At 47.2% G+C, this 142,780-nt stretch overlaps 2 protein-coding genes across 2 annotated transcripts; one reads left to right on the top strand and one right to left on the bottom strand.

Moving 5' to 3' along the window:
* The first annotated feature begins 2,117 nt into the window (after nucleotides 1-2,117).
* On the top strand, nucleotides 2,118-93,322 carry CCDC90B (coiled-coil domain containing 90B). Its single transcript, XM_082244464.1, has 9 exons — nucleotides 2,118-2,255; nucleotides 10,438-10,560; nucleotides 24,920-25,023; nucleotides 58,084-58,185; nucleotides 67,141-67,182; nucleotides 70,380-70,451; nucleotides 73,577-73,630; nucleotides 90,630-90,744; nucleotides 92,961-93,322. Exons 1-9 carry the CDS (start codon nucleotides 2,162-2,164, stop codon nucleotides 93,014-93,016), a joined length of 762 nt encoding a protein of 253 aa, XP_082100590.1. The 5' UTR covers nucleotides 2,118-2,161; the 3' UTR covers nucleotides 93,017-93,322.
* An 86-nt stretch (nucleotides 93,323-93,408) lies between these two features.
* LOC309546753 (uncharacterized protein) lies at nucleotides 93,409-102,973 on the bottom strand (the record flags this gene model as incomplete). The annotated part of the gene is made up of 2 exons (XM_082246444.1): nucleotides 93,409-93,452; nucleotides 102,364-102,973. The coding sequence occupies 2 exons, from the start codon at nucleotides 102,971-102,973 to the stop codon at nucleotides 93,409-93,411; spliced, it is 654 nt and encodes a 217-aa protein (XP_082102570.1).
* Nucleotides 102,974-142,780: the final 39,807 nt, after the last annotated feature.

Below are 142,780 nucleotides of genomic sequence, written 5' to 3' on the forward strand. Positions count from 1 at the left end.
TACCATGACCTGTAACATGCATGTACCATGACCTGTGCCATGCCTATACCTTCACCTGTGCCCTGACCTGTGCCATGCCCTTACCATGACCTGTGCAATGCCTGTACTATGACCTGCGCCATCTCCTGTACCATGCCCGCAGCCCCTATTTTGTGTCTCGTGGTGGTCCAGTTGGGTCCAGTAGCTGCAGCATTTCCCACCCTAGGCTTATACTCGAGTCAATAAGTTTTCCCACTTTTTTGTGGCAAAAGTAGGGGTCTCGGCTTATATTCGGGTCGGCTTATACTCGAGTATATACGGTAAGTATTTCTTCTAAAAGGTAAGTGCCAACCGGGACAGATCAGAGGCTAGCCATTGTGGAATGTGCTAGCCCTGACTGTCCCGGGGGTATGTTTATAGAAAAATGACTTCTGTGCCCGGAACTCCGCTTTAAGGGGGAAAATCCTTCAGGTCTTAACCTCCTGCCATCCGCGCTACAGCCTATATACGGCTGCAGCGCGGACTTGAATTTTCGGGAGGCCGTCTTTATACGGCCTCCCAGAAACAGGCTCCCCGCACACTCCCGCGAGCGCGCATCGGGGAGAATCTGTGTCGGCCGTGTCCCTTGGACACAGCCGATCACAGATCGTGGTGAATGGCCAATCACAGCGGCCATTCACCACGTGATCGGCCTATGCAATGAGAGATGATCTCATATGTAAACATATGAGATCATCTCTCATCGCCAGCGCGCCTTCCTCACACAGAGCCTGCGTGTGAGGAAGGAGGGAGAGCTGCCCAGCGCCGGGGACACAGAAAAAAGTAATCAGGGCACCGATCACCAGTGCCCTGATTACTAGAGGTACACCAAACACACCTTCAATGCCCACAGTGCCCGCCATCAGTGCCCCCCATCAGTGCACACAATCAGTGCCCATAGTGCTGCCAGTCAGTGCCCATCAGTGCCTGCTCATATAGGCACTGATGAGCACTGACTGGCAGCACTATGGGCACTGAGTGTGGGCACTGATGGTGCTGCCCATCAGTGCTCATCAGTGCCGCCCATCAGTGCTCATCAGTGCCACCCGTCAGTGTCCATCAGTGCCACCCGCCAGTGCCCATCAGTGCCGCCCGCCAGTGCCCATCAGTGCCGCCCGCCAGTGCCCATCATTGCCGCCCGTCAGTGCCCATCAGTGCCGCCCGTCAGTGCCCATCAGTGCCACCTCTCAGTGCCCAGCAGTGCCACCTCTCAGTGCCCAGCAGTGCCGCCTATCAGTACTCATCAGTGCGGCATATTAGTACCTTCTCCTCAGTGCCACCTCATCAGTGCCCATAAGTGCCACCTCATCAGTGCCCATCAGTGCAGCCTATCAGTGCCCATCAGTGCAGCCTATCAGTGCCCATCAGTGCAGCCTATCAGTGCCCATCAGTGCAGCCTATCAGTGCCCGTCAGTGCCGCCTCATCAGCGCACATCAGTGCCGCCTCATCAGCGCACATCAGTGAAGGAGAAAAATGTATTTATTTTCAAAATTTACTCGCAAAAAAATAAGAAAAACGTTTTTTTTTTTCAAAATGTTGTCTTTTTTCTTTTTTTTTGTAAAAAATAAAAAAGCCAGAGATGATTAAATACCACCGAAAGAAAGCTCTATTTGTGTGAAAAAAATGATAAAAATTTCATATGGGTACAGTGTAGCATGACCGCGCAATTGTCAGTCAAAGTGTGAGAGCGATGAAAGCTGAAAATTGGTCTGGATGGGAAGGGGGTTTAAGTGCACAGAAGGCAAGTAGTTAAAGTGGTTAAATAACAACAACCTCAGATGTGTGAAGCACTGGAAGCCTCACCAATCAATGCCATTAATAATTCATAAACTCAAAGGAGAAATTCAACAATACAAATCTTTATTGTTCCACTGAAAGGTGGATGACAATATCACCCTGCTTTACTTTCCCTGTCACACTCTGGCACAATGACAGGACTGTTACATCACCCACCCCCACCCACCAGCATGCTGCATTCTGAGAGCTGTGGTTTCATGAGTAAACAGAGACCAGAGAGAAAACTACATCCCCCAGAATGCAGAGCGGCAGGCCGGAAGTGAGGTAGAGGACGGAGGACACCCCCCCCACACACACACACACACACACACACACAGCGGTGAGATCTGATCTGTCTGGGAGGAGATGAGGGGCTCAGGGATGTCCAGACTCCTGTACCAGCTACTGATCAGCCATCCTCAGTGTGCCAAGCCGGCCAATCACAGCGGCTGTAGGAGAGGTGAGGTGACCTGTGTGTGATCTGATTGGGAGGCCGGGGACAGGGATGTGTAGAAACTTTCCAAACTCCTGGAAGAGTCAGGGAGTCATCATTAAAGTGACATAAACTATATTCTGTAATGAGATGTTATGGGAAAGCTTGGGGGTCCATCACAGGATCTATAAGGCTGATCACATGACCTATTAGGCTCAGGGTTCTGATGAAGTGACTTTTAAGGGCCAGGGGTCCGATCATATGAACTTTAAGGGTCAGGGGTTTTATCATATGACCTGTAAGGGTGGAGAGTCCGATCACGTGACCTATAAAGCTGTGGTGGTCCAATCACATGACCTGTAAGGCTTGGAGGTTCCATAACGTGACCTATGAAGCTTGAAGGGGGTAAGTCCATCCTATGACCTGTAAGGCTCGGGGCTCCGATGACGTGACCTGTAAGGCTCGGGGGTCCGATGACGTGACCTGTAAGGCTCGGGGGTCCGATGACGGGACCTGTAAGGCTCGGGGGTCCGATGACGTGACCTGTAAGGCTTGGAGGTTCCATAATGTGACCTATGAAGCTTGGAGGGGGTAAGTCCATCCTATGACCTGTAAGGCTTGGGACTCCGATGGCGTGACCTGTAAGGCTTGGGACTCCGATGGCGTGACCTGTAAGGCTCGGGGGTCCGATGACGTGACCTGTAAGGCTCGGGGCTCCGATGACGGGACCTGTAAGGCTCGGGGGTCCGATGACGGGACCCGTAAGGCTCGGGGGTCCGATGACGTGACCTGTAAGGCTTGGAGGTTCCATAATGTGACCTATGAAGCTTGGAGGGGGTAAGTCCATCCTATGACCTGTAAGGCTTGGGACTCCGATGGCGTGACCTGTAAGGCTTGGGACTCCGATGGCGTGACCTGTAAGGCTCGGGGGTCCGATGACGTGACCTGTAAGGCTCGGGGCTCCGATGACGGGACCTGTAAGGCTCGGGGGTCCGATGACGGGACCCGTAAGGCTCGGGGGTCCGATGACGTGACCTGTAAGGCTTGGAGGTTCCATAATGTGACCTATGAAGCTTGGAGGGGGTAAGTCCATCCTATGACCTGTAAGGCTTGGGACTCCGATGGCGTGACCTGTAAGGCTCGGGGGTCCGATGGCGTGACCTGTAAGGCTCGGGGGTCCGATGACGTGACCTGTAAGGCTCGGGGCTCCGATGACGGGACCTGTAAGGCTCGGGGGTCCGATGACGGGACCTGTAAGGCTCGGGGGTCCGATGACGTGACCTGTAAGGCTTGGAGGTTCCATAATGTGACCTATGAAGCTTGGAGGGGGTAAGTCCATCCTATGACCTGTAAGGCTCGGGGCTCCGATGACGTGACCTGTAAGGCTCGGGGGTCTGATGACGTGACCTGTAAGGCTCGGGGGTCTGATGACGTGACCTGTAAGACTCGGGGCTCCGATGACGTGACCTGTAAGGCTTGGAGGTTCCATAATGTGACCTATGAAGCTTGGAGGGGTTAAGTCCATCCTATGACCTGTAAGGCTCGGGGCTCCGATGACGGGACCTGTAAGGCTCGGGGCTCCGATGACGGGACCTGTAAGGCTCGGGGCTCCGATGACGGGACCTGTAAGGCTCGGGGGTCCGATGACGTGACCTGTAAGGCTCGGGGGTCCGATGACGTGACCTGTAAGGCTTGGAGGTTCCATAATGTGACCTATGAAGCTTGGAGGGGGTAAGTCCATCCTATGACCTGTAAGGCTTGGGACTCCGATGGCGTGACCTGTAAGGCTCGGGGGTCCGATGACGTGACCTGTAAGGCTTGGGACTCCGATGGCGTGACCTGTAAGGCTCGGGGTCCGATGACGTGACCTGTAAGGCTCGGGGCTCCGATGACGGGACCTGTAAGGCTCGGGGCTCCGATGACGGGACCTGTAAGGCTCGGGGGTCCGATGACGGGACCTGTAAGGCTCGGGGGTCCGATGACGGGACCTGTAAGGCTCGGGGGTCCGATGACGGGACCTGTAAGGCTCGGGGGTCCGATGACGGGACCTGTAAGGCTCGGGGGTCCGATGATGTGACCTGTAAGGCTTGGAGGTTCCATAATGTGACCTATGAAGCTTTGAGGGGGTAAGTCCATCCTATGACCTGTAAGGCTCGGGGGTCCGATGACGTGACCTGTAAGGCTCGGGGGTCCGATGACGTGACCTGTAAGGCTCGGGGGTCCGATGACGTGACCTGTAAGGCTCGGGGTTCCGATAAAATGACCTGTAAGGCTTGGGGCTCCGATGACGTGACCTGTAAGGCTCGGGGCTCCGATGACGTGACCTGTAAGGCTCGGGGCTCCGATGACGTGACCTGTAAGGCTCGGGGCTCCGATGATGTGACCTGTAAGGCTTGGAGGTTCCATAATGTGACCTATGAAGCTTTGAGGGGGTAAGTCCATCCTATGACCTGTAAGGCTTGGGACTCAGATGGCGTGACCTGTAAGGCTCGGGGGTCCGATGACGTGACCTGTAAGGCTCGGGGGTCCGATGACGTGACTTGTAAGGCTTGGGGTTCCGATAAAATGACCTGTAAGGCTTGGGGCTCCGATGACGTGACCTGTAAGGCTCGGGGCTCCGATGACGTGACCTGTAAGGCTCGGGGGCTTGATGACGTGACCTGTAAAGCTGTGGGGGTCCGATGACGTGACCTGTAAGGCTTGGAGGTTCCATAATGTGACCTATGAAGCTTGAAGGGGGTAAGTCCATCCTATGACCTGTAAGGCTCGGGGCTCCGATGACGTGACCTGTAAGGCTCGGGGCTCCGATGACGTGACCTGTAAAGCTTGGGGCTCCGATGATGTGACCTGTAAGGCTTGGGGGTCCGATGACGTGACCTATGGAGGTGGTGGGGAAATCCATCCCATGACCTATGAAGCTTGGGGAGGGGGAGTCCTTCCTATGACCTATAAAGCTCATGGGGTCTGATCACGTGACCTGTAAGGCTCCAGGGTCTGATAACGTAACTTGTAAGGCTCGGAGGTCTGATCACATGACCTATAAGGCTCAGGGTTCCAATGAAGTGACCTGTAAGGCTGCTCGGGGGTTGGGGGCGATCACAGGAACTGTGAAGCTTGGGGGGTTCCAATCGCATGACCTATAAAGCTGTGGTGGCTCCATCACGTGAACTGTAAGGCTTGGGGGTCCAATTACGTGACCTATTAAGTTTGGGGTGGAAGTCCATCCAATGGCCTACAAAGCTCATAGGGTCCCATCACATGACCTGTAAGGCTTAGGGGACTGAGGGCTCTATGGTCCAACATGCGCTTCACCAGCTGTATGATGGCGGTTCCTCTGCCTGTATGGAGTTGATGATTGCGGAGTTACGGAAAGTGCCCAACACGAGGAATGCCTGACCAGGATAAGCCCTCAGCCGCTACACCAGCAGCCTGTATTCTTTATAGACATTTAGGGAGGAGAAGGAGGTTTACATCGACCGGTGTGACGGAGTGGTGAGAGCCTCCGGGCACCTTTGTACCTCCATCCCCTATGTATATGACTTATGGGCTGCGGTTCTGTACAATGTGACTGCACAGCATGTCAGGTGCCTGTGTTAAACCTTGCTAATCCCTTAAGAACTTTGGTGGCATGCTACATTGCCTTGCGAAAATATTCGGCCCCCTTGAAATTTTCGACCTTTTGCCACATTTCAGGCTTCAAACATAAAGATATAAGCCTCGGTTCACATTTATGCGATGCGGGAAGGCTGCGAATTCGCAGCCTGTTCCCGCATCGCACACGCACCCCCGGCAGTTCACACTGCCATATGCAATACGCTGGGGGTGTCAATGTAATGTTAACGACACCCCCAGTTTGATCGCATATCGCAGTGCAGTTCGCACAGGATCTGATCGCACAGCGGTTTTTGCGGCTGCCAAAAAGGGTCCCTGTGCGTGTTGGCTGCGGTGCAAATTTAGCCATACAAACTGTATGGCTAAACTCGCACCGCACAGCCGATCGCATGTAATGTCGGAGCAGTGCGCTCCGACATTACATGCGAACCCCGCACACGCACAAGTGTGAACCGGGGCTAAAACTGTAATTTTTTGTGAAGAATCAACAACAAGTGGGACACAATCATGAAGTGGAACGAAATTTATTGGATAATTCAAACTTTGTTAACAAATAAAAAACTGAAAAATTGGGCGTGCAAAATTATTCAGCCCCTTTACTTTCAGTGCAGCAAACTCTCTCCAGAAGTTCAGTGAGGATCTCTGAATGATCCAATGTTGACCTAAATGACTAATGATGATAAATAGAATCCACCTGTGTGTAATCAAGTCTCCGTATAAATGCACCTGCACTGTGATAGTCTCAGAGGTCCGTTTAAAGAGCAGAGAGCATCATGAAGAACAAGGAACACACCAGGCAGGTCAGAGATACTGTTGTGGAGAAATTTAAAGCCGGATTTGGATACAAAAAGATTTCCCAAGCTTTAAACATCCCAAGGAGCACTGTGCAAGCGATAATATTGAAATGGAAGGAGTATCAAACCACTGCAAATCTACGAAGACCTGGCCGTCCCTCTAAACTTTCAGCTCATACAAGGAGAAGACTGATCAGAGATGCAGCCAAGAGGCCCATGGTCACTCTGGATGAACTGCAGAGATCTACAGCTGAGGTGGGAGACTCTGTCCATAGGACAACAATCAGTCGTATACTGCACAAATCTGGCCTTTATGGAAGAGTGGCAAGAAGAAAGCCATTTCTTAAAGATATCCATAAAAAGTGTTGTTTAAAGTTTGCCACAAGCCACCTGGGAGACACACCAAACATGTGGAAGAAGGTGCTCTGGTCAGATGAAACCAAAATCAAACTTTTTGGCAAAAATGCAAAACGTTATGTTTGGCGTAAAAGCAACACAGCTCATCACCCTGAACACACCATCCCCACTGTCAAACATGGTGGTGGCAGCATCATGGTTTGGGCCTGCTTTTCTTCAGCAGGGACAGGGAAGATGGTTAAAATCGATGGGAAGATGGATGGAGCCAAATACAGGACCATTCTGGAAGAAAACCTGATGGAGTCTGCAAAAGACCTGAGACTGGGACGGAGATTTGTCTTCTAACAAGACAATGATCCAAAACCTAAAGCAAAATCTACAATGGAATGGTTCACAAATAAACATATCCGGGTGTTAGAATGGCCAAGTCAAAGTCCAGTGTTAGAATGGCCAAGTCAAAGTCCAGACCTGAATCCAATCGAGAATCTGTGGAAAGAACTGAAAACTGCTGTTCACAAACGCTCTCCATCCAACCTCACTGAGCTCGAGCTGTTTTGCAAGGAGAAATGGGCAAAAATTTCAGTCTCTCGATGTGCAAAACTGATAGAGACATATCCCAAGCGACTTAAAAAAGGTGGCGCTACAAAGTATTAACTTAAGGGGGCTAAATCATTTTGCACGCCCAATTTTTCAGTTTTTTATTTGTTAAAAAGTTTGAAATATCCAATACATTTCATTCCACTTCATGATTGTGTCCCACTTGTTGATTCTTCACAAAAAATTACAGTTTTATATCTTTATGTTTGAAGCCTGAAATGTGGCAAAAGGTCGAAAAGTTCAAGGGGGCCGAATACTTTCGCAAGGCACTGTATATTAGGCCGATTAGCCTTAAAACTACCGGGAGGTCTTCCTTGATCTGCCAACGTTCATTTATGGGCTGTCTACCAACCATCTCAGTACAGCTGTGTGGGTCATAACATATACTCGTGGGCACCAAGAGACTTATACCTCCATAGGAGGCTATGTGCTTCCATGTCATCCTAGACCCGGGACTGGTACAACATTGAGTAATACATCTTTAGCTCACTGATTTAGGTTACTGGGCGCCCGTGAGCCGTATCTTTAAGCCAGAGGTGTTCCGTTACACTGTGTCAGGGAGATTAGTCCTGATTCGGAAGCCTTGACTTACTGCTCTCAGGCTAGACTGCCTTGACCTAATTTAAGCTGGTTTGGCTGCTTGCTGGTGATGCATGTGTGTATGTGGGGCCCGTATTTGCTGTTGTAGTGTGACAACGTTGTCGGCTTGGTTTTTATTGAGGTTTCTGAGGGGGTTTTAGATTTGTAGTGTTTTTGATTGCCATTTTTCAATAAAGCTGTATATTTTTGAGATTAAAGATACTGCTGTTTGTTCTCCGTATACAACTTCTCTCCTAGGGTGACCTGTAGGTTCTCCCCTGTTTTCTATTGGTTAGCAACTTAGTTGTGGAGGTACCCCGTCCGTACAGGACTATTCTGTGAAATAATCTACCATATCAATTCATCCCACAGTGTCATCGTAGGTTGAGGCCACTGTTTTTTATTTTTAAGTGTGGTTAGACTGATCATGTGACATGTAAGGCTCGGAGGTCTGATGATGTAACCTGTAGGGCTCAGGTTCGGAGGTCCGATCACATGACCTATAAAAGCTGTGGTGGCCTGATCACGTGACCTGTAAGGCTTGGTGGTCTAATCACATGACCTGTAAGGCTTGGGGTCCAAACATGACACATGTAAAGCTTTTGGGGTCCCATCACACGACCTAAGAAGATTGGGGGAAGTCCATCCTATGACCTATAAAGCTCATGGGGTCTGATTATGTGAGCTGTAAGGCTCTGGGGTCTGATCACGTGACCTATGAAGCTCAGGGATCTGATCACATGACCTATAAGGCTAGGGATTCTGATCACATGACTTGTAAGGCTCTGGGGTCTGATCACGTGACCTATGAAGCTCAGGGATCTGATCACTTGACCTATAAGGCTAGGGATTCTGATCACATGACTTGTAAGGCTCAGGGGTCCGATGACGTGACCTATGAAGCTTGGGGGGGGGGGGGAGAAGATCCTATTGCCTATAAAGCTGATGGGGTCTCATCACATGTCCTGTAAGGCTCGGGGGTCAGATGACGTGAACTATGAAGCTTGGGGGGGTTCCGGCCACATAACCTATAAAGCTGTGGTGGTCTCATCATGTGACTTGTAAGGCTTGGGGGTCCAATGATGTGACCTGTAAGGCTGGGGGGGGGGGGGGTCCATCCTATGACCTATGAAGCTCATGGGGTCTGATCATGTGACCTATGAAGCTCATGGGGTCTCATCATGTGACCTATAAGGCTAGGGATTCTAATGGCATGACCTGTAAGGCTCAGGGGTCCGATCACGTGACCTATGAAGCTCAGGGATCTGATCACGTGACCTATAAGGCTAGGGATTCTGATGACATGACTTGTAAGGCTCAAGGGTCCGATCATGTGACCTATGAAGCTCAGGGATCTGATCATGTGACCTATAAGGCTAGGGATTCTGATGACATGACTTGTAAGGCTCAGGGGTCCGATCATGTGACCTATGAAGCTTTGGGGGGGGGGGAGAAGATCCTATTGCCTATAAAGCTCATGAGGTCCCATCGCATGACCTGTAAGGCTCGGGGGTCCGATGACGTGAACTATGAAGCTTGGGGGGGGGGGGGGGGTGTGTTCCGGTCACATAACCTATAAAGCTGTGGTGGTCTCATCATGTGACTTGTAAGGCTTGGGGGTCCGATGATGTGACCTGTAAGGCTGGGGGGGATCCATCCCATGACCTATGAAGCTCATGGGGTCTCATCATGTGACCTATGAAGCTCGGTTGGGGGGGGGGAAGCCCATTCCATGACCTATAAAGCTCAAGTGGGTCCCATCATATGACTTTTAGAGCTTGGAGTCCCATCCCATTTCAGTTTTTTCAACCCATGAAGGCTCAGTGTCACATGTGGGTGTTACCTAGGGTGGTCACACCCACATGGTACCCAAGGAACGCCCACTCCTCCAGTTTGACATCCATCCATCGTGGCATTTTGATATATAATAATATAAGGAATAACTCCTCCCAAGAGCCAACCCAATGCTTGCATGAGGCCTGAGGAGTAGTGAGGCAGGATGGTGTGATTTCTTTTTTTTTTCAGGTAGCAATGTCCAGCACCTTGCCATCAGCCATGATCTACCTGCATTGCATAGAGAGACACAGATCTGTAAAATAAAGTCTTTATTTAATTAGATTGGGGGAGGGGGAGAATGCAGGGAAGGCAAAACATATTCATATTAAATGTCATCCTAAAATTAGCCAATACCGGATATCCTTCCAAATGTTCCATGTATCTTGTTATTTTCCACCCCAAGCTCCATCCTGATTGGTTGCTGATCATTGCAGGGCTGTTTACTACGGCAAAGCTCCTGTCCAGCTATGATGTCCGGAGGGTGGAGATCATGCCGCCGGAGCAGAGGAAGTTAACCTTCGATACGCACGCTCTGGTGTGCGACCTGGAGACGCATGGTAAGGAGATTTCACTGTAATCCCCAACTATGGACTTCTGTGAATGACTCCCTTGTGGCCTTGTCTATCTATATACAATTGAGTGTATTATATATGTTTGGTAATTGAGAAAAAAAAAAGTATTGATCCTGACAGAAATCCAGTGATAACTTAGCAGAGTGCACAGGACATCTCGACCAATGCTACCGGGAAGTGTGTTATGACCACTGAACACCTCCCACCATGCTGTGTAGTAGAGGAGAGGGGGAGGTGCTCAGTAATTCTAGTACACTTCCTGTCCTAGGGTGACAACACTGCTTCTCTATAGACGTAGTGTAGTGAGTGTTGTCACCCTAGGACAGTCGTCACCAAAATGGCAGACCATAACCCGGACTGAGTGATCCTTTTGCTTCCGCCGACAGGGGGTGCCTTGCTTTTTTGGTTTTGATTATTCACAGTAGAAGCCGATCTGCGGGTGCCAAACACTTCATGTCCTTCGGCACCCGCTGGTCGTCACTAAACTACAAAGAACAGGGATCTGCCTATGTAAACAATGTACTGACAGGAGGGAAGGCATGGATCCTGTGTTCCTGAAAAGCAGGGACTAGAATACATTTCTTCCCCTAGTAAAAGCACCTCCCCCACAGTACACAAAAACACTGGCTAGGCACACATTTAACCCTCAGATATATGTTTAACCCTTTCCCAGCCAGTGTCATTAGTACAGCGACAGTGCATTTTTTTTTTAGCACTGATCACTCTATTAGTGTCACTGGTCAAAGTGTCAGTTAGTGTCAGATTGGCCGCCGCAATATCTCAGTCCAGCTATAAGTCACTGATGCCAATACTAGCATAAATAAAATAAATACAGGTACGTGATTTTGCACTGAATGGCCGCCCTGCCGCAGTTTATGTATGTGGGGGCGGTCCTCTAAAGTAACGCAATACCGTATCGCAAAAAATGAATGAAGGGGGGGGGGTAAATCTTCAGGAGGGTAAAGTGAATAACTCTGCAATGTTCAGTTTATGCTTTGAGCTCTTTGGGTTGATCTGTTCTTTTTCACCCAGATACAGGGTTGGTGACTGATCAGGAGGGGACATGAGAGGCTCCTCCCATGTTTTATAGCGTTTTTTCCTGGGAACGCTTCACGTACTGCATGTCATCCGAACAATGCGTCTGCTGGGTGATGTTCAATGGAGAGCTGTAGGAGTACAATATAGAAGGGTTGACTAGTTATTATTAAGGGTTGACAAGTTGTTTGGGGCGTGTATGGTACATAGACGCCCCAAACAACCTTGGCGGGAGTACACACCACGTATGTAGTACCCCTTGTCCTGTTTTTTTTTTTTTTTTTGGCCGGTTCACGCCACAGCGCAAACATTATGGCATCTGCGCTGAGACTCTATAAAGTGCATTATTGTAATGTGTTGATGCGCATTTCTGATGCGTTTATTTGCGTTTTTGTTGAGCTGTGTTTTTTTTTTTTTTTCCTTTTTTCAGGCTACGTTCACATGTGGGCGTAGCAGATCGCGGGCAGAATCGCAGTGATCCAGAAATCATTGCAAATCGCGGGGCGCCTGTGCTTTGCCCGTGATTTGCAATGGAACCCCAAACGCCTGCCGAATCGCGGTAACATTGCATAAACAAAATCGCGGGACGCATGCCGCCCCAAAGAAGCTCTTGTACCTTTTTATGAGGCGTCATGCGTCCCGCGATTTTCTTTGCGTGATGTTACCGCGTTTCGACAGGCGGAAATCGCGGCAACATCGCACAGCCTTTGCGGTGCCATTGCAAGTCACGGGCAACGCACAGATGTCCCGCGATTTGCAATGATTTCCGGATCGCGGGCAGAATTGCTGTGATTCTGCCCACGATCCGCTACGCCCACATGTGAACGTAGCTCAGCTTTAAATACATTTCCTAAATTCGATAATGGAGTCTATGGCGCGCAATCTGAGGTAGAACTGCACGATTCTGGATAAAATGAGAATCGCATATTTTTTTTTTTTTTGCTTAGAATAAAGATAACGATTCTCTCATGATCCTCTCACAATTGTCAGCGTAACATCATCTTTCACATTATACAAAAAAATTGGGCTCACTTTACTGTTTAACCGGTTCCGGACCGCCCACTGCCGGCGATTTACTGCGGCAGAGCGTCCCTCCTGCGCAAAACGACATAGACCTACGTCGGTCGCACGCCTGCAGCTAGAGGGCGAGCGCGCTCCCTCCCCCACTCAGCAGCGGGGATTCCGATGCACGGGCCAGCGACTCCGATTGCCGCCTGACACTCGCGATCGCTCCCCGCTGAGAGAGAAGGACAGTTGGCTGTTGTAAACTCAGCTGACCGTTCTTCTCTCTGGAATGATTAGAGTGCATGTGATCCTTCTATATAGGATCACGTGTCTCTATGATCATTTCACAAGCCACACCCCCCCCACGGTTAGAATCACTCCCCTAGGCTCACATTTAACCCCTTGATCACCCACAATGTTAACCCCTTCCCTGCCAGTGTCATTATTACAGTAACAGTGCATATTTTTAGCACTGATTACTGCAGTAATGTCACTGGTCCCCCCCAAAAGTGTCAAAAATGTCAGTTAGGGGTCTGATCTGTCCGCCGCAATGTCGCAGTCCCGCTAAACTTTATTTGGGTACAGCGCCGCGCCACCGCACAATTGCTTGTGAAAGTAACGCAGTGCTGATTTGCAAAAAATGGCCTGGTCATTAAGGGGGAAAATCTTCCGGTCCAGAAGTGGTTAAGAGGTTAAACTGGCCTCACTCAGTGCCGGTTCACACTTCATCGATGTCAGACATCGCATGTGATTCTGAGCGCACTGCTCTACAAATCACGTGTGATGTCTGCGCATTGCAAATTCAGCCATACAGATTGTATAGCTGAATTTGCATCGCATTTGGACCAAAGTCGCACAGAACCCTTTTTTTTGGTCCGCACCAGAATCTGATCACATGGGTATTCACACCTATGCAATCCGATTAATGTCTGAACTGCCTGTTGGCACTGCGATATGCGAACCGATCTGGGGGTATTTTTAACTTTGTATTGACACCCCCAGCAAATCGCATATGGTAGTGTGAACTGCCTGTGAGTTGAGTGCGAAGTGGGAAACCGCTGTGTATTCACAGGCTTCCTGCTTTGCATATATGTGAACCGACACTTACAGACGGAAGTTCATTCCTTTAGTCCCCTTTCACACTTGCGGACCGTTCAGATCTGCCTGTCTGTTTTTCAGGCGGATCTGAATGCATGCCTCATGCATCTCTATGGGCAGGGCTGCTGTTAGAAATCGCGGGGCCCCGTACAGACTACCTGACAGGGCCCCCCCCCAAGAAAATATTAAAGATATATTTAGCTAAAATTACAAAATCACTATTAGCAGACACAAATATAACATAACTCGCATAATTCCTGCTAAATCTAAAAAAAAAAAACTATGTTAATAAATAAAAATGAAGATGAGCTGAGAAAAATATACAGGCTGGGCAGTTGGAGCTCAGTGATCAGAGAGAGAGAAACAAAGTTACAAATAAACTCCTGAGCAGAGATAAGTGCTGGGAGGGGGGCCCACACAGGGAGGGGGATTAGCGAGGGACAACTGTCTCTTTCTCAGAAGATAAAAGCTGATAGCAGGGAGAGGGACAGATCAGATTCAGGTGCTGGAGGAAGATTTCTGTATTTGTTGTCCATCACTAATCCCCCTCTCTGTGTGGGCCCCCCTGTGCGCCCGGGCCCCCTACAAGAGGGCTGGTGGTCCCCCCCTATCAGCGGCCCTGTCTATGGGGCATCGGATGTCAGTGGAGACATGTCTGCTGACATCCGATCTGTTGAATCCGGGCGGATGGAAACCCTATTTTCCATCCGTCTGGCGGATTGGATGGGATGAGAATGGACAGACGGTCCGTTCTCATCCGATTCCCCCATAGAGAAGAATGGGGGCCTGGCAGCTCTGTCTCCGCACACAGCGCAGAGACAGAGCTGCCATTGGCCTGCTCAGTGGGGGATCAGCAGATCGATCCCCTGCTGAGAAAAACGGAGTCCGCCTGATGGACTACCGTGTTTGAAAGGGGCCTTGATCTAAAAGAACAAAATGATACAATGTAAAACATTTGTGCTTATAGTTATCTAGCAGCCTTAATAATGTTGATAAACATTTGCTGGGGCTATTTTTTATTTTTGACAGCTGTGAGCAGAGAACGGCTCTGAAAGTTTGGTTCACACTAGGTCGATCCGACTTCATATAATGGAAGTCTATGCAAGTTGCTCCGAGGTCGCCCCGAAGTAGTACAGGACCCTTTTTCTAAGTCAGAGCGACTTGTGTCGCTCCTATTAGAACGGCTCCTGTAGCGCTGCATGGACCGCGACTTGACAGGCTGACAAGTCGCCTGACAAGTCGCGGTAGTGTGAATGGAGTCTAAAGCCCTGTACACACGTACCGATTGTCGGCCGTAAATATTCGGCCGACGACCGATCGGCCGATTGTAGGCTTGTTAGTATGATGCTTCCAACAGCCGACAGCGCATTTTCGGCCGAACAGAATCTGTCGTGCAGGCATTAAAATTTTTGTCGGCCAACACCAGAACGGCCGATTGTTCGCCAGTCAGTATAGATTTTGGCCGACAGACAGCAGATTAGCAAGACTGGGCATGCTCAGAAAAGAAAAAAGACAAGGAAAGTTAACCATCACATGACATCACTTCTGCAGTCGGCTGCTGTTGGCTGACAAAATTCGTGTGCAGTCTTTTGCAGTTTTCAACAGACACGACAGCCCTGGACAAAAGACGGCCGATCGGTCGGCCGACGATCGGTACGTGTGTATGAGGCATAAGGGCTCGTGTACACTGCAACTTGTAAACGGCCATTTTTGAGCAGTTGGGCGTTTTTTTTCAGAAGCCCCTGAAGCCTCCTCCAAGTTATCTTATCTGTCCATGTACACGGGGTCGTTTACAGGCAGTTGAGTTCAGGGACGTTTTTTGGAAAGCAATTATTTGCGTTCAAACGCATGTTTACCGGCGTTTTAAACGCAAAACGTGACCGAACGCGATGACCCGAATTTAGCGCTCACGTTTTTCCATTTTAAAGGGGAATGATTTTTTGACCTCTAGAAACGGTTCTAAATGCAAACGCCCGCTAAACGGGGGTGCAAACGCGACACAACGGACGGTTTAAACGTCCCTTAACCACTTACCGCAAACTGACGTATATATACGTCGGGTAACTTTGCGGGGTTATACCGGGGTGATGCCTCTAGCTAGAGCCATCATCCCGGTACCGTGGTTTAGTGCAAACGGTCGGCTTTCCGTCGGTAACAAGCGATGCGGCTCGGAAGCCGCTCGATCGTTACCCAGGTGAGCGGGAGGGGACGTCCCCCCTCCCGCCTCCTTCCGTGACTTTTAATAGTGCTCCCGTCCCACCGGGAGCCCCGAGCACCCAGCCGGCACGTCCGCCGGCTGGATGGAGTCCCGATGAATGCCGGAAACGGCTTCGATCGGGTCTCCGATGACGTAACACGGAGGCGGCTTCCATGACGTCACTTCCGGGTTACTCTGCTGCAAAAGGCGGCAAATTTAAAAAACGGCTGTATGCCAAAACGCTGTTTTTAGCGCTTTGCATACATGGAAGTGTAGTGGAGTCTTTTGGACCCTCGATCCCTCCATAAAGTGTACCTGTCACTACATATTGGTGTCACAAGGGATGTTTACATTGCTTGTGACAGCAATAAAAGTGATCAGATTTTTTATTTTTTTTTTAAAAACCTGTAATAAAGTTAAAAAAAAAAAATAAGATAAATAGGGGGAAAAAAAATGTAGCCGCCGCCGTCACCGTTAGCTCGCGCACAAAAAAAAACATGTAAGGAAGTCGAGCTGCGAATGAAATCGCTGTTCAAACTACATATGTGGGGTATCGCCGCGATCGCCAGAGCGTGAGCAATAATTACAAAACAAAGAGCTACACTAACTCTAAACTGGTAACCGTTAAAAAAATTTAAAGCGTCGCCTATTGAGATTTCAATTGACCGTAGTTTGTCGCCATCCCACGGGTGTGCGCAATTTTAAACCGTAACATGTTGGGTATCTATTTACTCTGCGTGACATCATCTTTCACAATATACAAAAAAAATTAGCTAACTTTACTGTTTAGTATTTTTTAACCACTTTACCACTAGAGGATTTTGCTGTCTTACGTCTGGGCCACTTTTTGCGATTCGGCGCTGTGCGACTTTAACTGACAATTGCGCGGTCGTGCGACGCCATACGTAATTTGCGTCCTTTTTTTTCCCACAAACAGAGCTTTCTTTTGCTGGTATTTGATCTCCTGTGCGATTTTTACTTTTTGCGCTATAAACAAAAAAAGAGCGTACATTTTGAAAAAATAACAATATTTTTCACATTTTTTTATATGAAATTCTCCCCAAAAAAATGTAAAAATCAAAATTTTTTTAAATTTTTGGCCAATTTGTTTTCTGCTACCTATGTTTGGTAAAAAAATTCACAATAAGCGTATTTTGATTGGTTTGCGCAAAAGTTATTGCGTTTACTAACAAAGGGAAAGATTTCTGTCATTTTTGGTGTTTTTTTTTTGTAACGCGTAATGGCGGCGATCTGCGACTTTTCTTTATTTTTTTTTTTATTTTATTTTTTTTTTGCGGGACTGCGACATTGCGGCGGACAGATCGGACCCTTAACTGACATTTTTGACACTTTTGGTGTTACCAGTGACATTACTGCAGTAATCAGTGCTATACATATGCACTGTTACTGTAAAAATGACACTGGGAGGGAAGGGGTTAATTTTATTGGAGAGGGAGGGGTTAATGTATGCCTGGTGCTTACTGACGTGTGGGGGGGGAGGTGACTGAGTGACACAAGGACAGATCCAGGGTTCAGCTATGCTGAACCCTGCAATCTGACCCTGCCTGTCACTTGGGAGATCCCCGACGATCGGGGAAGAGCAGAGGCGATCGCCGCTGCTCCTCCCCTGGCCCGACTCCCGCTGTGACTGAAAACAGCGGGAGCGAGCCGCCCACAAGGGGAGTGTCTGACGACGTAGTACTAAGTCGTCAGACGATAACGAGCCACTTTGCCGCAGTAGTTCTACGGTACTCAGCGGTAAAGTGGTTAAATGCAGTGAAATGTGATTTTTTTTTTTTTGTAATTTTTCCCCAAAAAAATGGTGTTTTAAAGACCGCTGCGCAAATACCGCATGACAAAAAATATTGCAATGACCGCCATTTGATTCTCCAGAGTCTTTGCTATAATAATATATATATAATGTTTGGGGGTTCCATGTAGTTTTCTAGGAAAAAAAAAAACTAATTTTAACTTGTGAACAAAAAGTATCAGAAATAGGGCTGGGGCTTAAGTGGTTAAATGCCAGCATTCAAGGGACTTTTAAAAACATCCCGTGTACATGTAGCCTAAAAATCGAGGACATACCGTTTTAAGATCGTTTGGGGGGGGGGGGTATGAATCGAGATTGCGGTCTTTTTAACGATTAATCGTGCAGCTTTAATCTGAGGTCTCCTCTGCCTGACCACTCTTCTCTCTGATTGCACTCCATCTCTGCGGCCTGTCCTCTCCTCCAGGCTGGGGACATTTTTGACGTATCTGCAGAATCCTCCCCAGCTGGATCTCTATTAACATTTTAGCCTTCCATGCACACCTCTGATATTGTGCAGGACTTGTAATCGTTGTGTGTGATTAGGAGCCCCGCATGAGGTTGTGATCTCACAGCGTCCTCGCCGTTCCCCTGCCTGTTCCTGTGTATGCGACTCGCTGGGATTCTGACTATTTAATGTTGCTTCATGGTCAAACTGTAAAATATACGGACACAAGTGCGCTGCTAGAGCTGGCTGATGGGAAAATGCCAGGGGTGAAGACGTAGGGACTAAAAAAATTGCCTAAATCAGCTACTCAAACCTTGACTATAAGATGAATTATTCATGGGAAGGTGCTGCGCTATCCTGAATATAATGAAAGATGAGAATAAAAAAAGTGCTAATCAATTATAAAAAGCATATTCAAACTCACACAGCTAATAAAAATATATAAGCATATACAGTATCTCACAAAAGTGAGTACACCCCTCACACTTATGTAAATATTTTATCATATCTTTTCATGTGACATCACTGAAGAAATGACACTTTGCTACAATGTAAAGTAGTGAGTGTACAGCTTGTATAACAGTGTAAATTTGCTGTCCCCTCAAAATAACTCAACACACAGCTATTAATTTATAAACCGCTGGAAATAAAAGTGAGTACACCCCTAAGTGAAAATGTCCAATATGAGCCCAAAGTGTCAATATTTTGTGTGGCCACCATTATTTTCCAGCACTGCCTTAACCCTCTTGGGCATGGAGTTCACCAGAGCTTCACAGGTTGCCACTGGAGTCCTCTTCCACTCCTTCATGACGACATCATGGAACTGGTGGATGTTAGAGACCTTGCGCTTCTCCACCTTCCGTTTGAGGATGCCCCACAGATGTTCAATAGGGTTTAGGTTTGGAGACATGCTTGACCAGTCCATCACCTTTACCCTCAGCTTCTTTAGCAAGGCAGTGGTCGTCTTGGAGGTGTGTTTGGGGTCGTTATCATGTTGGAATACTGCCCTGTGGCCCAGTCTCTGAAGGGAGGGGATCATGCTTTGCTTCAGTATATCACAGTACATGTTGGCATTCATGGTTCCCTCAATGAACTGTAACTCCCCAGTACTGGCGGCACTCATGCAGCCCCAGACCATGACACTCCCACCACCATGCTTGACTGTAGACAAGATACACTTGTCTTTGTACTCCTCACCTGGTTGCCGCCACACACGCTTGACACCATCTGAACCAAATAAGTTTATCTTGTTCTCATCAGACCACAGGACGTGGTTCCCCCCCACACCCACTGTCCGCAACAGTGGGGCATAGTTCCTGCCGCTAACACCAATGGTGGGGCACTATTCCTCCCACTGACACCAATAACAGGGTGCTATTCCTCCCACTGACGGCAGTGATTGGGTATTATTCCTCCCACTGACGGCAGTGATTGGGTATTATTCCTCCCACTGACGCCAGTGATGGGGTATTATTCCTCCCACTGACGCCAGTGATGGGGTATTATTCCTCCCACTGACGCCAGTGATGGGGTACTATTCCTCCCACTGACGCCAGTGATGGGGTACTATTCCTCCCACTGACGCCAGTGATGGGGTACTATTCCTCCCACTGACGCCAGTGATGGGGTACTATTCCTCCCACTGACACCAGTAATGGGGCATTTTTCCTCCCACTGACACCAGTAATGAGGCACTTTTCCTCTCACTGACACCAATAACAGGGTGCTATTCCTCCCACTGACGGCAGTGATGGGGTATTATTGCTCCCACTGACGGCAGTGATGGGGTATTATTGCTCCCACTGACGCCAGTGATGGGGTATTATTCCTCCCACTGACGCCAGTGATGGGGTACTATTCCTCCCACTGACACCAGTAATGAGGCATTATTCCTTCCACTGACACCAATAATGGGGTACTATTCCTCCCACTGACGCCAATAACGGGGTACTATTCCTCCCACTGACGCCAATAACGGGGTACTATTCCTCCCACTGACGCCAGTGATGGGACACCACATATTCTACTCCTGCTGGCCACAGTCCAGCCCCCCTAAGGTTTGAAGGACAGTAAACTGGCCCTTTGTCTAGAGAGTTTGGAGACCCCTGCTCTAGCCCTTTCCTCATACGTTTTACTGTCCTGGACCATTTCCATTTTCTTTCATGGGATTTCAGTTCTTTCAATTATGGAGGCTCAACGTTACATGGGGGCATCACCTAGGGTGGTCTGCATGCAACTGTAGCCTGCCTAGGATCGCCCACTCCTCCAGACTGACAGGAAGCTGTGCACAGCATTCGTCGGCCCCTGCTAGCCATGATCTGCCTGCCTTGTTTAGAGAAGCACAGAGACCCAGTAATGAAAATGAATGAAGGTGGAGGGAGGAAAGAGCTGTCCAAGGATGTCAGGGACAAGATTATAGACCTACACAAGGCTGGAATGGGCTACAAAACCATCAACAAGCAGCTTCGTGAGAGGGTAACAACAGTTGGTGCAATTTATTTGCAAATGGAAGAAACACAAAACAACTGTCAATCTCCCTCCTTCTGAGGCTCCATGCAAGATCTCACCTTGTGGAGTTTCAATGATCATTAGGAACAGTGAGGAATCAGCCCAGATTTACACAGGAGGATCTTGTCAATGATCCCAAGGCAGCTGGGACCATAGTCAAGAAGAAAACAATTGGTAACACACTACGCCATAAGGGACTGAAATCCTGCTGCACCCACAAGGTCCCTGTGCTCAAGAAAGCACTTGTACAGGCCTATCTGAATTTGCTAATGAACATCTCAATGATTCAGAGGAGAGCTGGGTGAAAGTGTTGAGGTCAGATGAGACTAAAATTGAGTTCTTGGTCATCCATTCCACTTGCCGTGTTTGGGGGAGGAGGAATGCTGCCTATCACTCCCAAGATCACCATGCCCACTGTCAGGGAATTCCTTCGAGATGTCTGGCACATAGATATGCGCATGCGCAGGGTATTTCCAGAAGAATGGCTAACCGGCGCACGAGAATTCGCTCATGCGCACAAGCACAATTGCTCTTGGAGCCAGATGGGCTATTTTAAAGTGAGCTCATTCCCATTTCCTTTGCTGACTGATCTTCAGCTGTACCCTGTGTCCTGATTGTTCCTGTATGTTTCCCCCGTTGCTCACCGTGTTCTGGACCTGACCTTGGATTCTGCTTTTGCCCTTCTGTTTACCTTTGACCCGGCTCCGTTCCTGATCTTGGCTCTGCACATGACTTGATACCTCGTTGCCCGTCTGTTAATGACCCCGGCTATTCCTGATACTCTTTTTCTGCCTCTCATCCAGGCTCTCGGAGCTACTCAAGTGCTTGCCTGGCTGTCTGCTGCACCAGCCCCATATACTGCTGTATGTTCCAGCCTACGGAAATCCTGACAAGCTGCCTATCCAGAACCATCAGCATAAGCGAAGTGCCCCTTTAATCTGGACCAGTCCTCCGAACATAACTGCTGTTCCTGCCTCTCTGATTCCACAGCCTCCTCAGAGTCGCATTCCCTGCTTCAGGTTCTGCAATCAGCAACCACTGGCACTTGTGTCTCTCCTGTCCCTTGGCACCCTCTGTCTCATCCTCTGTGAGGCCAGGACGGGAGATATAAGAGAGGCCGACCTCGTCAATTCAGTCTCCTCTTAGGTATGTGACGCCCACCATCAAACATGGAGGTGGAAACATTATGCTTTGGGGGTGTTTTCTGCTAAGGGGACAGGACAACTTTACCGCATCAAAGGGACGATGGACGGGGCCATTTATTGTCAAATCTTGGGTGAGAACCTCCTTCCCTCAGCCAGGGCATTAAAAATGGGTAGTGGATGGGTAGTCCAGCATTACAATGACCCAAAACACACGGCCAAGACAACAAAGGAGGGGCTCAAGAAAAAGCACAATGAGGTCCTGGAGTGTCCTAGCCAGTCTCCAGACCTTAATCCCATAGAAAATATGTGGAGGGAGCTGAAGGTCATAGTTACCAAACATCAGCCTCGAATCCTTAATGACTTGGGAAGGATCTGCAAAGAGGAGTGGGACAAAATCCCTCCTGAGATGTATGCAAAGTGGTGGCCAACTACAAGAAACGTCTTACCTCCGTGATAGCCAACAAGAGATTTGCCACTGAGTACTAAGTACTAAGACTGGCCATTTCTTTGTTGGTGGGCAAACATACAAAATCGGCAGGGGATCAAATACTTTTTCCCTCACTGTAAACTTACCTAATTTCTCCTCTGCTCACCACACAAGACCAGTCCAGCACCCCTATGCTCCAGCGGTCTGGATTTGACAGTTCCTGAAGTCCAGAGCAGGCTCCATAGAACAGGAACAGTTCACCGCTGGACCATGGGGGGGTGCCATTTTCCGGTGGAGCGGAAGATCAAATATGTTATACTACTTCTCACCCCTAGTACTACTTCTCACCCCTAGACAAAATGAGCAGGTGACTCTTGCCGTGCGGACACAGCCCCACTGCATGGAAAAACGTTTTCTCTGCCCGGAGTTGGGCTTTAGCTGCTTCCCAACCACCCGCCGACATTTTACTGCGGCAGGGTGGCTCTACTGACATAGACCTACGTCGGTCGCGCGCGGGAAGCTAGGGGACGAGCGCGCGCCACCGCGCTCCCGCCCCCACTTTGCAGCGGGGACTCCGATGCACGGGTCAGGCGGCTCCGATTGCCGCCTGACACCCGTGATCGCTCCCCGCTGAGAGAAGAACGGTCGGCTGTTGTAAACACAGCTGACCGTTCTTCTCCCTGGAATGATCACAGAGCTCATGTGATCCTTCTATATAGGATCACATGTCTCTATGGTCATTTCAGAAACCACCCCCCCCCCCCCCACACAGTTAGAATCACTCCCCTAGGCTCACATTTAACCCCTTGATCACCCACAGGGTTAACCCCTTCCCTGCCAGTGTCATTATTACAGTAACAGTGCATATTTTTAGCACTGATTACTGCAGTAATGTCACTGGTCCCCCCAAAAGTGTCAAAAATGTCAGTTAGGGGTCCGATCTGTCCGCCGCAATGTCGCAGTCCCGCTAAACACAGATCGCCTCCATTACTAGTAAAAAAAAAAAAAAACAATAAAAATTACATAAATCTTTCCCGTAGTTAGATGCGATAACTTTTGCGCAAACCAATGAAAATACGCTTATTGCGATTTTTTTTTTTTTTTTTTTATTTTTTTTTTTTTTTTTGAGAATGTCATATAGCAGAATGTGAAAAAAAAATTCTTTCTTTCTTTCTCTTCTTTCTCTTCTTTCTTTCTTTCTTTCTTTCTTTCTTTCTTTCTTTCTTTCTTTCTTTCTTTCTTTCTTTCTTTCTTTCTTTCTTTCTTTCTCTTCTTTCTTTCTTTCTCTTCTTTCTTTCTTTCTCTTCTTTCTTTCTCTTCTTTCTTTCTCTTCTTTCTTTCTCTTCTTTCTCTTCTTTCTTTCTTTCTCTCCTTTCTCTTCTTTCTCTTCTTTCTTTCTTTCTTTCTTTCTTTCTTTCTCTTCTTTCTTTCTTTCTTTCTTTCTTTCTTTCTTTCTTTCTTTCTTTCTTTCTTTCTTTCTTTCTCTCCTTTCTCCTTTCTCTTCTTTCTTTCTTTCTTTCTTTCTTTCTCTTCTTTCTCTCCTTTCTTTCTTCCTTTCTCTTCTTTCTCTCCTTTCTCTCCTTTCTTTCTTTCTTTCTTTCTTTCTTTCTTTCTTTCTTTCTTTCTTTCTTTCTTTCTTTCTCTCCTTTCTTTCTTTCTTTCTTTCTTTCTCTTCTTTCTCTTCTTTCTCTTCTTTCTCTCCTTTCTCTCCTTTCTTTCTTTCTCTTCTTTCTCTTCTTTCTCTTCTTTCTCTTCTTTCTCTCCTTTCTTTCTTTCTCTCCTTTCTTTCTTTCTCTCCTTTCTTTCTTTCTCTCCTTTCTTTCTTTCTCTTCTTTCTTTCTTTCTCTCCTTTCTCCTTTCTCTTCTTTCTTTCTTTCTTTCTTTCTCTTCTTTCTTTCTTTCTTTCTTTCTTTCTTTCTTTCTTTCTTTCTTTCTTTCTTTCTTTCTTTCTTTCTTTCTCTCCTTTCTCTCCTTTCTTTCTTTCTTTCTTTCTTTCTTTCTTTCTTTCTTTCTTTCTTTCTTTCTTTCTTTCTTTCTTTCTTTCTTTCTCTTCTTTCTCTTCTTTCTCTTCTTTCTCTTCTTTCTCTTCTTTCTCTTCTTTCTCTCCTTTCTTTCTCTCCTTTCTTTCTTTCTTTCTCTCCTTTCTTTCTTTCTCTCCTTTCTTTCTTTCTCTCCTTTCTTTCTTTCTCTCCTTTCTTTCTTTCTTTCTCTCCTTTCTTTCTTTCTTTCTCTCCTTTCTTTCTTTCTTTCTCTCCTTTCTTTCTTTCTTTCTCTCCTTTCTTTCTTTCTTTCTCTCCTTTCTTTCTTTCTCTCCTTTCTTTCTTTCTCTCCTTTCTTTCTTTCTCTCCTTTCTTTCTCTATCTATCTATCTATCTATCTATCTATCTATCTATCTATCTATCTATCTATCTATCTATCTATCTATCTATCTATCTATCTATCTATCTATCTATCTATCTCTCGAATTGACAAGAGTAGTCTGACAATAAGCTGTAACAGTCATTCCTTCCAGTGTGGAGGAAAAACTGATCTAAGTAGGGCAGTAACATTACCTATACATAGTGTAGAACTGTGACACCCGCAGGTGAAAATATAGTATTACATTTTTTATTTTTTAAGCATTACATTGACCTTTTCTTGGTGATGATTTTTATTTTTTTTTTTTTTTTTGTAGGGTTTGACAAAACTCAAGCAGAAACGATTGTGTCTGCGTTGGCCTCCTTGACAAATGCCAGTCTGGACACGGTGTACAGAGATATGGTGACACGGGCCCAGCAGGTAAGCGTTCTGTAATGTTATTTATAAATGAGGGCATTCTCCACATTACACAGGAATTTGTTTATTCTAGGTACTAATATAGCAGCAACATTTTATGCATCAATTTACATATTGAAAATTCACACCAGTCCCTGTCCTCAAGGAGCTTACAATCTAAGGTCCCCATCTCACATTGAGATATACACATACTACCTGGGTGGGTTTCATACCAGGGACCCTAGCACTGCAAGGAGCAGCAACTGAAGTTCTTTTTCTTTTATGCTCATAGTAAGTACAATGCTGCCTTAGTAAAACAAGTGCTATTTAAATGTTATAACTCGTGTCACTTATTTTATGATATATAAAAAAAAAAGAAAAAGGTTTATTCCAATGGTGGGGATAGCAGGCAGGCAGAAACAGTCCTTTATACCAATGGGGTCAACTGTGCATCTACAGGTGCACATATATACAAGCCAGGTACATGCAGAGCTGTAAGCAGTATTGTGTGTGTGTGTGTATGTATATGTGTGTATGTATGTATGTATATATATATATATATATATACACATATATATATTACACACACACACACACAGTATCTCACAAAAGTGAGTACACCCCTCACTTTTCATGTGACAACACTGAAGAAATGACACTTTGCTACAATGTAAAGTAGTGAGTGTACAGCTTGTATAACAGTGCAAATTTGCTGTTCCCTCAAAATAACTCAACACACAGCCATTAATGTCTAAACTGCTGGCAACAAAAGTGAGTACACCCCTAACTGCAAATGTCAAATTTGGGCCCAATGGCCCAATTAAAGCGTTAGTATACTCCACTTTATGACTTTTACCTACAGGTAAGCCTTAGGAGATATTAAACCTGCATGCAGCCGCTGACGGACCTTCAGAGCTCCTTGCCGGAAAGTGAAACTCTCGCACGCACGCGATGACGTCATCGCGGCTCCGGCCACTCGCAGCGCCGGAGCCCCCGAACCAGGAAGAGACGCAGAGGGAACATGTTAGCTCCCTTAGCGTTGTCCAGATGACCGTGCCGGGGCTTCGTTCTAAGGTAAGTATTTCATAATGTGCTAGTATGCGATGCACACTAACTACCTCATTATGTCTTTGTGCTGCAGGGTTTTTTTTTTTTTTTTCCTTCTATGAGTATACAACCGCTTTAACCATTTTCCTCCCCGGTGTCATGTGACTTGTTAGTGTTTCAAGGTCTCAGGTGTGAATGGGGAGCAGGTGTGTTAAATTTGGTGTTATCGCTCTCACTCTCTCATACTGGTCACTGTAATATATAACAAGGTGAATCAGCACACGTATCTCTTTGCAGGATATAATGTCCACCAAGGTATTGGAGGGTATCCTACTTTTACCCATCAAATATGTGGAAGTTCAAACGAAACTTTGCAGCACACTTAAACTAGCGTTGCACGAGTGCCGATACTAAGCATTAGCATGAGCACTTTTACTTTTGCAAATGCTCAGTTACTAAAACCAATACATTCAAGTCGCAGTGACTGAAAAAAGGTTTCTGCACTACTGGTTTTGTGATTTCATTGCGACTTGTGTTTATTTCTGTTAAATGAAGTCGCAAGCTGCAATGAAATCGGAGGTCCAAATCAAACTGATCTGCAGCTTTGAAATCAAAGGGGATGTTAGAACATTGTTCAAGATGCGCATTGTGAGGTCAGGCACTGATGTTGGATGAGAAAGCCTGGCTCGCAGTCTCCGCTCTTAATTCATCCTAAAGGTGTTCTATCGGGTTGAGGTCAGGACTCTGTGCAGGCCAGTCACGTTCCTCCACCCCAAACTCACTCATCCATGTTTTTATGGACCTTGCTTTGTGCACTGGTCCAATTTATTTGGTGGAGGGGGGATTATGGTGTGGGGTTGTTTTTCAGGGGTTGGACTTGGCCCCTTAGATCCAGTGAAGGGATCTCTAAGGCGTCAGCATACCAAGACATTTTGGACAATTTCATGCTCCCACCTTTGTGGGAACAGTTTGGGGATGGCCCCTTCGTGTTCCAACATGACTGCGCACCAGTGCACAAAGCAAGGTCCATAAAGACATGGATGAGAGAGTTTGGGGAGGAGGAACTTGACTGGCCTGCACAGAGTCCTCACCTCAACCTGATAGAACACCTTTGGGAAGTATTAAAGCTTAAACTGCGATCCAGGCCTTCTTTTCCAACATCAGTGCCTGACCTCACAAATGCACTTCTGGAAGAATGGTCAAACATTCCCTTAGACACACTCCTAAGGTCCGGTTCACACTTATGCGATGCGGGAAGGCTGCGAATTCGCAGCCTTTTCCCGCATCGCACACGCACCCCCGGCAGTTCACACTGCCATATGTGATACGCTGGGGGTGTCAATGTAATCTTAACGACACCCCCAGTTTGATCGCATATCGCAGTGCGATCGTGCAGTTCGCACAGGATCGGATCGCACAAGTGTGAACCGCTGTGCGATCCGATCCTGATGCGGCTTCCAAAAAGGGTCCTGTGCGAGTTTGGTGCGGGTGCAAATTTAGCCATACAAAGTGTATGGCTAAACTCGCACCGCACAGCCGATCGCATGTAATGAAGGAGCAGTGCACTCCGACATTACATGCGAACCCCGCACACGCAGAAGTGTGAACCGGGGCTAAACCTTGTGGACAGCCTTCCTAGAAGAGTTGAAGCTGTTATAGCCGCAAAGAGTGGGCCAACTCAATATTGAACCCTACGGACTAAGACTGGGATGCCATCAAAGTTCATGTGTGTGGAAAGGCAGGCGTCCCAATACTTTTGGTAATCTAGTGTATTTAATTTGTGTGATTCAATTGTTGGCATTCATTCCTAAAAATGACTAAACTATCTGAATCTTCAGATCAGACTCACTCTTTGGTAGGTAAATGGGTGATGTGACATAGAGCGTTGCTGCCATACCTCCAGTCTGTAGGATCGATAGTGTTGTACCACTCTATGCATGCAGCAGGAGGAGCAAATCTTCCTAGACCAAAGAGAGAAAACTCTTTAGAGTAGTGTTCCGTTATATGGTATAGACCAGTGGTCCTCAACTCTGGTCCTCAGGGCACACTAACAGGCCAGATTTTAAGTATTACCTTGGGGAGCTGCAGACTAGAATACTGCAATCACTGAGCAGCAAATGAGATCACCTGTGATGTAATTTAGTTATCTTGCAAACCTGGCCTGTTAGTGGGACCCGAGGACCGGAGTTGAGGACCACTGGTATAGACCAAACTGAGTGCACACAACCAGAAGGCACTTGTGTGTGCAAAAAATAAATTTCTCTAGCGCTCATCGACAGACGTAGTCCTCGGTGATACACCACCTTCGGGTTATGTTACCTCCGCAGGAGCAGGACTAGACAGGAAATTAAAAAGCTCTGGCCACACCCTAGGGGCAGTCCCAGAGGGTATATCCTCTCTCTCTCTGCCTCAGCAAATCAGTTATTTTCTGTCTAGTTAGGAGTAAGGACCTAGATACCTTGCTGGGATCTTAGGTCCTGGCAAGAATTTTTTTCTAAAAGGATTTTTAGACAGCTTTTTTTTTTTTCTCCAGTGTTCCTGTGAGATCTTCAAGCAAGAAAGCTGAACTGGGCGACGGGCTGGATGTTGAGATCCGGTGGTCACCCCAGTTCAGCCTACGAGCGCGTGCAGGCCATAGCTCCACGCTGAGTCGGCCGCGACAAAGTCCCATTTAAAAGGACTGAACCCGCGAGTTAAACGTCTCGCTGAAACGCCAAAGACCATGAGTCACGGCGTCCGTATCGGTCGACAGCCCTCCCGCCCCGGTGGAGAGGGGTACTGTCAGGAGTTGGTGCCCGCCTGGTTCCGGTATGGTGAGTAGTATGTTCCCCCTTTTTCCCTGACGGGGTTTGTGGTGAACGCGGGCCCCTCTCTGTATGGTAAGAAAGAGTCCTTTCTATCCTATAACATGTCACAAATCCTCCTACTTTGAGTGTGATTTTATGTGTGCAAAAAGCCAGGAGGCTTGGTTTGGGAGCTAACAATCTATTGTATACATGTTTTAAAGATGTAATCTGTGGCATTCTGGGAATCTTATGGGTTAAGTATAAGCTACCTACCAGTCAGAAGCCACGGACATGTAGACTGCCTTCCAAATCAGATCTCCAGCTATTAGCAGGCCTCCCGAACGGCCATGCGGTCCGCCAGGGCCGGTACCGCCAACCACGCCATATCCCCATGCAGAGAGAGTGTTGTGTGCCCTGCAGCACACCGCTAGTCAGCACAGGCCGCCGCCATTTTTTTTGCTGGATCGCACGAGCCGCCATTTTGGCGTAGCCTCGTGTCTCCAGCATGGGGGCGGCCATGTTTGAGGTGATCCTACACCTCGTGGAGCTTGGGGGAGGCGCCGGAAGGCGTGCAGAGGGGCGGAGCCGCCTCCCTTCTTCCTGGGCAGCCAGCCAAAAGACTTCCTGTTTGTCAGGACAGCGCTGTAAGCTGTTGCAGTTTAACTCTGAGCATCAAGTGGTGAGCCTGGGGGTCTATCTCTCTCTCTCTCTCGATCGATAGGGATCCCTAGCAGGTAACACTAAGGGGCTTTTTGTGGCGCTGGGGGTCAGAAAAAAAAAAAAAAAAAAAGTTTTTTTCTTTTGATTTATATTATCCAGGAAGTAACTGGAGTTATCATGGACCCTGCCACACATATTCCCCCACCTGTTTCCCTCGAGGGGGCCTCGGGACCCGCCGGTGCACAGAGTATAGAATCATTTACAGCAATTTTGGAGTCTATGGTGGCTCGGGTGGAGGCGGCCTGTCAGGGACGGGGGTCAAGGAAGCGACCCCCGCCTACCCCTATATTATCTGACACCTCTGACTCAGATTCAGAGATGGTCACGGCAGTTGCAGGTTCCTCTGCAAGGGCTGTTATCCCAGGTAAAGCCCCCTCAGACAGTGAGGAGGACGCTTCTTCTCCTGCTATAATTCAGGAAGAAGCATTGGTGGACGCACTAGTTGTGGCAGTGCAAGAAACCTTAAAACTTGAGGCTTTACCGGCAGAGGCAACTGAAACAGAGAGGCCTTTCGGTACTAATAAGCCCATCAAGATGGCGAAGGCTTTTCCGGTACCTAAATGTTTTGGTAATCAGATTAAAGAAGAATGGGAGCATTCTAAACGTACCTTTACTATTTCCAAGCGTATTGCTAGACGCTATCCGTTGAGGAATCCATCATTAAGAAATGGACGGTACCACCAGTCGTGGATCCGCCTATTTCCAGGCTGAATAAAGCCACGGTTATTCCAGTGGAGGACACTTCGTCCTTTAAGGATCCGGTGGATCGAAAGATAGAAGCAGAGTCCCGCACTATCTTTTCTCTGATAGGGTCAGCTTTAAGACCAGTAATTGTTATTGGTCTAGTTTCCCAGACACTTACGGAATGGGCGGAAATGGTACGCCAAGATCTTAGGGGAAAAGATATTCCCCAGGAGACATCTGATTTGATGGAACAGATCATACAAGGGCTACGGTTTATCTGTGACGCAGCCTTGGACACAACTCCCTTATTAGGGCATGCATCTAAGTTAGCAGTAATCCTCAGACGTGTGCTGTGGTTAAAATGCTGGTCAGCTGACCTAGGTTCCAAGAAGACCTTGACCAATCTCCCTTTTCAGGGGAATCGTCTATTTGGGGCCAACCTAGATGAAATCATTAAGGATGCCACTGGGGGCAAGAGCACTTTCTTGCCACAGGCTGCAAAAGCTAAGGGACCTCGCAACAAGCGAGGACCTTTCTTTACCGCCCATAAAGGGCGCCCGGCTGGTACTAGCGGGAAAGGCAAGACTCCTCCAGGAGGATTCAAGAAGGGCTGGTCGGACAAGCAGAGGACCAACCCAGCCAAACCCGAAGCAAAGGAGTACACAGCCTGAAGGTGCGCCCCCACCCGGTTTCAGGGTGGGGGGACGTTTTCACCGGTATTCAGGACATCAGATCGAGCATCAACCACTACTACCGGTGCGATTCTTCCCTTCCAACATTTAAGTACTACAGGAAGCGGTAGTTACCGTTCCCTGAATAGATCTTTTCCTTTACCCTTTCCTAAGATTAGTCCCGATACCTCACAGGAATCGGATCTGGTTGACCAGATAGGCCAAGTAGCCTCTAGTCGGGTGACTTCGGTCCCTGAGGTTCAACCAGAAAAGATCACCCTTCCTGATAACTATCAGGTATCTGATAAATGTGTGGGAACAGAAAACGACCAGACTTTCTCGGATGGTCGGGGCCAGATAGCTCTAGGGACGCCTGGTTCAGATCCAATCAGCGCCAGTGGTCCTAGAAATTCTAGGCTGGCCTCCTCAAGCCGGCCTGGCCGACTTGGACATGCTAGTCGCAGACGTTCCGTGGGAACTTCGTCTCAGGGAGTGTCTGTGGTCTCTAGGACCAAGTTACCTTCGTGCTTTACAGTCGCTGGTTTTAATGGCCTGGCCATTGAGACCCAAGTACTGAAGGACAGAGGTTTGTCTACTTCTGTCATTCCTACCCTTATTAAAGCAAGGAAAGCGACTTCCAGCAAAGTCTATTATCACACATGGAAGACTTATATTGCGTGGTGCGAATCTTTAGGATTTCCTCCACGTACCTATTCGGTGTCTCGAATATTGGCCTTTTTGCAACAAGGGGTTGAGCAGAAGCTAGCCTTGAGCACCATCAAGGGTCAAGTTTCAGCATTAGCAATCTTCTTTCAGAAGCCGTTAGCTACCAAATCCTTGGTGCGGAATTTCATCCAGGGGGTGCGGCACCTGGCTCCTCCAGTCCGCGCGCCCTTACCGCCCTGGGATCTTAATTTGGTTTTGTCGGTTCTACAGAAACCTCCTTTTGAAAACATCAGGGAGATTCCCTTGCTTACTTTATCCCAGAAGGTGGCCTTCTTGGTGGCTATTACTTCTGCTCGCAGGGTGTCAGAACTGGCTGCATTATCATGCCAGTCACCATACCTAGTGATTCATAGGGATAAGGTAGTACTTCATCCTAAGCCATCTTTTCTTCCTAAGGTGGTTTCAGATTTTCATCTGAATGAAGATATTGTACTACCTTCCTTGTGTCCTCAGCCCAAGCATCATCGGGAACATGCGTTGCATTCCTTGGATGTGGTTCGGGCAATCAGGGTATACCTGAAAGCTACGGAATCATCCCGTAAGACGGATTCACTTTTTGTGATCACGGATGGCCCCAGAAAGGGGTTGCCTGCATCTGCCGCAACCATTGCCAAATGGATTAGACAGACGGTGGTACAGGCTTATTCTATTAAGGGTCAGAGTCCTCCGTTCCCTGTTAGGGCGCACTCCACTCGAGCGCTCAGTACTTCCTGGGCCTTTCGCCATCAGGCGTCAGTGGTCCAGGTATGTAAGGCGGCCACCTGGTCGTCGGTACATACCTTTACAAAATTCTATAAAATTGATGTGACGGCATCGGCGGATGCCTCATTTGGCCGCAAGGTTTTGCAGGCCGCAATTTGAGGAGACCGGTGGTCTACCTCGAGGGTTTTTTTCTGTTTGAAAATTTTTTTGTTGAGTCTCATCATTAAGGATGAGCATTGTAAACTTCTAGTTGGCACCGGTTGGGCCTTCTAGATTGGGATTTGATTTCCATTTTCCCACCCCTCAGTTGTGATACTGCTCTGGGACGTCCCGAAGGTGGTGTATCACCGAGGACTACGTCTGTCGATGAGCGCTAGAGAAAAATGGATTTTTGTAAAATCTTACCGTAAAATCCTTTTCTCTTAGCTCATCGACAGACGTAGTCCCCGCCCCTCTGTTTTGGAGTTGGGTTGGGTTAAATTCTCTAAGCACTGCTTTTTCACATAACTGATTTGCTGAGGCAGAGAGAGAGAGGATATACCCTCTGGGACTGCCCCTAGGGTGTGGCCAGAGCTTTTTAATTTCCTGTCTAGTCCTGCTCCTGCGGAGGTAACATAACCCGAAGGTGGTGTATCACCGAGGACTACGTCTGTCGATGAGCTAAGAGAAAAGGATTTTACGGTAAGATTTTACAAAAATCCATTTTTTCCTGCATTGGCTAGAGTGCCTCTTTAACATTTAATTATTAATGAGTTCTCTCCTTGAGTGTCCATTCCCTGATAGAAATGAAAATCGAGTGCGGCATTGATCAGAGCAGATCTTCCTGGCAGATTTGGTTGCAAGTGTGGCAGGTTTATTGATCTGTCGCTGGACAAGGGTACGGCAAGGACACCGGATTGGTTTCCACTTATCTTTCTGTCCTGACAAAGGACCCCGTCAGCGTATATTGTTACCTTAATGCAATTGTCTGTCTGTTTATAGGATCCGTGCAGGTTATCTCTTGTACGTTCACAAGGTGTATGAAGGAACGAGTGATACCTTTACTGTACACCCACACTCAGCAGAGATCCAAAAGGAATGTGAATGCAAAAAGCTGAGGATATTTTACTGTTAGGATTATTAAAAAAAAAAAATATATATATATATATATATATATATAATACATATGGCGGCAGTCAGCCCCTCACAGGCAAAGTGACATAGGGCTACGTCACTAGCCTGTGAGGCTCTAGGGAGCGAGCGCACGCCGCTGGAGGCGCGCTCCCGCTCGCTCACGAACCCCCCCCCCCCAACCGCCGCGCGTGTGAGCGGAGGACCCGATGTCTGCCGGTCACTCGTGATCGTCGGTTACAGAGGGAGAAAGGCAGGCGGCTGTCATTCTCCCCTGTGTAACAGCAGAGATCATACGGTCCTGCTATGTAGGATAGTATATCTCTGCTGTTACATGAAAAGCCACATCCATCCCACAACAGTAAGAAGTACGTCCCTAGGGACACACTTACCCACTGCATCTCTAATAAAGTTAACCCCTTCCCTGCCAGTGTCATTTTTACAGTAACAGTGCATATGTATAGCACTGATTACTGTAGCAATGTCACTGGTACCCCCAAAAGTGTCAAAAATGTCAGTCAATGTCTGTCTGCCGCAATGTCGCAGTCCCGCAAAAAAAATCGCTATTACTCGTTAAAAAAAAAAAAAACAATAAAAATGACAGAAATCTTTCCCTTTGTTAGTAAACACAATAACTTTTGCGCAAACCAATCAAAATACGCTTATTGTGATTTTTTTTTTTTTTACCAAACATAGGTAGCACAAAACAAATTGGCCTAAAATGTTAAAAAAAATTAGATTTTTACATTTTTTTTTTTTGGGAATTTCATATAAAAAAATGTGAAAAATATTGTTATTTTTGCAAAATTATTGCTGTTTTTTTGTTTATAGCGCATGATCAAAAAATTGCACAGGTGATCAAATACCACCAAAAGAAAGCTCTGTTTATGGGGAAAAAAGGACGTTGAATTCGTTTAGGTACAGCGTCGCATGACCGCGCAATTGGCCGTTAAAGTCACGCAGTGCCGAATCGCAAAATAGGCCCTGGTCAGGAAGGGGGTAAAATCTTCCGGGGCTTAAGTGGTTAACAGGCCTAGGTCAATTCATGTGTAAGGCAGAAACATGGTTGGCAGAGGCATAGTCGATAAATAGTCCGGTTTATACACAGTAATGGCGGAAAATGGAAAAATATCTTCACATCATAGTTGATAAACAGTCCGGATCATACACAGAAATAGCAGAGAGTGGAAACTGGAAAAATGTCTTTACTTCACTAATAGTGTAGTGAAGTGTGATAAATCCAAAAGCACTCTCCAATACAGAGGCCTGGCTGGGAGGGACATTGGGGACAGTTGTATCGGGTGTCACGGTGAATTCCTCTACTTGAACATACACAACATTTTTTGGGGGGCTTGTGGTCTGTTTGGGTAGGAGGGAGGATTTCGGGGAAGTCTGGCTAATGTATCGGAGCAAATTTGTTCAGGGGCCTGGCCATGGAAATAAAGAAGGGCTGTGATAACGTCCTCTTGAAATTTTAGATAGGTTAGGGATCTTGGGGTGCACTTGGAAACAATAACCTATGAATTGAACAGGGCTAGTTGAATCCACATAAAGGGCGACTTTCTTATACCAAAACAGTGATATCCTGGTGGCCAAGTAGGGCTGCATCAGCTAATCATTCATATCCACCCCCCCCCCCCACCCCACCCCCATGAATAGGCTACATTCATGTACACGTTTTGGCTTCTGGACGGGACCTCCTCTTGTCCGAAATCCCACTAAGGTGTCATCCTGCATTGTGGAAAGGATGTAGACGTCTCGTTTTATCTATCCATTTTAGGGCTAGTACCTCTTCATTCCGCATACTGACTTTTCCCCTTCCCGATTCAATTTCTTTGTGACCAATCTCTGTGGGAAGCCTTTGCTGTTGGAACGTGCTGTCCCACAGGCCACAGTCTTTTTAGGTAGAGATGGCGGAAGACTCATATAGAAATTGTATACAATTAGGTGGTAACCCTTCCCAAACAGTGGTTCTATCAGCTGCCAGACAACCTTGCCACTTGTCCCCATATAGGAAGGGCATCCGGGGAGGGGGGTGAGCTGGCTGTCCTTTCCCTCATAAATTTTAATATGATAAGTGTAGGGCCCTGTCGCATGCCTTGTAAAAATTTTACCCCATATTTGGTCCGTTTACTTGGGAGGTATTGCTTGATGCCAAGTCTTCCGGTGAAGTGGACTAGGAAATCATCTACACAAATATTTATATCGGGGGATAAACATTTGCTTGAAGCTGGAGCAAAAAAAATTGATTTGGGGCCACATTTGGAATAATTTATCATAATCGGGATGATTTTGAGGGAGGCACTGGGCATAGTTTGTTGAAGTGTAAAAGATCTCATCATTTAGTAACGGGTTATGGGCATCAAAGAGGAGTAGAATGGCATATGATGGATTGGTTGAGTAGACTAATAGGAATGGAGTTCTTTTTTTCCCTAATCGTCTTTCAGGACAGGCACCTTGAGAGAACCTGGCTCCTCCCTTCTGAGGAAACACCGCCCCAATTTCTTGGATATCAGCCCCCTGCCAGCATGCTGCCTCAGTTCTGGTGTTTCCTCCGGAGGGGAGACACCGTCCAAAGGAACCGAGCTGAGCAGCCAGGGGGCTGAGGCTAACATTATCCAGAGGGAGCCAGGCTCTCTCAAGGCGGTTACAAGCAGTCTGCAGGACCGAGCAGCGGAGGCCACTAACCTGCAAGGGTACCGCATGGTGTCACCCCAAGTCCAGCTCAGTGGAGTAGAGGACTGGGGGGCCCGCTCTCCACGCTCGGCGAGAGCGTTCCGACGGAGGACAACCCGCCCCCCGCTTTCGCGGCAGGTTTTTCGAATGGAGTTTACCGGGCCGGACGACGGGTGACGTCATGTCCGGCGGGGGCGGGAACTTCCGCCGGCAAAGGTCGCGACTTCTGGTTCCGGGTCGCGTATAAGGAGAGCGGGCCGGACGAATTTGGCTGGTGCAGTTACAGGCTGTGAGACAGCCGAAGACTGAAGCGGCGAGCCACTCCCCGGAAGATGTCCGAGGCACAGGCCACAGCGACTGCTCCTGGGGAAGCCAGCACCAGCCTCCAAAAGGTAAGGAGTCCTGGAGAGGCTTCTCTTTACCTTTTCCCTCCTAAAAACTCCAGAGTGTTTTCCCCTTTCCTGGTGTGGCTTCAGGGGGGAAGGAGGGACAGTAGGGGGTACACTGAGCCTTGGTAAAGGTGGGCCTTAGCAACACTCCCTAGGGGGTCCCCCCTTTTTTCTCAGCTGGGGTTAAAATGCATATGTTAACATTGTCCTTATGTATTTGCAGGGTAAATCCCTGGATAGCTCTAAAACACATGACTATAAAAAGAGATGCCCATCATGCAAAATCACGATGAGAAGTTCCTGGCCCAAAGCACTCTGTAAAGAGTGTTTAGACAACTTAGTCAGGGAACATGAGGAGGAGAGGAATAAGGACCTTGCTACCTCCATCAAGGAGCTCTCAAGCACCGTCCTCTCATTTAAGGATTTCTTCTCCAAAGCCCAAATACCTCAGAGTTCCCCCCAGCTGACACAGGAACTAACCCCACCCCCACCAGTGGTACCCTCAACTAGCAGGGAGGCACTGGGGGGCTTACAAACACAGGACGAAGGTGACAGTACCCCCCCCTGTTTCACAGGGGGAGTCAGATACGGAAGGTTTGGATGGTGAATCTGTGACAACCTCCAGATACAAATTGACCCTTGAAGAGGTGGAAAAGCTACTGAGAGCTATTCATACCACCCTGGGGATTCAGGAAGAGAAAAAGACCCTCTCTCTTCATGACCAGATGTACGCCGGACTAAGCGAACATAAGAAAAAAGCTTTTCCGGTACATGAAGTGCTCATAGACGCAGTCAAAAAAGAATGGCAGGACCCAGAGAGAAAGCCCTTCTTTTCCAGGGCCCTAAAAAGGAGATATCCTTTTGACGAAGGGGAAACTTCAGTTTGGAATAAACCCCCAAGCTGGATGCAGCCTTTTCACGGGTATCAAGGAACACGGATTTAGCCTTCGAGGACATGGGTTCCCTACCTGACCCTATGGACAAAAGGATGGATTCCCTGCTAAGGAAAACTTGGGACTCCACTCTGGGCAATCTAAAACCCGCAATGGCCATCACGGTGGTCGCTCGTAATTTAGAGTACTGGTTAACCCAGATTAAAGCCCACATCGAGGGAGATACCCTTAAGGAAACAATTCTGTCCTCCTTCCCCATACTCCTCCAGAGCGTAGCCTACATTGCGGACGCTTCAGCAGAGTCTGTTCGCATGTCGGCAAGATCCTCAGCCTTAGCAAACTCTGCAAGAAGAGCTCTCTGGCTGAAAACATGGCAGGGAGACGTGGGATCAAAGGCAAAGCTCTGCGGTATACCTTTCACAGGGGATCTCCTGTTTGGCCCCGAGTTAGAAAGGTGTTTAGACCGAACAGCGGATCACAAAAAATCCTTTCCGGTCAAACAGGTACGAAAGGAATTCTCCAAGAAGAAACCCTATTCGCAGAAAAATTTCTCTATCCCCAAAAGATTTGAGGGACAAAGGAAACCGTGGGTCCAAAGGGGTAGGGGCCGAGGAGGAGCTATTTTTCGCCCTCCTGAACCCCCCAAGAAATCACAGTGACACACTCACCACAGTGGGAGGAAGATTGGGGACCTTCCTCACACAGTGGGAGGAGATCACCTCCAGCCAGTATATCCTACAAATTATACGGAGAGGATATCGGCTGGAGTTCTCAACAACCCCAACCCACAGGATGTTCGTAACCGACCTTCCAAGGTCCGAAAGGAAGGCCTCTGCCTTACTATCCTCCTTAAAGGACCTAGAAAGACAAAGGGTTATATGCAAGGTTCCTTTAGGACAACTGGGGAAAGGGTTCTACTCCCACGTCTTCGTGGTACCCAAAACTTCAGGGAAATTCAGACTCATCCTGAATTTAAAGATCCTGAACCTCTCGATTGTATACAGAAGATTCAGGATGGAGTCAATTTTTTCCATAAAAACAATTCTCCCTCCAGACTGCTTTATGGCCTCAATAGACCTGAGAGACGCTTACCTTCACATTCCGATCTCAGAAGAAAGCCAGAAGTTCCTCAGGTTAGCGATAAAAACGGAGGAAGGCGTAAGGCACTTCCAATTTCAGGCTCTTCCTTTCGGCCTATCCTCTTCTCCCCGCATATTTACAAAAGTCCTGGCAGAGGCCCTGGCATCAATGCGGCTCAGAGGGATATCAATAATTGCATATCCTGACGACCTGCTCCTGTTTGCATCCTCACAGGAACAATTGTCCAAGGATTTAGTGGAGACAAGACAGTTCCTAGAAAGCCTAGGATGGCTGTTGAACCTAGAAAAATCAAACCTAATTCCATCCCAGAGGGTCACATTTCTGGGCTACGAATTGGACTCCACACTACAACAGGTCTTTTTGCCCCTGACCAAAGGCCAGAAAATAGACACAGCAGTCAGCCTTTTACAGAACAACCAAAAGATCTCAATAAGGCAGGCTATGTCAACTCTGGGTTTACTGACGGCCACACTCCCAGCAGTTCCTTGGGCGGGACTTCATTTCCGACCTTTGCAACTATTTATTCTAGAGATCTGGGACCACACACAACAGTCTCTAGACGTAATGGTGCAGATACCAACGCAGGTAAAAAGATCCCTATGGTGGTGGAGAAAAATTGCGAATCTGTCTCGGGGCCTTTCCTGGACTCAGACACCGTCAGTAACCCTCACCACAGATGCAAGCGGCACAGGTTGGGGGGCACATCCCGGCTCCATGCCTGTCCAGGGGCACTGGAAGGGCAGGGAGTCGGGGCATTCCTCCAACTGGAAGGAGTTAAGAGCGGTGGAACTGGCCCTAAAGGCTTTCCACACGGAACTGCAGGGACACAGAGTACAGGTCCGCTCGGACAACGCCACGGTGGTGGCCTATATCAACCGTCAGGGGGGAACAAGAAGCAAACCCCTATGGGACTTGACGGAGAAAATACTCCAATGGGCCGAGACCCATGTACTCGCTCTTTCAGCAGTCCACCTAAAGGGGGAACTAAACCAAGTGGCCGACTTTCTGAGCAGGCAGACTCTCAGAGAGGGCGACTGGACGCTCAATCCGGAGGTCTTCAGCTCCATCACCCAAAAATGGGGTATGCCGGAGATAGACTTGTTCGCCTCTCAAAAAAATGCGAAAACAAAGATCTTCTTCTCCCTGAGCAGATGGGACGGAGCACTAGCAGTAGATGCTCTCGCACAGGCCTGGACATTCCCTTTGTGCTATGCCTTTCCCCCGCCAGTATTAATACCGGCAGTTCTGAAAAAGTTTCGAGAGGAGGACACTGTCCTAATTCTCGTGGCACCACACTGGCCCAAGAGACCTTGGTTCTCGGTACTGAAGAAACTAGCGGTAGAACCCCCCTGGTTTCTACCAACACGGAAGGACCTGCTGTATCAAGGCCCGGTTTTCTGCCCACGGGTAGAACTCTGGAACCTAGCAGCTTGGGTACTGAAAAAGAGCTACTGAAGAGCAAAGGCTTCTCAGAGCAACTAGTAAAAACCCTGCTTACAAGCAGAAAAGCCGAAACACAAGCAATTTACCTTAAAACTTGGAAATGCTTCAAACTTTGGTGCAAGAAGAACTCCTTGAGGGAAGGTAGTCTAATTACAGTGATGGAATTCCTTCAGGCAGGTGCGGATAAGGGCCTAGCCATCAGCACATTGAAGAGCCAAATTTCCGCTATAAGCGTATTCTTAGAAACATCTTTAGCTCTCAATCCCTGGGTGGTCCGTTTCTTCAAGGCATTAAGCAGACAGAGACCGGTTAAACATCTCCCATTCCCTATGTGGGACTTGTCAGTGGTGCTACAAGCCCTCCTAGAGAAACCTTTTGAACCAATTACTTCCTGTGAGGTAAAATTCTTAACCCTCAAAACGATTTTTTTGGTAGCAATTACTACCGCAAGGAGAGTCCGTGAACTAGAGGCACTCTCTATCAGACCTCCTTTTCTGCAAATTTTTGCGGACCGTATAATTTTCAAAACTGATCCGGCCTTTTTGCCCAAAGTAGTCTCTAAGTTTCATAGGGATCAGGAAATAGTTTTACCAACTTTTTGTTCAAATCCTGTGAGGGGACAGGAGGAGAAATTTCATAAACTAGACGTAAGAAGATGCGTTCTCCAGTATATAGCGGGAACAAAGGAATTTAGAAAGTCAGATTCCCTTTTTGTTCTTTTTTCTGGCGCTAATAGAGGTACGAGGGCCTCGAGGCGCTCATTAGCGAGATGGCTTAGATTAGCCATTAGCCAGGCCTACATTTCCTGTGGAAAGGAGGCGCCTATAGGCATTAGAGCTCACTCCACTAGAGCTATGGCAACTTCTCAGGCGGAAAGAGCTGGTGCTACCCCGGAACAAATCTGTCGGGCTGCAACTTGGTCCAGTTATGGGACATTCACCAGGCACTATAGACTGGACCTACTCTCCGCTAAGGATCAGGCCTTTGGCCGGAAGGTCCTTCAAGCGGTAGTCCCACCCTAAAAAAGTGAGTACTCGCTGATCTCTCAAGGTGCCTGTCCTGAAAGACGATTAGGGAAAAATAGAGTTACTTACTGGTAACGTCTTTTCCAGTAGTCTTTCAGGACAGCACTGCTACCCACCCGATAAGGTCTGAACATAAGACAGTCAGAGGTTGAAGGTTAGTAAAATTAACTATTGTGTCTCCCCAGTGGCCGGAGGTGCTCTCGAAGAACTGAGGCAGCATGCTGGCAGGGGGCTGATATCCAAGAAATTGGGGCGGTGTTTCCTCAGAAGGGAGGAGCCAGGTTCTCTCAAGGTGCCTGTCCTGAAAGACTACTGGAAAAGATGTTACCAGTAAGTAACTCTATTTTTTTTTTTTTGTCAGCCCCACGTTAAGGGTTAGTCTAAGGAACATCTTAAATGATTCCACTGTGAGGGGTTTCCAAACAAAATGGTGGGCATAAGAAGAATCGGGATTGCTTGCAATATGTTGACTGGCGTACAGATTACACTGCTCTATTATGTAGTTCAGCAGATCAACCATGAAAAATAAATTAAAATAAAAAGTGGAGTTACATTTTTTTATTGTATTTGAGGGCCTGGCTGTGCTGTAAAAGGGGGAATTACAGGTTATGTTCAAGTATCGGGCAGCCATGTAGGGTATAATAATACATCCGGTAGGCTAGTATGGGCCCTGCCTCGTTGTGGATACGACGCCCCGTTACTAGCATCTGGCCTTTCATCTAGGAATGTTGCCCTGTTTGTGCTTGCAACTGCACAAGGACTTGCAGAACTGCTGGTGGATGCCTGCTTATAATCTTGGAGTGCTGTGCTGCTGGTGGATGCCTCAGGATTTGTTGCACTGCTGGTGGACGCCTCAGGATTTGTTGCACTGCTGTTTGATGCCTCAGGATTTGTTGCGCTGCTGGTGGATGCCTGTGCCTGCTCAAATCTCCTGAGCCTCTGTGTTAGGATTCTGTCGACCTTAGTTTCCATTTCAGAGCCACTGCTTTCAACTGGCTCATACTCGGTATCCGAGTCTAACAAGAGACAGTTCCCTGCTACTCTCGTCCAATATACTCTGGAGTATCTGGAAAGCCTCCTCCCTGCTAAATAACTTTTTAGCCATGTGGCCATATGATAATTCCTGGGACAGATGTGTCAGATGTGTGACAGATGTTGTTCACTGGGACAGATTTGGCAGATGTTCACTGGGACAGATTTGGCAGATGTTCACTGGGACAGATTTGGCAGATGTTCACTGGGACAGATTTGGCAGATGTTCACTGGGACAGATTTGGCAGATGTTCACTGGGACAGATTTGGCAGATGTTCACTGGGACAGATTTGGCAGATGTTCACTGGGACAGATTTGACAGATGTTCACTGGGACAGATGTGGCCGATGTGTGCACCAGATGATCACGGACAGATGTGTGACAGGTGTTTTCACTGTTTTGGGGGGGCACTAGCTGGGTGATCATTGTGTAAAAAGCAGTAAAACAGCTCAAAACTCACTGATCCCCATCTGGCAGCACAGATCCGCTCTCCTTCTCCTCACTGACAGGCTCTGTGTGAGGAGAAGCAGGGCCAATCAACGTTACAACGGCTGTGTTTACATTACATGATGGCTGTGATTGGACACAGCCATCATGTGATCAGGAGGGCCAAAGACAGAGCCCACCTGCCAAGTGGTGTTGCGCTGTGTCTGGGGGACACAGGCACACCAGTATTGTGCCGCAGCGTAATCTCACTTCTTCTGAAGGACGTTCAGGAATGCACCCACCCGGCCGTATATGTGCAGTGGCTGGGTGGGAAGAGGGCAATCAGCGTATAGGATCAAGTCAGTTCAACTCCTGGGATATTGATCTGGTCAGTTAAGGAGGGGGGGGGGCAGGTTAATCAGTTTCAGCTGCTTTGGCATTAATGAAATTAACAGGTGTACTAGATGAGCAACAATGAGACAACCTAAAAAACAGGAATGGTTTTGTGCAAGGAAAAATAGGATGAGTACTGCCAGAGCCCTACAAAATGGCCTCCAGCAGGCCACTGGTGTGACTATCTCTGACCAAACAATCAGAGCCCGACTTCCTTTACTGGGTCTGCCTGGCACCGTGGAGCTCGATTGGCATTTGCCTTTGAACACCAGAATTGGCAGGTCCGCCACTGGCCCCCTGTGCTATTCACAGATGAGAGCAGGTGCACCCTGAGCACATGTGACAGATGTTAAAGGGTCTGGAGAAGCTGTGGAGAACATTATGCTGCCTGTAACATTGTTCGTCATGGTTGGTTTGGTGGTGGGTCAGTGATGGTCTGGGGAGGCATATCCATGGAGGGACACACCCACCTGTCAAGGCTAAACAGTGGCATCCATGACTGCCATACCCCAGGACGCTATCTGTCCTTTCATTAGGAGCATGCCCTGATATTGTCAGGCATGCATACAAGCACGTTGGGGCCATACAAACTACTGAGATAGTCTGCTGCGTCATTTTTTCACTTTGTTTTTGGGTGTCTTTGGGACTACTTTGAAATCTTTGCGCAGATATAAACGGTACTCATTGGAAATTATGGAGTACGACTTGTCATGTGACTTTGCAGTCCCAAGTCGCAGGACAAGTCGCACAAGTGTGAAAGGGGCCTAATGCTGAGGTGTGTGTGTGTGTGTGTGTGTGTGTATAATTATACATTTTTATTTTTTTTTATTTTATTTTTGTTTACCCTGTGTTAACCTAGTTGTGCATCGAAATGAAAATTCTGGACTGAAACCGAAAATTCAGGATGCAATTGGCCAAATACCGAAAAGGACAGTTTAAAAAAAAAAAAATCTATATATATATATATATATATATATATATATAATTGTATTCTATTCAACTTTTTAATTAATATTAAGAATTTAAATGAATATGGCCATAATCAGCACCTTTTCAGCCCATAAGCTGCTTTCACACTGAGCAGTTTTTGAAGTGCTTTTGCAATAAAGGGAAAAAAAACAAAGCGCAAGAAAAGCTGAAGAAAAATGCTTCCCTTAAATTCCATGCATGTCTTCACATTGGTCTGTTCCGTTTAAAAATCCTGCTCGGCGCATATTTGGTCAGTTAAAAAAAAAAAAAAAAACGCACCTCCCTGTTGAAATGCATTGAAAACACGGCAAAATTGCTCCTGTGTTTCATTTTGGATGCGTTTTTTGAGTCACATGACCTATGAAAAACACACTGTAAACACGGCAAAATCGCGCATGCGTTTTTTGGTGGCCATTATCAGCACCTTTTTTTTTTTCTGTTGGCAAAATGCCTATAACCTGATTTTGGGCTAATAATTTTCGGTGCCCGACATATCAGTGCACCCCTAGTATTAGCGCTCTCTCTGTCTCTCCCTCTTCTCCCCTCCCCCTCTCTCTCTCTTCTACCCCTCCTCTCTCTCCTCCCCCCCTTCTCTCTCTCCTCTCTCTCTTCCCCCCTCCCTCTCTCTTCCCCCCCCTCCTCCCTCTCTCTTCCCCCCCCTCCTCCCTCTCTCTCCCCCCTCCTCCCTCTCTCTCCCCCCCTCCTCCCTCTCTCTCCCCCCCTCCTCCCTCTCTCTTCCCCCCCCCTCCTCCCTCTCTCTTCCCCCCCCCTCCTCTCTCTCTTCCCCCCCCCTCCTCTCTCTCTTCCCCCCCCCTCCTCTCTCTCTTCCCTCCCCCTCCTCTCTCTCTTCCCTCCCCCTCCTCTCTCTCTTCCTTCCCCCTCCTCTCTCTCTTCCCTCCCCCTCCTCTCTCTCTCTCTCTCTCTCTCTCTCTCTCTCTCTCCCCCTCCTCTCTCTCTCTCTCCCCCTCCTCTCTCTCTTCCCCCCCTCCTCTCTCTTCCCCCCTCCTCTCTCTTCCCCCCTCCTCTCTCTTCCCCCCTCCTCTCTCTCTTTCCCCCTCCTCTCTCTCTTCCCCCCTCCTCTCTCTCCTCCCCCCCTCCTCTCTCTCCTCCCCCTCCCCCCTCCTCTCTCTCCTCCTCCCCCCCTCCTCTCTCTCCTCCTCCCCCCCTCCTCTCTCTCTCTCTCTCCTCCTCCCCCCCCTCCTCTCTCTCTCTCTCTCCTCCTCCCCCCCCTCCTCTCTCTCTCTCTCCTCCTCCCCCCCTCCTCTCTCTCTCTCTCTCCTCCTCCCCCCCTCCTCTCTCTCTCTCTCTCTCTCCTCCTCCCCCCCTCCTCTCTCTCTCTCTCCTCCCCCCCTCCTCTCTCTCTCTCTCTCCTCCTCCCCCCCCTCCTCTCTCTCTCTCTCTCCTCCTCCCCCCCCTCCTCTCTCTCTCTCTCTCTCTCCTCCTCCCCCCCTCCTCTCTCTCTCTCTCTCCTCCTCCCCCCCTCCTCTCTCTCTCTCTCTCCTCCTCCCCCCCTCCTCTCTCTCTCTCTCCTCCTCCCCCCCTCCTCTCTCTCTCTCTCTCTCTCTCTCTCTCTCTCTCCTCCCTCCCTTTTTCGTGTGTGTGTGTGTAGGCAGGAATCCCAATACTTTTGACAATATAGTGTTTTATATAAAGTTTTGGATGTTTAGCTATTAACGCACTGAGTGATATGCACACTTCCCATATGCACTGGTCCATTTGAACAACAGTGTTATAACCAGTATAAAAGCATCATATATAAAGCACAGAAGCAGCAACTGGACACACACATTGTTTCTTGTATTTGCAAATCCTGTTTCGGGTTGAATGGCGCCCAATGTCTTTCAACCCACTTCCTGTGAGCCCAAGGTGTCTACAGTTCACCCCTCTGCCCTGGATTCACAGGGGAATACTGCAATCAGGATCCACTGACATATGGAGGATAAAGAGGACCTGTGGTGTCACACAACTAGACCAAAGACCCCTGGAAAAAGGCTAAGTATACCGATTTTTGTTTTTTTTATTAGAGTTGGAGAGGCATCGGTGTTAGGAAGGGGTAATCCAAGTGAATTTCGAGCCTACAATTGGGCTTTTTGTTCTTGTGTTCCCTGTGACTAATCTAAGTTTTGTATTTTATGTGCCCTCTAGATAGCGCTAAGTGGAATATTTCTGTTTTCACAATTTATGTCTTTCTTGCTTATTACCGAAGGAAAACTCATTGAGAGCATCGTTGACATTTTCCTGGGCGAACGTCCTTATATCGCCCTTGTAAAGTATATTTATGTAAAGCAGATGGAATGTTGCTGTGTGGAAAGACTCGAGTTTCCCTGAATATTTGATAACAATGTTCAGCATACAGCTATATCAAATGATGTCATACAATGACCAACTGAATGTCTCTCGTATCAAATTTATGTTACCAGGTTCTTTTTTTATTAGGCATCAAGAAATGCAGCACAGTGTGATTAATCCTCCCATATTCAGATATTTATTTTCAGCAAGTAATGGAATCTGTCATTTCCATTGTGCGCCTGTCAGACATCCATCATGTAGTGAAAAATTTACTGTTCAGTGGAAGAGAGGAAATTGACCACCTAGGACTGAATGTATACTATGGGCTGAAAACGAAAGATTATTTCTAAAAAGTTCACTTACAGCAGCTTTTCTGATTATGTACTAAAGTACCTTTATTATGAGCCAGGGACATCACTGAGAATGCACAGCAGTGCGAAACATGTCACGGCAACCCTAATGCTTTCCAGGCCGGGTCCCGACGCTTGCGGACGTCACTTTCGGGTAGCGGCCTCCGCTGTGGATACCTCCGGGTGGCGGCTTCGCGGCACGTCTACACTGCTTCGGTGCGAGCAGCCACACTATCGGTGGGAGGAAGCCACGCCACCCTACCGGCTGGTCCGGTCTGCTTTTGGCATATAAGATCCTTCTCCCTTCTGCCTGGTTTCCTGTTGTGATCATCTACACAGTTCCGGCTCACCCAGCGGCTCGGTCATCCTGTGACCCCCAGCAACGCCACTGATCTGGTTTGGACAACATTCTATTATGTTTTAATCATCACTATATATATATATATATATATATATATATATATATATATATATATATATATATATATAAATTTTTTTTTATAAATAAACTTTTCAAGGTTTTCCATCAAGGCTGCCTGAGTTACATTGTAGACTATGTACCGTGGGATAGCGCTGCTGCCCCTCCCCCCATGCAATCACTGAGAATGCAGCATATCCATTCACTACAGACCAGTGACATTACTGAGAATGTAGCTTATTCAATAATTAGAGGCCAGTGACATCACTGAGAATGTAGCCTATCCCTTCACTAGAGACCAGCGACATCACGAAGAATGCAACCTATCCATTTACTAGAGACCAGCGACATCACTGAGAATGCAGCCTATCCCTTCACTAGAGACCAGTGACATCACTGAGAGTGCAGCCTATCCATTTACTAGAGACCAGTGACATCACTGAGAATATAGCCTATCCATTCACTAGAGATCAGTGACGTCACTGAGAATGCAGCCTATCCATTCACTAGAGACCAGTGACATCACTTAGAATGCAGCCTATCCCTTCACTAGAGACCAGTGACATCACTGAGAATGCAGCCCATCCATTCACTAGAGACCAGTGACATCACTGAGAATGTAGCCTATCCATTCACTAGAGACAGCGACATCACGAAGAATGCAACCTATCCATTTACTAGAGACTAGTGACATCACTGAGAGTGCAGCCTATCCATTCACAAGAGACCAGTGACATCACTGAGAGTGCAGCCTATCCATTCACAAGAGACCAGTGACATCACTGAGAATGCAGCCTATCCATTAACTAGAGACCAGTGACATCACTGAGAATGCAACCTATCCATTTACTATAGATCAGTGACATCACTGAGAATGCAGCCTATCCCTTCACTAGAGACCAGTGACATCACTGAGAATGCAGCCTATCCAATCACTAGAGACCAGTGACATCCCTGAGAATGAAAGCTATCCATTTACTAGAGACCAGTGACATCGCTGAGAATTTAGCCCATGCATTCACAAGAGACCAGTGACATCACTGAGGATGCAGCTTATCCATTCGCTAGAGTCTAGTGGCATCACTGAGAATGCAGCCTATTCAGATTTTGTAAGGTTGCCCACTTCCAAATAAATAAAGGGTCTATCATTTTTATCATAGGCGTATTTTAAATGATGGAGACAAAATATCAAGCAAAAATCCAGAAAAAATACGTAATACAAATGTTATAAATTGAATTGCAGTCCAGTGAGTAAAATAAGTATTCAATCCCCAAGCAAAACATGACTTGGTACTTGATGGAGAAACCCTTGTTCGCAAGCACAAGCTCAAAGACGAAGCACTATAAGGTAATGGAGTGGCCTAGTCAGTCTCCAGACTTTAATTCTATAGAAAATGTATGGAGGGAGCTAAAACTTCGAGTTGCTAAGTGACAGCCAAGAAACCTTAAGAATTTAGAGAAGATCTGTAAAAAGAGTGGACCAAAATCCCTCCTGAGATATGCGAAAACCTGGTCACCAACTACAAGAAACGTCTTACCTCTGTACTTGCCATCAATGGTTTTTCCTACCCAAGTCATGTTTTGCTTGGGGATCAAATACGTATTTTACTCACTGGACTGCAGTTCAGTTTATAACATCATTTGTATTATGTATTTTTTCTGGATTTTTGATTGATATTCTGTCCGTATCAATTAAAATACGCCTATTATAAAAATAATAGACTCTTTATTTCTTTGTAAGTGGGCAAACTTACAAATTCTGCAGGGGATCAAATAATTATCATTGACAGGCAAAGCTCCTGATCTTCTTAACCATTAGGCTATTCTGCCCCCTACAGGAGTAGGACACTAGGCAGAAATAAAGTCTGGCTACACCTATGGGTAGACCTATGGGGTATACTTCCTCTCTTTGCTATAGGTAGTCAGTTTTTTTTCTGCCTAGTCAGGAGTAAGGACCTAGTTCCTTGCTGGGATCTCTGGTTCTGGCAATTTTTTCTTTTTTGATAGATTTTTTTTCTCCTATTTTTTTTTTTTCCCTGTGAGATCGATTATCAACTGCCAGACTGGGCGACGGGCTGGATAATCTAGATCCAGTGGTCACCCCAGTCTGGCCAGCAATCGCACACAGACCTAGGTTGGTCACGACATAGCCCCATCAGATGGGGCTATGTCAGAGTTCCTCCTGGCTGACAGCCCCCCATTTCAATGGAGAGGAGGTTCTGTCTGGAGCAGTGCCCACCTGGTTCCTGGTATGGTACGTAACTGTCCCCCCTCTCCCCCTGGATGGTTTTGGGGTAGACGGCCCATCCATGGGATGGTCTGATGGTCCCTGTGGGCCATCTCACCCCCATCTGACCCCCCCCCCTTCACTGATGCTGGGGCAGAGCGGTATGTTCCAGCCCTCTCCGCCGTACACATTCCCGGGGTGGAAAACTTGCAGGCGGATTACCTCACTCGGCAGGCGTTGGACCAAGGGGAGTGGTCCCTTCATTCGGGGGTGTTTCATCAGCTGTGCCTTCTGTGGGGCATTCCGAGGTGGATCTGTTGGCGTCCCGGCTCAACAGAAAGGTAAAGAAGTTTGTGGCTCGGTCATGGGATCCTCTGGTGGACGCCACAGACACACTGGTGGCCCCGTGGGGTCAATATCGTCTGATTTACGCCTTCCCTCCTCTCCAGCTTCTGCCAAGACTTCTACGCAGGATCGAGGCAGAAGGGATTCCGGTCATTTTAGTGGCCCCAGACTGGCCTCGCTGGGCTTGATACGCTGATCTGGTGCGGCTGGTCGCTGACGTTCCTTGGAAACTTCCTCTCACGGAGGATCTGCTGTCCCAAGGGCCAATCTTCCATCCTGCTTTACAGTTGCTGGCTTTGACAGCTTGGCTGTTGAACGCCAGTTGCTGATGAATAGAGGTTTGTCTGTGATTCCAACGCTGTTAAAAGCTAGGAAATCTATTTCTTGAAAAATTCTTCCATTGTGCGTGGAAGACATGCATTGCATGGTGTGAGCCTCTTGGGGTTCATCCCCTCTCTTTTTCGGTGGCTCTGTTCTTGACTTTCCTTTAACGGGAGGTTGAGCAGAATCTGGCCTTGAGTACTATCAAGGGCCAGGTGTCGGCCTTAGCAGTCTTCTTTCAACAGCTCTTGGCCACACACTCCCTGGTGCGTACTTTTCTTCAGGGATTTTGGCACTTGGCTCCTCCAGTGCTGTTTCCGTTACCGCCTTGGGACCTCAATTTGGTGCTCTCAGTCCTCCAGAAGCCTCCTTTTGAGAATCTTCGAGAGATCCCCCTGCCTATACTGTCTCAGAAGGTGGCTTTTTTAGTGGCTATTACCTCTGCGCACAGGGTGTCAGAATTGGCGGTGTTATCCAGTCATTCACCTTACTTGGTGGTTCACAGAGATAAGGTGGTTCCCTCGCCCCTGTCTGTTGTTCCTTCCAATGTTTGTCTCTGGTTTTCATTTGAATGAAGACATTGTGTTGCCTTCCCTGTGTCCCAGGTCAAAATATCCAAAGGAAATTGCCTTGCATGCCTTGGATATGGTCCGAGTGATTAAGGGTGTACCTGGCAGCTACAGAGTCTTTTAGGAATTCGGACTCCCTATTTGTGCTCATGGATGGGCCTCAGAAAGGGTTGTCCGCTTCCTCTGCGCCCATTTCCAGATGGATCAGACGGTGGTTCAGGCCTATTCCATCAAGGGTCAGGTTCCTCATTTCCCTGTCAAGGTGCACTCCATTCCGGCGCTCAGTGCCTCCTGGGCCTTCCGTCATCAAGCGTCAGTGAGGCAGGTTTGCAAGGAGGCCACCTGGTCGCCGGTGCACACTTTCACAAAGTTCTATAAAGGATATGTGTTGGCATCTGCTAATGCTTTTTTTGGCCGCAAAGTTTTGCAGGCTGCTGTTTAGAGGACCTGGTCCTCTTTGAGGGTTTATTGTTCTTTTCAGGTGGGCTCCAGTTGTTTTGTTTGAGCTCCTGTTTACCTGGTTAGCTATTGTTTAGCCTTGGGAATTTCTTTTTCGCTGCTCCCATCCCTCATGTTTAACACTGCTTTGGGATGTCCCGATGGTTAAGAAGATCAGGAGCTGTGTCCGTCAATGAACGAAAGAGAAAATGGGATTTTTGACTTACCGTAAAATCCATTTCTCTGATGTTCATTGACGGACACAACACTCACCCCTCTGTGGAGTTGTAATTCTGATAATGTAACAAAACTAAGTGGCTATAGCAGAGAGAGGGAGTATACCCCCTGGGACTGCCCATAAGCGTAGCCAGACTTTTTTCCTGCCTAGTGTCCTACTCTTGTAGGGGGCAGTATAACCCAATGGTTAAGAAGATCAGGAGCTGTGTCTGTCAATGAACATCAGAGAAATGAATTTTATGGTAGGTTCAAAAATCCCATTTTGTTTTTCCCCACTGTAGTATATTGAATTGCCCTGCATTGTATCATTGAGTTAATCGCATGGGTTCATTCTAACAAATGCAGAGCAAGACATAAAAAGAATAGCATGTTATTGCAACAAATATTGCTCTATGTATTAATTGCATAATTGTATTGGGTATTAATCGCAATAGTGTGACTGAGTCCTTAGGGTGGTGAGCAGTGGGAACCAAGCACGGAGCATTTACTAATTCATAGCCCCAAGGTCCGCGGCTCCAGGAAACAGGTTATATGTAGACTGGGGACACTCTATTCCTAATCTGTATCAGCTGCCTGCATATGTAATGAAAATGTCTGCCTCCTTGGATCCATAAACAAGGCTTTTAAAACAAGTTCACATTGATAACATAAAGCTTGGGAGTAAAAAAACATAAATGCATTACATTTTATAATTTAGGTCCTCTGCTTTCAGAAAACAAATGGTATGGGGAAGTTTTTGGTTGTTTTTTTTTTTTTTTTGTCATAATGCCTGTTTGAAAAATCGAAAAATAGGCCTGGCAGCAAAAAAGGTTAAATGTAATGGACTAAAGGGGCCCTAGACCCAGGCAGCCTTTTTCCGGAAATTCTTCACATACTGTTATGCCTAGGATGACCTTTTCATCCATACTGCAGCACTATGAAGTGGCAACAATTGGTGTAGCAAGCAGCTTTTTATTTTCCTGGACCCCCTAAGGACACCATGGGGGTGGAATGGATTGAACTTCCCTACCATTCCCTTTTTTATTTTAATGCATGTGTGATGGCACTGGAATGATTAGATATGAGGCTTGCTTCTTCCTTCAAAGGAGCTGATCCATGATGAAGGTATATTTTAGATCAGCCTTTCTCAACAGGGTTCCTCCAGAGGTTGCTAGCGGTTCCTTGACATCTGAGAGGCAGAAATTGCTCATTGAAGTTACCCATGACACCATTGATCTTTTTAGTTATCTGTAAAGGAGGTTCTTCACACTGACCACAAATGTAAGGAGCACACTTCCCACTGACCACCATGCTAATGTACCATGAATTGTAGATATGGTAATTATTAGCAGAGATTCCCTGAACCCAGAAAGTTAGTTAATTTTTGGGTTCATCAGTAATAAAAGGGAGAGGCTGGTTTAGGTGGACGTTCATCTGGACCAAGGTTGCTACCTCCCTGGTCATGACAAATGATGACAAGCTCTGAGATGGGTATTAGGGAACACCTAGTACAAAAGTTCATATCATACGGTAGGTTAATTGGATCCTGTATAAAAAGAAAATTGGCCCTACTATGTATGTATGTATATGATTTAGGGACCTTAGATTGTAAGCTCCTTGAGGGCAGGGACTGATGTGAATGTACAATGTATATGTAAAGCACTGCGTAAATTGACAGCGCTATATAAGTACCTGAAATAATAATAATAAATAATATCACTAAAAGGTCATTTTGAAATGTTTATTTGGTAAGAGCATCAAATACAACCAACACATTTCAGGGGAAACACCTCCCCCTTCCTCAGTAGCTTGAGCAGTAGATGTTAAAATCTTGATGGGATGCAATAGAAGACCTGTGTTAGGGCCTGATAAAGCCTGTCATATCTTATTGGTGCTATAAACTACTGCCTTTTTTTTTTTTTAACTCTTCAAAAAAAAAAAAAAATGTATGGAACTTTTTATAATACATCTTATGTAAACTCCCATAGTGTAATAACACATACAGTGGGTATAGAAAAGAATCACCCCTCTTTTAAAATCAAATTATGTTGCTTTGCAGCCTTAAAATAAAGACAGATACAGTTTTTTTTTTATCCAGCTGTTTTTACTAGTGCAACATATAACATCGAAGTGAAAGATAGAACGCCAACATGTCAGAAAGAAAATTCAAAACCAGAATCACTGAGTTGGAAAAAGGATCACCCCCCTTATGTCAGTATTTTGTTGCACCACCTTTTGCTTTAATTCCAGCCTTTAGTCTGTTGGGAGATGTCTCTACTAATTTTGCACATCTAGACTTTGCAATATTTGCCCACTCTTTGGGGAAGTGCTCAAGACAAGTTCAATTAAATTTAATGGTGATCATTTGTGGAATGCAAGTCATTCCACAGTTTTTCAATGCAGTTCAAGTCTGGGCTCTGATTAGGCCATGCAAGGACGTTCATCTTTTTTTCCTTCAACCACTATGTGGTGATTTTTGCTTGGTTCCATCCACAAAAGTGTGCTTTGGGTCATTGTCATGTTGGAAGGTGAACCTTCTTCACATTGACCACTTTCTGGCACAGGGCAGCAGATTTTCCTCAAGAGTTTGATAGTATTTTGCCCCATGCATGTTTCCTTCTATCCTGACAAGTGCTCCAGTCCCTGCTACAGAGAAACACCCCCATACCAGGATATTATCACCTCCATGCTTTACTGTAGGAATGGTGTTATTTGGATGGTGAGCTGTATTGGATTTTCGCCAGACATATCGTTTGGTGTTGAGGCCAAATCATTCAATTTTAGTCTCTCTTTAGACACTCACCTGTCCCAGGACCCAGCGCTGTGCTCACCCGAGCCCTTTGTTCCACCGATCTTTGGTCCCCGGTTGCAGCATCTCAACTTTAGGCACATGGCTGTGGCATCTTGGTGCTTCAGAGCCGGTTTCGCATGTGTGAGCCGCACTGTGCATTGTCAATGGTCCTGAAGTCCTAAAGGCAGAACTTCTCCTTTCTGGATGAAGCTCCGCTTTAAAGTGGTTCTAATGGCTCAGGTATTTTTACCTTCATGCATCAGCAGCTCCCCCCCTTATATTTAGGCTATTTTTACAGTGATCCGCAGAGATTTTACAGCGTTACCAGTGCGTTTTTCACAGGACATGTGACTCAAAAATGCAACACAGGTGTGCTTTTAATGCGTTTTTTATGCCTTATTTACGTGTTTTCAATGCATTTCAAATGGAGATGCATTTTTTTTTAATTTTGCATTTTGTTATCAAGGGTGATAACGCCAGCTGCGCGCTGACGAAACGCGTCGGGACGTCTGATCGCATTGCGTTACACGTGCCACGTCATTTCCGGGCTCCGGGTGGAACGCAAGTACCGGAACGCGGAAGTGGCGTTCCCCGAGGACCCAGATTGTTTGGTACTATCGTCTGTTTGATTTACCTCATTGTAAGTGTTACTCTTTAATAAATTTGCCATACATTGATGTACTTCACCATGGAGAGTCTCTTTTTATCCCTATGATGCATATGAGCCCATCACACTGTTAGCTAGATCTTTAGGAGGATGGCTCATGCTTGGCTGGTAACATACAAGAGGATACTTGCCATACCCTGTCTTGCATCTGTGCAACAAAGCTCTTACCCCCTATAATTTGAGGGTCCATTATTTCCAGTAAGAAGTTTGACTCACCAGGTGGTCAAGGTGTATGGTGGAGGTGTTTGAAATTTAAGAAGCATAAAAGGATCCTATTGATATCCCTATCATTGGATAACATCTATTGGACTGGTCTCTGGGCCCATTAACATTGCTGTTGGGACAGATTTGCTGCACTTTATAGCACTAGTCACCTTTGTATATTTATCACTGTATAAGTTATTTATCCAGTAACAAATTTTGTGTTTTACTATTCATATTTACCTTCTGGTTTAAGGTAGGATATAGAGATAATTCCATTTGAGCACTAATATCACATTTAAGTACTCGCATTGGTTTAATTTTACTATTTAGGGTTGTTACTCATTCATTTTTATTTACTTATTACATCACAAATTTTTCTGGTGAGCGCGGCCATTATTTTTCCCTATATAATTTTTCTCAACCCTTAATATAGGCTTACCTATAGGCAAAAGTCTTTAAAGTGGGTTTACAACCACTTTAATATCACTTTCACTTCCAACCCAAACTCCACATACTTACCTTTCACCACCTTTGGCTACTGGGAGGGAGGTGAGTGAGCATTCCAGTTGGAGCTTACAGCAAGTTGAGCTTTCTCCCAACCCCAGCGTGACAGTGCTGGCCCAGTCACCAAGCACCAGCACTGTAACATGGCAGGCAGGGCAGTGGTATGGGTACGTTGCTCTTGTTGGCCAAACAGAGTGGCAAGATTAAGGTTTGCAGTTGGGGTGATCTGTAGTCAAGTGAACCTTTTGCTCATGGACAAAGCACTGGTGGACTTCATGTATGGTTTGAACCTCCGGCTGTATACTTTCTATGGCCCCCTCTACTTAAATAAATCAGAGATTTAAAAAAAAAAGCTAAAAGCTGACCCTGTGCTCCGCCACAGCTTTCACAGCGTCGCAGCAAGCTGGATACAGAACAGCATGTGTGTGTGTTGGAGGGGAGCTTGGGCGGGCTTGGGCACCAACTTCAGAGCTGTAAGTTGGCATTTACATATTGAGCTCCCGGAGCAAGAAACTAGGGGCATCTCCTAGTACCTGCTTTTTACTGAATAAGCATAAGCATCTTGAATAATTTTCCCATATAATGGCCTTAAATTATGCAATTTCTGTTTTATTGCTGAACTACCGTGCATTAATTCCCATGCATAATCATCAAAATATTTCAATAATATGCAGTGTTATTTTACAGCGACCCAAGCCTGTCATGTGTGGCACTGTGCCATTCGGCCTCCTAGGGCATAATAGGTTTTTTTTTTTTTTTTTGTGCATTGTAAATCAAGGTAAATACTAGGTCAATTATTCTAGATTATATAAATAGATGCAAATAGCTAAGTTTAGCATGCATAAAATCGGGGATTTAAAGGTGACTTTGTACAACTATGGATAGAGAAGGAGATCGAAGACCTCGAGGGACAGTATAGGGGCTGATAGACAAGTGGTGATACGAGAATAAGATAAAGGGAGTGACTACACTGGTCCCAGGTAGGTATGGTAGTAGGGATGTGGCGCAGATTCTAAGTCCCATAGGGTACCATTGTAAGATGAAATGTGTATTGGATCTTAATGTACGCTTGATGCCCAAATAACTCAGTTGCGCTAATAAATGCACCTTTTGGATATTAATATACGCCAAGCGCAATTAATCCCGTTGTGCTAAAAAGTACAGTTCTCCGCTGTTTTGAGCTAACAGAAGGAAGGGATGGCTATTCAACATTTGAAGATCTGACCGGTGAAGTGGCAGCCGTGATCCGACTTGATCGTTTCAGGTAGACCCCAGCGACACACTATCTCAGACGGGATCTTTTATGTGGTGTTGTTGCCATTGGCTTTGCTAACAGGCCATGCCTGCGGCCAACTGGAAAACATCCACACAGTCCAAAGAATGCTCGTGCAGCCCACCCTTTGGCAATGTAATGTAATCTCTCTGTATGCGCTAAAAGGAATATAACGGTTTGGGCGAATGCCGTTTCGGTACTGCCACAGTCTTACCTGAGTTGCCGTCCTCCAAGGCCATAGAGGCAATAGGAGATGATCTAGTCTCTCAGTGCCTCTGTGACCAGCCAGCTGTGCCGTCGGATTGTCTCCCAGGCGTGCTGGAGAAGACTGTAAGTCCAAGAAACACTGGTGAGTGGTGGGGGTTGGGGGGAGGATGTCCCCTCCCGTTGCTTCCCAAAGCGATCCATAGGCTGTCGAGCCACCCAGATCACTTTCATAAGAAAGCCGCCCCTGGCTAAAAAAAATAAAAATACCAGGGTTATGGGAGATAGCTTCAGCCATAACCCTGGTAAACCACTTGCAAACCGTAACGTGTACATATGCTTATTGCAGTCGGCAAAAGGGGGTTCATTGTAGAGAGATTATTTTTCTTTGAACTGTCTTTTTTGTTGTTTTCTATTTTTTCACCTTTTGATGTGTACACCACTTTCAAATAGTTTGCTGTGCTCTCAATTTTGTGCACCTGTGAGTTCTTCAGGATCCTTTTGGACACTGTTTTGAATGGCCATGCACCCTCACCCCCCATGCATGGAATCTTTATCCCCATAATTAGGCCCCTTAGGCGGGGCAAAATGCGTTGGAGGTGTGTGGGCTGGATGTGGCCTGGGCGGAAGCTGTTTTCACTTTCTACATACAGGGTTTTGTTGTAATATGCTGCTTATGGGACTCTTCTTTGTTCGCATTAATAATAAAAAGGGGTCACATAGGTCCTTTAAACAGGTGACCCTGGTGACTGTGCCATTTTGAGTTCTCCTAATTTCATACAAAATCTGAGCCCGGCCCCTGATGGAGGGGAGAATTTTAAAATTCAAAACGCATTGGATATTTTATGGTATGAACAAGCTCTAATATTGCAAAAACTTTGGACTAAGGTGTTTGGTATGATGCTCTCATTTGACTTTCCACATATAGATAACCTTTGGGTCCCGGGTTGTAGGGGTACCCTAGTTTTGTTAGGAGTAGCCACACAAGAGCCGTTGCGCCCAAATTAATTTAATTGACTTTATTCAACCATGAACTATGGATAAGCAGACTTCAGCACCTCCAAAATACACGCTCGGGGTCTTACTTCTGTCTTTGTTCCTGCTGTTGATCGCTGTCACCGATACAAGTGGAAATCTGTATTTTATAGCTGCCCCTAGAACAGAAGGTGAGGGTAAACCTTCGACTAAGTAAGCCTCACAAGAGAATTCCTTTCACTTTCAAGATTTTCTCTCATTTCTTGTTTCATCTCCAGTATAGAAAAGTGAAGGGAAATCTCTCCAACAGGACTTTACCTTTCTTTCGAATACTGAAGTTGCCAAGGCAGGAAGTTAAGGGAAATCTCTCAAGTGGGGGCACAGAAGGAAACAAAAGCCTAACAAACCTTTCAGACGCTATCCATAATTTTACAAATACATTTTGGTGGTGGTTCCATTTTTCTTAGACCATAATAAATATTATTCTCCTCTTTTACAGGAGATTACCATCCAGCAGGTCATGGCACACTTGGACTCTATACGGAAAGACATGGTGATTCTGGAGAAAAGCGAATTTGCCACCCTACGGGCAGAAAATGAGGTAATTGTTCAAACTTCCCTGTGTTCAAAATAATGAACTGTAAGGAAATGTGTCCTTCCCTTTCTACCCCCTCCTGAAATCTGGCCTCCAGCCCTCCCTTTCCTTCCCTAAGACCCCGTTCAGACAGGGGCGACACGACTTGCTGGGGCGACCTGTGCACCGCGACCTCTGCGCGACTTGCACGGACTTCATATAATTGAAGTCAATGCAAGTCGCCTCCAGGTCGCCCCAAAGTAGTACAGGACCCTTTTTCTAAGTTGGAGCGACTTGTGTCGCTCCTATTAGAACGGGTCGTGTACTGTTCAATGGCGGGCGACCGAACGTGACTTGTCAGGCGACCACGTGACTTATCAGGCGCTGATATTTGAGCTGGCAAAGCCGGTCAATTGTCCTACAGTCACATCTTAAGTGGATTTAGTTCATGGCGGACTCTGCGCTGTTATTGGTAGCCTTTAGCTTCAAACTTTGAGTTTGATTAATATAATTCTTTTTTACTCTAATTCATTTTTGGGGTCTTATAAATATTTAATTTCAAAGCTAACCTCCAGCCTTCCCTTAGTCTTGTACAGGCTCCTCTTCTATACTAAAAATGCTTACTCTGATTTCACTGCACACTGTGAGCTTTAGAAGGCTGCAGGTAAGTCCAGAAGTGAAATGCCATTTTCTCCAATCGCCTTCCAGGACGGCCCAAACATGAGAGATGATAGGCTCCTCCTACCGGAAACACAATCAATTAAACACAGTTAAAAGGCCCCACCCTTCCCTCCATCCTCAGTTTAGATTGTGTTTTTTCCTACGAAACATTTGTTATTTTTTACTGACCTGCAGACTTTTTGATAGTCCTATGGTCCCCCTGTGAGCCAGGTTCAGCAAAGCCACTGAGAGTAGAGCTCTACCTGCCACCCCTCCCGGGTCTCTCACAGGTCGCCTCTTCCATCGGTGGAACCGTCGGTCACCCGGGTGACCCTCTAGGTTTCTTTCACAGTTTGTTCCCGGCGCCAGCAGCTCTCCTCCACGGATCGGATTCGAATTTCCCGCTAGAAGTGACGTTAGACGCGAGCGCCTCAAGCCTTGCAGTCGGAGCGGAAGGACCCGACAACATCCAGTGACGTCAGTTCCTGCACAATGCGGAAGAGGAAGGTGGAGGAGACGCCGGAACCGCTATCACGCAGTAGTGCAGACTCCCAGGCCACAGGAGCTCGGACAGCTGCCAGGGAGATGAAGCCTTCTACTCATCCACCGGGGAAGGAAGAAGCGCAGGGCCAAGCAACAACAGCCAAACCCAGGTCGGACCCGGGTAAGTGCTGCAATGCATCTAACTTTCTCCAAAAAAGTCTGCTGATGTATTTTTGCTTTCCTGCAATGCTTGATGTTCCCTCTCCCTGCCCATAGTAGGACTGTTTAAGTGTCCTTTCTAAGGGCCTTACCTTTTCAGAAAAATGGAAGAGTGATACTAATTGATGTTGTATCCTGTCTTCCAGAGTCCCAGAGCGGTGTTCAGGAAACCTCTACTGCTGCACCTGTAGGATTAGGATCTGTTGCCTCAAAAAAGTGCGGTAATTGTGCAGACAAACTCCCTAGTTCCCACACAAAGCCTTTTTGCTACAAGTGCATTTACAAGCTAGCAGGGAGAGAGTCTTCAGCCTTAATGAAGGACTTCCTAAAAACAGTCCAAGAGGAAATGTTGTCAACTATCCAGACTGTAAAATCCTCCTTAGGGAACTCGGGAACCTCAACCTCCCCTGCAGGGGAAGGGACCTCTTCTCAGGAGAGTCTTTCGGTTAAACCAGGGCAAGACAGCCAGTCTCTTTCTCAAGGTCTGCCATCAGGATTGCAAAGGAATAGTCAGGAAGAAGAGGACATAGACCGCTCTGCCTCCTTATCCAATTCAGAGGGAGAAGGAGATAGGGACTCAGAAGAAATAGAGGAAACAGAACCATCCAGGAATCTGTTTGGGCTAGACAGCATGCAGGGACTCCTTCAAGCAGTGTATGCCTCTGAAGAAATACCCGATGTGCAAAAAGGGACATCAGCCCAGGACAGACTCTATACGGGTCTAGGCAAGACTCCTTCTAGAGTTTTTCCCATCCACCAATCCCTCAAGGGGCTGGTTCTTCAACAATGGCAGCGCCCAGAAACTAAATTTAAGAGGCCAGTGTCATGGAAACGGAGATTCCCCTTAAAAGAGGAGGATATAGATCAGCTGATCAAGAGTCCCAAATTAGATGCGCCCTTGGCCCAAGTGACCAAGAAGTGTGACCTCTCCTTTGCAGATACAGGCAGTATTAAGGACGTCATGAACAGGAAAGCAGAGTCCCTCCTGAGGAAAGCCTGGGAGTCCAATGCCTCTACCATGCCTCCGGCCCTGGCTGCCTCCTGTGTAGCAAGAAATACCTACTGTTGGTTGGACAGGCTAAATAAAAATTTAGACCCAGGATAAGACTCAGGATTTGCAGAACTCACTGTCCCTAATTGGGAAGGCAGTAGCCTATCTGGCGGATGCAGCCGTAGAGTCAGTAGTAGCTGCAGCCAAGACGGGTGCCCTCTTAAACTCAGCCAGAAGAGCCATCTGACTGAAGGAGTGGGAGGGAGACCTTACCTCAAAAACAAAACTCTGTGCTATGCCTTTTGATCATTATTATTTGGTTCTGGGTTGGATGAGGTCCTAGCCAGGTCCTCGGAAAGGGGTAAGAAATTTCCAGTAAAAAGGAAGGATGTTCCCAGGAAATTTTTTCGAGGCCCCCAGGAACAAAGTCAAAATAGACGAAAAAGGGAACACAACAAGAGATGGGGATTCAGGAAGGGAAAACAAAGAAATAATCTGCTCTTTCCCTCCACTGCAGGCTCAAGAGACAACAAGTGACGCCAGCATCAAGGTGGGGGGCAGGCTGAGCCAATTTCTCACTCAATGGAGAGAAATTTCAGTCTCCCCATATATTTACAAGCTAATTCAAGAAGGTTACCGCCTTCAATTCACCGCAATCCCACCCACCACAATTACTTTAACCCAGGTCCCCAAGAAACCTCAAGTAAAACAGGCTCTGCTGCAGGGAATCCAAGAACTTGCAGAGCAACTGGTAATAACTCCAGTACCAGAAGATCAACATCTTCAGGAGTTCTATTCCCACGTGTTCGTGGTCCCAAAGCCATCAGGCAAATTCCGCCTAATCATAAATTTAAAGAAACTCAACAAGTTCCTGACGTACAAAAAATTTTCAATGGAAACAATCTATTCTGTACGAAAGAACTTACTAAAGGATGTCTTCATGACCACTTTAGATCTCAGAGACGCTTGTCTGCACGTTCCCATCCACCCAGAACATCAAAAGTTCTTAAGGTTTGCCATAGAGAACGAGGGGATAACGACTCATTGGCAGTTCAGGGCATTGCCCTTCGGTCTAGCTGCCAGTCCAAGGATATTTACGAAAGTTCTTGCAGAGGCAGTAGCACACCTACATATGTTAGGGATTGCCCTAATTCCCTACTTGGACGACCTGCTGATTTTCGGAAAATCCGAGATCCAGGTAGATCTAGATACCCGTCGGGTAATAGAGGTCTTGGAGAGCTTAGGATGGCTCATCAATCTAAAAAAGTCAGCTCTGATACCATCCCAACTACGGAACTTTCTAGGGTTCCTGGTGGACTCAAAGGCTCAGAAACTATTTTTAACCGAAGAGAAAAGGGAAAAAATAGTCTCCGCGATCCAGGCGTTAGAGGACTCCCCATCCTGCTCCAGAAGAGAAGTTCTGAGAGTTTTGGGGTTCATGTCAGCCAGTATACCAGCGTTGGTTTGGGCACAGCTACACGCAAGGGAACTTTTGTTTTTCCATCTATCATCCTGGGACAGGAAAACAGAGTCCTTGGACGAACAAATCATCCTCACCCCTCAGGTCAGGGAATCCCTGAAATGGTGGAAAGTGCAGACCAACTTGGACAGAGGCAGGCCCTGGGGACAATGGGATCCTGTAGAAATCACCATGGACGCCAGTACCCAGGGTTGGGGGGCTCACATGGAAGGAGCCCAAGCACAGGGAGTCTGGGAGTTGGAAACAATGCAAGCCTCCTCAAATTTCAGGGAGTTGAAAGCTGTAGGAGAGGCCTTGAAAGCCTTCATTGAGAACATCCTCAACAAGGAGGTTCTAATACTCTCAGACAATACTACGACGGTAGTATACCTGAACAGACAAGGAGGGACCAGATCCAGACCCCTCTTGGATCTAGCTACCTCAATCCTAGGCTGGGCCGAGGGAAGAGTGATCTCCCTAGTAGCGGTCCACATCAAGGGGGAAAACAATCTGCAAGCAGCCTTCCTCAGTCGTCATCTTATCCAGGAGGAGGAATGGGAGTTAGATCCCAAAATTTTCCTAAAGATAACCCAGAGGTTCGGAACACCAGAAGTAGATCTGTTCGCCACAGAGCAGAACAAAAAAGTGGAAAAGTTCTTCTCCCTTACCAGGACCAAGGGGATGATGGGCCTGGATGCACTGGCCCAACCTTGGCGCTTCAGTCTGGTTTACGCCTTCCCTCCCCTGATGTTGATCCCGAGGGTTCTTCAGAAACTGAACCACTCAGAGGATCTTCGGCTGATTCTAATCGCCCCTTGGTGGCCAAGGAGGCCTTGGTTTGCCACTCTAAAGTCCATGGCACTAGTTCCCCCGTGGCACCTGCCGATTTCACAAAAGCTGTTATCTCAGGGTCCGGTTTTCTGCCCAAACCCGGAATTTTTTCAGTTGACAGCTTGGCTACTGAAAGCCAGCTCTTAATTTCAAAGGGTTGCTCACAGAGAGTTGTAGATACTCTCCTGCTGAGCAGGAAACCTATTACCAAAAAAATCTACACTAAGGTATGGAAGATGTTTTGTACCTGGGGCAAGCAAAAAGGGTTTGTTTCCCCCTCTACCCCTGTAATTCTAGAGTTCCTACAGGAAGGGGTGGATAAGGGTGTGGCCATTAACACCCTTAGGGTACAAATTGCGGCCCTCTCAGTGTTCCTTGACACCCGTCTGGCGAGGGAGCCGCTAATAAAGAGATTTTTGTTAGCCAAAGAGTTACTCCTTTGTTAAAAGACAGGTTCCCACCTTGGGACCTGACAAGGGTCCTAGAGGCGTTTATCTAGGCCTCCCTTCGAACCTTTGGGGGAAATTCCCCTCCAAAGGTTGTCTCTTAAGTTGACCTTTTTACTGGCCATCACCTCAGCAAGAAGAGTAGGAGATCTCCAGGCCCTCTCTATCAAAGAGCCTTTTATGACGGTTTGCCCGGACAGGATAGTTCTAAAACCAGATCCGCTCTATTTACCGAAGGTGGCATCTCCTTTCCACAGAACACAGGAAATTAACTTACCTTCTTTCTGTGACAATCCTAAAAACAGCAAGGAAGAAAGGTTCCACTGTATTGATGTTAGAAGAGCTCTTCTCATCTACTTAGACAGGACAAGGAGTTTCAGAAGATCAAACCACCTCTTAGTCCTCCACTCTGGACCCAGGAAAGGGTTGCAGGCCTCTAAGCCTTCAATATCTAGATGGATCAGGCAGGCAATTACCAGCGCTTATGAGGCATCAGGTGTCCCAGCTCCTGTAAAAGTTAATGCACATTCTACAAGAGCCCTAGCAACATCTTGGGCCGAGAAAGCAGGAGCATCCTGGGAGTCGATCCGCAAAGCAGCCACTTGGTCCAGCCACGACACTTTCCTGAAACACTACAGGATAGAAGTTCTGTCTCAACAGGACCTAACCTTCGGACGCAAGGTCTTGCAGGCAGTTGTCCCACCCTAAGGTAGGCCAGGGGTAATCTAGTATCCTCTCATGTTTGGGCCGTCCTGGAAGGCGATTGGAGAAAACTTACCGTTAGTTCACCGGTAACGACTTTTCTAAAGAGCCTTCCAGGACGGCCGGCCTACCCGCCCTATCAAAGGGTGCAAACAAGTTAAAAAGGGGTAAGTACCTGTGGACTGAATGTTTAACACTTCCTTCAAGGAATCTGGTTGTGGAATTTACTTTTTTTACAACTGAGGATGGAGGGAAGGGTGGGGCCTTTTAACTGTGTTTAATTGATTGTGTTTCCGGTAGGAGGAGCCTATCATCTCTCATGTTTGGGCCGTCCTGGAAGGCTCTTTAGAAAAGTCGTTACCGGTGAACTAACGGTAAGTTTTTTTTACAGATGTTTATTTTTCAAAGGTGATAGGCTACCCTTACGGGGCACATCAGACACAGCAAAAAATCTCCAGCTTTCTCCAGTTCCAAAGGCTTTAATGTGATTTGGTTTTTAAATTGGAACTAAACTCTACAATACTCACCAACCTTCCAGTGATGCGACGTCTGGGTTTTCTTGCTGGTGTCGACATCTTTGCTCTTCGGCATGCCCACTGGAATGATTTTACACTGTCACCAAGGCACAGTGGGGACTGGGAGTATATGCTAAGCATGTGCATTCATTATCAGGCACAGTAGAAACACAACAGATTATGGACATGATGCACAAGATGGTTGGGGCCTGCAAATAAGTTGCAAGGGATGGTTAGAAACTGCAGACATGATACAAGAGATGGTTAGACACCGCAGACATGATACAAGAGATGGTCAGAGACTGCAGACATGATACAAGAGATAGTCAGAGACTGCAGATGTGATACAGGAGATGGTCAGAGACTGCAGATGTGATACAGGAGATGGTCAGAGACTGCAGATGTGATACAGGAGATGGTCAGAGACTGCAGATGTGATACAGGAGATGGTCAGAGACTGCAGATGTGGTACAAGAGATGGTCAGAGACTGCAGATGTGATATAAGAGATGGTCAGAGACTACAGATGTGATACAAGAGATGGTCAGAGACTGGAGACATGATACAGGAGATGATCAAGGACTGCAAACCTAATCTAGGAGATGGTCTGATACTGTGAACATGATACAAGAGAAGGTCTGAGACTGTGGACATGATACAGGAGATGATTTGAGACTGTGGACACGATACAAGAGATGGTCAGAGACTGGGGACATGATACAGGGAGATGATCAGAAAGGTGAGGTATGATTTCAAACATACTGAAAAATAGGTTTGAGGAGCAGAGATGTTTTTCTTGCGCTGGAATTGGAAGTGCTGTGAGGATAAAGGTGCAAGAATATAATGTTCAGGGTCATGTTTTAGGGTTCAGGTGATGTTAAAGGTCAGCTTAGGGAAGAACCAACTGGAACCAAAAACCATTATACTGGGAATTTTCTTCAAAAACCGCTGCCGCTTTGTAGAAGTTTTGCTGATTGTGTAAAGGATCATTATTGTCATGCTGCTGACTGCCAAGTAGCGTTAGTCCTGGAAGTATGCAGGACCATCAAATGGGAGGTCAATCAACCAAAGGTCAAGGAACCCCTAGAAAATCTCTGGATCAGCCTTTCTCGACTTTAACATGGAGAAACCCTTACAATAACTTTCTAGGCTCAGGGAACCCCTGCTAATTATTACTATGTCTGCATCTTACTGTACATTAGAGTGATGGATACTGGGAAGAATGCTCCTTACATTTGTGGTCAATGGCAAGAATGCTCCACTTACAGTTAGCTAAAATGATCATTCATGTCCGTGGTTGCTTAAGTGATGGTACCCCTAGAAACCTCTGGAGGAGCTTTAGGGTTTCACTGAACATTTTACTGGTTGGAATCTGAAGAGTGGGAAATTTGAGTGGAGAGTGAAAAACCGTTTTGCTTTTGACTGCTGGTGATTTCTGTGGTTGCATTTTTAGTTTCTTTGGGGTCTTTACTTGCAACTTTTTAAACATATTTTCGGTCACTTTTTACCCTTTTTTCTTTCTTTCCTTCTTTCCTTCTTCCCTTCAGTCTGCTAATTAAGGGGAGTGGGTAATTGGTCACGGGTCCTACAGGTACTATATAACTTTCTGTAGTACTCACTCAGCTTGCTCACCCTTTGCTTGCTAGAACTTTGACAAAGTGGTGAGTTAAGAACCAGAGTTTTAAACAGGAGATTATAACAGGAGTCTTCTAGCCTGTAAGTAACATATGAAATTTCTTGTTAGTAATATTAACATTGTAACTGGGATAATGTGTGCTAGCAAGATTGAAGGTTTTGTGCAGTGCACAGTGTGCCACATGTATACGACAATGAAGCAACCGCTCCAGGATGGATACCGCTGCGACAGATAGGCATGGAGGAGCTCAGCTATGAGGAAAGATTAGAGGAACTGAATTTACTTGAGAGGAGGAGATTAAGGGGGGGATATGATAAACATGTATAAATACATAAGGGGTCCATATAGTGAACTTGGGGTTCAGTTGTTCACTTTAAGGTCATCACAGAGGACAAGGGGGCACTCTTTACATCTAGAGCAGGGGTGTCCAAACTATGGCCCTCCAGTTGTTCAGGAACTGCAATTCCCATGAGGCATTGCAAATCTCTGACATTCACAGATATAACTAGGCATGATGGGAATTGTAGTTCCCGAACAGCTGGAGGGCCATAGTTTGGACATAGCTGATCTAGAGGAACAGAAATTTATTCTACAAATTTCTTCAGAGTAAGAGCTGTGAAAATGTAGAATAGACTCCCTCCAGAGGTGGTTCTGGCCAGCTCACTAGATTGCTTTAAAAAAGGCCTGGATTCTTTCCTATATGTACTTAATGTAATTGGGTACTAACATTTATAGGTAAAGTTGATCCAGAGAAAGTCTGATTGCCTCTCAGGGGATCGGAAAGGAATTTTTTCCCCTGCTGGAGTAAATTTGTTCATGTTTTGCTGGGGGTTTTTTCGCCTTCCTCTGGATCAACTGTGGTTTAGGATTGTGTATACGGGATTGTATGGTTTGTTTGTTTGTTTTTTTCCCCCTTTTATTGGTTGAACTGGATGGACTTGTCTTTTTTTAAACCAGACTAACTATGGGACTCTGGCTGATATAGATGATTAAAGCCTCTTTCCAAGTCTTATTTTAAGACTCTTATCTGTTATGTTGTAGAAAATGAAGATAGAACTGGAGCATGTCAAGCAGCAGCTCTCGGTAAGTAGTTTAGTGGGTCAGAAAAGCATGCAGGTGGCACGATTTATATGGCGTCCTCTGCAACCTTGAGGGGCCACCCCTTGGTCTCCCTCCCCAGTTTTAGTGACCAGGAGATGCCATTTGCTTGCAGCACCATATGCATTTGATCAATACGTTAGCGCAAGGCTGCGTTGCAGTGTGAATGGGACACACAGGTAACAATTGTTTCCTAAGTGTTCCTGTGGTGACAGGCGTTTTACCATGCAGTATAATGTATCACTGCATATAGTGTAAATTGGGGATCGACCGATTCTCGGCAAAGCCGATATGCACTTTCCCCGATATACCGGAATCGGCCCCTGAGGTTACCGATATTACTGATATTTTGGGAAAGTGCTTGCACCGGAGTGATGTCTGCAGCTAGAGGTATCTCCCCGGTATCGGCGTCCATAGCCGACGGTCGGCTGTCTTGTAATGACAATCGATGCGGCTGAGAAGCCGCTTGGCTGTCATTACAAGGAGCGTGAGGGGACGTACCCCCCTCCCACCGCCTTCAGCGGCTCACCTGGGTCTCCCGTCACACCGGGAGACCCCGGCAACCAGCCTGCATGGCCGCCGAAGACCCGATCAAAGCCGCATTCGGCTCTGATCGGGTCTCCATGCAGAAACCCAGAAGTGATGTCATGGCATCACTTCCGGGTACTCAGCGCCAGATTCAAAAAAACTACAGCATTCACAACAGCCAAACTTGGCATTTTGAATGCTTTTAAGTGCAGAGGAGGGGTTTGGGGTCTTTTAGACCCCCAGATCACTCCACAGAGTACCTGTCAAGTAAAAAAAAAAAAAATTATTATTTTTTTTTTAAATGTACGAAAATATCGGCCCATATCAGCCAATACCAATACGCGATGACCAAAATATCGGAATCGGCAATGAAAAAACGATATTGGTCGATCACTAGCGTGAATTGACCCTAAAAGCGGACACAAACGGAACAGATGTAAACGGATGGCATCTGACATCCATTCTGTTTTGACGGATCTGGACGTTGGCTGTTCCATTTTAAAAAATGCAACTGAATGAACGCGGATGTAAATAGAGGACGATCCATTTACACTCATTTGTCCATAGAAATGAATTGCTGTCTATTTTTTATCCCTCGATATCCCTCGGTGAAAAACAAACAGATGGAACTCCCGTGTGAAAGGGCCTCTGCTCCCTTAAACTATATCCCTTTTTGGGGGTTTACAGTAGTTGCGTTTTTTATGTTTTTAGAAAAAAAAATGCATATTTTAGCGCGTGCGCACAAAAGGGTAAAAAAAAATGTCTCCGGCACCAATCTACCACTTTAATGTCTTCATTACAGCCAAGCTCTAAGCACAAAAACAAAAAAAAAACTTGCAATGGGCCCTCCCCCTTACTGCACAGGTTAAAAGCTCATTAGGGCAGGGATGTCAAAGTCAAGTTTCATTGCGGGCCGCGTCAGCATTATTGTTGCCCTTAAAGAGGTAAACCCCTGGGTACGGTTTGTAGTTTTATACCTATATAAGCCTATAATATGGCTTACCTATAGGTAGTGTAAATATCTCCTAAACTTGCACCATTTAGGAGATATTTACATTGCATTCAGCGGATGACGACATCGGTGCATGCGCTCTGAAGGAACGGGCGCCCGTGCCATTTCTTCAGAGTCCTGTGCTGTGTCCGGCGGCTACCGCGCGCATGCGCAGAAGTGACGTCATGCGGCTCCGGCCAGTCACAGAGCCGGAGTCTGCAGACCCAGAAGGAAGATGGATGCAGCCTCCAGCGGGGACGACGTGGGCTCTGTTTGCAGGTAAGTGTCACATAATGTGCTAGTATGTGATGCATACTACCACATTATGCATTTGTTTTGCAGGTAAACAAAAAGATTTATTTTTTATTATTATTTTGTAAGAACTTACTGTAAAATTCTTTTCTCTGAGTCCTCTGACAGACGCAGCCCCCGTCCCTCTATTTTGGGGTTGTTTGTCTTCCTTTACTGCTGGCTACGAAACTGAGGTGTGTCTAGGTAAAGCTTTTTAATGAAGTTTCACTACCTAGCCTGCTCCTGCAGAGGGTGCCATTACCCAATAGTGATGAAACTTGGAAGGGGCTGCGTCTGTCAGAGGACTCTGAGAAAATAATTTTACGGTAAGTTCTTACAAAAATTATATTTTCTGCCCAAGACTTTACTTCCTCTTTAAAGGGATGGTTGTATCTGTAAGACTATATGTCCAGAGCACCCGCCCCCTTACATCAGATGTCAAGAGCCCCCCCCCCCCCCCCACTATAAGTCAAGAGTCCCCTACCCTCCCTTACATCACAGTGCACCCCTTTACATTGTGCTGATACTGGGAAGAACCTGGGGGTGGTGCTGGGAATGCGGTATATGCAGGATCTGGAGGAGGAACAGAGGAGGGCTGGAGTCAGCGGCTGGAGTCTGCTGAAAGCTGGCACCAGGGGAGGCGGAAATGAGGGGGTGCTACAGCTGCACAGGGATTTGCAGGATCTGTAGGAGAGGTTCTGTCGTCCTCTCTGCTGCCGACAACTGAGATAGGGGAGGGGGCAGAGACGAGCCTTTCTGCGGCTGCATGGAGAAGTGCAGGATCTGTAGGAGGAATTCTGTCCTCCTCTCTGATGCTGACTGCTGAGACGAGGTGGGGGTGGAGATGAGGGAGGCGCCACAGCTGCAGGAGAGGTGCAAGGGCGATATGAAATGACCTGAGATTCGGCACATGGGGGCTAGGGGGTTAACGAATGAGCTGTAATACTTATACTCTTATTCCCCATTCCATCGCCAGTGCCCCTAAGCCTCTTTAACGCAGTCTGGCCGGTGGTCACACTCTAATGTCATCACGTACCAATAGCCCTTGTATACGAAGATGGCAAGGGTCCACCCACAACCCGGAGCTTTGGAGAGAGAAAAGTGCTGGCAGCAAGGGAAGCAAGGTAAAATGTAAGTAGGACAGCCTGTTCCTATAACCCCCCCCCCCCCCACGACTTAATGAGCAATTTAACCCTTGCAATATGAAGGGTCCCCCTGCAAGGGTATCTTTTTTTTTTTTTTTTTTTTTTTTTTTTTTTCTTTTTGTAATTCCTGGGGTTCAGCTTTAAAACTCTGATGTGATGAGAAAATTGTGGTAGCCACAGTTGCAATCTCTTTTTGTTGATCTACATTTCTGTTCTCCTTTTTATAGAATGAAACCAACCATATCCGGGCTGACACCAAACTGGACATAAACCTGGAGCGCAGTCGTCTGACGGACTTGGTAATGGACCCCCTTGGTATTTACTAAGATGCTTAGTATACATTCATCAAATGTCTCTGCTGCCATCCAGTGGTCACAGGCTGCAGTGACAGTGTAAAATTTTCTTTTTTTCCTAAGCACAGATGAGGGGTTCTAGTCTCTAAAGCAGCCAATGCATGTGTATTTTTTTTTTTTTTGGGGGGGGGGGGGGGGTCGCACAAATGAGCGGTTCTGGTCTCTAAAGCAGCCCATGCAAGTGTATTTTTTTTATTTTTTTTTAACCAGAGGTTTGAATGAAAAAAACTGACTTGATGTCTCCATTCCACACACTCGATGTGGATGGGTATATCCCCCCGCTGAGCTATTGTATTCTGACAGCGGGTAGACCTTCTCGCCATCAGAATGCATTGGTCAGGTCTGCAGGCTATAATCCTTCTCTACTCTGTCCTAAACTAGAAAAAAAAATAGATTTTTTTTTTCTTAGACATACCTAATGCAACACGCTTTAACACATACACTAACGCGGGTGGGCTCTGAAAGTAGAAATAAACTCTAAGGGCTGCCCTTCTATACACGGGCGCCAAAAATGCCACTTGAGCGATAACATGAAAACCTTCATTCCTCAGAATTTGGCATCATTATCTGTTAACCAGTTCTGGACCGGAAGGATTTGCCCCTTTAATGACCAGGCCATATTTTGCCATTCGGCACTGCATTTAACAGACAATTGCGCGGTCGTACGACGCTTTACCCAAATAAAATTGACGTCCTTTTTTTCCCCACAAATAGAGTTTTCTTTTGGGGGTATTTGATCACCTGTCGATTTTTATTTTTTGCGCTATAAACAAAAAAGAGCGACAATTATGAAAAAAAAAAAACAATATTTTTCACTTTCTGATATATAACATTCCCCAAAAAAAAAAAAAAATGTAAAAATCTAATGTTTTAACATTTTAGGCCAATTTATTTTCTGCTTCATATTTTTGTTAAAAAAAAAAAAAAAAAAAAATCGCAATAAGTGTATTTTGATTGGTTTGCGCAAAAGTTATTGCATTTACCAACTACGGGAAAGATTTATGTCATTTTTATTGTGTGTTTGTTTTTTACTAGTAATGGCGGCGATCTGCGTTTTTTTGCGGGACTGTGACATTGCGGTGGACAGATCGGACCCCTGACTGACATTTTTGACACTTTTGGGGGGACCAGTGACATTACTACAGTAACCAGTGCTAAAAATATGCACTGTTACTGTAATAATGACACTGGCAAGGAAGGGGTTAACACAGTAAGTGATCAAGGGGTTAAATGTATGCCTAGGGGAGTGTTTCTAACTGTATGGGGGAGGGGCTTGTGAAATGATTACCTGTGTTCCTATATAGAAGGATCACAGGCGCTCTATGATCATTGCAGAGAAAAGAATGGTCAGATGTGTTTACAACAGCCGAACGTCCTTCTCTCTCAGCGGGGAACGATCGCGGGTGTCAGGCGGCAATCTGAGCCACCGGCCCTGTACATGGGAGTCCCCGCTGCTGAGTGAGGGTCAGAGCGCGCCACTGGCATCGCGCACTCGCCCCCTAGCTGCAGGCGCGCGACCGACGTATACCTATGTCGGTTCACGCAGGAGGGCCGCCCTGCCGCAGTATAAATGAATGTCTGAATCAAGCTACAGGAAAAGTAGAAACTATTTATTAATTTTTTTTTAGTGGTGCACCGAAATGAAAATTTCGGTACCAAAACCGAAAATTCAGGATGCACTTGGCTGAACCCAAAATTGACGTTTTTTATAAAATATATATATTTTTTATAAATGTATACTATTTGACTTTTGAATATGATTTTTTTTGTTGGCCATTATCGGCACCTTTTGAAACGTTGTTAAAAATCCAGCTTGCTGTATATTTGGTCAGTTAAGAAAACTGCACCAAAAGCACACCTCCCCACTGAATTGCATTGAAAACGCAGCAAGAACGCATTAAAAATTCATTTTTTGAGTCGCATACCTATGAAACACACACTATAAGCAAGGTAAATTGCAACTAAATCCAGTAAAATCGCAGGCGTTTTCGGAAGCCGTTATCGGCACTTTTTTCCTTTCGGCACAATGCTGAAAACCTTATTTTCGACGGCCGAAATTTCAGTGCTTGGCTACTATTTCATTATTACTGATGATGGTGACATATGAGGAAGTAGCCTCTTAAAGTGGTTGTATACCCCCTGTTATGTTGGTACCCAAGGTAAGCCTATATCAAGACTTACCTATAGGTACTATAAATATCTCCTAAACTTGCACCGTTTAGGAGATATTTACTTTTAATGCAGCCGATGACGTCATCGGTGCATGGGCTCCGAAGGAACTTCAGAGCCCTGTGCCGTGAACGGCGGCTCCCGTGCGCATGCGCGGGAGTGATGTCATCGCACCTCTGGCCAATCAGATGGCCGGAGGACATGAACCAGGAAGCAGGACGGCCGAACATGTCGGCTGTGTCACCGGTTAGCGGGCGGCACTGCGGGGGCTTTGTTCTAAGGTAAGTAGTTCATAATGAGCTAGTATGCGATGCACACTAGCATATTATGCCTTTGTCTTACAGGGTTTGTTTTTTTTTTTTTTTTTTGGGGGGGGGGGGGGGGGGTAACAACCTTGTTCACAACAGAACACGGTACAGGAAACTCGCGTTCCATGCTCGTTTCCCACACATTCAATACGCACTGCAGTTGTGATCTACAGCGGGTGTGAAGGTTACGCTCCCATGACACCCCAAATACAGGTCACAAATTCAGTGCGTTTGTCTGCATCGGATTGCACGGTTCCCAAAGTACCCTGTGATCAGGATGCAGTCTTTTTTTTAAAAGTAGTGCTTGAACTACTTTTGGTGCGATGGGATTTCAGCCTGTTCAAAATGAATGGGCTGAAATCGCGCCGCACTGAACTGCATGTGAATCGCATTCCTCAGAGATTCCTGAGCGGAACCAGCAGTTCTAAAACTTACATCAGATTATGGTGCTGTTTCTGCAGATAATAAATATTTCTTATATTTTAGATAATAAACCTATTTCTTATATTTTAGATAATAAACCTATTTCTTATATTTTAGATAATAAACCTATTTCTTATATTTTAGATAATAAACATATTTCTTATATTTTAGTTCACAGATCAAGAGAAGAAGCTGATGGAAGCCAGCACAGAGTTCCATAAAAAGGTGATTTATTAATATTGCTCCCCTTGAAATGTTCTCACAAAATTTATGGTTGCATAAAAATAATGTGTAAAATTAACCTTTTTTTTTTTTTTGTTACTTTATAAGAAACTTAATTTTAAGTGTCATTTTAAATGTGAACAAAATGTATTTTTTTCAGTATTTCAAATAAATAAAAAAATTGACCATTTAACCACCTCCCACCTGGGCCATAGTACATATACGGCCGGGTGGGAGTCTCGTCCTTCTGATCGGACGTTCCGGAACGTCCTTCAGAAGGAGAGAGATCGCGCCGCCGCGGGCACGTGCAGCGGGGCGATCTCGATGTGACTGTGTCCCTAGGACACAGAGCAACAAGATGCGGCAGGAGGGCCCTGTGATTGGCCCACCTGATCACATGACGGCTGTGTCCAATCACAGCCGTCATGTAATGTAAATAGAGCCGTTGTAACGGCTTCGATCTCTTCTCCTTCTGACAGATCCTGTCAGTGAGGAGAAGGAGAGGATCGGTGCTGCAGCCAGGGGGATCAGTGAGTATTTCTAATTACTCACTGATCACAGGGGGGGTCTGTGCTGGTAATCAGATAATTGATTACCAGTACAGCCCTGGGGGGAGGGGGTGCCACTAGAGCCACCAGGGATGCCCACCCATGACCACCAGGGATGCTCCCCATGGCCACCAGGGATGGCAAACAGGGCTCAGAGAGCCTGCCAGTGGTGCCCCCCTATCAGTGCTGCCCACCAGTGCCCGTTATTGCCATCTATCAGTGCCGCCCACCAGTGCCCATTATTGCCCACCAGTGCTGCCTATCAGTGCCCCTCATCAGTGCCACCTATCAGTGCCCATCAGTGCCGCCAATCAGTGCCCATCAGTGCTGCCTATCAGTGCCCATCAGCGCTGCCTATCAGTGCCCACCAATGCTGCCTATCAGTGCTATCTATCAGTGCCACATATCAGTGCCCATCAGTGCTGCATATCAGTGCTACCTATCAGTGCCCATCAGTGCTGCATATCAGTGCCACCCCATCAGTGTCTCCTCATCAGTGCGGCGTCATCAGTGCTCATCAGTGCAGGAAAAAACTTATCTATTTACAAAATTTTATAACCTAAACAAAAAAACTTTTTTTTTTTTTTCAAACTTTTCGGCCTTTTTTTATTTGTGCACCAAAAAAGAAAAAACCTGCGGTGATCAAATACCACCAAAAGAAAGCTCTATTTGTGGGGAAAAATGACACAAATTTGGTTTAGGTACACTGTTGCATGACCGCGCAATTGTCATTCAAAATGCAACAGCGCTAAAAGCTGAAAATTGGTCTGGGAAGGAAGGGGGTTTAAGTGCCCATTTATTGAGGTAGTTAAAATCCACCCTATAGCAGTATAGCATCGTGCATATATACGTGATTTGGCTCTTCCAGGTAGGGGGCATGCATGTGCGCCTCCAGCGGTTCGAGCTGGAGGTTCGAGCTACATCAAGTCCATGGTACCTACCGCTCGGCTCCCGCTGATCACACTCAGCGGGAGCTGAGCGGTAGGTACCATGGACTCGATGTCCATTGGCACCCGCCAATCATCGAGCAGAGAGGAAAACCTGCAATCTGCCATTGTAAATAACACAGATCTCCGTTCTGACAAGAGGGAAGGCATGAAATCTTGTGTCTCTGCAAAGCAAGGACAAGTATCCATGTCTCCTCATAGTAAAAGCACCTCCCACACTGTAGTAAAACACTGGCTAGGCACACATGTAACCCTTTGATTGCCCCTGATGTTAACCCCTTCCTAGCCAGTGTCATAATACAGTGACAGTACATATTTTTAGCACTGATCACTGTATTAGTGTCACTAGTCCCCAAAAAGTATCAGTTGGTGTCAGAATGTCTGCCACAATATCGCAGTCCTGCTATAATTTGCTGTTTGCCACCATTACTAGTAAAAATAAATAAAAATATCTCATACTTTGTAGAGGCTCTAACTTTTGCGCAAACCAAATAAAATACGCTTATTGGGATTTTATTTTTAACAAAAATTTGTAGCAGAATACATATTGGCCCACATTTATGAAGAAATTAGATTTTTTTTTTTCAATTTTTTATTGGATATGTTTTATAGCGGAAAGTAAAAAATATTGTTTTGTTTTTTTTTTTGTTTTTTTTTTTTTGTTTATAGCGCAAAAAAAAAATATGCAGAGGTGATTAAATACAACCAAAGGAAAGCTCTATTTGTGGGGGGAAAAAAGGACATAAATTTTATTAGGGTACAGCGTCACACAACCGCACAATTGTCACTTAAAGTAACGCAGTGCCGTATCGCAAAAAATGGCCTGGTCATGAAGGGGGGTAAATCTTCTGGAGGTCAAGTGGTTAAAAAAAACTACTACTGGTCAAAAAACCAGGAATAACATGTCTTTTTTTATTTGAACATATAAAAGCCTCTCAAGGGCCAAGAGGCAACATGGCTTTGAGGGATGTAGAGCTGTCACTGAGGCGAGCACATGCAGGCCTCAGCTCCACGCTAGGTCGGCCACGACATAGCCCCACTGGACGGGGGCTGGCCTGCAAGTTAAATATCTTGCGAGGGTGCATACAACCTAGCCTCAGCCTGAGTCTGTGTTCCTCCTGGTCGACAGCCTCCCCATTCCAATGGAGGGGTGATCTGTGTGGAGCGGTGCCCACCCTGTTTCTGTGGTATGGTAAGTGGCTGTCTCTCCTCCTTCCCTAGAGGGTTTTGGAGTGGACGTGGGCCTTTCCCTGGGACGGTGGGACCCCCGGGTTCCCCTTCTTCCCCCCCCAGACCCTCTATATTTTGGTGTTCACTGTGGATCTGCTGGCCCCCTCCCTGGGTGAGGTTATGAGCTGACTTTTGCCACATGCTCTTAAGGGGGGCTTGTTGGGGTTGCTGCTGGCCTGTTTTTTTTCTTGGTGCGCAGGGGGGGGGGGGCAGATCAGGGTTCCCCGCCACCTTGTGGCGACTAGGGCAGGGATGTCCTCTGAGCTCCCTTGCTGCAGTTGTTGGGCTGGGGGAGCAGAAGATTTTGCATCTGCGGGTCCGCGCCTCACGTGGCTGGATCTGGCCAAAAATGTAGGCCTCGACTTTGTGGCCTACTAGTCGGGAGCTATGTGGGGGGCAGCCCCTGTGAGGGTGGCTGAAGCCACCACCCTCCGTTTGGGCATCCGCTCTTTCCTCCACTGTCCCTGTGTGATCAGCTCCACTGGGGCTCGCGGCCAAGCATCCACAGAAATTTAGGCCGCGACTTGCAGGCTACTAGGCCATGCAACTGAGTCGGGCACCTCCGTTGAGGAAGCGCCCCAGCGAAGTTAGCTGAAGCCCCTGCTCTTCCTTTAGGTATCTTTTTCCTCCGCTTGCCCTATTGGCTGGGATCTGTGCACTTGTGGCTGGGCCTCCACAAAAATTTAGGCCGCGGCTTCCAGCCTATTGGGCCATGCGGCCAGCTTGGCGCCCCCTTGGAAAGGGGTGGCGCTGTCGGGGCGGTCTAATTTTTGGTGGCAGCCATGCCAAAGTAGCTGGCGACCGAGTGGTGATGCCAGCACGGTGGGGGTGTCCCTTGGCAGTGTTTTTACACTTATCTGTGGGTCCCCCTGGTGGCTAATGGAGAATACTCAAGATAGTGAGGGTGATTCCTCCACGTCTGCAACCTCGTACGAAAAGGTGCTGGTGGACACACTGATTGTATTTGTGCATAAGCCTCGAAACATGGGGGACGCAGCTGCGTCTGTGACAGGGGCGCAGGTTCTCTTTGGCACTCACAAACCACCTAGAGCTGTTTCCCTTTCTCCCCCTAATTTGACAGAATTCTGAGGGCGACCGAAGTGTCTACTTGGGGTCCCTATGTGGTTTGCTAGGCAATACCCCTATGAGTAGTCCCTTTGCAAAAAAGTGGTCGGTTCCACCGGTGGTGAACCCTCCGGTTTCCAGGTTAAACAAAGCAACCATGATTCTGGTTGAAGAGTCTCCGGCCTTTAAGGACCCGGCTGACAACAAAGGCGGAGGCTGTGGCCCGCTCGGCATTCAGGCCAGTGTTCACCATTGCCCTGGTGTCGCAAACTCTGACTGAGTGGGCTAAGCTTTTACGCCATAACCCGGAGAGAGAACAGCTCCCACCTGCCTTTGCTGAGCTGACGGACCAGCTGGTTCAGGGGCTGCAGTTTATCTGTGCTGCATCTTTGGATGCGACTCCCCGAGTGGCTCGGATCTCTGTTTCAGCAGTGATCTTTCGGTGTGTCCTTTGGCTAAAATCCTGGTCAGCGGACCAGACTTTAAAAAAAAAAAAAAAGCCCTGGCTGTTCTTTCCTTTCAAGGAGATCGCCTGTTTGGAGCTACCCTGGGTGAAATCATTAAGGGTCTCACGGTGGGGAAGAGTACCTTTCTTCCACAGGCTACTAAGGGCAAGGACCCTCGTCACAGACATGGGCCCGCCTTTTCGGCTCATAAGTTTTTTTTCGTCCCTCAGGATCGACTGACCTTTCAAGGCCTCCTCTGATGGATCCAAGCGAACTTGGTCTGGCAAGTCGAGGGTGGGCTTTTCCAGACCCGCAGGCAATGCTCCTTCAGCATGAAGGTGGGCCCTCACCCATATCTGGGGTGGGGGGACATCTTCGCTGGTTCCTGGACCCGTGGACTTTCCTGGTACAGGACAAGTGGGTCCACAAAGTCATACAATCTGGATACAAGATCGAATTTCGTATTTGGCCTTCGGAGAGGTTCTTTCCTTCCAACGTGCGACTGTCCCCAGTTCTCTTACAGGCCTCTTTGGGGTGGTGCAAGATCTCTTGCTTCAAGGGGTGATTGTCCCGGTCCCGATTGGGGAATGTTTTTAGGGGTTTTACTCAACCTGTTTACAGTCCCCAGGAAGGAGGGCAAGGTGCGTCCAGTACTGGACCTCAAAGCGCTGAACTGGTTTGTGCGGGTGCAGAAGTTCAGGATGGAGTCTATTGAACAGTGATGGTTTCCCTGTATCGGGGAGATTTTCTTGCCTCCATAGACATTAAAGATGCCTACCTTCACAATCCAATGTGTCGGTCACCAACACTTCCCCCGCTTTGCAGTGGGATAGGAACATGATCAGTTTGGTGCGTTACCAATTGGTCTCGCCTCTGCTCCCCGGGTCTTCACTAAAGTGGTCACCACGGATGCCAGCCTGTCCGGGTGGGGAGGCATACTCGGCAGAAATTCTGCTCAGGGGGTCTGGACCTTGAAAGAATCCAATGTCCAAGGATCAATGTCCTGAGTTACGAGCGATCAAGCTGTACCTGGAACATTGGATGGATCGTCTACAAGGATGTCCAGTGCATATTAATTCTGACAATGCCACGGCCGTGGCATGTGTCAATCTCCAAGGGGGCACAAGAAGTGTCCTGGCGGCTCTAGAGGTTGCCGATATTCTCAGGTGGGCAGAACATTTTGTTCCAGCCCTTTCCGCCGTTCACTTTCCCAGAGTGGATTATTGGCAAGCAGATTACTTCAGTCAGCAGGCGTCAGACCAGGGGGAATGGTCTCTTCATCCGGAAGGGTTTTCATCAGTTGTCTCTGGTGGGGCAACCCCAAGGTGGATCTGTTGGCGTCAGCTCAACAGAAAGGTACATAGGTTCATGGCTCGGTCACGGGATTCTTTGGCGAACGCCACAGACAAGCTGGTGGCCCCTTGGGGTCAGTATTGTCTGATTTACACCTTCCTTCCTCTCAAGCTTCTGTCAAGACTTCTACAGGATCGAGGCAGAAGGGATTCGAGTCATTTTAGTGGCCCCGGACTGGTCCCGCCGGGCCTGGTACGCCGACCTGGTGAGGCTGGTTGCCGACGTTTCCTTGGTGGCTTCCCCTCAGAGGATCTGCTGTTCCCAGGCCTAATCTTCCATCCTGCTTTACAGTCGCTGGGTATGACGGCTTGGCTGTTGAAAGCCAGGTGCTGAAGGATAGGGGATTGTCTGAATCAGTGATTCCTATGCTGTTAAAAACTAGGAAATCTACTTCTTGGAAGATCTACTATCGTACGTGGAAGATGTAGATTGCGTGATGTGAATCCCTTGGGGTTCCTCCTAGCTCTTTTTTCATTGATCAGATCTTGACCTTCCTTCAACAGAACAGAAGTTGGCCTTGGCGATCTTCTTCCAACGACCCTTGGCTACAGCTCTGGTGCATACCTCTCTTCAGGGTGTTAGACACTTGGTCCCTTCAGTGTGGTCTCCTTTGAAACCTTGGAAACTCAATTTGGTACTTTCAGTTCTCCCAGCAGTCTCCCTTTGAGAATCTTCGGGAGTTTCCCCTGCTTACGCTCTCCCAGAAGGTGGCCTTTTTGGTAACTATCACCTCTGCACGCAGGGTGTTGGACCTGGTTGCGTTATCCTGTCGTTCACCTTATCTGGTGATTCACAGGGATATGGTGGTGCTTCGCCCCCTGTCCGTTGTTCTTTCCTAAGGTGTCTCTGATTTTCATTTGAATAAAGACATTGTGTTTCCTTCCCTGTGACCCAGGCTTAAACATCCAAAGAAAATTGTCTTGCATGCCTTGGACGTGTCCGGGCAATTAGGGTGTACCTGGCAGCTACGGAGTCTTTCAGGAAATCAGACTCTCTATTTGTGCTCACGGATGGACCTCGTAAAGGGTTGTCCGCTTCCTCTGCCACCATTTCTAGAGGGGTCAGAATGACGGTTGCTCAGGCCTATTCCATCAGGGGTCAGGCTCCTCCTTTCCCTGTCAAGGCGCACTCTACTAGGGCACTTAGTGCCTCCTGGGCCGTCCGTCATCAGGCGTCAGTGACGCAGGTTTGCAAGGCGGCCACCTGGTCGTCGGTGCACTTTTTTACAAAGTTTTATAAAGTGGATGTGTTTGGCATCTGCAGATGCTTCCTTTCGGGCAAGGTTTTGCAGGCTGCTCTTTAAGAGGACCTGATCCTCTTTGAGGGTTAATTGATTTTCTCAGTTGGGCTCCAATTGTTTGGTTGAGTCCTGTTGCCTGGTTGGCTAATGTTTAGCCTTGGGAATTTTTTGCTGTTTCCCACTCCTCATGTTTAACACTGCTTTGGGGCATCCCAATGGTTAAGAATACCAGAAGCTGTGTCCGTCAATGAACGAAAGAGAAAATGGGATTTTTGACTTACCGTAAAATCCATTTCTCTGATGTTCATTGACAGACACAGGACCCACCCCTCTGGGGAGTTATAATTCTCCTGACACTGCTTGTAACAAAACTGAATGCTATAGCAGAGAGAGGGAGTATACCCCCTGAGTTTTCTACTGCTGTAGGGGGCAGTATAACCCAATGGTTAAGAATACCAGAAGCTGTGTCCATCAGTGAACATCAGAGAAATGTATTTTACGGTAATTAAAAAATCCCATTTTTATTGTACGAAGTTAAAAAACAAACAAGTTATAAAGTTTATACAAACATATGTTTGACACCGCGGCTCAATGTTGAAATTTGAAAGTGTGTCATGTGTTTGCTTCATATTGTACATATAACCCAACGCGTTTCGCAGAATATTTGTTTCTTCAGGGAATCTTTTTATATGCGTCTAAAGAATAATCACATTTCAAAGAAGAGACATATATATAACATAATCATTTTTACGAATTATTACATAATACATTGAACTATAACCAATAGATAAAATGGTATTCTCGCCCATTGTAACAGTAAGGGATATATATTTGGATCTCCCAATTTATGAGAAAAGGAGGATCGTGAGATTACCACTTCCTCCCGGTAATGACCAGGGAGGGCTAGGCTGGATGAACACCGGACTTCATACCGGATGGAATATACATTGTCAGACTGCAACATGTACGGGCTACAATATAATATGAGATATATGTAGTTGGATCTGTATACATATGATGTCTTCACTAAACACAAAAGGGGAGGGGATTCTTTTTTTATATTTTTTTGTCAATTGATTGCATAGAAAATAAAAAAATGTAGCAATTTGTTTTTTTTTTAACATTTTCTAAGTCAGCCTTCTCCTTTTTATAATAATCTAAGACTGGATACTCAGACTCTTCTATATAACCCAGGCATGACCCCATTCTGTAAGTCTACCTTTATTAATAAAGCAGTGGTATTCCCAGCGTACATTGTATAATTAATACACACTTGGGATTTGTGTGCATTATGTTCCCCTCCGAGCACCCTCCGCACTCTCCATTACAAGCAGGGATGAGATCTCTTCTTTTCATGGCCAGGCTTTGATCTATTACAGATGAGACGCTTGTTATATTCATATCTGATTTTAGGGTAAAGTTTCTAATATGTCAGGACTGGTTTGTCCTTTAAAATACTGAATACAAAATCGATTTGAAGTCTTGTAATTCTCCATAAAGTTATCTTTTACATGGAGTGCCAAGTCCTGCTACAAGTATAGGCAAAGGATCAGTAATGGTACAAGGATAAGGTACATGTGTTCCTCTTATTGCCCTCCTTTCCTTCTTCCTCCCCTCTTCCCATTTGTCTTTACTTTTTTTAGCTGGGCGAAACACTGTTAGAATTTAATCTAATTTCTCTGAATCCACCAAAATTCTAACAGTGGGTGACCCTCCTGGCTCAACAGAAGTCAATTACTCAGTTAGCTTTTGGCACAGTGAAAATTGTCAAACAACCAGCACTTGCAGCCAACGAACTGCAGGCGCTGTCCAGATATTCTGACAGCCAGCACTGCCATAGCCTAGCCGGGAGGGATGCATTCATCCATGCCATTTATGTGAATTGAGGAATCTTTTAGATTTCTTGCATTCAGTCCCTGAGTCCAGGGACATTTTCAGGGGTATAGGATAATCTAATGGGGATAAGATGGGAGTCCAGGGACATTTTCAGGGATATAGAATAATATAATGGGGATAAGAGGGGAGTCCAGGGACATTTTCAGGGGTATAGGATAATATAATGGGGATAAGAGGGGAGTCCAGGGACATTTTCAGGGGTATAGGATAATCTAATGTGGGAAAAGAGGGAAGTCCAGGGACATTTTGACCAACCATAACTAACAGCAGGTGGTGCTTGTAACGGAACCGCTGACCCACACTGTACTTGTGGTCTTCTGTCAGTATACGGCTTCCTCGCAGTCATGAACATAGATATCAAATCCTAGCTGCCCCCATACAAAGCTAGCCAACAACTTGGCTTGTACAAGTTAAGGAACTTTCTTGGATAAGAACTATTTATTCGAACACAGGCACAAAGAGATATACACTGAGGGACAACCTCCCCTCCCGCTTAGCAGCCAATCCACATACACATATACATCCCATAATAGGTTGATCTTAAGACAGACAGAAACAATAGAACAATGGAATACTTAACAATAACACACCCCACCTCACTATCTAGCAAGAGTCTATGAGACACTGCTGCAATATTTTAGTAATCTGAAAAGTCAAACCGCTCATCTTCATATATTTCCTGAGGGACACTGATCAGAAATATTATTGTCCCAAGGGAAAGAGCCCCTCACCCTTTCAACACAAATCACACAGTCCGGTGTGGTTGTACAGTGAGTCTGGTTTGTGCAGACCCGACTGGGGTTCTTGGTCACCCTGTGCCCTTAATAGACACAGGGTGACTTACACATAGGAGGGGCTGAGGAAGCTGAAGAAGGAGTTTCCCTCTAAAGTAATCTGGGTTCCACAAGCCCCCCAGCCAAAGTGACTCCTGTCACAGTGATGTTACTTTCTGAGAGGAAGGTGAAAATGCTGTCACTGAGGCAGCGTGAAGTGAGAGCTGCTGCTGACCAGACCCCCCCCACTCCCACCAAGACTGAGAGGCAGCTGCGGCTGGTAACCCGGGGGGGGGGGGGGGGGCCGAGGAGGAGATTGTGAGAGGCAGCGGCTGCGGCAGGTGACCAGGGGACCAGGAGCGGCGTCAGGAGACCCAGGGATCAAGTGCGGGAGGAGACCAAGAGGTGACAGGTTGACCGGGGAGGCAGCGGGTAAGTGTAACTGCTGAGCAGAGTGGGAGGGTGACAGGCAAAGGCGGCAGGAGCAGTGAGAGGCAGGCTGACTGAGGGAGAAGGAAGCTGCTGACAAGCCCTGCAAGCGTCAGTTTACAGGGGCGGCTGAGCAGGAGCAGAGCGACACAAACTAATAGAAAAGATGGTGACAGTGACTATGAAGACTGATTGTGTGCAATGGGGATGCTGGCTGAGGAGGGTGTAGTGAGAGTGCCTGAGTATTTGCTGCCTACCTGTGTAGTGTTGAGTAGTGTTAAGTAAGTTCGAATAAGTACCATTCATATCTGTGCAACTTCAAGTCACAATGACTTCAAAGTCATCCCTGCACGACTTTGATGCGACTTGAGGTCCATAGACCTCAAGACTACACAGGCATTGCTTCAAGTCCAGTCAAAATCAAGGCAAAAAAAATTGTGGAAAAAAAATCACGCACCGTTCTGGTCGCACACACATGAAAGGGGCCTTAGGCTGACTGCTGTAAATACACATCCTGAATGCTCAAGGCGTTCATAAGAGTTTTGGCAATAAATGCTGATCCAGCTCACAGGCACCTCCAAACAGCTGCCCATCTCACCAACTTTTCCACAATGAATGCACAAGAATTTTTAACAGACCGATCCATGCAATGAGTCTAGGGAACAGGAGATACCACAAAGATGAATCCCAGTAGTAATAGCAATGTTTGAACACTTTGGCACTTTTACATTGATGCGTTTAGTCCTAAGACTTATAACTAAACATTTGGCATCCAAAGCATAAGATCATATGAGCTTTGCGTAGGCTTTATCCCACACAAGGGAACAGCAATTTAATATTCATAGTTTAACCTCTTCAGCCCCGGAAGGTTCCCCCCCCCCCCCTTTTCATGACCAGGCCACACAGCGCTACATTACTTTAACTGACAATTGAGCGTTTTTTCGACCGTACCCAACAAAATTGATGCCCTTTTTTACCCACAAATAGAGCTTTCTTCTGGTGATATTTGATCACCTCTGCAGCTTTTGGTTTTTGCGCTATAAACAAAAAAAAAAAACGATTTCTCCTTCGTTCATTGATGGACACAGTTCTCCAGGATTCTGGAACCATTGGGTTATACTGCCCCCTACAGGAGTAGGACACTAGGCAGAAAAAAAGAGCTTGACTACACCTATGGGCAGTCCCTGGTGGTATACTCCCCCTCTCTGCTATAGGTCCTACCTAGTTAGCAGTAAGTACCTAGTTCCCTGCTGGGATTTTTGGTCCTGGCAAATTTCTCCTTTTAAATGGCTTTTTTTTCTCCCGTTTTTTTCCTGTAAGATCTACAGTCAACTGCCGGACTAGGCGATGGGCTGGATAATCTTAATCCAGTGGTCACCCCAGTCTGTCCAGCGAGCGTGTGCAGACCAGAGCTCCGTGCTAGGTCGGCCGCGATAAAGCCCCACTGGACGGGGGCTGGCCTGTGAGTCAAACACCTCGTGAGGTAGCATATGTTCTGGTCTCGGCCTGAATCGCAGCGTTCCTCCTGGCCCACAGCCCCCCATCATTTCAATGGTGAGGAGGTTCTGTCTGGAGCTGTGCACACCTTGTTCCTGGTATGGTGGGGGGGGTTTTGGGGTGGACGCGGGACTCTCACTAGGATGGTCAGACCCTTGGGTTCCCTTCCTTCCCATCAGACCCCCCTGCACACTGGTGGTCCCTGTGGGTCATGAAGTCCTCCACCCCACCCCCCCCCCCATCTGGGGTAGTAGCGTGGTGGTCTGGGATGTGTCTGGGGCTGGGGTATGGTACTATATTGGTAGTGAGGGCGGAGGGGGTGCGCCACCTGCGACCGGGCTATTGGCTGGAGGGGGGATGGACTCTACCTGCTATGAGTGCCCTGTGCCCGGTTCCTCTATTCCCTCAGGTTGCATCTTGGGCTCCAGGGATCCCTCCTGGGTCCCTGGAAGCCTCGTAGAGCTGCATGTGGTGGCCATTTTGTTGTAGCCTGTATTGTTTCAATGGCCGGCGGTGCTATCCCTGGTGCAGCCGGTGCTTTTTCGGTAGGGTGGTGAGTCTGGTGGCCTCTCTCTGCTGCAGGATTGTGACGCTTTTTGTGGGGGTTCCCCTATTTGCTCATGGAGTCTTTGGGGCACGTTTCCCCACCTGACCCCCTCTGAGGCTATTGGGCCCTCCTTGTCCCAACTATCCATTGATGCATTGACAGCGGTCCTGGAGTCCTTTGTGTTCTTGTTGGAGGTGGCTTTTGGGCAGTGGGCTATCAAAAAGAGCCCCCCGCCCTCCCCTGCCTCATCTGTCTCCTCAAATCCTGAATCTGATTCAGCCACCGCGGACGTGGCCCACCTTGCGGGGTCTGTGGCCACCCTTCCTGAATTATCAGATAGTGAGGATGATTCCTCCACACCTGTGGCTGCACACGAGAAGGCGCTTATGAATGCACTGATTGTATCTGTGCGTGAAACTTTAAAAATGGCAGATGCACTTGAAGCTGCGGCCAAAGTGGCTGTCCCCTTTGGCACTCACAAGCCGTCTCATGCAGCAAAAGTGTTCCCTTATCCCTCCTATTTTGACAAATTTGTCCCAAAAAGAGTGGGAGCGTCCAAAACGTCCCTTTGTGGTTCTGAAACGCTTTGAGGTAAGGTACCCTTTTGAGGAGTCCCTCCTTAAAAAGTGGACTGTTCCACTGGTGGTGGACCCCCTGGTTTCCAGGTTGTATAAGGAAATCATGATTCCAGTTGAGGAATCGCTGACTTTTAAAGACCTGGCCGACAGAAAAGCGGAGGCTGTTGCCAGTTCAGGGCTTAGGCCAGTCTTCACTATTGCCTTGGTGTCGCAAACTATGACCGGATGGGCTAAACTTTTGCGCCCTGACCTAGAGGGTGAGCAGCCCCCCCTGCCTTTGCTGAACTGGCCGACCAGTTGGTCCAGGGTTTGCAGTGTAAATGTGATGCCTTTTTAGATGCGGCTTTCCTTATCTCCAGACTGTCCGTTCCAGCAGTGGTACTTAGGCGCGTATTGTGGCTTAAGTGTTGGTCTGTGGACCAAACCTCTAAAAAAAAAAAAAAAAAAGCTTTGACTGATTTACCCTTTCAGGGCGATCGCCTGTTTGGGGCTACTCTAGATGACATCATTAAGAATCTCACAGGGGAAAAGAGTACTTTTCTTCCGCAGGCTGGAAAAGGTAAGGAACCTCGTCACAGACGTTGCTGGCCTTTCTCGGCTCACAAGAAGTTTTTTCATCCTTCAGGGTCCACTGACAAGGGTTCAAAACCTTTAAAGTCCTCCTTGGGAGGTTCCAAGTGGCCCTTGCCTGGCAAGCCGAGAGCGGAATTCTCTAGACCCGTGGACAAGGCTCCTTTAGCATGAAGGTGCGCCCTTACCTGTGCCTGGGGTGGGAGGACGTCTGCGCTGGTTTCCGGGCCCGTGGACCTCCTGGGTACAGGACAAATGGGTCCACGAAGTGATGCACTACAAGATTGAGTTTCGTTCTTTCCCTCGGGAAAGATACTTTCCTTCTAATGTGTGTCTGTCCCCTGACCGATTGCAAGCTCTCTTTGGAGCGGTACAAGACCTGCTGCTTCAGGGTGTTATTGTCCCGGGTCCGGCCACAGAATGGTTTCAGGGTTTTTATATAAACCTGTTCACGGTCTCAAAGAAAGAGGGCAAGGTACGTCTGATTCTGGACCTCAAGGCCCTGAACTATTTTATGCAGGTGCAGAAGTTCAGAATGTAGTCCATTCGCACGGTAGTGGCATCCCTACATCGGGGATTTTCTTGCTTGTATCAACATCAAAGATGCTTACTTGCACATACCAATATGTGCCCAGCACCAGCGCTTCTTCCGTTTTGCTGTAGCAGATGTGCACTATCAGTTTGTGGCGTTACCCTTTGGTCTCGCCTCCACTCCTCGGGTCTTCATGAAAGTGTTGTCCCCGGTTCTGGCATTGCTACATCAGCTGGGAATTGCAGTACTGGGCTATCTGGACGCCCTCCTCTTGCAAGCGGAGTCCTCTGCTGCTCTGATGGATGACGTGGAGATTACTATACAGACTCTTAAGGGAAGTTCGGTTGGCTTCAGAATTACCGGAAGTCTGCTCTGATTCCATCCAGAAAATTGGATTATCTGGGTCTGATTCTGGATTCAGCTCTAGCCATAATGTTCCTTCCTCTGGACAAACTCCAGAAGTTTCATGCTGAGATTCATCTCCTGCTGTCCAGCAGATGGTCATCTCTCCAGACTTCCATGCGGGTGCTGGGCCTGATGGTATCTACCTTCGAGGCGGTTCCATTTGCACAGTTCCATACGGGGTCCCTGCAAAGGGAGATCTTGGTCAAATGGGACAAGTGTCCGAAGTCTCTGGACAATCTGATCCGGCTGAGCCGGGAAACCAAAGGGTCTCTGGTCTGGTGGCTTCGCTCTCTGGTTCTTCGACAGGGCAAATCTTTTCTCCCCTTTTATTGGATAGTGGTCACCACGGATGCCAGTCTGTCCGGATGGGGAGGTGTCCTGGGTCTGAGCTCTGCTCAGGATGTTTGGACACTGGAAGTGTCCAGACTCCCGATCATTGTCTTGGAACTCTGGGCAATCAGGCTGTGCCTGGATCACTGGACAGATCGACTCCGGAGGCTTCCAGTGCGGATTCAGTCAAACAGTGGCATTGCGGTGGCTTATGTCAATCACTTGGGTGGAAAAAAAAGTGTATTGGCAGCTCTGGAGATAACCTGGCATTCTCCGGTGGGCAGAACGCTTCGTTCCGGCCCTCTCCACCATACACATTCCAGGAGTGGAAAACTGGCAGGCGGACTATCTCAGTAGGCAGGCATTGGACCAAGGGGAGTGGTCCCTTCATCCAGACTTGTTTCATCAGATATGTCTCCGGTGGGGCACCCTGAGGTGGATCTGTAAGCGTCCTGACTCAACAGAAAGGTGCAGAGGTTTTTAGCAAGGTCTCGGGATCCTCTGGCGGACGCCACAGACCCTCTGGTGGCCCCGTGGGGCCAGTATTGTCTGATCTACGCTTTCCCTCCTCTCAAGCTTCTGCTGTGGTTCATATGCAGAATCGAGGGGATTCCGGTCATTCTGATGGCCCCGGACTGGACTCGCCGGTCTTGGTACACTGACCTGGTGATGCTTGGTGCAGACGTCCCTTGGAAACTGCCTCTCAGGGCGGATCTCTTGTCCCAAGGGTCAATCTTCCATTCTGCTTTACAGTCACTGGCTTTGACAGCTTGGCTGTTGAAAGCCAGGTGCTGAAGGATAGAGGTTTGCCTGGGTCGGTGTGTCGGACACTGCTGAAGGCTAGGAAGTCTACCTCTAGGAAGATCTACCATCGTACGTGGAAAGTGTATATTTCGTGGTGTGAGTCGATTAGTGTTCACCCTCGTTTTTTTTGGTGGCTCAGATTTTGACCTTCCTTCAACTGGGGGTTGAGCAAAAATTGGCCGAGTACCATCAAAGGCCAAGTGTCGGCCTTGGCGGTCTTCTTTCAGCGACCCCTGGCCACGCATTCCCTGGTGCCTACCTTTTATTCAAGGGGTTTGACATCTGACACCACCTGTGTGGTCTCCTCCACCGCCCTGCGATCTGAACTTGGTGCTTTCAGTTCTCCAGAAGCCTCCCTTTGAAAATATTCAGGAGATTCCCCTGCTTACACTGTCCCAGAAGATGGCTTTTTTGGTGGCTATCACCTCTGCTCACAAAACTGAGTACCTATAGCAGAGAGGGGGATGTATACCACCAGGGACTGCCCATATGCGTATTCAAGCTCTTTTTTCTGCGTAATGTCCTACTCCTGTAGGGGGCAGTATAACTCAATGGTTCCAGAATCCTGGTGAGCTGTGTCCATCAATGCACACAGAGAAATGGATCTTACGGTAAGTTACATAGTTAGTGAGGTTGAAAAAAGACATCAGTCCATCCAGTTCAACCTATGATGTGTGTGTGTGTGTGTTTGCTGTTAACCGTACATTGTATACCCCTGTATGTTGTGGTCTTTAAGGTGCCCATCTAATAGTTTTTTGAAACTATCGATGCTCCCTGCTGAAACGAGTGTTTGCGGAAAAGAATTCCACATCCTTACTTCTCTTACAGTGAAGAACCCCCTACGTATTTTAACGTTAAACCTTCTTTCCTCTAGTTTTAGTGAGTGGCCACGTGTCTTATTGTATTCCCTTTCTCTGAATAGTTAAATATCCCATTTTTTTTTCTTTATGCTATAAAACACATCCAATAGGAAAATGTAAAAAATCTAATTTCTTCATCAATTTAGGCCAATATGTATTCTGCCACATGTTTTTGGTTTAAAAAAAAAAAACAATGGGATATTTGTATGGATTTTTTTTTTTACTAGTAATGGCGGCAATCGGGGATTTTTAGCGAGACTGCGACATTGCGGCAGACAAATCGGACACTAACTGACACTTTTTTGGGACCAGCGACATTAATACACTGATCAGTGCTAAAAAGAATATGCACAGTCACTGCACTAATGACACTAGCAGGGAAGGGGTTAACATCAGGGGTGATCAAATGGTTAAATGTGCTCCTCCTAGGGAGTTCTTTCTAACTGGGGGCAGGGGGGTTTGCTTTAACTGGGGGAAGACAGAGATCTGTGTTCATGCTTACAGAAACACAAGATCTCTATCTTCCCCTCCCACAGAACGGCGGTCTGCCTTGTTTACATAGGCAGACCACCAATTCTGCCTCTCCTGAGAATGACCGCGGGGTGCCGGCGAACATCGGGTCCGCCGGACTTGCTGATTGGCTCCCGCTGTGTCCAGTCACAGTGGGAGTGGGTTGCTGGCGGTACGTGATACAGGTACGTGATTTTGTGCAGGAGAGCCCGCCCTGCCGCAATATATGTGCGTGGGGCTGTCCAGAAGAGGTTAACCATACAGGTCAGAAGGGACTCAAAAAGCCCTCCAATGGAATCCATATAACTTGAAAAAGGTACTTTACTCAATGTAACAAAGTGATTTGGCAAAGCTGTTTGATACGTGCTCTATGTGTTTGCCGAGCACAATTTAAAATGATGCGGAATGTAATCTTTTCATGTGTACTGTATATGTTTTACAGAGTGCGACTACCGATGGTGTCATCACAGAGATCCACAAGAAGATCGATATAGACATTGCTTCTCTAAAAACTCTCATGGAGTCCCATAAACTTGAAACCATTCGTTATTTAGCCGGTAAGATTGGTCTTCCCAATTAGTTCATTCTGGTTTTTTCATCGTCTCTAGGGGTTGAGATTGAAAGATTAAGAAGAAAAAGATCTTATTTACTAAGACCCCATTCACACTACCGCGACTTGTCAGCGGTCCTCACGCTCCCATAATATAGTACAGGAGCTGTTTTAATAGGAGCAACACAAGTCGCTCCGACTTAGAAAAAGTTTCCTGTACTACTTCGGGGCGACTTGGAGGCGACTTGCATTGACTTCCATTATGTGAAGTCCATGCAAGTCGCGCTGCACGCGACTTCACAGGTCGCCCCCGAAGTCGTGCACAAGTCGTGCCGCGGTAGTGTGAATGGAGTGTAAAGGCCCATTCAACATAAGTTAAAGCAGTACTTCACCTAAAAGGGGAAGTTCCGATTGTTTGCATCCCCCCCCCCCTCTTCCACTGCCACATTTGGCACTTTTTTGGAGGAGGGGGTACTTGGTTTTGAGGGCGCGGCAATCTGAGCCAGAAGTTCGCCCCCTCTCCTTTCCCCACAGTCTTCTGGGACACGTCACAGGTCCCAGAAGACTACAGCACCATTCACAAGGCGCAGCGTGGCAGTAAACTGGCTGTGAAGCCACATGGCTTTACTTCCTGTTTCCCTTTCTAGAGATTCCGGCACCTGAAGCTGATTGACACATCTGCTCGGGTGAGGACATCGCTTGATCCCTGGACAGGTAAGTGTCCTTACATTAAAAGTCAGCAGCTACAGTATTTGTAACTGGTAACTTTACATTTTTTGGGGGGAGCCTGGAGCTCCTCTTTAACTTACATTAACTTACTTTAACTTGATGATTTTAAAGCCCAACTCCAGGCAAAAATAGTTTCTCATTTTGGAAGGTGTGGGGAAGTCTTAAGAGCTCTCCCTTTTTTTTTAAGTGGTTTTATTGGTGTCTTTATGAATGAGATTTTCTCTTGTTTCCTTTCCAGAGTAGGGTCCTAGTGACAGGAAGTGTGATGGAATTTATCTCCAATAGGGAGAGACCGCAAAACATTTTTAGTAGACCCCGGAAGGGGCAGAACCCCAATTAGGTTTTATTGCTGGAAGTGTTTAAAGAAAAGAAATGAAAATCTGTTAGGTAAAAAAAAAGAAGTTTTTTTTCAAGTCTTAAAAAAAACAGAAATCAACACATTTTGGGGTTCCAATACCCACTTTCATCAGGACTTGGTAAAGATTAAAGCAAAGTGTTACGGACAGTGTAAAACTTCATACTGGGGGACACTCTTGTAAAACTTCATACTGGGGGACCCAAGAGTGATGTCAAACCAGTGACTGGAGCAGCTTTTGAAGCTGAATCCAGGAATGTAGCAAATTGTGCAGGCATCCTATACGTTAAATCCACCTCTGTCACTTATCTCTATTACTTTGTGTGTGACTGGTTTATTGTACTAAAAAACACACTACGCCTTTTGAGAGAGAAACACACATAGCAGCTATGTTCTCCCCTCTGCTGCCCATTCACAGAAGCCTTTGTATTTTTTGAATGAGTTCACATAATACAAAGGCTTCTGTCACTGGGCAGAAGGAGGGGAGGGGCAGGAATAGCCGTTCCAGAGACTTTGCTCTTGGAGGAACTGAAACCATAGTGAACATCATTGGAGCTCCAGTAGAGTATCAATAATCTGTCGGATGTGAAAAATAGAGAGTCTACAAGGTGGCAAGCTCCTCATTGGATTTAACTTATGGTATGACTGCAGTTTTTTTTACAAAGTAGCTGAATTCCTTTCCTTTTTTGATCTTTTCAGCTATCTGTAAAGGGGGTAATTCTTCCCAATGACCACAAGTGTAAGAAGCATTCTTCCCACTGACCATCACACTAATGTATAATGAGTTGTAGATATAGTCATATTTAGTAGGGGTTCCCTGAGACCAGAAAGTTATCTCAAATGTTCCTCTGTGTTGAAAAGGTTGAGTAAGGCTGATCTATGGTTTTGCAGGGGTCTCCAAACTATGGCCCTCCAGTTGTTTAGGAACTACAATTCTCATCATGCCTAGTCATGTCTGTGACAGACTTTTACAATGCTTCATGGGACGTTTAGTTCTGCAACAGCTGGAGGGCCAAAGTTTTCAGATCCCTGGTTTAGGGGGAATGGGAACCTGTGTATGGACATTGATGTGTTGTGAAATACTTTTGTAGCATTAATTATTTTAAGCTTATTTGTGTTGTTTTTCTTTTCTTTTTCAGCCTCTGTATTTACTTGCCTTGCCATAGCCCTGGGATGTTACAGATTGTGGAAATAGTAGAACAGACCACGTCTAAATGAACCTGTCACTTTGCAGTAGACCTATTACTGATAAGGGGAATGGATGGTTAAGGAAGACCTTATTATCCTTACGTTCAGTTAGAAAAGTTGTTAAAATGTTTAAGCCCCATCCCTGTCTATTCTGGCCTCTTCCCCAGCCTGTTGATTAGGTAAGCTTGTGGGATAGTTGGGACGGCTGGCTTTTGTGTTCATCTGAAAAATTGTTGGGGAGCAAGGAGCTGCAACAATAGACAGTTGAAGTGACCGATCCCCCATCAGCTTCTATCGGCAGCATCTGAAATCTAAATCTCCATCTCCTATAAGGAAACCCTACTTTAGTGGTCAGCACTCTAATACACAGGACTACTGAGGAGAAAAAGGGGCCTTTGGCTACAGGTGGACCCAACCTTCAAACCTAAACTCCTGGAAAACAGCTGAAATATACATATATTAATGGTTTACTGCTAAATGATTTGCAATACTGTGCTGCCAGTGCAATAATCCACAGCCCTACCCTGCCTTGCCTTGCCCTGCCCGTTGTTCTCCCTGGGGACTGTACAGCAGCAGAGTGATAGAGCCTGCCCAGGATTGGACAATTGGGTAGCAGAATCAGAACGATGAAGCTCTCACATCAGTACATCCTATGGGTAATAGACAGCAGCCAGCCATGCATGGTGGACCCTGACACTGGGGAGCTTGGTGAAATTTAACTCTACAAACACGTGCTCACATCTAATGCATTTCATGCCTATAGGGGGAGGGAGCAGGCATGCAGTAGTTCTGAGCTGGTTTTCGTTCAGAAAATAATTATCCATCAGGTGACTGCATCTCAGCTTATTGACTTCCCCACCTGGGTGACCAAGAAATGTGTTAACCAGGGATGTGGAAGAGCCTATAAATCTCAAAACGTTCCCCGATTTTAAATAATCAGCTGAGATCAACTCTGGGGGTCCATTCACACCAACTCGCACCAGTGTATGCTACGCAACTGGCCACCAGTGTATGCAACTCACAACCAGTGTATGCTACGCAACTCACAACCAGTGTATGCTACGCAACTCACAACCAGTGTATGCTACGCAACCCAAAACCAGTGTATGCTACGCAACTCGCACCAGTGTATGCTACGCAACTCGCACCAGTGTATGCTACGCAACTCACAACCAGTGTATGCTACGCAACTCACAACCAGTGTATGCTACGCAACTCGCACCAGTGTATGCTACGCAACTCACAACCAGTGTATGCTACGCAACTCACAACCAGTGTATGCTACGCAACTCACAACCAGTGTATGCTACGCAACTCACAACCAGTGTATGCTACGCAACTCACAACCAGTGTATGCTACGCAACTCACAACCAGTGTATGCTACGCAACTCACAACCAGTGTATGCTACGCAACTCGCACCAGTGTATGCTACGCAACTCGCACCAGTGTATGCTACGCAACTCGCACCAGTGTATGCTACGCATCTGGCCAGGAGTGTATGCTGGGCAACTGGCCAGGAGTGTATGCTGGGCAACTGGCCAGGAGTGTATGCTGGGCAACTGGCCAGGAGTGTATGCTGGGCAACTGGCCAGGAGTGTATGCTGGGCAACTGGCCACCACCAGTGTATGCTGGGCAACTGGCCACCACCAGTGTATGCTGGGCAACTGGCCACCACCAGTGTATGCTGGGCAACTGGCCACGAGTGTATGCTGGGCAACTGGCCACCACCAGTGTATGCTGGGCAACTGGCCAGGAGTGTATGCTGGGCAACTGGCCACGAGTGTATGCTGGGCAACTGGCCACGAGTGTATGCTGGGCAACTGGCCACGAGTGTATGCTGGGCAACTGGCCACCAGTGTATGCTACGCAACGCGCCATCAGTGTTTGTTACACATTAAACATGGCCATTGGTGTGCGCTGTAAAGGGGTGGTGCTATGTGTTTATTTTCTCTTTAACTTTAAGTCACAAATGTTGATATTTTGCAGTGCAGGGCGTCACAACACACTGCACAAAAATACATTCCTACTACTATTTTAAACGCACTCCAACACTGTGGGGTTGATTTAGTAAAACTGGAGAGTGCAAAATCTGGTGCAGCTCTGCATAGTAGCCAATCAGCTTCTAACTTCAGCTTGTTAAATTAGGCTTTGATAAAAAAAAAAAAAATTGGAAGCTGATTGGTTTCTATGCACAGCTGCACCAGATTTTAGTAATCAACACCAGTGTTGTTGGTGTGAACTAAAACAATAGGACATGAGGGAGATTGACCTTGTCTCTGTGTTGGGCAGTGATGCTCAATGCAGCCAAAAGCATATGGTGTGACTGGGCCCTAATGTATATAGGCAACTCTAGATGGAATGCCCTGTGCAAGGCCGTAGAGCCTGATTTAAAAAGTACCTTTGCCAGCTAGTTGTAAAAAAAATGTATTTAAGTATCCATTACTGGATTTGTGTTCTTCAATTTTGAAGATTAGCTCTTTTTTTGTTGAGAAAACAACATTCCCTTTCTAGGTGATCTCTGTACATTGCAGGGATTTTAACAAACTTTGTTGCAGAGCCTTACCTTTTGTTATTCTGCAGAAATAACGGTTTGTTTGTGTCATGTTAAGAGTGAATTCGTATGGGAGTGACTTTATAATTATCAACCAGCTGCTGCACCTGCAGGGTTTTAATATGGAAAGTAGCAGGGTCTGCATCCCTTTAGATGTGATTTACCTTTGTGAGTATCTCACCAAAATGACATTCGTGTTGCAAGGAATGCTTAAATTCTGACTTGTATGTTAGTGCAGACTTATGGGAAAATCAGTAAGCCAATCACACAAGCGGGAAATTAAATACAGTGGGGAAAATAATTTTTTGATCCACTGCAGATTTTGTAGGTTTGCCAACTTACAAAGAAATTAGGGGCTATCATTTTTATCATAGGTGTATTTTAAATAATATAGAGAGAATATCAACCAAAAATCCAGAAAAAATACATGATACAAAAGCTATAAATTGAGTTGTTCAGTGAGTGAAATGGGTATTTGATCCCCAAGCAAAACATGACTTAAGCCTAGTACACACGCGTCGCAAATCGGCAGGGAATATTCGTCCGACGACCGATCCGCCGATTTTCGGCTTGTTAGTATGATGCTACCGACAACCGACTCCGACTTTTCGGCCGAAAAAAATCTGGTGTGCAGACTATAAAATTTTTGTCCGCCGTCAAAACACGGCCGATTTTAGTGCAGTCAGTACAGATTTCGACAGGGAAACATCTTATGAGCAAGTCTGGGTGAGGAAACTCTGTTGGGAAGCACAGAGGTAAGATGCTTCTTGAATTGGTAACCAGGTTTGCAGACATCTCAGGAGGGATTTTGGTCCATTCTTCTTTACAGATCTTCCTTAAAATCTTAAAGTTTCTTGACTGTCTCTTGTCAACTCAAAGTTTCAGCTCCTTCCATAAATTTTCTATAGGATTAAGGTCTGGAGACTGGCTAGGCCACTCTATGGCCTTAATGTGCTTCTTCTTGAGCCATTCCTTTGTTGCCTTGGCGGTATGCTTTGGGTCATTGTCATGCTGGAAGACCCATCCACAACCCATCTTCAGTGTTATGGCTGAGGAAAGAAAGTTATCATCCATGATTTTACAATACATGGCCCTGTCTATTGGCCCCAAAGCATAATGTTTCCACCTCCGTGCTTGACTGTGGGGATGATGTTCTTAGGGTCATAGTCAGCATTTTTCTTCCTCCAAACACAGCGAGTCAAGTTAGAGCTCATTTTGGTCTCATCTTACTACAGCATTTTTTTCCCAATCCTTCTCTGAATCATTTAGATGTTCATTGGAAAACTTCAGAAGGGCCTATACATGTACCTTCTTAAGGAGGGGGACCTTGCGGGTGCTGCAGGATTTCAGTCCATGGCAGCATGTTGTGTTACCAATGGTTTGTTTGGTGACTGTGGTCCCAACTGCCTGGAGATCATTCACAAGCTCCTCCCGTGTAGTTCTGGGCTGTGATCCCTCAATTTTCTCATAATCATCCTTACCCCATGAGGCAAAATCTCATAGACCGAGGGCAATTGATGGTTATTTTGTATTTCTTCCATTTGTGAATAATCGCTCCAACAGTTGTCTCCTTCTCGCCAAGCTTCTTGCGGATGGTCTTGTAGCCCGTTCCAGCCTTGTGCAGGTCTACAGTCTTGTCCGTGATGTCCTTTGACAGCTCTTTGGTCATGCCCATTGTGGTGAGGTTTGAATGGAAGCAAGAGATTCTGTGGACAGGGGACTTTTATACACATAACGAGTTGTCGTCGTTAGGAGCACCTTCCTAAATTGACAGGACTAATCTGTGTACCACATGAGCACATACTGTAGCCAGTTTGTGGGAGCCAGAATTATTGTTGGTTAGTAGGAGATCAATTACTTATTTTACTCACTGAACTGCAACTCAATTTATAACATTTGTATCGTGTGTTTTTTTTTTTTTTCTTCTGGATTTTTGGTTGATATTCTATCTCTGTTAATAAAAATACACCTATGATAAAAAATTATAGACTCTTCATTTCATTGTAAGTGGGCAAATTTACAAAATCTGCAGGGGATCAAATAAGTATTTTCCCCACTGAATCTAGGGGCCGTTCTGTAGACCATCAGTGTACAGAACGCCTACAGGAAGACATATTGCATACCCTATATTAATTATTTTAATTTGCTATTTTTTTCCCAGGAAAGTGGAGTTACAATTTAATTATGATCAGGCAGAGCCCAGATCTGAGGAGTAAGGGCTGTTTCACACTGCTGCGCCATCGTTTGGTCGCAGCTTTCATGCGGGTTACCTGCGTTTCCCCTTAGACATTATAATATTCCCTCCTTTTTTTTGGCACGTTTTCTGAAAGTGCACCAAAATTCCTGCATCCTGCGTCTTTGGTGTGCTTTCAGAAAACGCACCAAAATCACAGGGCATAATAGAAAGTCTATAGGAAACTGGCGGTTACCATGCGAAAACGGCAGTGCACCACGCTGTGACCAAACCACAGGCAACAGTGTGAAACCTCTAAGATCATTCAGGACTGAAAAAGATCCCTTCCTTCCACTTCTGTGACATCAGGACTACAAACACTGGAGCAAATAAAATAAAATAAAAATATTGCCCATGGCAGCCAATCCGATTTTATTTTTTATTGCATATTATGCACTTTGAACAAAAAATGTGTTTCCTACTAACTCTGTTTTTAGTCCATTTTCTTCTGCTACAAAGTGACAGGTTCTCTTTAAAGGAATGTATTCTACAAGTGCTACATTCTCATAAATGGCAGCTGTTAATGTCAGTCATTCTGGCGGTGCTGCGTTTGCACAGTTCCTTATTGTCTCAGTCCATGGATATCGGTAAGCCAGAAGTCTGAACGCACAATGTTGTGTCTTTTGATTGCTATGACTCCATGCTGATTGGTTGTCTGTCACACGCCGTGACACTGCTCTGCAGCTGATCAGAGAAGCAATAGAATGTATAGTTGCATGTTCATACCCGCTATGAAGTGCCTTTCTGTGTGTTTGTAAGTTGGATCATATTGCTATTTTATATTCTATTAAACTCATTGAATGTTGCCTTTGTGTGAGTCTCTGTTGTGTCATGTCTTTTTCCATATGGCTGAAACCAAGAAAATGATAATGAGCTATGTGCTAGACTGGTGACCTCCAAACTGCGGCCCTTTGCTTGTTCTTATCTGGCCCTTGGGCACTATTCCACTCACTGATAGCAATGATGGGGCACTATACCTCCCACTGACACCAATTATGGGGCACTATACCTCCCACTGACACCAATGATGGAGCACTATTCCACCCACTGATAGCAATGATGGAGCACTATTCCTCCCACTGACACCAATGATGGAGCACTATTGATCTTTTATTGAAAAGAATCAAGCAACATATTTTATACAAAAGTAAAAAACAGAACTATAGTACAATATTCCAACAAAAAAAAAAAAAAAAAAAAAAAAGCACTATTCCTCCCACTGACACCAATGATGGAGCACTATTCCTCCCACTGGCACCAATGATGGAGCACTATTCCTCCCACTGGCACCAATGATGGGACACTATTCCTCCCACTGACACCAATGATGGGACACTATTCCTCCCACTGACACCAATGATGGGGCACTATTCCTCCCACTGACACCAATGATGGGGCACTATTCCTCCCACTGACACCAATGATGGGGCACTATTCCTCCCACTGACACCAATGATGGGGCATATTCCTCCCACTGACACCAATTATGGGGCACTATTCCTTCCACTGACACCAATGATGGAGCCTATTCCACCCACTGATAGCAATGATGGAGCACTATTGATCTTTTATTGAAAAGAATCAAGCAACATATTTTATACAAAAGTAAAAAACATAACTATAGTACAATATTCCAACAGAAAACAAAGGAATACACATCCATGTGCAGAATATATACAATATATACATAATCCACTTCCAACATTTTTAGAAAACTATTTACATAAAGCAGCAGAGAGGGCCTAAGAGGCACAACCCATCACCTATGTATGCAGCCATTTATCAAAAACTGAGCATTAAGAAAAAATCTAGGGTGATAAGAGACAGAAAGCCACACCCAGGACAGAGACTCCTGGCAGTCAGGGAGGCTTGAAACCCCTCCACGCCTTCAACCAAGCCCTCTGACCCCACTTGTCTCTCTCAAGCGCCCGAATCTTCCCCACCTCATGCAGAATGTCACACACCACCACCTGAACAGGAAGGATTTTACGCCGAAGGGTGACCTGACACCGTGCGTTCCAGGTGTAATAACGGACTACTAAGCTAACTAAAAAAAGTGTATCCAAACAAAAGCCCCCACCAGTATTGAATGCTCCATACACCCACTCAGCATAACCCAGCCTGGAGAGGAAAGGAACACCGAGGGCCCGCCCCACCTGTTTGTATACCTCTATGTTAAAAGGGCAACGAAGCAGAAAATGGTCCATAGTCTCCTCCTCACCTGAACATTCCTCCCGAGGACAACCACGATCCATCCCACTGCGGAATTTCAAATTGCCCCGAACATAGAGCCTCCCATGGAAGCACAACCAGGCCAGATCCCTGAATTTAAGGGGGACTCTAGCCAAATTAATCAATCTTAACCCTTCCCTCAAAATTGGGCCTGGGCAATCCCTTAAGGCCAGTGGGTCATGAAAGACTTCGCTCAAGACTCGGCTCATAAGGACTTTCCTCGGAGCAGATCTGAGATCTTCAGCCGACAGTCGCCACTGCCGCAGCAACTTCAGACACGGAGCGACATAGGCTGGGAGCTGACCACGATGACCCCTGAGATTCTTCACTTGGCCACCTTCTTCCCAAAGTCGCAGAAAAGGCCTAAACCAAGATCTAAACATGCCTGCCCATCCAGGAGGTTCCACTGCAAGCATACTACCAATGTTAAACTTAAGAAATAGCAGTGAAAAGAAAAGAACGGGGTTGACCATACCTAAGCCACCCTCCCTCCTGGATAGATAGGTGACATTCCTCTTGATGGGGTTCAGTCTGTTCCCCCATAGCATCTGGAAGAACACACTATAGATCCTAGCATAGAGAGACACTGGCAAGATGCAGACAGGGCTGACATACAAGAAGATCGGTATCAGGTAAGTCTTAATCAGATCAACCCTTTCCCTCAGAGATAACTTCCATCTCTTCCAGCTGACCACCTTAGTATTGGCAACTTCCAGCCTGCCTTCCCAGTTTTTAAGGCCATAATCGCCAGGTCCGAATTCAATGCCTAATATCTTAATTTTTTCCTGGGGCACTGGAAAGGTGTCCGGGAGATCAAACCCCTCACCTTCCTTTCCCATCCAAAAAACTTCACTCTTTTCCTGATTGATCTTGGAGCCTGATGCTTCAGAGTACCGTGATGTCAGAGAGACCACCTCCTCTGCTTCATCTGTCCCAGTGACAATCACTGACACATCATCCGCATAGGCAACAACCCTCAAAGGCGGCTCACCCGGGATTCCCACTGGTACCCCACACAACATGCTGCTCTCTAGCCTCCTGATGAAGGGGTCGATTGCAAACACATAGAGCAGGGGACTCAGGGGACAACCCTGGCGCACCCCAGAACCAACCTCAAAGGACTGTCCAACCCAACCATTAACAAGAGGGAAGCTTTCTGCCCCCTTATACAAGACTTTTAACCAATCGACAAAACCACCTGGCAGACCGTACTTACTAAAGAGCAACCACAGGTACTCATGGTTGACACGATCGAAAGCCTTTGCCTGATCCAATGCCAGTAAATACTTTCCCCAGCCTGCAGCCCTGCACTGCTCCAAGGCCTCCCGGACAGCTAAAACCGCTGTGAAGGTGCTCCTACCCTGGATCGAACAGTGCTGATGGCGAGAAAGCAAAGACTCTGCTACTGCCGATAGGCGCCAGAAAAGTATCTTCGCCAGCACCTTTCTATCGACATTGAGAAGGCTGATGGGGCGCCAATTCTCAATCATCGAAGGATCTTTACCTTTTGAAAGAAGAATCACAGCTGAGTGTCTCATGGAAGGGGGAAGCACCCCCTCAGCAAGACAACTGTTAAAAATCTCTACCAAATGTGGGGCCAGAATAGACTTAAAGGCTTTGTAAAACTCAGCCGTCAGACCATCCGGTCCAGGTGACTTCTTGATGGCAAGCTGTTCAATTGCCCTCGTCACCTCTTCAACTGTGATCTCTTCTGTCAAATTCATCAAAGGGACATCTCCACCATTTAGACCTGGAGTAGAGTCCAAAAAGCTTTCCATCTTGTCTCGGTCAAGCTCTTTCCTCCCAAGAAGTTCAGCATAAAAAGACCTCACGACCTCCAGGATCCCTGACCTGGACTTTGTCAAGGAACCTGTACTATCCTTAAGGCCAACGACCATCTTAACAGCTACACCCTGTTTGCAGTTCTGGTAAGGGTCAGGCGAGTGGTATTTCCCATAGTCCCGCTCCAGAACCAAAGAGGTATGCCGATCATATTGACACTTCCTGAGGAGGATTTTCACTTCAGAGATTGCCCCAGGATCTCCTCCTCTCGAGACAAGAATATCCAGCTTCCTCCGCAAACGTTGGTAGGTCATGTATCTATTAAACTGTTTTTTATTGGCTAGGCCCCTGAAGAATCCAGCAATCCTCTTTTTGGTCAGCTCCCACCACTCAGCCTTGCTGCTACAAAAGTCCAGGATGGTCACCTGTGCCTGAAAGAATTCCTCAAAGGATTGTCTAATATGTTCTTCCTCAAGGAGAGTCGAATTCAATCTCCAGATGCCTTTGCCCCTCTGAGGGAAGTCTGAAGCATTCAAGACCACAGATAGCATACAGTGATCAGAGAACTCCACTGCCTGCACCACTGGGGGTGAGAAAGCAGAGGCCTCCTTCAAAAAAAACCTATCTATCCTACTCTGACTATTACCTCGATGAAAGGTGAACCCTGTGTCATCCGGAAGGTGCTTAATGTGCACATCCACAAGACCAGCATCCCTAACCATACTATTTAAAAAAACGCTATCATATCCCAGCCTGTCATTGAAGTCCTTCCTGTCCTTGGGCCTAGTCACAGTATTAAAGTCACCTCCAAAAACCACTTGCCGGGATGTAAAAAGAAATGGCTTGATCCTTGTAAAAAGGCATTTCCTGTCCCACTTTGTGTGCGGCCCATAAATATTAATTAGGCGCAGGTCCTGCCCTCCCACAAGGACGTCTAAGACCATACATCTCCCAATCTCCACCTCAATAACCCGCCGGACAGTTACCATGCCGGTTTTAAACAACACCGCCACCCCGCTGTAAGGCTCGGCCGCAAGAGACCAGTAAGATGGACCATACCTCCACTCTCTCTTGGCCATATGAATATCTGCCAAGGAGGTGAGCCTAGTCTCCTGCAAAAATAAAATTTCAGCATCTAATTGGCTGAACAAAAAGAAGGCCATAGAACGAGCTCTTACCGACTTAATGCTGGCAACATTTATTGTCACCACTTTTAACGGAGGGGGAACCGCCATTTGGGTTATTGGGTGGATTGCTTCTTAGCTCCCCTCTGCTGCTCATCACCAGAAGCCTCTCTCTTTCTTGAGGCCTCCTCCAATTCCATTTCTGAATCAGAATTTTGCTCAGAAGAAGCTCCAGATGTGGAGATATCCCATGCAGAAGCCCTAGAACGGTTGGGGACAGACACTGGGGCATCCTGTCCCTGTTCCGTCCTCACCGCCTGTCTCTTCCGCCTCACAACCTTCCTTCTCTCCTCCAGGTACTGCAGGTCAGATTCAGAGATGTTATCTCTTGTTTTCTTCTTTTTTGAAGTCTTCACAGAAGACTTCTTTACAGAGGAAACCGCAGCACCCTTTTTGGTACCCTCTACCACTCCTGGTGGGGGGGGACCTTCCCTTAAGTCAGACCTAGGAGGGGATGACTCATGGGGCAAGACTGACTCGGGGGGGACAGACTTAGAAGGTTCTGACACAAGAGGAGCCGGTACAGTAGGCTGGGGGGACACAGAGACAGTCACAGAAGGAATACCTACAGACACAGGAGGGTTGGCCACAGAAACTGGGGAGGGATCCTGAACAGGACCTGGGGGGTCAGTCACCGCTGAGGAGGATGGTACACCAGGGGCCTCATCCTCCATCCCGTCCAGCCTCAACAGTTCATCTACTACCTCCTTCTCCATGTTGTGCCAGGCCTCCGGACATCGGCTGTAGGGGTGGCCAAGGCGCAGGCACAGGTTGCACCTTATCGCCTGGGTACAGTCCCTGGCCACATGACCCTGTCCCCGACATACTGAACATATTAAGGCTGAACAGGAGGAGCTAAAATGCCCCTTTTCTCCACAGCGGTGACATAGCTTTGGCTGACCAGGATAAAAAATAGTCATCCTATCCCTCCCTATGAAAGCCGAGGAGGGCAGGTGACGGACAACATTCCCATCCCTGGCCAACCTAACCGTTACTGACCAACCCCCGGTCCAGATGTCACGTTCATCAAGGATTTTTTCTAGCCTTGTCAAAACCTCACCATAGTTCCTTAACCAGACCTCTAGGTCCCGAGCAGGAACACTCTCATTATTGAGGATGATGGTTATTTTTTTAACCGTTGATCTCTGCGAAACAGCAACTGGTGCCAGATCTTCCCATTCGGGTCTTGACCTGCACCGAGCTTCATATCGTTCCCAGAACAGGTCAAGACCCTCCGGCCTGGTGAAGCTGATTGTGTACTCCCGGCTCCCAGCTACATGTATTAGGGCATAAAGGTCATTCGCCCCAAAGCCCATCTCCAAAATCATATCCACCACCACACGCCGTGCTGGAGAGACTGCACCACCTTCCCATTTAAGTATAACGACATTACGTCTTGGACCCCCAGCAGAAGCCAGAGACCCAAGACCGGAACCAGGGGTGCTCAAAGTGGCAGTTTGTGGTGTAAATCTCTGCCTGGAAGCAGGGTTCCTCATTGGCTGCAGCCCTGGCTTAATAATATTACCAGGAGCAGAGCGTACCACCTGAGCAAAAGAAGGCTTATCAGGGCCAAGACCCCACACCGATGTAACTTTAGCTGGTACATTATTATTATTATCCTTATTATTAATTGCTTGTACTGAGCCAGTAGGATTTCCCATTACACAAACATTAGTAGGATTATTCAGAACACCTGTGTTGGAAGTAATGTCAGAACAATCAGTATTCACTATCACAGTTTCTGCTGTAGTACCACAGGTGTCCTGATGCTGCAGTATAGAGACAGCAGCTGTGACTGGACAAACAGCCTTTGACTCAGCAAAAGGGGGGTTAACTGGTTGTTCTGGCTCTTGTAGTTCCTTTGCTGCAATGTCATTTTTTAAACGCAATTTTTCCTCAGTGGAAACATCAGCAGCTGAAGTATTGCTGGATATAATATTACCAGCCTGGGTGTCATTGGGCAAAACATCCGCATTAGCCAAGGTGTTAAATGGCACAAAAATAGTTTTATCAGTCACTTGTGACTTGCTAGGTTTTACCTTATCAGGCACATTATCAGGAAAGTTCTCCTCACCAAACACCAGCTGATCCGCCCGTAATGGAGACTCCACTGCCTGGATCACTGTCAGCATGCCTCCTGAGCCCTGAGAAGGCAACGGGTTGCTTATCTCACCTTGGGGGGTCAGGGGGTCAGAACTGGGGGTCTCCTCGTCCACCTCCATCTTTGCCATCCTTGCAAATCTGCGGTCATTGCAAAACTTTTCCTTAAAGGGCCCCTCTTTACCTTCCATCATGGCCACAATGGTTTCCTGGTGTTGAACCCGGACCTTTGCCAACTGGATTTCCGGATCCATAGATCCACGGTTGCGGCTGTACAAACCTTCACGTTGCTTTCGCAGACGCTTCAACTCCGCTCTCAGTTTGTAGAGCTGGTCTCTCTCCCTATTCAGGACCTTGATCCCGGCCACCACTCGCTCCCGAATGGACTCGGTATCCTCATCCTCACCAGGGGCAGAGAGATCCCCAGCCATGGCTTGTCCAGGAGCAGGTATGTCATCCATCTGCCCAGGGGATGGCTGAGAGCTTCCAGCAGGAGAGGCCCTGCTGGCCTGCATGGCCTCCCCAGATAGGGGCCAGCAGAGCTGGGAGAGATTTTACCAGACTCCCCTCTCAAACAGATCACCTGGAGCAGCTCCAGACACACAGCCAGAGAACCTTCCTGCAGCCACACCCGAAGCTGAATGATGGGAAACTACTCCTCCCACTGACAGCAATGATGGGACACTATTCCTCCCACTGACACCAATGATGGGGCACTATTCCTCCCACTGACACCAATGATGGGATACTATTCCACCCACTCACACCAATGATGGAGCACTATTCCTCCCACTGACACCAATGATGGGGAACTATTGATCTTTTATTTAAAAGAATCAAGCAACACATTTTATACAAAAGTAAAAAACAGAACTATAGTACAATATTCCAACCGAAAACAAAGGAATACACATCCATGTGCAGAATATATATAATATATACATAATCCACTTCCAACATTCTTAGAAAACTATTTACATAAAGCAGCAGAGAGGGCCTAAGAGGCACAACCCATCACCTATGTATGCAGCCATTTATCAAAAACTGAGCATTAAGAAAAAATCTAGGGTGATAAGAGACAGAAAGCCACACCCGGGAAAGAGACTCCTGGCAGTCAGGGAGGCTTGAAACCCCTCCACGCCTTCAACCAAGCCCTCTGACCCCACTTGTCTCTCTCAAGCGCCCGAATCTTCCCCACCTCATGCAGAATGTCCCACACCACCACCTGAACACAGTGGCGTAGCGTGGGTTGGCAGCACCCGGGGCAAGGCAAGTAATTTGCGCCCCCTAACCCGACTTTAAGGTCACAAAAGTGTGAAAGGGGCCTTCAGTAATCAAGGTATAGTGTGCCCCCTTTCAATGCAAAGAGACCAGCGTGCCCCCTTTCCACGCAGAGAGACCAGCGTGCCCCCCTTCAATGCAGAGAGATCATCGTGCCCCCCTTCAATGCAGAATGACCAGCGTGCCCCCTTTCAATGCAGAATGACCAGCGTGCCCCCTATCAATGCAGAGATACCAGCGTGCCCCCTTGCAATGCAAAGAGACCAGCGTGCCCCCTTTCCACGCAGAGAGACCAGCGTGCCCCCCTTCAATGCAGAGAGATCATCGTGCCCCCCTTCAATGCAGAATGACCAGCGTGCCCCCTTTCAATGCAGAATGACCAGCGTGCCCCCTTTCAATGCAGAGAGACCAGCGTGAGACGGCATTGGCGAGGCTTGGCTTGCAACGCCACCCCACCCTACACCAATGGACAGGTGAGGCACAGTCCAGACCCGCCCCGACCCGCCATTTTCAGCCATAGGGCGGCCACACTGGACTTATCCCAGCCTAAAGATGGAGGCACCTGCAGACAGTGTGTGAACTGTGTATGTCAGAGTCAGGCAGACAGAGTGACACTGCGGATGCGCCCCCCCAGATGTTGCGCCCGGTGCGGCCGGCCCCCCCTGCACCCCCCACGCTACACCACTGCCTGAACAGGAAGGATTTTACGCCGAAGGGTGACCTGACACAGTGCGTTCCATGTGTAATAATCGACTACTAAACTAACTAAAAAAAGTGTATCCAAACAAAAGCCCCCACCAGTATTGAATGCTCCGTACACCCACTCAGCATAACCCAGCCTGGAGAGGAAAGGAACACCGAGGGGCCTGCCCCACCTGTTTGTATACCTCTATGTTAAAGGGGCAATGAAGCAGGAAAGGGTCCATAGTCTCCTCCTCACCTGTACATTCCTCCCGAGGACAACCACGATCCATCCCACTGCGGAATTTCAAATTGCCCCGAACATAGAGCCTCCCGTGGAAGCACAACCAGGCCAGATCCCTGAATTTAAGGGGGACTCTAGCCAAATTAATCAGTCTTAACCCTTCCCTCAAAATTGGGCCTGGGCAATCCCTTAAGGCCAGTGGGTCATGAAAGACTTCGCTCAAGACTCGGCTCATAAGGACTTTCCTCGGAGTAGATCTGAGATCTTCAGCCGACAGTCGCCACTGCCGCAGCAACTTCAGACACGGAGCGACATAGGCTGGAAGCTGACCACAATGACCCCTGAGATTCTTCACTTGGCCACCTTCTTCCCAAAGTCGCAGAAAAGCCCTAAACCAAGATCTAAACATGCCTGCCCATCCAGGAGGTTCCACTGCAAGCATACTACCAATGTTAAACTTGAGAAATAGCAGTGAAAAGAAAAGAACGGGGTTAACCATACCTAAGCCACCCTCCCTCCTGGATAGATAGGTGACATTTCTCTTGATGGGGTTCAGTCTGTTCCCCCACAGAATCTGGAAGAACACACTATAGATCCTAGCATAGAGAGACTCTGGCAAGATGCAGAAAGGGCTGACATACAAGAAGACCGGTATCAGGTAAAGCCCCGTACACACGTACCGATTGTCGGCCATAAATATTCGGCCGATGGCCGATTGTAGGCTTGTTAGTATGATGCAGCCGACAGCGCATTTTCGGCCGAACAGAATCTGTCGTGCAGACTTTAAAATTTTTGTTGGCCGTCACCAGAACGGCCGATTGTTTGCCAATCAGTACAGATTTCGGCCGACAGACAGCAGATTAGCAAGACTGGGCATGCTAAGAAAAGAAAAAAGACAAGGAAAGTTAACCATCACATGACATCACTTCTGCAGTCGGCTGTTGTTGGCCGACAAAATTCGTGTGCAGTCTTTTGCAGTTTTCAACAGATACGACAGCCCTGGACAAAAGACGGCCGATCGTTCGGCCGACTATCGGTACGTGTGTACGAGGCTTTAGTCTTAATCAGATCAACCCTTTCCCTCAGAGATAACTTCCATCTCTTCCAGCTGACCATCTTAGTATTGGCAACTTCCAGCCTGCCTTCCCAGTTTTTGAGGCCATAATCGCCAGGTCCAAATTCAATGCCTAATATCTTAATTTTTTCCTGGAGCACTGGAAAGGTGTCCGGGAGATCAAACCCCTCACCTTCCTTTCCCATCCAAAAAACTTCACTCTTTTCCTGATTGATCTTGGAGCCTGATGCTTCAGAGTACCGTGATGTCAAAGAGACCACCTCCTCTGCTTCATCTGTCCCAGTGACAATCACTGACACATCATCCGCATAGGCAATAACCCTCAAAGGCGGCTCACCTGTGATTCCCACTGGTACCCCACACAACATGCTGCTCTCTAGTCTCCTGATGAAGGGGTCGATTGCAAACACATAGAGCAGGGGACAACCCTGGCGCACTCCAGAGCCAACCTCAAAGGACTGTCCAACCCAACCATTAACAAGAGGGAAGCTTTCTGCCCCCTTATACAAGACTTTTAACCAATCGACAAAACCACCTGGCAGACCGTACTTACTAAAGAGCAACCACAGGTACTCATGGTTGACACGATCGAAAGCCTTTGCCTGATCCAATGCCAGTAGATACTTTCCCCAGCCTGCAGCCCTGCACTGCTCCAAGGCCTCCCGGACAGCTAAAACCTCTGTGAAGGTGCTCCTACCCTGGATCGAACAGTGCTGATGGCGAGAAAGCAAACACGCTGCTACTGCCGATAGGCGCCAGAAAAGTATCTTCGCCAGCACCTTTCTATCGACATTGAGAAGGCTGATGGGGCGCCAATTCTCAATCATCGAAGGATGTTTACCTTTTGAAAGAATAATCACAGCTGAGTGTCTCATGGAAGGGGGAAACACCCCCTCAGCAAGACAACTGTTAAAAACCTCTACCAAATGTGGGGCCAGAATAGACTTAAAGGCTTTGTAAAACTCAGCCGTCAGACCGTCCGGTCCAGGTGACTTTTTCATGGCAAGCTGTTCAATTGCCCTCGTCACCTCTTCAACTGTGATCTCTTCTGTCAAATTCATCAAAGGGACATCTCCACCATTTAGACCTGGAGTAGAGTCCAAAAAGCTTTCCATCTTGTCTCGGTCAAGCTCTTTCCTCCCAAGAAGTTCAGCATAAAAAGACCTCACGACCTCCAGGATCCCTAACCTGGACTTTGTCAAGGAACCTGTACTATCCTTAAGGCCAATGACCCTCTTAACAGCTATACCCTGTTTGCAGTTCTGGTAAGGGTCAGGCGAGTGGTATTTCCCATAATCCCGCTCCAGAACCAAAGAGGTATGCCGGTCATATCGACACTTGCTGAGGATTTTCACTTCAGAGATTGTCCCAGGATCTCCTCCTCTTGAGACAAGAATATCCAGCTTCCTCCGCAAACGTTGGTAGGTCATGTATCTATTAAACAGTTTTTTTATTGGCTAGGCCCCTGAAGAATCCAGCAATCCTCTTTTTGGTCAGCTCCCACCACTCAGCCTTGCTGCTTCAAAAGTCCAGGATGGTCACCTGTGCCTGAAAGAATTCCTCAAAGGATTGTCTAACATGTTCTTCCTCAAGGAGAGTCAAAATTTAATCTTCAGATGCCTTTGCCCCTCTGAGGGAAGTCTGAAGCATTCAAGACCACAGATAGCATACAGTGATCAGAGAACTCCGCTGCCTGCACCACTGGGGGTGAGAAAGCAGAGGCCTCCTTCAAAAAAAACCTATCTATCCTACTCTGACTATTACCTCAATGAAAGGTGAACCCTGTGTCATCAGCAAGGTGCTTAATGTGCACATCCACAAGACCAGCATCCCTAACCATATTATTTAAAAAAACGCTATCATATGCCAGCCTGTCTTTGAAGTCCTTTCTATCCTTGGGCCTAGTCACAGTATTAAAGTCACCTCCAAAAACCACTTGCCGGGATGTAAAAAGAAATGGCTTGATCCTTGTAAAAAGGCATTTCCTTTCCCACTTTGTGTGCGGCCCATAAACATTAATAAGGCGCAGGTCCTGCCCTCCCACAAGGACGTCTAAGACCATACATCTCTCAATCTCCACCTCAATAACCCGCCGGACAGTTACCATGTCGGTTTTAAATAACACCGTTACCCCGCCGTAAGGCTCGGCCGCAAAAGACCAGTAAGATGAACCATACCTCCACTCTCTCTTGGCCATATGAATATCTGCCAAAGAGGTGAGCCTAGTCTCTTGCAAAAATAAAATTTCAGCATCTAATTGACTGAACAGAAAGAAGGCCATAGAACAAGCTCTTACTGACTTAATACTGGAGACATTTATTGTCACCACTTTTAACGGAGGGGGAGCCGCCATTTGGGTTATTGGGTGGATTGCTTCTTAGCTCCCCTCTGCTGCTCATCACCAGAAGCCTCTCTCTTTCTTGAGGCCTCCTCCAACTCCATTTCTGAGTCTGAATTTTGCTCCGAAGAAGCTCCAGATGAGGAGATATCCCAAGTGGAAGCCCTAGAACGGTTGGGGACAGACACTGGGGCTTCCTGTCCCTGTTCCGTCCTCACCGACAGTCTCTTCTGTCTCACAACCCTCCTTCTCTCCTCCAGGTACTGCAGGTCAGACTCCGAGATGTTTTCATCTCTTGTTTTTTTTCTTCAAAGTCTTCGCAGAAGACTTCTTTACAGAAGAACCAGCACCCTTTTTGGCACATTCCACCACTCTTGGTGGGGGGGGGGGAACCTTCCCTTAAGTCAAACCTAGGAGGGGAAGACTCATGGGGCAAGACTGACTTAGGGGGCACAGACTTGGAAGGTTCTGACACAAGAGGAGCGGGTACAGTAGGCTGGGGGTACACAGAGACAGCCACAGAAGGAATACCTACAGACACAGGAGGGTTGGCCACAGAAACTGGGGAGGGATCCTGAACAGGACCAGGGGGGTCAGTCACCGCAGAGGAGGGTGGTACACCAGGGGCCTCATCCTCCATCCTGTCCAGCCTCAACAGTTCATCTATTGCCTCCTTCTCCATATTGTGCCAGGCCTCCGGACATCGGCTGTAGGGGTGGCCAAGGCCCAGACACAGGTTGCACCTTATCGCCTGGGGGCAGTCCCTGGCCACATGACCCTGTCCCCAACATACCAAACATATTAATGCTGAACAGGAGGAGCTAAAATGCCCCTTTTCTCCACAGCGGTGACACAGCTTTGGCTGACCAAGATAAAAAATAGTCATCCTATCCCTCCCTATGAAAGCCGAGGAGGGCAGGTGACGGACATTCCCATCCCTGGCCAACCTGACCGTTACTGACCAACCCCCAGTCCAGATGCCACGTTCATCAAGGATTTTTTTCTAGCCTTGTCAAAACCTCACCATAGTTCCTTAACCAGACCTCTAGGTCCAGAGCAGGAACACTCTCGTTATTGAGGATGATGGTTATTTTTTTAACAGTGGATCTTTGTGAAACAGCAACTGGTGCCAGACCTTCCCATTCGGGTCTTGACCTGCACCGAGTCTCATATCGTTCCCAGAACAGGTCAAGACCCTCCGGCCTGTTGCAGCTGATTGTGTACTCCTGGCTCCCAGCTACGTGTCTTAGGGCATAAAGGTCATTCGCCCCAAAGCCCATCTCCAAAATCATATCCACCACCACTGCTGGAATGATTGCACCACCTTCCCATTTAAGAATAACGACATTACGTCTTGGACCCCCAGCAGAAGCCAGAGACCCAAGACCAGAACCAGGGGTGCTCAAAGTGGCAGTTTGTGGTGGAAAACTTTGCTTGGAAGCAGGGTTCCTCTTTGGCTGCAGCCCTAGCTTAATAATATTACCAGGAGCAGAGCGTACCACCTGAGCAAATGAAGGCTTATCAGGGCCAAGGCCCCACACCAATGTAACTTTAGCCGGTACATTACTATTATTATTATTATTATTAACTGCTTGTACTGAGCCAGCAGGATTGTCCATTACACACATATTTGTAGGATGGTTCATAACACCTGTATTGGAAGAATCGTTACAAGCATTATTCATTATCCGTTTCTGCTGTAGTACCACAGGTGTCCTGATGCTGCACTGTAGAGTCCTGCACAACAGCTGTGACTGGACAAACAGCCTTGGGCTCAGCAAAAGGAGGGTTAATGGGTTGCTCTGGCTCTTGTAGTTCCTCTGCTGAAATGTCACTTTTCAAATGCAATTTTTCCCGAGAGGAAACATCAGCAGGCAAAGTATTGCTGGGTTTAGCCTGGGTGTCATTGGGCAAACCATCAGTATTAGTCAAGGTGCCGAATGGCACAAAAATAGTTTTATCAATCACTTGGGGCATGATAGGCTTTACCTTATCAGGCACATTATCAGGTAAGTTCTCCTCACCAAACACCAGCTGATCCCCCTGTATTGGGGACTCCATTGCCTGGATCACTTTCAGCGTGCCTCCTGAGCCCTGAGAAGGCAATGGGCTGCTTACCTCACCTTGGGGGGGGGGCAGGGGGTCAGAACTGGGGGCCCCCTACTCCACCTTCATCTTAGCCATCCTTGCAAATCCCCAGTCATTACAAAACTTCTCCTTGAAGGGCCCATCTCTGCCTTCCATCATGGCCACAATGGTTTCCTGGTGTTGAACCCGAACCTTAGCCAATTGGATTTCCGAATCCATGGATCCACGGTTGCGGCTGTACAAACCTTCACGCTGCTTTCGCAGACGCTTCAACTCCGCTCTGAGTTTGTAGAGCTGGTCTCTCTCCCTATTCAGGACCTTGATCCCGGCCACCACTCGCTCCCGAATGGACTCGGCATCTTCATCCTCACCAGGGGCAGAGAGATCCCCAGCCATGGCTTGTCCAGGAGCAGGCCTGTCACCCCTCAGCCCAGGAGATGGCTAAGAGCCTCCAGCAGGAAAGGCCTGCTGGCCTCCATGGCTTCCCCAGAAAGGAGCCAGGAGGGCTGGGAGAGATTTTACCAGACTACCCTCTCACACAGATCACCTGGAGCAGCTTTAGACACACAGCAAGAGAAGCTCCCTGCAGCCACACCCGAAGCTGAATGATGGGAAACTGTTCCTCCCACTGACACCAACAATGGGGCACTATTCCTCTCGCTGACACCAACGATGGGGCACTATTCCTCCCACTGACACCAATGATGGGGCACTATTCCTTTTACTGACACCAATGATGGGGCACTATTCCTCCCGCTGACACCAATGATGGGGCACTATTCCTCCCACTGACACCAACAATGGGGCACTATTCCTCCCACTGACACCAACAATGGGGCACTATTCCTCCCGCTAATACCAACGATGGGGCACTATTCCTCCCACTGATACCGATGGGGCACTATTCCTTCCACTGACACCAATGATGGGGCACTATTCCTCCCACTGACACCAATGATGGGGCACTATTCCTTCCACTGACACTAATGATTGGACACTATTCCTCCTGCTGACACCACCAATGGGGCACTATTCCTTCCACTGACACCAATGATGGGGCACTATTCCTCCCACTGACACCAATGATGGGGCACTATTTCTCTTACTGACACCAAAGATGGGGCACTATTCCCCCCACTGATGGGGCACTATTCCTCTTACTGACACCAACGAATGGGCTCTATTCCTCCCGCTGACACCACTGATGGGGCACTATTCCTTCCACTGACACCAATGATGGGGCACTATTCCTCCCGCTGACACCACTGATGGGGCACTATTCCCCCCATTGACACCAATGATGGGGCACTATTCCTCTTACTGACACCAATGATGGGGAACTATTCCTCTTACTGACACCAATGATGGGGCACTGTTCCTCTTACGGATACCAATGATGGGGAACTATTCCTTCCACTGACACCAACGATGGGACACTATTCCTCCCGCTGACACCAACAATGGGGCACTATTGATCTTTTATTGAAAAGAATCAAGCAACATATTTTATACAAAAGTAAAAAACAGAACTATAGTACAATATTCCAACAAAAAAAACAAAGGAATTCACATCCATGTGCAGAATATATACAATATATACATAATCCACTTCCAACATTCTTAGAAAACTATTTACATAAAGCAGCAGAGAGGGCCTAAGAGGCACAACCCATCACCTATGTATGCAGCCATTTATCAAAAACTGAGCATTAAGAAAAAATCTAGGGTGATAAGAGACAGAAAGCCACACCCGGGAAAGAGACTCCTGGCAGTCAGGGAGGCTTGAAACCCCTCCACGCCTTCAGCCAAGCCCTCTGACCCCACTTGTCTCTCTCAAGCGCCCGAATCTTCCCCACCTCATGCAGAATGTCACACACCACCACCTGAACAGGAAGGATTTTACGCCGAAGGGTGACCTGACACCGTGCGTTCCATGTGTAATAACGGACTACTAAACTAACTAAAAAAAGTGTATCCAAACAAAAGCCCCCACCAGTATTGAATGCTCCGTACACCCACTCAGCATAACCCAGCCTGGAGAGGAAAGGAACACCGAGGGCCCGCCCAACCTGTTTGTATACCTCTATGTTAAAAGGGCAACGAAGCAGAAAATGGTCCATAGTCTCCTCCTCACCTGCACATTCCTCCCGAGGACAACCACGATCCATCCCACTGCGGAATTTCAAATTGCCCCGAACATAGAGCCTCCCGTGGAAGCACAACCAGGCCAGATCCCTGAATTTAAGGGGGACTCTAGCCAAATTAATCAATCTTAACCCTTCCCTCAAAATTGGGCCTGGGCAATCCCTTAAGGCCAGTGGGTCATGAAAGACTTCACTCAAGACTCGGCTCATAAGGACTTTCCTCGGAGCGGATCTGAGATCTTCAGCCGACAGTCGCCACTGCCGCAGCAACTTCAGACACGGAGCGACATAGGCTGGGAGCTGACCACGATGACCCCTGAGATTCTTCACTTGGCCACCTTCTTCCCAAAGTCGCAGAAAAGGCCTAAACCAAGATCTAAACATGCCTGCCCATCCAGGAGGTTTCACTGCAAGCATACTACCAATGTTAAACTTGAGAAATAGCAGTGAAAAGAAAAGAACGGGGTTGACCATACCTAAGCCACCCTCCCTCCTGGATAGATAGGTGACATTCCTCTTGATGGGGTTCAGTCTGTTCCCCCACAGCATCTGGAAGAACACACTATAGATCCTAGCATAGAGAGACACTGGCAAGATGCAGACAGGGCTGACATACAAGAAGATCGGTATCAGGTAAGTCTTAATCAGATCAACCCTTTCCCTCAGAGATAACTTCCATCTCTTCCAGCTGACCACCTTAGTATTGGCAACTTCCAGCCTGCCTTCCCAGTTTTTGAGGCCATAATCGCCAGGTCCAAATTCAATGCCTAATATCTTAATTTTTTCCTGGGGCACTGGAAAAGTGTCCGGGAGATCAAACCCCTCACCTTCCTTTCCCATCCAAAAAACTTCACTCTTTTCCTGATTGATCTTGGAGCCTGATGCTTCAGAGTACCGTGATGTCAGAGAGACCACCTCCTCCGCTTCATCTGTCCCAGTGACAATCACTGACACATCATCCGCATAGGCAATAACCCTCAAAGGCGGCTCACCTGTGATTCCCACTGGTACCCCACACAACATGCTGCTCTCTAGTCTCCTGATGAAGGGGTCGATTGCAAACACATAGAGCAGGGGACAACCCTGGCGCACTCCAGAGCCAACCTCAAAGGACTGTCCAACCCAACCATTAACAAGAGGGAAGCTTTCTGCCCCCTTATACAAGACTTTTAACCAATCGACAAAACCACCTGGCAGACCGTACTTACTAAAGAGCAACCACAGGTACTCATGGTTGACACGATCGAAAGCCTTTGCCTGATCCAATGCCAGTAGATACTTTCCCCAGCCTGCAGCCCTGCACTGCTCCAAGGCCTCCCGGACAGCTAAAACCGCTGTGAAGGTGCTCCTACCCTGGATCGAACAGTGCTGATGGCGAGAAAGCAAACACGCTGCTACTGCCGATAGGCGCCAGAAAAGTATCTTCGCCAGCACCTTTCTATCGACATTGAGAAGGCTGATGGGGCGCCAATTCTCAATCATCGAAGGATGTTTACCTTTTGAAAGAATAATCACAGCTGAGTGTCTCATGGAAGGGGGAAACACCCCCTCAGCAAGACAACTGTTAAAAACCTCTACCAAATGTGGGGCCAGAATAGACTTAAAGGCTTTGTAAAACTCAGCCGTCAGACCGTCCGGTCCAGGTGACTTTTTCATGGCAAGCTGTTCAATTGCCCTCGTCACCTCTTCAACTGTGATCTCTTCTGTCAAATTCATCAAAGGGACATCTCCACCATTTAGACCTGGAGTAGAGTCCAAAAAGCTTTCCATCTTGTCTCGGTCAAGCTCTTTCCTCCCAAGAAGTTCAGCATAAAAAGACCTCACGACTAGGGTTGAGCGAACACCTAGATGTCCGTGTTCGACGGGTTCGGCCGAACTTTAAAAAAAAGTCCGGGTCCGTGTCCCGGACTTTTACCGAACTTTTCCCGGACACCGAACCCCATTGAAGTCAATGGGGACCCGAACTTTAAGGCACTAAAATGGCTCTAAAACACCAAAGGAAAGGGCTAGAGTGCTGCAAATGGCAGCAAAACGTAATTAAGAGCATGGCAAGTGCTCTGCAAACAAATGTGGATAGGGAAATAACTTAAAACAACAAAAAAAAACAGAAAAATAAAACAATGTTCTTCTTCATCTCTGAAGGACGAGGCCCATATGGAGTAGGAGGGAGGTTGAGGTGGTGGTGGATGTGGCGGTGACTAGACATATGCCGGTTTTCGGTAATTCGATATATCGCGGTATTGCATAGCCACGGTATTGTTATTGTGGCATTTTTAAAATACCGAGTTTCTCTGTCAAGTCTGCCTGACTTGTGAATTGATACATTTCAGTGAGCTGGATGACTCATTCACTCACTCAGCTAACACCTTTCAGCATTAAGTCTCCTAACTATAAACAAAAATGATTACATTTGTATCTTTTCCTTCCCTCTGCCAGGGAGAAAGGAAGTTTAACCTCTTAAAGACTGGATCTTTTTCTGACACTTGCTGTTTGCAAGTTAAAATCAGTTTTTTTTTTGCTAGAAAAGTACTTAGAACCCCCAAACATTTTATATATTTTTTTAGCAGAGACCCTACAGAATAAAATGGCGATTGTTGTAATATTTTATGTCACACTGTATTTGCGCAGCAGTCTTTCAAACGCAATGATTAGACTTTAATGAATAAAAAAAAAAAAAAAAACGTAACAGTAAAGTTATCCCAATTTTTTTTTTTTTTGTTACACAGAGAATCGTGAGAGAATCGTGATCTTTATTCCAAGCTAAAAAATCGTGATTCTCATTTTGGCCAGAATCGTGCAGCTCTAATAAATATATATATACACACACACACGCCTAGCAGCCCACATTACATTATTATATAGCCATCAAGCAGTGTCTGGCCTACCTGGTGATGACTGGTCCTGGCGCTCTGATCCGATGGCCTGGTCTTTAAAGGGGCAAATCCTTGCGATCCAGAAGTGGTTAAACCTGCAGGAGGACCGGTGTTTTTATCTATTAATGACTTTACTATTGCTTTAGGCCTGGTTCACATGTATGCGGGTTGGTGGTTCACATGTATGCGGGTTGGCGGTTCACATGTATGCGGGTTGGCGGCCCACATTTGCACAGGCATAGCAGCCCATTGATTTGAACGGGCTGCTATGCCCTCATTTTCCGCAGAAAAAAGGTGCATGCAGCATTTTTTTTAAATTCAGTGGCCTTGAAATCCATCCTGCTTTTGCACCATGCGACTAACCTGCAGTTCCTGCTCTGGCAAGCTTTCTGCATTTTTTGTATACGTGGGCACGGCATTTAAAAATAAACAGTTTGCGTGTGCAGCAACGGCAGGTAAGTCGCATGGTGCAAAAGAAGGATGGATTTCATGGCCACTGCATTTTTTTAAATTCTGCATGCACCTTTTTTCAGCTGAAAACGCAGGCATAGCAGCTCAAGCCCATTCACATCAATGGGCTGCTATGCCTGTGCAAATGTGGGCCCCCAACCCGCATACATGTGAACCAGGCCTAAAGCAATAGTAAAGTCATTAATAGATAAAAACACCGGTCCTCCTGCAGGTTTAACCAATTAATGACTTTACTATTGCTTTAGGCCTGGTTCACATGTATGCGGGTTGGGGGCCCACATTTGCACAGGCATAGCAGCCCATTGATGTGAATGGGCTTGAGCTGCTATGCCTGCGTTTTCAGCTGAAAAAAGGTGCATGCAGAATTTAAAAAAATGCAGTGGCCATGAAATCCATCCTTCTTTTGCACCATGCGACTTACCTGCCGTTGCTGCACACGCAAACTGTTTATTTTTAAATGCCGTGCCCACGTATACAAAAAATGCAGAAAGCTTGCCAGAGCAGGAACTGCAGGTTAGTCGCATGGTGCAAAAGCAGGATGGATTTCAAGGCCACTGAATTTTAAAAAAATGCTGCATGCACCTTTTTTCTGCGGAAAATGAGGGCATAGCAGCCCATTCAAATCAATGGGCTGCTATGCCTGTGCAAATGTGAACCACCAACCCGCATACATGTGAACCAGGCCTAAAGCAATAGTAAAGTAATTTATAAACAACACCTCCTTCAGGTTTAACCACTTCTTGACCACAAGGATTTGCCCTCTTAATGACCAGGCCATCGGATCGGAGCCGAGCGCCAGAACCAGTTATCACCAGTTAGGCCAGACACTGCTTGATGACCTATTTTAGGCCTGGTTCACAGAGTCTGTACTGACTGACTATATAATAATGTGCATAAGTGAACCAAAGCCCCTAAATTCAGCAATGAAATTGAAGTGAGGTGGAAATTTAATAATTTAAATTTAATAATAGAATACCGTGATAATACCGTATACCGTGGCAAAACCTTAATCAATTAATCGCAGCATGAAAATCTGATACCGTCACAAGCCTAGCGGTGACATAGGCGTGCGCACAGGGTGTGCTGGGTGTGCCTGGGCACACCCTAATCACCTAGGGCACATAGCATTGCCAGTGAGGAGATGGGAAAGATCTCCCTGGGACCTGCTCTGCTCTATTTCTCCTTGCCTACAGGTACATGGCCCCGATACATTACTCTCCCTGCTGGCAAACACATGCATGTGTATTTCAACTTTGGGGTGCACACCTTAATGCAATAGGCTGCGCACACCTATGGGCGGTGTAGGTGGAAGCGGCGGTGGAGGAGGACCAGGGCCGGATTAACAGCATCATGGGCTTGGTGCTGAGGATTTTGAAGGGCCTTAAGGGCCGTGCCTTGCCATGCACCCAGAGGAGGAAGGGTGCAGCCATGCATGCCTAATTCAACATGGGATGCTGTCTCTGAAGCCCATAAACACATCCATGCATCGCCAACTGTCCCTCCTTGTCCGGCCTTCACGCTGTGTGGGGAGGTTCTGAGGGTGCTGCCTGGGGAAGCGAGCATAGAAGCCAGACTTCTGTGTTTACAAGTGACAGAAGAGCGGTAACAGTGAATATGGCCAACCCGGGGCCTATATAAAAGGTAGGGGCCTGGAGCTGCAGCTCCAATAGCCCCTACATTAATCTGGCCCTGAGGAGGAGGACGAGGTAGCCAACACTGCTTCTTTTCAAAAATTTTAAATGAGGGTACACCCCAAAAGAGTGAGAAAGAGCAAAAATGGAACAATGGGTGGGTAAGGTCGGTATCCATTGCTATTCTGCATAAGGTACGGAAAAGTCCCGTGGGATCCATGCCTGGTTCATTTTAATGAACATGAGCTTGTCCACATTGTCTCTGGACAGGCGGCTGCGCTTGTCTGTTATAACGCCCCCAGCCGTGCTAAATACCCGTTCAGATAATACACTGGCTGCAGGGCACGCCAGCACCTCCAAGGCGTAAAGGGCAAGCTCAAGCCATGTGCCCAATTTGGAGACCCAGAAGTTGAAGGGGGCAGACCCGTCATTCACTACATGTAGGCGTGTGCACACATACTGCTCCACCATGTTGGTAAAATGCTGCCTCCTGCTAAGACGTTCCATCTGAGCTGCTGGTGCTGCTGTTTGTTGTGGCGTGCTGACAAAGCTTTTCCACATTTCGGCCATGCTAACCCTGCCTTCTGAGGTGCTGGCGGTGCCCTGGTTGCGTTGGCGACCTCCTCCTCCTCCTCCTCTGCCTTGTGCTTCCACTGTGGCCCCGCTGTCAGATGGGAATGCCAGCAGCATGGCGTCTACCAGCGTGCGCTTGTACTCGCGCATCTTGCGATCGCGCTCCAGTGAGTGAATTAAGGACGGTACGTTGTCCTTGTAACGGGGATCCAGCAGCGTGGCCACCCAGTAATCAGCACAAGTTAGAATGTGGGCAACTCGGCGGTCGTTGTGGAGACACTGCAGCATGTAATCGCTCATGTGTGCCAGGCTGCTCAGAGGCAACGAAAGGCTGTCCTCTGTGGGAGGTGTATCGTCCGTGTCCTCTGTATCCCCCCAGCCACGCACCAGTGATGGCCATGAGCTGGCCTGGGTGCCACCCTGCTGTGAACATGGTTCCATCTCCTCCTCCAGCTCCTCCTCCTCCTCATCCTCCTCATCCTCCAGAACTGTGCCCCTGCTGGACAATTGCGTCCCTGGCGTTTGCGTGTGCAGGAACCCACCCTCGGAGCCCCTTGCGAATGACTGCCCTGAAAGCCTTGGAAATGTTACCTCTTCATCCTCCTCCTCCTCCTCATCCTGTGCCACATCCTCTTCCATCATCGCCCGAATTGTTTTTTCAAGGAGGCATGGAAGTGGGATAGTTAAGCTGAGAACGGCGTCATTGCCACTGGCCATGTTGGTGGAGTACTCAAAACAGCGCAACAAGGCACACAGGTCTCGCATGGAGGCCCAGTTAAATTAAATAGCGGAATAGAAAATATGATCCAAAAAAAGTGTATGTATATCACACGTACACAACCACACTGGGCCCCAATTACTATTGTTTGTACCCCTAAAAGGCTAGATGAGGAGTAGGGGGAGTATGGAACAGGCAGCACCCTCAAACCTTCAGAAGTATGAGATGAACCCCAACAACTTGGAAAGGTGGATCTCTCTCACACGTACCGACACAGACTATCCCGCAATTCAATTGATCCTCAAAGGTTTTTATTGAATAGCGGAATAGGAAATATGATCAAAAAAAGTGTATGTATCTCGCACGTACACAACCACACTAGGCCCCAATTACTATTGTTTGTACCCCTAAAAGGCTAGATGAGGAGTAGGGGGGGTATGGAACAGGCAGCACCCTCAAACCTTCAGAAGTATGAGATGAACCCCAACAACTTGGAAAGGTGGATCTCTCTCACACGTACCGACACAGACTATCCCGCAATTCAATTGATCCTCAAAGGTTTTTATTGAATAGCGGAATAGGAAATATGATCAAAAAAAGTGTATGTATCTCGCACGTACACAACCACACTAGGCCCCAATTACTATTGTTTGTACCCCTAAAAGGCTAGATGAGGAGTAGGGGGGGTATGGAACAGGCAGCACCCTCAAACCTTCAGAAGTATGAGATGAACCCCAACAACTTGGAAAGGTGGATCTCTCTCACACGTACCGACACAGACTATCCCCCAATTTAACTGATCCCCAAAGGTTTTTGATTAAATAGCGGAATAGAAAATATGATCCCAAAAAAGTGTATGTATATCACACGTACACAACCACACTGGGCCCCAATTACTATTGTTTGTACCCCTAAAAGGCTAGATGAGGAGTAGGGGGAGTATGGAACAGGCAGCACCCTCAAACCTTCAGAAGTATGAGATGAACCCCAACAACTTGGAAAGGTGGATCTCTCTCACACGTACCGACACAGACTATCCCGCAATTCAATTGATCCTCAAAGGTTTTTATTGAATAGCGGAGTAGGAAATATGATCAAAAAAAGTGTATGTATCTCGCACGTACACAACCACACTAGGCCCCAATTACTATTGTTTGTACCCCTAAAAGGCTAGATGAGGAGTAGGGGGGGTATGGAACAGGCAGCACCCTCAAACCTTCAGAAGTATGAGATGAACCCCAACAACTTGGAAAGGTGGATCTCTCTCACACGTACCGACACAGACTATCCCCCAATTTAACTGATCCCCAAAGGTTTTTGATTAAATAGCGGAATAGAAAATATGATCCCAAAAAAGTGTATGTATATCACACGTACACAACCACACTAGGCCCCAATTACTATTGTTTGTACCCCTAAAAGGCTAGGAGTAGGGGGAGTATGGAACAGGCAGCACCCTCAAACCTTCAGAAGTATGAGATGAACCCCAACAACTTGGAAAGGTGGATCTCTCTCACACGTACCGACACAGACTATCCCCCAATTTAACTGATCCCCAAAGGTTTTTGATTAAATAGCGGAATAGAAAATATGATCCCAAAAAAGTGTATGTATATCACACGTACACAACCACACTGGGCCCCAATTACTATTGTTTGTACCCCTAAAAGGCTAGATGAGGAGTAGGGGGAGTATGGAACAGGCAGCACCCTCAAACCTTCAGAAGTATGAGATGAACCCCAACAACTTGGAAAGGTGGATCTCTCTCACACGTACCGACACAGACTATCCCGCAATTCAATTGATCCTCAAAGGTTTTTATTGAATAGCGGAGTAGGAAATATGATCAAAAAAAGTGTATGTATCTCGCACGTACACAACCACACTAGGCCCCAATTACTATTGTTTGTACCCCTAAAAGGCTAGATGAGGAGTAGGGGGGGTATGGAACAGGCAGCACCCTCAAACCTTCAGAAGTATGAGATGAACCCCAACAACTTGGAAAGGTGGATCTCTCTCACACGTACCGACACAGACTATCCCCCAATTTAACTGATCCCCAAAGGTTTTTGATTAAATAGCGGAATAGAAAATATGATCCCAAAAAAGTGTATGTATATCACACGTACACAACCACACTGGGCCCCAATTACTATTGTTTGTACCCCTAAAAGGCTAGATGAGGAGTAGGGGGAGTATGGAACAGGCAGCACCCTCAAACCTTCAGAAGTATGAGATGAACCCCAACAACTTGGAAAGGTGGATCTCTCTCACACGTACCAACACAGACTATCCCCCAATTTAACTGATCCCCAAAGGTTTTTGATTAAATAGCGGAATAGAAAATATGATCCAAAAAAAGTGTATGTATATCACACGTACACAACCACACTAGGCCCCAATTACTATTGTTTGTACCCCTAAAAGGCTAGATGAGGAGTAGGGGGAGTATGGAACAGGCAGCACCCTCAAACCTTCAGAAGTATGAGATGAACCCCAACAACTTGGAAAGGTGGATCTCTCTCACACGTACCGACACAGACTATCCCCCAATTTAACTGATCCCCAAAGGTTTTTGATTAAATAGCGGAATAGAAAATATGATCCAAAAAAAGTGTATGTATATCACACGTACACAACCACACTAGGCCCCAATTACTATTGTTTGTACCCCTAAAAGGCTAGATGAGGAGTAGGGGGGGTATGGAACAGGCAGCACCCTCAAACCTTCAGAAGTATGAGATGAACCCCAACAACTTGGAAAGGTGGATCTCTCTCACACGTACCAACACAGACTATCCCCCAATTTAACTGATCCCCAAAGGTTTTTGATTAAATAGCGGAATAGAAAATATGATCCCAAAAAAGTGTATGTATATCACACGTACACAACCACACTAGGCCCCAATTACTATTGTTTGTACCCCTAAAAGGCTAGGAGTAGGGGGAGTATGGAACAGGCAGCACCCTCAAACCTTCAGAAGTATGAGATGAACCCCAACAACTTAGAAAGGTGGATCTCTCTCACACGTACCAACACAGACTATCCCCCAATTTAACTGATCCCCAGAGGTTTTTGATTAAATAGCGGAATAGAAAATATGATCCCAAAAAAGTGTATGTATATCACACGTACACAACCACACTAGGCCCCAATTACTATTGTTTGTACCCCTAAAAGGCTAGGAGTAGGGGGAGTATGGAACAGGCAGCACCCTCAAACCTTCAGAAGTATGAGATGAACCCCAACAACTTGGAAAGGTGGATCTCTCTCACACGTACCAACACAGACTATCCCCCAATTTAACTGATCCCCAGAGGTTTTTGATTAAATAGCGGAATAGAAAATATGATCCCAAAAAAGTGTATGTATATCACACGTACACAACCACACTAGGCCCCAATTACTATTGTTTGTACCCCTAAAAGGCTAGGAGTAGGGGGAGTATGGAACAGGCAGCACCCTCAAACCTTCAGAAGTATGAGATGAACCCCAACAACTTGGAAAGGTGGATCTCTCTCACACGTACCAACACAGACTATCCCCCAATTTAACTGATCCCCAAAGGTTTTTGATTAAATAGCGGAATAGAAAATATGATCCCAAAAAAGTGTATGTATATCACACGTACACAACCACACTAGGCCCCAATTACTATTGTTTGTACCCCTAAAAGGCTAGGAGTAGGGGGGGAGTATGGAACAGGCAGCACCCTCAAACCTTCAGAAGTATGAGATGAACCCCAACAACTTGGAAAGGTGGATCTCTCTCACACGTACCAACACAGACTATCCCCCAATTTAACTGATCCCCAGAGGTTTTTGATTAAATAGCGGAATAGAAAATATGATCCCAAAAAAGTGTATGTATATCACACGTACACAACCACACTAGGCCCCAATTACTATTGTTTGTACCCCTAAAAGGCTAGGAGTAGGGGGGAGTATGGAACAGGCAGCACCCTCAAACCTTCAGAAGTATGAGATGAACCCCAACAACTTGGAAAGGTGGATCTCTCTCACACGTACCAACACAGACTATCCCCCAATTTAACTGATCCCCAGAGGTTTTTGATTAAATAGCGGAATAGAAAATATGATCCCAAAAAAGTGTATGTATATCACACGTACACAACCACACTAGGCCCCAATTACTATTGTTTGTACCCCTAAAAGGCTAGGAGTAGGGGGAGTATGGAACAGGCAGCACCCTCAAACCTTCAGAAGTATGAGATGAACCCCAACAACTTGGAAAGGTGGATCTCTCTCACACGTACCAACACAGACTATCCCCCAATTTAACTGATCCCCAGAGGTTTTTGATTAAATAGCGGAATAGAAAATATGATCCCAAAAAAGTGTATGTATATCACACGTACACAACCACACTAGGCCCCAATTACTATTGTTTGTACCCCTAAAAGGCTAGGAGTAGGGGGGAGTATGGAACAGGCAGCACCCTCAAACCTTCAGAAGTATGAGATGAACCCCAACAACTTGGAAAGGTGGATCTCTCTCACACGTACCAACACAGACTATCCCCCAATTTAACTGATCCCCAAAGGTTTTTGATTAAATAGCGGAATAGAAAATATGATCCCAAAAAAGTGTATGTATATCACACGTACACAACCACACTAGGCCCCAATTACTATTGTTTGTACCCCTAAAAGGCTAGATGAGGAGTAGGGGGAGTATGGAACAGGCAGCACCCTCAAACCTTCAGTATGAGATTGTGTTCACTGTACCCCACAAAGATTGAGTTCACTGCACCCCACAATGATTGTGTTCACTGCACCCCACAAAGATTGTGTTCACTGCACCTCACAAAGATTGTGTTCACTGTACCCCCCAAAGATTGTGTTCACTGCACCCCACAAAGATTCTGTTCACTGTACCCCACAAAGATTGTGTTCACTGCACCCCAAAAAGATTGTGTTCACTGCACCCCAAAAAGGATGTTGTTCACTGCACCCCAAAAAGGATTTTGTTCACTGCACCCCAAAAAGGATGTTGTTCACTCCACCCCAAAAAGATTGTGTTCACTGCACCCCACAAAGATTGTGTTCACTGCACCCCAAAAAGATTGTGTTCACTGCACCCCAAAAATGATTTTGTTCACTGCACCCCAAAAAGGATTTTATTCACTGCACCCCAAAAAGGATGTTGTTCACTCCACCCCAAAAAGATTGTGTTCACTGCACCCCAAAAAGATTGTGTTCACTGCACCCCACAAAGGATTTTGTTCACTGCACCCCAAAAAGATTGTGTTCACTGCACCCCAAAAAGGATGTTGTTCACTGCACCCCAAAAAGGATTTTGTTCACTGCACCCCAAAAAGATTGTGTTCACTGCACCCCACAAAGGATTTTGTTCACTGCACCCCACAAAGATTGTGTTCACTGCACACCAAAAAGGATTGTGTTCACTGCACCCCAAAAAGATTTTGTTCACTGCACCCCAAAAAGATTGTGTTCACTGCAGCCCAAAAAGATTGTGTTCACTGCAGCCCAAAAAGATTGTGTTCACTGCAGCCCAAAAAGATTGTGTTCACTGCAGCCCAAAAAGATTGTGTTCACTGCAGCTCACACACAGAAAAATGGATGTGGATCACTGACACCTGCCTATCTCCAATCCCACACCACACAGCAATATCGATTGTAGTTTGTAGAACACAGTTTCCCTAAAATTCAGCAGACTCTGTCCCTAACAGGATTGAGAAGAGATCGTAGATCAGGATTGAGTGCAGATTCACCCCACCCCCCACACAGCAATATCGATTGTAGTTTGTAGAACACAGTTTCCCTAAAATTCAGCAGACTCTGTCCCTAACAGGATTGAGAAGAGATCGTAGATCAGGATTGAGTGCAGATTCACCCCACCCCCCACACAGCAATATCGATTGTAGTTTGTAGAACACAGTTTCCCTAAAATTCAGCAGACTCTGTCCCTAACAGGATTGAGAAGAGATCGTAGATCAGGATTGAGTGCAGATTCACCCCACCCCCCACACAGCAATATCGATTGTAGTTTGTAGAAGACACTGACCCTATATAATTCAGCAGACTCTATCCCTAAAATGCCTACAACTCGCCCTGCCTAAACACTCCGACCTGTCCCTCAATTCTATCCGGACACAAATGGTTTTTTCCTGCCTATCTTTCCCTAATCAGCAGCCAGCACGTTGATGTGTGCTCTGTCCCTGAATCTAAGCAGCATAATGACGCCGCTGCGGCTGCCTCGAACTTATAAAGACTTGGTCACATGCTTCAGACGGCCAATCACAGCTACTGAGACATTTGCAGGCATGGCTGGGATGGCTTAAGGCACACCAGTTAAACGATTGTTGATTGGCTGTTGAAAGCCCGCCATGAAAAGAGCGCCAAAGCATGCAAAACCCGGAAATAAAACGACCGAACACGGATTTTTACCCGAACATACAGTAAAGTGTCCGTGTCCGTGTTCGGGTACAAAAAATCCAATTATTCGGTACGAACACGAATAATACAGTCCGTGTTCGCTCAACACTACTCACGACCTCCAGGATCCCTAACCTGGACTTTGTCAAGGAACCTGTACTATCCTTAAGGCCAATGACCCTCTTAACAGCTATACCCTGTTTGCAGTTCTGGTAAGGGTCAGGCGAGTGGTATTTCCCATAATCCCGCTCCAGAACCAAAGAGGTATGCCGGTCATATCGACACTTGCTGAGGATTTTCACTTCAGAGATTGTCCCAGGATCTCCTCCTCTTGAGACAAGAATATCCAGCTTCCTCCGCAAACGTTGGTAGGTCATGTATCTATTAAACAGTTTTTTTATTGGCTAGGCCCCTGAAGAATCCAGCAATCCTCTTTTTGGTCAGCTCCCACCACTCAGCCTTGCTGCTTCAAAAGTCCAGGATGGTCACCTGTGCCTGAAAGAATTCCTCAAAGGATTGTCTAACATGTTCTTCCTCAAGGAGAGTCAAAATTTAATCTTCAGATGCCTTTGCCCCTCTGAGGGAAGTCTGAAGCATTCAAGACCACAGATAGCATACAGTGATCAGAGAACTCCGCTGCCTGCACCACTGGGGGTGAGAAAGCAGAGGCCTCCTTCAAAAAAAACCTATCTATCCTACTCTGACTATTACCTCAATGAAAGGTGAACCCTGTGTCATCAGCAAGGTGCTTAATGTGCACATCCACAAGACCAGCATCCCTAACCATATTATTTAAAAAAAACGCTATCATATGCCAGCCTGTCTTTGAAGTCCTTTCTATCCTTGGGCCTAGTCACAGTATTAAAGTCACCTCCAAAAACCACTTGCCGGGATGTAAAAAGAAATGGCTTGATCCTTGTAAAAAGGCATTTCCTTTCCCACTTTGTGTGCGGCCCATAAACATTAATAAGGCGCAGGTCCTGCCCTCCCACAAGGACGTCTAAGACCATACATCTCTCAATCTCCACCTCAATAACCCGCCGGACAGTTACCATGTCGGTTTTAAATAACACCGTTACCCCGCCGTAAGGCTCGGCCGCAAAAGACCAGTAAGATGAACCATACCTCCACTCTCTCTTGGCCATATGAATATCTGCCAAAGAGGTGAGCCTAGTCTCTTGCAAAAATAAAATTTCAGCATCTAATTGACTGAACAGAAAGAAGGCCATAGAACAAGCTCTTACTGACTTAATACTGGAGACATTTATTGTCACCACTTTTAACGGAGGGGGAGCCGCCATTTGGGTTATTGGGTGGATTGCTTCTTAGCTCCCCTCTGCTGCTCATCACCAGAAGCCTCTCTCTTTCTTGAGGCCTCCTCCAACTCCATTTCTGAGTCTGAATTTTGCTCCGAAGAAGCTCCAGATGAGGAGATATCCCAAGTGGAAGCCCTAGAACGGTTGGGGACAGACACTGGGGCTTCCTGTCCCTGTTCCGTCCTCACCGACAGTCTCTTCTGTCTCACAACCCTCCTTCTCTCCTCCAGGTACTGCAGGTCAGACTCCGAGATGTTTTCATCTCTTGTTTTTTTTCTTCAAAGTCTTCGCAGAAGACTTCTTTACAGAAGAACCAGCACCCTTTTTGGCACATTCCACCACTCTTGGTGGGGGGGGGGGAACCTTCCCTTAAGTCAAACCTAGGAGGGGAAGACTCATGGGGCAAGACTGACTTAGGGGGCACAGACTTGGAAGGTTCTGACACAAGAGGAGCGGGTACAGTAGGCTGGGGGTACACAGAGACAGCCACAGAAGGAATACCTACAGACACAGGAGGGTTGGCCACAGAAACTGGGGAGGGATCCTGAACAGGACCAGGGGGGTCAGTCACCGCAGAGGAGGGTGGTACACCAGGGGCCTCATCCTCCATCCTGTCCAGCCTCAACAGTTCATCTATTGCCTCCTTCTCCATATTGTGCCAGGCCTCCGGACATCGGCTGTAGGGGTGGCCAAGGCCCAGACACAGGTTGCACCTTATCGCCTGGGGGCAGTCCCTGGCCACATGACCCTGTCCCCAACATACCAAACATATTAATGCTGAACAGGAGGAGCTAAAATGCCCCTTTTCTCCACAGCGGTGACACAGCTTTGGCTGACCAAGATAAAAAATAGTCATCCTATCCCTCCCTATGAAAGCCGAGGAGGGCAGGTGACGGACATTCCCATCCCTGGCCAACCTGACCGTTACTGACCAACCCCCAGTCCAGATGCCACGTTCATCAAGGATTTTTTTCTAGCCTTGTCAAAACCTCACCATAGTTCCTTAACCAGACCTCTAGGTCCAGAGCAGGAACACTCTCGTTATTGAGGATGATGGTTATTTTTTTAACAGTGGATCTTTGTGAAACAGCAACTGGTGCCAGACCTTCCCATTCGGGTCTTGACCTGCACCGAGTCTCATATCGTTCCCAGAACAGGTCAAGACCCTCCGGCCTGTTGCAGCTGATTGTGTACTCCTGGCTCCCAGCTACGTGTCTTAGGGCATAAAGGTCATTCGCCCCAAAGCCCATCTCCAAAATCATATCCACCACCACTGCTGGAATGATTGCACCACCTTCCCATTTAAGAATAACGACATTACGTCTTGGACCCCCAGCAGAAGCCAGAGACCCAAGACCAGAACCAGGGGTGCTCAAAGTGGCAGTTTGTGGTGGAAAACTTTGCTTGGAAGCAGGGTTCCTCTTTGGCTGCAGCCCTAGCTTAATAATATTACCAGGAGCAGAGCGTACCACCTGAGCAAATGAAGGCTTATCAGGGCCAAGGCCCCACACCAATGTAACTTTAGCCGGTACATTACTATTATTATTATTATTATTAACTGCTTGTACTGAGCCAGCAGGATTGTCCATTACACACATATTTGTAGGATGGTTCATAACACCTGTATTGGAAGAATCGTTACAAGCATTATTCATTATCCTTTTTTTGCTGTAGTACCACAGGTGTCCTGATGCTGCACTGTAGAGTCCTGCACAACAGCTGTGACTGGACAAACAGCCTTGGGCTCAGCAAAAGGAGGGTTAATGGGTTGCTCTGGCTCTTGTAGTTCCTCTGCTGAAATGTCACTTTTCAAATGCAATTTTTCCCGAGAGGAAACATCAGCAGGCAAAGTATTGCTGGGTTTAGCCTGGGTGTCATTGGGCAAACCATCAGTATTAGTCAAGGTGCCGAATGGCACAAAAATAGTTTTATCAATCACTTGGGGCATGATAGGCTTTACCTTATCAGGCACATTATCAGGTAAGTTCTCCTCACCAAACACCAGCTGATCCCCCTGTATTGGGGACTCCATTGCCTGGATCACTTTCAGCGTGCCTCCTGAGCCCTGAGAAGGCAATGGGCTGCTTACCTCACCTTGGGGGGGGGGGCAGGGGGTCAGAACTGGGGGCCCCCTACTCCACCTTCATCTTAGCCATCCTTGCAAATCCCCAGTCATTACAAAACTTCTCCTTGAAGGGCCCATCTCTGCCTTCCATCATGGCCACAATGGTTTCCTGGTGTTGAACCCGAACCTTAGCCAATTGGATTTCCGAATCCATGGATCCACGGTTGCGGCTGTACAAACCTTCACGCTGCTTTCGCAGACGCTTCAACTCCGCTCTGAGTTTGTAGAGCTGGTCTCTCTCCCTATTCAGGACCTTGATCCCGGCCACCACTCGCTCCCGAATGGACTCGGCATCTTCATCCTCACCAGGGGCAGAGAGATCCCCAGCCATGGCTTGTCCAGGAGCAGGCCTGTCACCCCTCAGCCCAGGAGATGGCTAAGAGCCTCCAGCAGGAAAGGCCTGCTGGCCTCCATGGCTTCCCCAGAAAGGAGCCAGGAGGGCTGGGAGAGATTTTACCAGACTACCCTCTCACACAGATCACCTGGAGCAGCTTTAGACACACAGCAAGAGAAGCTCCCTGCAGCCACACCCGAAGCTGAATGATGGGAAACTGTTCCTCCCACTGACACCAACAATGGGGCACTATTCCTCTCGCTGACACCAACGATGGGGCACTATTCCTCCCGCTGACACCAATGATGGGGCACTATTCCTTTTACTGACACCAATGATGGGGCACTATTCCTCCCGCTGACACCAATGATGGGGCACTATTGATCTTTTATTGAAAAGAATCAAGCAACATATTTTATACAAAAGTAAAAAACAGAACTATAGTACAATATTCCAACAAAAAAAACAAAGGAATTCACATCCATGTGCAGAATATATACAATATATACATAATCCACTTCCAACATTCTTAGAAAACTATTTACATAAAGCAGCAGAGAGGGCCTAAGAGGCACAACCCATCACCTATGTATGCAGCCATTTATCAAAAACTGAGCATTAAGAAAAAATCTAGGGTGATAAGAGACAGAAAGCCACACCCGGGAAAGAGACTCCTGGCAGTCAGGGAGGCTTGAAACCCCTCCACGCCTTCAGCCAAGCCCTCTGACCCCACTTGTCTCTCTCAAGCGCCCGAATCTTCCCCACCTCATGCAGAATGTCACACACCACCACCTGAACAGGAAGGATTTTACGCCGAAGGGTGACCTGACACCGTGCGTTCCATGTGTAATAACGGACTACTAAACTAACTAAAAAAAGTGTATCCAAACAAAAGCCCCCACCAGTATTGAATGCTCCGTACACCCACTCAGCATAACCCAGCCTGGAGAGGAAAGGAACACCGAGGGCCCGCCCAACCTGTTTGTATACCTCTATGTTAAAAGGGCAACGAAGCAGAAAATGGTCCATAGTCTCCTCCTCACCTGCACATTCCTCCCGAGGACAACCACGATCCATCCCACTGCGGAATTTCAAATTGCCCCGAACATAGAGCCTCCCGTGGAAGCACAACCAGGCCAGATCCCTGAATTTAAGGGGGACTCTAGCCAAATTAATCAATCTTAACCCTTCCCTCAAAATTGGGCCTGGGCAATCCCTTAAGGCCAGTGGGTCATGAAAGACTTCACTCAAGACTCGGCTCATAAGGACTTTCCTCGGAGCGGATCTGAGATCTTCAGCCGACAGTCGCCACTGCCGCAGCAACTTCAGACACGGAGCGACATAGGCTGGGAGCTGACCACGATGACCCCTGAGATTCTTCACTTGGCCACCTTCTTCCCAAAGTCGCAGAAAAGGCCTAAACCAAGATCTAAACATGCCTGCCCATCCAGGAGGTTTCACTGCAAGCATACTACCAATGTTAAACTTGAGAAATAGCAGTGAAAAGAAAAGAACGGGGTTGACCATACCTAAGCCACCCTCCCTCCTGGATAGATAGGTGACATTCCTCTTGATGGGGTTCAGTCTGTTCCCCCACAGCATCTGGAAGAACACACTATAGATCCTAGCATAGAGAGACACTGGCAAGATGCAGACAGGGCTGACATACAAGAAGATCGGTATCAGGTAAGTCTTAATCAGATCAACCCTTTCCCTCAGAGATAACTTCCATCTCTTCCAGCTGACCACCTTAGTATTGGCAACTTCCAGCCTGCCTTCCCAGTTTTTGAGGCCATAATCGCCAGGTCCAAATTCAATGCCTAATATCTTAATTTTTTCCTGGGGCACTGGAAAAGTGTCCGGGAGATCAAACCCCTCACCTTCCTTTCCCATCCAAAAAACTTCACTCTTTTCCTGATTGATCTTGGAGCCTGATGCTTCAGAGTACCGTGATGTCAGAGAGACCACCTCCTCCGCTTCATCTGTCCCAGTGACAATCACTGACACATCATCCGCATAGGCAATAACCCTCAAAGGCGGCTCACCTGTGATTCCCACTGGTACCCCACACAACATGCTGCTCTCTAGTCTCCTGATGAAGGGGTCGATTGCAAACACATAGAGCAGGGGACAACCCTGGCGCACTCCAGAGCCAACCTCAAAGGACTGTCCAACCCAACCATTAACAAGAGGGAAGCTTTCTGCCCCCTTATACAAGACTTTTAACCAATCGACAAAACCACCTGGCAGACCGTACTTACTAAAGAGCAACCACAGGTACTCATGGTTGACACGATCGAAAGCCTTTGCCTGATCCAATGCCAGTAGATACTTTCCCCAGCCTGCAGCCCTGCACTGCTCCAAGGCCTCCCGGACAGCTAAAACCGCTGTGAAGGTGCTCCTACCCTGGATCGAACAGTGCTGATGGCGAGAAAGCAAACACGCTGCTACTGCCGATAGGCGCCAGAAAAGTATCTTCGCCAGCACCTTTCTATCGACATTGAGAAGGCTGATGGGGCGCCAATTCTCAATCATCGAAGGATGTTTACCTTTTGAAAGAATAATCACAGCTGAGTGTCTCATGGAAGGGGGAAACACCCCCTCAGCAAGACAACTGTTAAAAACCTCTACCAAATGTGGGGCCAGAATAGACTTAAAGGCTTTGTAAAACTCAGCCGTCAGACCGTCCGGTCCAGGTGACTTTTTCATGGCAAGCTGTTCAATTGCCCTCGTCACCTCTTCAACTGTGATCTCTTCTGTCAAATTCATCAAAGGGACATCTCCACCATTTAGACCTGGAGTAGAGTCCAAAAAGCTTTCCATCTTGTCTCGGTCAAGCTCTTTCCTCCCAAGAAGTTCAGCATAAAAAGACCTCACGACCTCCAGGATCCCTAACCTGGACTTTGTCAAGGAACCTGTACTATCCTTAAGGCCAATGACCCTCTTAACAGCTATACCCTGTTTGCAGTTCTGGTAAGGGTCAGGCGAGTGGTATTTCCCATAATCCCGCTCCAGAACCAAAGAGGTATGCCGGTCATATCGACACTTGCTGAGGATTTTCACTTCAGAGATTGTCCCAGGATCTCCTCCTCTTGAGACAAGAATATCCAGCTTCCTCCGCAAACGTTGGTAGGTCATGTATCTATTAAACAGTTTTTTTATTGGCTAGGCCCCTGAAGAATCCAGCAATCCTCTTTTTGGTCAGCTCCCACCACTCAGCCTTGCTGCTTCAAAAGTCCAGGATGGTCACCTGTGCCTGAAAGAATTCCTCAAAGGATTGTCTAACATGTTCTTCCTCAAGGAGAGTCAAAATTTAATCTTCAGATGCCTTTGCCCCTCTGAGGGAAGTCTGAAGCATTCAAGACCACAGATAGCATACAGTGATCAGAGAACTCCGCTGCCTGCACCACTGGGGGTGAGAAAGCAGAGGCCTCCTTCAAAAAAAACCTATCTATCCTACTCTGACTATTACCTCAATGAAAGGTGAACCCTGTGTCATCAGCAAGGTGCTTAATGTGCACATCCACAAGACCAGCATCCCTAACCATATTATTTAAAAAAACGCTATCATATGCCAGCCTGTCTTTGAAGTCCTTTCTATCCTTGGGCCTAGTCACAGTATTAAAGTCACCTCCAAAAACCACTTGCCGGGATGTAAAAAGAAATGGCTTGATCCTTGTAAAAAGGCATTTCCTTTCTCACTTTGTGTGCGGCCCATAAACATTAATAAGGCGCAGGTCCTGCCCTCCCACAAGGACGTCTAAGACCATACATCTCTCAATCTCCACCTCAATAACCCGCCGGACAGTTACCATGTCGGTTTTAAATAACACCGTTACCCCGCCGTAAGGCTCGGCCGCAAAAGACCAGTAAGATGAACCATACCTCCACTCTCTCTTGGCCATATGAATATCTGCCAAAGAGGTGAGCCTAGTCTCTTGCAAAAATAAAATTTCAGCATCTAATTGACTGAACAGAAAGAAGGCCATAGAACAAGCTCTTACTGACTTAATACTGGAGACATTTATTGTCACCACTTTTAACGGAGGGGGAGCCGCCATTTGGGTTATTGGGTGGATTGCTTCTTAGCTCCCCTCTGCTGCTCATCACCAGAAGCCTCTCTCTTTCTTGAGGCCTCCTCCAACTCCATTTCTGAGTCTGAATTTTGCTCCGAAGAAGCTCCAGATGAGGAGATATCCCAAGTGGAAGCCCTAGAACGGTTGGGGACAGACACTGGGGCTTCCTGTCCCTGTTCCGTCCTCACCGACAGTCTCTTCTGTCTCACAACCCTCCTTCTCTCCTCCAGGTACTGCAGGTCAGACTCCGAGATGTTTTCATCTCTTGTTTTTTTTCTTCAAAGTCTTCGCAGAAGACTTCTTTACAGAAGAACCAGCACCCTTTTTGGCACATTCCACCACTCTTGGTGGGGGGGGGGGGAACCTTCCCTTAAGTCAAACCTAGGAGGGGAAGACTCATGGGGCAAGACTGACTTAGGGGGCACAGACTTGGAAGGTTCTGACACAAGAGGAGCGGGTACAGTAGGCTGGGGGTACACAGAGACAGCCACAGAAGGAATACCTACAGACACAGGAGGGTTGGCCACAGAAACTGGGGAGGGATCCTGAACAGGACCAGGGGGGTCAGTCACCGCAGAGGAGGGTGGTACACCAGGGGCCTCATCCTCCATCCTGTCCAGCCTCAACAGTTCATCTATTGCCTCCTTCTCCATATTGTGCCAGGCCTCCGGACATCGGCTGTAGGGGTGGCCAAGGCCCAGACACAGGTTGCACCTTATCGCCTGGGGGCAGTCCCTGGCCACATGACCCTGTCCCCAACATACCAAACATATTAATGCTGAACAGGAGGAGCTAAAATGCCCCTTTTCTCCACAGCGGTGACACAGCTTTGGCTGACCAAGATAAAAAATAGTCATCCTATCCCTCCCTATGAAAGCCGAGGAGGGCAGGTGACGGACATTCCCATCCCTGGCCAACCTGACCGTTACTGACCAACCCCCAGTCCAGATGCCACGTTCATCAAGGATTTTTTTCTAGCCTTGTCAAAACCTCACCATAGTTCCTTAACCAGACCTCTAGGTCCAGAGCAGGAACACTCTCGTTATTGAGGATGATGGTTATTTTTTTAACAGTGGATCTTTGTGAAACAGCAACTGGTGCCAGACCTTCCCATTCGGGTCTTGACCTGCACCGAGTCTCATATCGTTCCCAGAACAGGTCAAGACCCTCCGGCCTGTTGCAGCTGATTGTGTACTCCTGGCTCCCAGCTACGTGTCTTAGGGCATAAAGGTCATTCGCCCCAAAGCCCATCTCCAAAATCATATCCACCACCACTGCTGGAATGATTGCACCACCTTCCCATTTAAGAATAACGACATTACGTCTTGGACCCCCAGCAGAAGCCAGAGACCCAAGACCAGAACCAGGGGTGCTCAAAGTGGCAGTTTGTGGTGGAAAACTTTGCTTGGAAGCAGGGTTCCTCTTTGGCTGCAGCCCTAGCTTAATAATATTACCAGGAGCAGAGCGTACCACCTGAGCAAATGAAGGCTTATCAGGGCCAAGGCCCCACACCAATGTAACTTTAGCCGGTACATTACTATTATTATTATTATTATTAACTGCTTGTACTGAGCCAGCAGGATTGTCCATTACACACATATTTGTAGGATGGTTCATAACACCTGTATTGGAAGAATCGTTACAAGCATTATTCATTATCCGTTTCTGCTGTAGTACCACAGGTGTCCTGATGCTGCACTGTAGAGTCCTGCACAACAGCTGTGACTGGACAAACAGCCTTGGGCTCAGCAAAAGGAGGGTTAATGGGTTGCTCTGGCTCTTGTAGTTCCTCTGCTGAAATGTCACTTTTCAAATGCAATTTTTCCCGAGAGGAAACATCAGCAGGCAAAGTATTGCTGGGTTTAGCCTGGGTGTCATTGGGCAAACCATCAGTATTAGTCAAGGTGCCGAATGGCACAAAAATAGTTTTATCAATCACTTGGGGCATGATAGGCTTTACCTTATCAGGCACATTATCAGGTAAGTTCTCCTCACCAAACACCAGCTGATCCCCCTGTATTGGGGACTCCATTGCCTGGATCACTTTCAGCGTGCCTCCTGAGCCCTGAGAAGGCAATGGGCTGCTTACCTCACCTGGGGGGGGGCAGGGGGTCAGAACTGGGGGCCCCCTACTCCACCTTCATCTTAGCCATCCTTGCAAATCCCCAGTCATTACAAAACTTCTCCTTGAAGGGCCCATCTCTGCCTTCCATCATGGCCACAATGGTTTCCTGGTGTTGAACCCGAACCTTAGCCAATTGGATTTCCGAATCCATGGATCCACGGTTGCGGCTGTACAAACCTTCACGCTGCTTTCGCAGACGCTTCAACTCCGCTCTGAGTTTGTAGAGCTGGTCTCTCTCCCTATTCAGGACCTTGATCCCGGCCACCACTCGCTCCCGAATGGACTCGGCATCTTCATCCTCACCAGGGGCAGAGAGATCCCCAGCCATGGCTTGTCCAGGAGCAGGCCTGTCACCCCTCAGCCCAGGAGATGGCTAAGAGCCTCCAGCAGGAAAGGCCTGCTGGCCTCCATGGCTTCCCCAGAAAGGAGCCAGGAGGGCTGGGAGAGATTTTACCAGACTACCCTCTCACACAGATCACCTGGAGCAGCTTTAGACACACAGCAAGAGAAGCTCCCTGCAGCCACACCCGAAGCTGAATGATGGGAAACTGTTCCTCCCACTGACACCAACAATGGGGCACTATTCCTCTCGCTGACACCAACGATGGGGCACTATTCCTCCCGCTGACACCAATGATGGGGCACTATTCCTTTTACTGACACCAATGATGGGGCACTATTCCTCCCGCTGACACCAATGATGGGGCACTATTCCTCCCACTGACACCAACAATGGGGCACTATTCCTCCCACTGACACCAACAATGGGGCACTATTCCTCCCGCTAATACCAACGATGGGGCACTATTCCTCCCACTGATACCGATGGGGCACTATTCCTTCCACTGACACCAATGATGGGGCACTATTCCTCCCACTGACACCAATGATGGGGCACTATTCCTTCCACTGACACTAATGATTGGACACTATTCCTCCTGCTGACACCACCAATGGGGCACTATTCCTTCTACTGACACCAATGATGGGGCACTATTCCTCCCACTGACACCAATGATGGGGCACTATTTCTCTTACTGACACCAAAGATGGGGCACTATTCCCCCCACTGATGGGGCACTATTCCTCTTACTGACACCAACGAATGGGCTCTATTCCTCCCGCTGACACCACTGATGGGGCACTATTCCTTCCACTGACACCAATGATGGGGCACTATTCCTCCCGCTGACACCACTGATGGGGCACTATTCCCCCCATTGACACCAATGATGGGGCACTATTCCTCTTACTGACACCAATGATGGGGAACTATTCCTCTTACTGACACCAATGATGGGGCACTGTTCCTCTTACGGATACCAATGATGGGGAACTATTCCTTCCACTGACACCAACGATGGGACACTATTCCTCCCGCTGACACCAACAATGGGGCACTATTCCTCCCGATGACACCAATGATGGGGCACTATTCCTCCCGCTGACACCAACAATGGGGCACTATTCCTCCCACTAACATCAGCGATGGGGCACTATTCCTCCCGCTGACACAATCGATGGGGCACTATTCCACCGACTGATACCGATGGGGCACTATTCCTCCCGCAGACACGAATGATGGGACACTATTTCTCTAGTTGACACCAATGATGGGGCAAATAAATAAATGAAATAAAACAGCAAACACTCACATTTAAGTTAAAAACATCCGATAACTGTTCCTGAGCGAAAGTGACGTAGACATTGATACGAGCACAGCGCTCGGGAACAGTTACCGGATGTTTTTAACTTAAATGTGAGTTTTTGCTGTTTTATTTGAATAAATATTTGAATATACTACACCATGAGAGTATCCTTTATCCCCACTCTGCATCCTATGGCGAGAGTACCTGGAGAAGCCCCTGAGAACACCCATTATCTCAGGCATGTCCAACCTGCGGCCCGAGGGCCGCATGCGGCCCAGAACCGCAGGCAATGCGGCCCACTGCCCCCTGACAATTTATTTATTTTTTGCTGGGGAGGAAGGAAGTCGAGTCAGGGGCACGGCCACAGCCACTTCCAACTAACTGTAGGCAGAGGCTGCCTCGAAAAGGGGAGGGGCGAGTGCCGCCAGATTACAAACAGAGCTGGTGTAACGTTAAAAAACCCTACCTCAGGAAAATTTCCTACCCTCGTCACTTCCTGTTTACCTACATCATGGAACAGCTGAGCAGCTTCCCAGTGCGCATGCTCACAGCTCCGGAGGGTAGGGAATTCTCACGGGGTAGTGATGTGTAACGTTACACCGCATCAGCTGTTGCCGCGGGTACATTAAAACATCTCCGTTGCGACATGAAATCATCTCCGCTCCTACCCCTGTCACTTCCCTGATCTCGGCTACTAAATGTAAAGCGGCGGGTGAATGAAAATATAAATGACGGAGATCTCGGCTCCGTGATTTATATTTTCATAGACCCGCCGCCGCTTTTACATTTAAGCGACGAGGGTAGGGAATTTTCACGGGTAGGGTTTTTTCACGGAACACCAGGATCTCCTGCTTACCCGGCGGCCTCGGTCATACCATGCCCCGCCTCCTGGACTGGCTCCTACGATAGACAGCACATTGGTGACGTCTATCATAGGAGCCGGTCCAGGAGGCAGGACTGATCCCCGCTCTGTGTAATCCAGCAGCTCTGTGTAATCCAGCGGCTCTCCTTTCTCTTCATTGCAGACTGCATTGGATGGGCACTCACTGGTGAGGCTGCATTGGATGGGCATGCACTGGTGAGGCTGCATTGGATGGGCATGCACTGGTGAGGCTGCATTGGATGGGCATGCACTTGTGAGGCTGCATTGGATGGGCACTGATCAGGCTGCATTGGATGGGCACACACTGGTGAAGCTGCATTGGATGGGCATGCACTAGTGAGGCTGCATTGGATAGACACCCACTGGTGAGGCTGCATTGGATGGGCACTGGTGAGGCTGCATTGAAAGGGCACTGGTGAGGCTACATTGGATGGGCAAGCACTAGGCTGCAAGTGCTGTGCGATCTCCCAGCTGCCGCAGGAGACTTAGGATGTCTGCAGTCAGTGACAGAGCCGCTGCTTCCTGTATGATATGAAATGCACTCCACCTGTGACAGGAGCCATACAGGAAGCAGCGGCTCTGCTCTCTACTGCAGCCACTGCTTCCTCCAGCAGTACCCAACGTCATGACCCAACGTCAGCAGTACTCGCATGACCAAACAAAAAGAAAGCAGCGCCAGCTTAGTGAAGCATAAGGTTTATTAATAAAAAAAACACATAGTGACTTACTCTTTGGTAAGTAAAGGCCGGTTCGGTAGGTAAATGGGATCATCCATCTTTTTGTCCTGGATACCGTTGCAGAAAGGAGGGGTGCAGGTGGTGCGTGGAGGCTTGCTCCAGCTGGCAGCCACTTTTGTGGGCCCCCTTCCACCTCATCCCTTTTTTTTTTAGATTTTTTTATATTTTTCTACCCATTTTTTATTTTCTATATTTTTTACCTCATGGTATGCCACCCACCATCAGAGAGCGCCATGTAATCATTGACTTTATGCTTGTACTCGCATGACCAGCATTACCCACCAGCAGTAACCGCCAGCAGTAACTGCACCAGCAGTCTGAAAAATAAGTAGAAAGGTACAGTATGTGCATTAGCATGTGTAAATTGTTTTTTAATAACTAGTTGTGTTTTGTCTTAATATGTCACGTCCTTGTTTATACATGTATGAATAGGACATTACATGTTCTGGATGCCTAAATCATATGTGCTAGGGGTGCAACTATCCCCCAGCACATAACTGTAAATATCCAAGCATGTACAGTGCTTCTGACTCCTACCACCATGACCACTTCAAATCATTGAAGTGGTCATGGTGGTTAGAGTGTTCCTTTAATATCTCTCAGAAGAAGTAAACCTCTATATACTAATTCCAGTATACTACGCAGGAAGGGGCAGCGGCGTTTTATTACTTATCTACCTTAACTATAGTATATATTTTATATGCGGCCCGAGAAAATTTCTCTACACTCAATGTGGCCCAGAGAAGCCAAAAGGTTGGACACCCATGCTCTACATAAAGAGGGCCTAGGCTATAAGAAGATTGGCAAGACCCTGAAACTGAGCTGCAGCACAGTGGCCAAGACCATACAGCGGTTTAACAGCACAGGTTCCACTCAGACCTTGCCATGGCCGACCAAAGAAGTTGAGTGCACGTGCTCAGCGTCATACCCATAGGTTGTCTTTGTGAAATAGACGTTTGAGTGCTGCCAGCATTGCTGCAGAGGTTGAAGGGGGGGGGGGGTCAGCCTGTCAGTGCTCAGACCATACGCCTCACACTGCATCAAATTGGTCTGCATGGCTGTCGTCCCAGAAGGAAGCCTCTTCTAAAAATGATGCACAAGAAAGCCCACAAACAGTTTGCTGAAGACAAGCAGACTAAGGACATGGTTTACTGGAACCATGTCCTGTGGTCTGATGAGACCAAGATAAACTTATTTGGTTCAGATGGTGTCAAGCGTGTGTGGCGGCAACCAGGTGAGGAGTACAAAGACAAGTGTGTCTTGCCTACAGTCAAGCATGGTGGTGGGAGTGTCATGGTCTGAGGCTGCATGAGTGCTGCCGGTACTGAGGAGCTACAGTTCATTGAGGGAACCATGAATGCCAACATGTACTGTGACATACTGAAGCAGAGCATGATCCCCTCCCTTCAGAGACGGGGCCGCAGGCCAATATTCCTACATGATAACGACCCCAAATACACCACCAAGACGACCACTGCCTTGCTAAAGAAACTGAGGGTAAAGTTGATGGACTGGCCAAGTATGTCTCAAGACCTAAATCCTATTGAGCATCCTCAATCGGAAGGTGGAGGAGTGCAAGGTCTCTAACATCCACCAGCTCCATGATGTCCTCATGGAGGAGTGGAAGAGGACTCCAGTGGCAACCTGTGAAGTTCTGGTGAACTCCATGCCCAAGAGGTTTAAGGCAGTGCTGGAAAATAATGATGTCCACACAAAATATTGACACTTTGGGCCCAATTTGGACATTTTCACCTAGGGGTGTACTCACTTTTGTTGCCAGCAGTTTAGACATTAATGGCTGTTTGTTGAGTTATTTTGAGGGGACAGCAAATTTACACTGTTATCCAAGCTGTACACTCACTACTTTACATTGTAGCAAAGTGTCATTTCTTCATTGTTGTCACA

Source organism: Pelophylax lessonae, assembly GCF_965119305.1.
Source record: "Pelophylax lessonae genome assembly, chromosome: 2".
Taxonomy (NCBI): domain Eukaryota; kingdom Metazoa; phylum Chordata; class Amphibia; order Anura; family Ranidae; genus Pelophylax; species Pelophylax lessonae.

Bases quoted from the DNA above. Each gene is read 5' to 3' on its own strand.
- CCDC90B (XM_082244464.1), top strand. From the start codon at position 2,162: ATGAGGGGCTCAGGGATGTCCAGACTCCTGTACCAGCTACTGATCAGC. The intron at 25,024-58,083 runs GTAAGCGTTCTG...CCTCTTTTACAG, and splicing joins TGGTGACACGGGCCCAGCAG to GAGATTACCATCCAGCAGGT. The intron at 70,452-73,576 runs GTAATGGACCCC...CTTATATTTTAG, and splicing joins GCAGTCGTCTGACGGACTTG to TTCACAGATCAAGAGAAGAA.